The 124,250-nt window shown below is 43.6% G+C and overlaps 2 protein-coding genes and 1 long non-coding RNA gene across 4 annotated transcripts; 2 read left to right on the top strand and 1 right to left on the bottom strand.

Annotated features, from left to right (window-relative positions):
* Positions 1-9,352: 9,352 nt before the first annotated feature.
* Positions 9,353-17,214, bottom strand: SERTM2 (serine rich and transmembrane domain containing 2). 2 transcript variants are annotated; one of them, XM_065689413.1, is made up of 2 exons: positions 16,786-17,214; positions 9,353-13,484 (listed from the first exon to the last, which is right to left on the bottom strand). In XM_065689413.1, exon 2 carries the CDS (start codon positions 12,932-12,934, stop codon positions 12,653-12,655), a length of 282 nt encoding a protein of 93 aa, XP_065545485.1. In that variant the 5' UTR covers positions 12,935-13,484; positions 16,786-17,214; the 3' UTR covers positions 9,353-12,652. The 2 variants fall into 2 exon arrangements, 1 of the variants encoding a protein (XP_065545485.1); XR_010614811.1 differs by lacking the exon at positions 9,353-13,484 and adding an exon at positions 15,379-16,396.
* Positions 17,215-30,588: 13,374 nt separating this feature from the next.
* LOC136019617 (uncharacterized) lies at positions 30,589-41,273 on the top strand. Its single transcript, XR_010614975.1, has 3 exons — positions 30,589-30,612; positions 40,618-40,712; positions 41,229-41,273. It is a non-coding gene; the product is annotated as an uncharacterized LOC136019617 (long non-coding RNA).
* Positions 41,274-42,952: 1,679 nt separating this feature from the next.
* On the top strand, positions 42,953-112,060 carry DCX (doublecortin). Its single transcript, XM_065689468.1, has 7 exons — positions 42,953-43,040; positions 44,570-44,960; positions 55,694-56,034; positions 95,932-96,034; positions 100,072-100,209; positions 109,417-109,511; positions 111,695-112,060. The coding sequence occupies exons 2-7, from the start codon at positions 44,597-44,599 to the stop codon at positions 111,749-111,751; spliced, it is 1,098 nt and encodes a 365-aa protein (XP_065545540.1). The 5' UTR covers positions 42,953-43,040; positions 44,570-44,596; the 3' UTR covers positions 111,752-112,060.
* The last annotated feature ends 12,190 nt before the right edge of the window (positions 112,061-124,250 follow it).

Below are 124,250 nucleotides of genomic sequence, written 5' to 3'. Positions count from 1 at the left end.
GCAGCCTGGGCTAGTGAAAGGTGTCCTTGCCCATGGCAGAGGGTTGGAACTGGGTGAGCTTTATTAGCGTGGTCAAGATCCTGACAGTTGATGGACAGGAAGTCAGATTTGGGGATGGAAGGAAGGATGATAATTTTTTCAGGTTTATCAGAGATGTGGGTCAGCACATGTGTAAAACTTTGTCATAAAAGGTTAAGTACAGGATAATTAGATGATTGTAATTTATTCAGAGATAGAATTTAAATAAATTGGAGTGTTTTCCTGTTTATGTAATTATTTTATAGTAGGTTAATTACAGCAGTTTAGGAAATTATTGCTCATTTGTATCTAAAGCACTGTAAATCACCAAATGCATGGTCTTACTCTGCCCAAATTAAAAAAAACCCTCACCATCATGATCCATCCACACATTGATTCTGCACTTAGAACAGGAATCTATAGTTCAGATTTCTTAATCAAAAATGTCCAGGGGTGAGTGAGTGAGCACCTGTCAAAAGGGAGTCCTTACACTGACTCCTTTTTCAGTCTCCTTGTGGAAGATGTTATATACAGTGTTGTTTGAAATAAGGGTTAATATAGCTATTCTTACAATACATTGTGTACAGGATCATATACAACAATCATCGGGTTCTGCATTTGATTCTTTTGGGGTTTTTTACGTATGAATGCTGAATTTCACTTCTACAGGACCCTGTTTTGCTTGCTTGCTTTCTAGAATGATGAGAATTCAAAAATTATTTCTGTGGTATGGAGCAGGTCTGTGTGATTCCAGCTTGGTGTTTTCCATGTGTCACTGAAAGTCAGTATTCTCTGCAGCTTGTATTCCCAGCATCACACTGTGTAGGGACTAGAAGAAAATACTTAAAAGTAACATTGCAGTGACTTAAATTTGCTTTGTTTTTACTGGAGGATGCATCCCATTTGCACAAGGAGTTAGGCTTGTCAGGATGATTTTGAAGTAAAGAGAAAAGGGAAAGCCATCCATTACAGGACTCGATCTCGTGCTAATTTGTGCCTGCTATTTTCATTAGAAGTTGTGTAGGGTATAATTTTGTCCATGAGCACTTATTCTCTGGTCCATGAGAAGTACAGGTCATTTGCAGAATGAGATACTTGGAGCTGATCCCTTATGGCTTTAAGGCAGTTTGCCTTTGGGGCAAACCTTGGGTGAACATATCCCTGCTTGTGTTGGAGAGTCTCTTTGCAATGCCAGTTGTTTTAACTCCAAGATATGTGTGTGAGATACTATGAGGGGCATTCGAGAGATACGGGCTCAATCTGACATAATGTAGCCCCAGACACCAGAGAGAGGGTTAAAATGGAATATACATTCTTGTGAGAGATTGCTCCCATCTGTGCTTTATATGGCATAATTTATATTATAATGTGTTCCTCCCATGACAACATCTGGGCAAGAAACTGAAGATGGCAGGAGTGCAAACTGTTTTTTTAAGTGAGAAATTATGTGTGTCTCCTCTTTTCTCCTTGTCTTCTATTTGAAATGTTTCTGGATGGCTCAGTTTTGAGCACTGTCAGTTTGTATTCAGCTCAGCTTGCCAAAGTTTGCCCTGAAAGCTCCATAATTATATTATTCAGGAGTGAGAAAATGCACAAAAATAAACCAGTCAGTTCACATCTTGGTGTCTGAAAACTACGTTCTGCCCTCAGTTTGCTCTTGAACTCTGAAGACTAAATCACAGCTGGTGCACTAAAACTCTTTGACGACCCCTGAAATGCACAGGCTGGAGACAAGGTATTACGTAACGAACCATAATGAATCATTAAAACATACACACCAACAGAAAGGCAGGTAAAGCTCAAAGCCTACAAAGTCTGATTTTCTTTGAATCTGAATCAAAAATCCAATGACTAGTTAGTTAAACATGCAACCCTGTCTTTCTTTTACCCTGTATTTTGTGCAAAGATTGATTCTGCATTTGGCTTGTGATATAATGGTGCAGTGGCTGACATGAGGCACAAGAGAGCTATTGGACTTCTCCACACTAAATTTACATTAAGCTTCAGTACTTTTTGTATGTTTATGAATGTGAAAAATGAGTAAAGATAGTCTTGCTTCTATTTCTAGTTGGCTTTATATAAATTTGAACTGAAAAAGTGTTCACTTCCTTTACATTTGTCATTCAGATGTATTGCTGTACCTATGAGGAGTATTTCTGTTACTATAGGGAACTGTGAAAATTAGATGGAGAACATTCTGGGGAATGATTCCTTCATATTATCATGATTCAGAGATACTTGGTCTGGGAAAATAACAGAGGAACAGTTGTCAGGCAAATTTAAATGGTACACTGAAGTATTTCATCACAACATTTCTACATCTTTTGACTTGTCTCTTTGTGGGCTTGTTATTTGTCAGTGAGGATTGTCACATCGCTTGCAGAGAGGCTCAGACTGACTGGAGACAGTGAAGGGGATGTTAAATCACCTCTTCCTCAGGGCTAACTGGCAAAAGACAGGCGCTGATGCAGCACAGAAGAACTGTGACCACTGACTAAATATCTTATATTTGAAGTGGAAGGGAGGCTGTGGCTTTGCTAGAATGAGTGTCCATGATCTGACAGCCCTCATGGATTTCTCAGAGTTTTGATAGCAAGTCTTGAAGCCCCAGGTTCTGGAACTGATAATCATGATTTTTAAGGCCTTATGCTTCTGAAGAAGGGACTGAGAAAATTACTCACTGAATCTTAAGGCCCTGAAGACTAACACATAAATAACATTTATTATATGTCTGTAACTATAACTGTGTGTTTTTTTATTACTCCTGTTTTGCTGAATATTCAAACAATGTCATGATTCTTTGAGACCTAACTTCTGGAAGCTCAGAGCTTACTAATTTATGGAAGTGCTGCTGGTCTTTGTCCTGCCCATGAAGCAGGTCACCTCTAAACTGGCACATAGCATACACTGTTTTTCAATCCTTTTTACAAGGAGTGTGGCTCCACTGGCTCTTGAGCTGGATCTTTACTGATGCATGATGCTTCTAAGGGTAAAATGCTCACATTAAAGAACCAGAAAATGGGCTTCATATCACATAAAATTTCTCAAAGCTGGTAATTTCTGGTATAAGTGGTGGGGATATTTGGGAGATTATAAAGGAAGTCATGCGAAGAATGATTGCAAAACAGGCTGGTATGCAGACATAGGAGGGAGTCTGAGTCTCTCTGTGAACAGTCGATCTGGTGATGTCTCCTGGCAACTCCCTTCAGCTCCCCAGGGAACCTCTGCCTGTGACAGTCTGGCACCACTCCTTGCTGTCTGTGGAAAACACACGCCACTGTTCCTTGCCTACTGGCTACTAGCAAACACTTCCACAGCAAAGCACTGTAGGAATGTCCTGCCATTACATATTCCTGCATAATCCCTCTGACAACCAAATGTATTAAAAATTAATTTTCATCCAGGCAAGTCGGACTCCCTGAAATCAAGCTGTGTTCTCTGAAGGCAGCAAATCCTGAGGTGCCTTACATGCATTTTTACAAGAACTGGGATAAACTTCATGTTTCAGTTATTCTTTTTGATGTGCATTTTTGAAGGAAATACTATATTATACTCAAGTAAACCAACAGCTTTAGAAGCATCACCAGCAGGTCAACGGAAGGTATTCTCCCCCTCTACTCTGCCCTGGTGAGATCACCCCTGCAGTCCTGCATCCAGCTCTGGGGGCCCCCATCATAAAAAGGACTTGGAGGTGTCGAAGAGACTCCAAAGGAGGCCATGGAGATGCTGTGAGGGCTGGAACAGCTCTCCTCTGGAGACACACTGAGGGAGCTGGGCTGGTTCAGACTGGAGAACAGAAGGCCCCTTAAGGGGAGACCTTATAACATCCTTCCAGTACCTAAAGGGGACCTACAAGAAATCTGGAGAGGGGCTTTTGACAAGGGCAGTTAGTTATAGGAAAAGGGGGAATGGCTTTAACCTGACGGGAGAGATTTAGAGAAGATACTTAGGAAGAAGTTCTTTACTGTGAAGGTTGTATGAACCTGTTGAGGTTGCCCAGAGAGGCTCAGAGACACCTAAGTCAGAGCACTGATCAAGTATGTAGACTAGCTGAATATACCCTACAACTAATGAAAAGCTCCTCTGATTCTGCCTGAGAAGAAAACGGAAGAGCACGGGTGCTGGGCAAACATGATCAGTGGTCATACCACTAGAGGGCTGCCCGCATACGCTGCATCCAGGAGACTGAAAGGTATCAAGCGTGCAGGCTCCTTTCTGCTTGTCTTTTCAGCATAGTATTCACATCTTTACATTTGCAATGCCCGTTTTTTTCTTCCCCAGCTGACTCTCGAAACCAAAGTGAAATAGCGACATCATATGAGATTCGTTTCCCAGCCGATGAACACAGATGTGCACAAGGCCTGAAACATGGAATGATGTTTCATGTGCTGAGCTGCTTGTTTCTAGCAAGCCCTGTTCAGAGGAACCGCACCATCTCCATCATTCCCAAGCTTTTACAGCAGCAGTAGGGGTGCTAATAACAGTGATGAAGTTGTGATTAATTTCTCTCTCCTTTTTGTTTGTATTAATAAGGTGCAAGTTTATTATTTACAGTCTACTTTCCATTAGACATTAGGGCTTGATGTAGCCACTAGATACAGACCACTGAGATCCAGCTCGGAGATTCTTTTAACAGCTCTGTCTGGGCCACCATTATTTTTGTTTGCGTGTTTATATAGCAGTGAATCATAGTGAGAAGAATCAATACCAGAACATCTCTGCTTGCCTGCATTTCCTGCTTATGGCCTTCTCTTTACTACCAGAAATGCTGGAAATATTTTATGCAGAGGCAAACCAGAGGATTAATATTTATGTGGTATATTTCACAAGGATGTGAAGATAAAAAATTGTGGCTTTTATTTTTTAATGTCCTAAGGATGTATGCAGAGAGCTGCCTAAGAGAGATATATAGTCATGTTTTGAGTGTGTGTGCCTGTGCACTTTACAAGTATATATTCTTATTTAGGTATCAACATGTAATGGTGCATCTTCTCTCAGGATCTCTTGCATCATACTTCCAGGATAACATTCAGCTATTTAAAATAAATAAACTTGCTAGAACTCACTGAGAAATATTGGACTAGATTCATCCCAGGTGTAATTTAACTGACTTAGATTTAAAACAGAACTCAGGGTTACATTTGGGAGAGCCATTATTGCTGCATGTACTGATGTCAAAACAAGACTGCTTAACTTTGTATTGTCCTCAGAGAAAACTTTGCTGAACTCACAGTAATCCTGTTTGCTGCACCCTGTAGCATACTTATGCATGGCCGCCTGTACTTCCATTTACAGTAACATTGTAGTTGTGCTTCTACTTACAGTAACACTGCCTTTCCATTTCCCCGATGAAACTAAGAGACATTGGATACTAAATATGACTGTTCATTTAAATAAGGCTTTGTGTACCAATGTTGCCTGTTAGCAGCACACTACAAAGTACTGTTCTTGTCACTGTGGCATATTAAGTTGGTGATTCATGGTTAAATCAGTCCAAATGAAGGGCCTTGGTTTTGATTTGTCTGATTTTGTCAGTCAGATTGGGTTGACAGCTGAGGGTAGATAGAGATCTTTAATTGATACAAAAGTGAGGTGAAACTTTCAGTTCAGCTGTCGTTTGTCTTGTGTGGGAGGTGGAATTGTGGCAGAGAATATTCTTCATGCTTCACAGCATGGTCCTTTCGGTAGTGGCTCTGAGCTTTCATTGGAGCTACAGGCAGTTAGTTGGCCATCAGAAACTGGATGGAGGATACTTGCAGGCTCCTGGGCACCAGGTTGCTATCAGACAGTGTTGAACTTGACCCAATGCCTTTGCCATGAAGCATTTAATGCTCTTTTTCTGTCCCTTATCAAAGGGATGTAATTGCCTGGCAGCATCCACAGTTGATAAGATGACACCTCTGGCATAGCTGGAAAAATAAGTTAATATTTCTAAATGTAATGAGCTTTGATACTGAAGAAATGATTCATGTCTAAGATCAGAAGGAAACATCTTCTGAAGCAGACAGTGTCCCATTTTCCTCCCCAACCTTTGGTATCTGTCACGATAGGCAAAATCATTCCCTTTGGTTTCTCTGAACCTGGAATTCTATTTTTTATTTTGTGAGGCAGTGACCTGGGGAGGATTCAGGTGAAATCTTCATTGATTCTGAGCCTGGTATTGCGCAAGGTACTGCTGGGATATAGTGCAGGTCCCTTTCTGTTTTCTGTTTGTGAACAACCTACCCCAAGGTGCTCATTAGCCAGAAGAATTGCATATACACAGAGAACTGTTTTGTTCCTCCATAAAAATACAGTTGTTGTGGAGGTGACTTTTAACTGATTGGCCTAATCGTGAGCATCTTGGGCTTCTGAAATCAGCAAAGCAATAGCAAAACCTTGTGAGATTGCTCTTTTTTAATCTAAGAATTAATTACAAATATCTGGTTAATTCCTAACAACACCCATCCTCATTAAAGATTTGTTAGATGCAGTAAAACCATTTAAATATTTGTATTTATCTTCCACAAAATCTGGCCACTTATTGCTTGTATTCAACAAGATCTGTCTTTGGTAGTTGGTACCAGTTGGTCTGGTTTATGATTGTAATCAGCTGTTTTCTTGCCCTATGTATTCTGTAGGCTGGAAGAAATTCTTTTGTGCACCTAACTTTGACATACAGATGTGATTTGTGCCATGCCAAGTGTTTCTTTTCTCACTTGAGTTCAATGATGCCCGAACAAAGGCCATGAGACAAAGCATGGCTGGCCGTTATCTGTTGCTTCTGAGACCAGGCAATGCAAATGCCACTGATCTTAAATGTTCTTTGGGACATTTTATTCTTCTCAGAGGAAGAAGGTTCACATCAGATTTCTTAGATGGATAAAGTCTTGAGGATATTTATGGGTACTACATAATAACGATACATCAGTTTTAAATTGAACACTGCTTCAGAAGTGGCTGCAATAAGAGGAATCAGCATGGTCTCCATGGGTTTATGGAACAAAAATGAACACCAATTACAGTGCAGTTTTTCCACTGGGATTTAGCCCATCATTTTGTCTAATTATGGTATGAGTCCCACACTGGAGAAAACCCTGTTTCTGTAAAGAACTAATTCCCTCTAGAAATGCTAAAAATCTTACAGAACTCTAATTAGAATACATTTCTCAATAGATAGAGAGAATCAGAGAGAGAGCCTGTGCCAGCCACTTACCACAGCAAAAAACACAGGAAAAGATGGACTACCCTGGGAAACAAAGAGGGAATGGGAAGTACTTTGGATAAACTTCCCTCATTCTTCATCTAGGCTTGTACTAAATAGCATGATGGAACTATGCCTTAAAGCTTTACTGTCAATGGAGAGTTGATAGATTTCTTGACATATACTCAAGTAATAATGTTGAACGAGAGAGACTTTGAGAGAAAAGGGCTGAAAACAAGTTCTATGATACTCCTAAGTTCTGAGACACTCCAAACCATTGTGCGTACCCAGACTTCTCAGGCATGCAGTTAGCTTTGTGTATTGTAGCTCCTGTCACCAGGCATGTTATATCATAAACTGGGTTGCTTGTGATGGAAAAGGGAAAACCCTCTGATTTCCTCACTCCCAGTCCTATTCTTCAGACCAAGTTCCAACATCGATTTGATTGGATTTCTGCAAATCTGAAATAGTTCATTAAGCTGCAGAGCTCTACTGGGGGTTGTTCAAAAGACTGCAGAATGGCAAAAAAGCAGAGAGAAGAGCTGCAGGGCCTTTTCAGCACAGCAGAGGATGGTTGTAGATAAGCATGACAAAGAATAGGCTATGGTCACTCCAGGATGAGATAACCACACATACACATTGAAATGTCCTAAAACGTGCCTTCCCCAGCTTTCCCCTGGTGAAACTGAGTTTAAACTCCAATTTTCATTCAATTGAATGGTCTCACATCCTTCATAACACTGAATGAAAGATCTTTCAGACTCACAAGAAGGCAGAAACAGCTTTCCCAAGAGGAGAAGTGCAGGTCGCATTTATTTACAGATGGGTGTACTAAGAAAAATGAAAACAAATTATGATTACTGCTGCAAGATGATGCCTTGGGAGGTGGAAATAGCTGCATCTAATCACCTGAGGGACAGACAGCAGCTCTCACTGCTTCCTGGCCATGGAGATGTTTGTTTGCAGTGTTTGTCTTTCCTTGTGGGAAACAACTGAGAGAATTTATACACCCACAAAGACAAAATCTCCAGAAACGAGACAAAACCTCACAGGCTTCTTGCATCAACAACACTGAAATCAAACTATGTGATAACAGGCCAGGAAAGGTGGTTGACTTCTCTTCATTTTTACCTTTAAATTACATCAAAGGGAATGTGACTTTAAGAATGTAAAGATTTCACTTAGCTAATTTCTTCCTATCAGTTTCCTGTGTTCCTGCGTAAGTGGTTCACACAGTGATATGCAGAGGTAAGTGGAAGGAGAGGCACACGGGACATGCACAGAGGGAAACTGGGCATAGCTCAACTGCATTTGCTGTATCTGAACTCAATGAAAAGAACTGCTTGTTGAAGAGTCCCATAGTCTGTCAGAATTCCAAAGTCGCTGGCAGTGCATCCCTGTGGCTGAATGGAGAAGGTGATGAATTTACTAAATAGTCATATTTGTTTCCAGTGTCTTAAGACAGGAGTACAGCTGGGAACAAACTGTCTCATTTCAAGTAATACTTTACACAGATGCCCCCTAAAGCCAACAATTAATTTGAAATAAGTGGCACTGCTTGAGCCTATTTCTGCATATGAGCTGGTCCCTCAGATCCACACATGGGAATGGCACAGAGCAGTGACCATTGATAGTAGCATGTCTCTTTATTTTTGTAAGCACCCGCAATTTTCTGTAGCAGATGGACAAGTGAGAAGGAAACAGACTGCTGGAGAGGAAGGGTATGGAACCTGCAGTGCTTCAGGACCCAGCAAATCCATGCAGAAGTTCCAGTAGCCACTCTGTATAGCTAAAGAATGCCAAAGTCCACTAAAGTCCCACTCAGCAAACACAGATCAATGCATCCAGCAGTCTCTTTTCTCAGTGATGTCAGGTCTTGGATATTACAAATGAGAATGAAAAGGGGGAAAAGACATTCTTTTATTTCTCAATGGGTAAGCCTTTAAAATTTGCTGGCATTGTACGATCAGATGAGGCACTCTGAGTACCTCTGGGATCATCGATATATCAAGTGGGACAGATCCTTTGTGTGAAATGAAGCTTTAGAAAGGAAAACTTGTGTTGATAGGGCTGCCTTCCTTAGCAGCATTACAAAGAAATACAGTCTGCTCAAAGATACCATGTGATAAAATATAATCATATACAAAGTGGTTGCTTTTTTATTTGCAGTATATTTATTGAATAAGTTTTAAACAGCTGTGAGACTCTTCTGAATTAACATTCTTTAGTATGAAGGAAAGAAACACAGTCTTGACATCTGCCTCTGGCAGCTTTTCAGCTGAGGTCAGAGCAAGCAGAATTTGGGTCCCAACTTAAATTCTGATACTATCATTTCCCATTAGTAGAGTTGATGTTTATGTCAATATTTGAATCTGGCTTGCAGCTTCTTGGAAATAAGTTTTTTCCACTGATAATTGTGCTGGCTCATGTGGTTTAGTTGCTGATTTAATATGTTAGAACATTTATGTTCTAAATTGTAGCTTTTGAATGGCACATCAGAAAAATTAAGCAGTTGTACAGGACAAGAGAGATGTTGAGCCTGGGCTAGTCTGCTTCCTGATGGCTGAACAAGTGACAGATACCAAGCCAACTTGATCTGCATAGATTTTTGTTACATTTAAATGTCATTAACTAACTCTGCAGGTGTCTGTCTTAGTTGGATTAATATCCAAATTATCACACAGAATTTGTGCTCTTGTGCAGTACTGAGAGTAGCGCTCCCTGAGGAGCCAATCTTTAGATGGGGTGTGAAGCCGCCGTCCTGCCTAGTGATACCTGTGTGTTATCCCTGTGGCAGAAAGCTCAAGGGCAACCTGCCTCCTGCCTTCTTTTCCAGGTAAACACAGGCAAGCATGGCATGCGGATATTGCTGAGAGCGTATTTGCTGTATTCCCTTAGAATCATAGAATCACAGCATTAACTAAGTTGGAAAAGACCTTTAAGATCATCAAGTCCAACTGTTCCCGAGCACTGGGAACGCCACCACTAAACCATGTCAGTGAGGGCCTCATCTACACAGCTTGTGAACACTTCCAGGGGTGGTGACTCCACCACTGCTCCATGTTCTAATGCCTGATTGCCCTCTTGGTGAAGAACTTGTTCCTAGTATCAGTCTAAACCTCCCTTGGCTAGCTTGAGGCTGTTTCTTCTTGTCCTATCACTTGGGAGCAGAGACCAACCCCCACCTTGCTCCATCCTCCTTTCAGGTAGCTGTAGAGAGTGATAAAGTCCCCCCTGAGCCTTCTTTTGTCCATACTAAACCCTCCCAGGTCCCTCAGCTGTTTGCCATCACACTTGTGCTCCAGGCCCTTCTCCAGCTCCGTTGCCCTTCTCTGGCCCCACTCCAGCACCATAATGTCTCTCTAGTAGTGGGGGGCCCATAACTGACACAGGATTTGAGGTGCGGCCTCACCAGTGCCAAGTACAGGAGGACAATCACTGCATTGGCCCTGCTGCCACACTGGTGCTGATGCAGGCCAGGATGCTGTTGGCCTTCTTGGCTGCCTGGGCACAAGCTGCTCATGTTCAGCTCCATCAGCCAGCACCCCCAGGTCCTTTTCCATGAGCAGCTTTCCAGCCACTCTTCCCTGAGCCTGGAGCATTGCAGTCATTGTGCTATTTCACAGATTAAACCTGCTTGTGTGTGGTTAATGGAGTATAAAAGGTGCTATTCTAATAAGGAAGCAATTTTTAAAGTTTTGCACTAAATATATCACTGAGAAAATACTAGTCCTGCCTGTGGACCAACTGTATCCAGTATGGATGTTACTTATCATTCTGTTCTCCACACAAACACAATCAGCTATAAAAGCCAAACCAAACAGCTCACCCATATACAGGCTTTTAAAGGTAAATAACCTGTTGTACACAAAGCATTTGAGAAGCAGTTTCTTGTTACTAATACAAGTCCATGGAGTCAGTGTCTTCTCTAATTTTAGCATTGGTTTTGTGTGGAGATTATATGCTTTCCAAGCCCTTGGAGAAAGAAGAATTGGCAAATAAGTGTATATAAATGTGGAAAGCACATAGGGCTTTTATAGCTAAGCCAGAATGAGACTGAAATAAAGAAGAGAAGATGGGTAAAATTCATGCCTTGTAAAGACGTAGCTCAAACAATCTTGCTTATGGTTTGTCTGTAAGAGGCAGTGACTCTCCCAGCAGTAATGTGCTGTATTTGATTCCATCTTTCCCATCCACAGAAGCAAAGTCTGTCTCTGTGCATCAGTCAGAGGTGAGAGGATTGGGTCAGATTATCATTTCATAAATGTAAGGAAACATTTTTTTTCCTCACTGTTCCAAATGATCTGCCAGGATATTTGAATCCAGTGCTATCTTTTAGTGCTCAGTGAGTTAACTTTCCATCTGCATGTTCCCTATTAGTCTATGTCCAAAGCTGTTCACACTATTCATTATTGCAGTGCCAGGCCCTGGAGTTTCTTCAGCTTTCTTTGGAGGAAAACAAATGAAAAGTGAAAAAGCTTTGGCAGAACTGGTCTGTCTTTTGAGGAAGAAAACCCAACATGAGTACGAGAGGAAATGGGAGTATGAATTTGGGTCTGTTCAGGAGAATGATGTCCATTTGACTCACACTTCACACTGCATTTTAATTACTGAGTGATACTTGGGAGGCTAAACAGCATGAACATGATTGTATTCACCTCAGTTATCTAATGGAGAACAAAGGCAAAGAGAGGTAGAATGTCTTTTAACAGTTTTTTTTCTCCTGCTGCTCATTTCCTGCTGATGCTTTCTTTTGATTTTCAACCTTTGTTCAATTTTATTTTTATTTTCTTTCCTCTTTTAAAAGTTCTGTCTCTTTCTGATACCTGGAATGCAACTCTTCCCTGTGCGTTTTTTTATGTTAGGGACCAATACTTCCAGCAGGTGATGACACATTTGTACTCTTCTGAAACTCTGCTGTGTAAATCTGCCAATCAAGTGGGGAAAAAAAGCAGTTTATGGTTTTCCTTCTTGAATAGGATAAATGCCTGAGAATTTCTAAACCACTGATAATTTCTGTACATGTCCCATGGGCTTTTCCTGCTTATGCCACTTCACTTTCCTAATTCAACTCTTCACAAAGAATTTAAGGGCAGAGAGATAGGTCAGCAAATCCAGGCTCCAGAACACATTCTGGTACATGTCTCTCTGGGTTTTTGGCTGTTGTCGTGGCTTTTACCATTTTCTGGAGGGATAGGAGGCTTTCCTAACAGCAGGTTTCTGTAATATCAGTTTTACTGAGGCTGTTGCACACACATTGTGTGTATTGTCAACAGCCACTGGGCCCCAGCCAATCAGTCTGAGCTGCCTGACACTCTCCAGGTGCTCTGTGCTGCTGTTGATGGTTGTGCAATGAATTCTAGGGCTCAACAGACAGGCAGATTCTTTCCATGACCATTCTGCAGAACAAAACATGCTTCACAAGCACAGAGGCCTTTTTGCACAGGGTCTCTAAGTAGTAGGAATCCTGCTGTGCATTTCCACATCTGTGAACTGCTGGACTGTATTCTCAGTGCTTTCTGGAGACGTGGTGATTGGGGCAATAACATGCTTCAGGCGCAAGAGCATGGAGAAAAGCAATATGAGAAGGATAGCCAGAAGTGTTAGGAACAATCCCACATACACATAGAGGCTGGAATATTTATCTGCTCTTGTGTCTGCTTCTGTAGCCAGAGTTGGAAGGTGGACGCGGCCAGTCAGGTTCCCATGGAATTTGAAATAAAGCTCAGTCATTGCTCTCTGTCACCTTTGGTCCATCTTCACCATTTACTTTCAGATTTGCTGTCTTCTCTCCCCAAGGAGGTCAAGAGAGGAAACTTAGGATACACGATGTCTTCAGCAAGAAATGCTCCATCCTCTTCATCTCAAGACTGCTGGTTCACACAGTTAAGCAGATTGCATGAGATAGGCCTTTGCAACTCATTTTTGCCATTTACAACGACAACAAGCATTAGACGTGTGTTTTATATCTGGCTTTTATTTTGTCCTGAAAATGCTTTGGTCCTTCTTTTGGTAGCTGAAAAGCTTTGGTCCTTCTCTCAAACTGAACTGCAAAGGTTTGCACAGCTCTGGTCTTTGCAGGTGCTGTTTTCCAAACAGTCAGATTTCTGCCAGCTTCTCCCACAGCATGTAGTTTGTCCTTGCGTGAGCTGGGGAAGGTGGTTCTCTGCTTTGCCAGACTGCTGGGGGGTATAGTTTCTCTCCTAATCCAGAACTATTGATACATGCTTAAAGATTATGGAGTTTTGAGTTTCTCATTAGGAACACACAAAAAGTTGACTTTCTAAAAGGGAAAAAATGAGAGAGAGAGAAATGAAACCAGGTATTGAAATAGCAAAGTCTATATGTGGGATCTTCTGAACAAATAAGAAAACCCTCACCTGCTCCTGTGAGACACCTTGTGATCAGGAGGAGCACTGAGTACTTAACTTTAGAGAAAGACCATGAGAAAGACCAATCTAATTGTTAAGGTAACACTCACTACTTATGGGTAGGAGAAGGCCTCACAGTCTATGGAATTAGATGTCACAGAGGAAGGGAAGATACGAATCCAGCCAGTGTCTTCCACCATGTGTGTCTCATTCATTATTTACCAGGACCCTCTGTTTCTGAGGCAGGGTGCCCCAGGCAGGCATCCAGAGCTCTACCTGTTCCGCTGGGACAACTCTGTCACAGGATGTGATGCTTGACTTACTGCTTGGGAGCAGAACTTCCTAGAAATGGGAGAGATCTTAATGTTTTAGCATTTTCTGTGCTTCTAGCTGGAAACAGAAAGTGAAAATGCCAAAATTTCACTGCAAATGGTGCATCCAGAAGCATCATGTTCTGCTTTTTTGGTTTTAGCTGAAACAAAAATGGTAACACTGAAACAAAGTGATGCAGTCATTTGTAGTGCTCACTACATATATGCCTACATGAGATGTGAATGTAGTAATATTAATATGGTAATAGACTATGGTAGTCAGATTAAAATGATGCATTAGGTCAAACTGATAAAAGTTCTGATGCTTTTAGAGAAAAAATTAATGTAAAACACATTCTGCTGCAAAACATCATGACTTTCATGAGGCTTCAGCTTGTAAAATGTAGCTGTTTATTGACAATGTTTGGTTGTGTTCTCCCCATGCACCAATGGGAACAACACCTTGCTGTTCTTCAGAGAGAGCTGCTTGAAATCTGGAGGCCTGAGTCATCAAGGTGCTGATATCCAGGTTTTCATTACAAGCAAGACAGCCCTATTTTGGCTCATGTGATAGGAAACATCTGATGTGCTGAGTTGTTGGAGAAGGGACACTGGGGATCATCTACACTTTACCTCCCACCTCCTGCAACACCTTCTTCAGTAGCAAAGTATTTGAGATAACAGCGATGCAATTTAGGGACTATTGGGCCAGATCCTGCTTAGTAAAAGGCTGTCTAAACTGGGCCCAATTGCTGGTGGAAAAAACTTGCCTAGGGACTTGACTTCTGCAGTCCCTGTATGGGTAGTGGAGTCTGTGCTGTGCTTTGTGCAGGAAGATGTGGGCAAGCATGGCATGAAATGGCTGCTCAGTACTTTTCCAGGGGCTGACCCAACCCAATTGGTGCCGATTAGTTACTCTGGCAGCAGGTTTGGTGCTGATGCAGAAGTGTGAGACATGAAAGTGAAGGTTGTGTTGCAGCCAGGCACTTCTGCTCTCAATTTTAGGGCAGTAACTGTGATTTTCACACTTTGAACCTGTAAATGGGAATTCTTCCTCTATGAAGAATATTCTTACGTTACACATCAGGTGGGAAATAGAGGGTGAGAAAGTTATTTGCCATATTAAACCTCTGTTTCTACAATATGATTTCTCTACTGATAATGAAATGCAATCAGTCTGGAATTTGACACTTCTGTGGGTTCAAGTACAGAGCAATGTCTTTGCCCATCTCATCTGCTGTCTTCCTGAGAGCAAAAGCCAGAGCTTGTTTCTCTCCTTAAGAAGCAGAGAGCCTAATGGCTTTACATACTTTATAACATTAGACTGCAGAATACTGAAGACATTAGTCTGAGGTTCAATAATGAACTGCAAACCAAGACATTGAATTAACAAAGCTCAGCTGGGCATTTATTGATAAAAGCAGCAGAATAATAGTAACAAGTATTAGCAATGGGGAGTTGGCACAGCTTTTTGGTTTTGTAGTCTCAGCTATAGAACTGTCAGGAGCAATCAACTGTTCAGACCATTGAAAGCTGTGGAATTAATGACATCTTTCCCACAAATGAGCTGCAAATACTTCAGTAGCTCCAGGCAACCCCAAAGATTTTTGCTCTTCAATCTACCAAATTACCTCACTGAGCCACATGGGTTTGGGTATTAGTAGATTTACCTTTGCACACTCCCCTTTAAGGAACAGAAGCTTGAAGCTTTGTAGAGACCAAAGTCATGTGGAAGTAAGTTGTACACAAGGATTCTATAAAAAGCTGTGTGTAAAGGAGGTCAGCACTGTAACTTTGCATGACTTAGATCACAGGAGGCAGAACCTCAGTGGTTTCCTTGGGAAGCCCTTGAGTCCATAGACAGAGATAGTAAGTGGAAGTTTGTTATAGAGCACAGCAGCATAACTAGAGCCCACATTCCCTGTGATCTCAGCTGTTGATCAAGGCTTAGTAATTCTTCTCTGGTCGGAGAATAGTTTCTGAGATGTGCCAAGCATGCTCAGTGGGTACAGATTGATTCCAAGCAGACACTTCTTTATTTATCAGTTTGTGGTTGTTTCTAAGCAAGGATTACAAAATCCCAAACCAATGTATTTAATGTAATAACAACCAGTAATGAGAATAGAAGCCTCATACAAAACAACAGAAAGGTTTCTTCTCAGAGTGAGTCACTGAGACAGGAAATTCATGAGCCAAAACTTCATGGCGCTTAAATCACCATGCTCCCACTGCAGCAATCAAATTCGGGGAGCTTCAGGTTTAGGGAGTGTTTATGGAGGCTGCGTGGCTCTGCTCTGCGCCTTTGTAGGGCACAGAGGAGCAGAGAAAGTCAAATTTTCCCCAAAACAGTGCAGCCAGACAGTACAAATGTATTCTGCGACTGCAGAACATGTCTTGTCTTGCCTGCTCGCTTCCTTTGACTCCCATACTCGCTTGAAGTGCCACTTGCAGCAAAGCATCTCTGAAAGTGCAGACAATATTCTGAGTTCTCTTTTGCTTTTCCACCCAATGCTCTAAGTGGGACAAAACAGCACAATTACTTTTAGCTTCTCCAAGGCTGTTAGACTGCACTGAGCTGGCTGGCAAACACAGAAAGCTTTGAACACACACACACACACACACACACACACACACACACACACACACATGCACACAGTACCAGGTGTATTCTGCCTAAGTGACCTTTAGAGAGAAAAATCAGCACTGAAGTGTAAACAAAGTGTTAAAGTATCAATTCCATCCCCGGTTTGCTTTTTCTCCAGGGAGAACTTGAGGGAGAGGAAAGGGGGGTCTCTGCTTGCAGTGGCAGACAGTAGTTTTGCTGTCATGCTGAAGTCCACTATAGTGTGTCAGTGTCTCAGCTGTGGTAGTGCATAGGAAGAGAACAGAATAAAGCAGTTACCTTTCAGAGCAGGAAGGGGTGTTGGGACTAGGCACTAGAGCAGTTGGTGCAGCCCATGAGCTTGCTGATGATTTATCTGGGAACATCTCCTCCCAAGGAGTGGGATTCGTGCAGCAGGGATTTGCTGTCTTAGTGCTGGAGCCAGGATATTGTCTGTTCAGCAACAGACACGGCGAGTGCGCTCTCTTCTCCTTTGCTGTTGAAGTCGCCGGTTCGCTGGCAGGCACGGCTCTTCCTCCGGCTCTGGAGATGTCAACTGACAGTCTGACTGAACAGCATCACTGCTGGTGCTCTGCCTCCGCGGGCGATGGGAGAAGGGGGACAAGGAACCTTCTCTTCGGGAGCCTCACTGCTCGGGTGGAAGCAGCCCCCTCCCTCCCCAGCAGCAGGCAGCAGTTCAGCAAGGAGGACGGTGCCGCTCGGGCTGCGTTGCCTCCCGGCGTGGAGGGAAGGGAGGGAGTCGGTGAGCTCAGCTAGCTGCAAAGTTTTGGGCAAGGTTCGTCTTAACCCCTTCGTGGTTAGGAGTGGTAAATGAGAATGAGCTCCTAACTGTGGGGTAAGGCACGAGCCAGGAAATTACCGGCTTCTTTCTCTTAATTTTCTGGAAGGTGGAGAGGCTTTTTGTTTTGTGCCTCTTGGGAAGGGTTACCTGGTGAGCACTCCCAGGTGAGCTCCTGTCTGGAGCCATGGACAAGTGTCACCTTTCAGCTGAGACCCTCAGCGTAGTCCCCGAGCTCTTCAGCACTGGAGCTTTTGATGTATTTGTGTCCCTGTGCTTGCTGCTTGGTGGTTTGGGAAGGGCTGTGTGGCTGCTTAAGGTTACAGGTCCTCTCTCCCCTGAGTACTTTGAAACTCTGCATGAATAAGCTTAACCCCAACTTTGCAACGTTGTGGGCAAAAATTATTTTCACCAATATATGAATGTGTGAAGCACAGATCTACTTACAATGAGGCAGAACGAGCCAAGGTTGGGGTGAGAATACAAACCATCCTGATCCGTCTGATTACTACTCCTATTGACCTGCATTTCTTAGCTCCCCCCAGCTGACAAATTAAGCGTGTTTTGTGATCCTCTTCCAGTTATGACACAAATTAGGGTAAACCATATCAAGGAATTAGTATAATTCTAGTTTTAGTGTGCATGTTTCAGAAGGGGGATGGGGGACAAGATTTGCTTTGCTTTCTACAGGGTGGCTCAGTTTGGGAGGCATTGCAGTGACCCCCGGGGTTTCAATACACAGGGTAGCAGTAGCTTGCAGCTGCATTTTACATGTCCATGTCCCTGTGCCTCAGCAGGTAGGTTGGCTGAAGGCATCTCATGGGGTGATGCTGACCTGCAGGCCCACACTAGCTGCTTGGCTTCCTGTGCCTGGAGGTTGTCTTCTGTGGCCTGTGTTTGGGTCACCGGGAGCAAGGTTCCCCAGTGAAAAGTGGGTCCCACACAGGGGTTTGGGAAAGACAAGTTCATTCTCTCTCTGCCGCTTTGTGTGTGACAGAATGGAGACGTTTCATCTCAAAACCCTCTCCTCAGAATTGTTCTCCCTCTCTGGTCCCCCATGGCCACAGCTTGAGCCGAGGGGCCAAAGGGTAATGAAATCCAGAGCTACACAACTCTTTCATCCTCCTGGGGTGGAGGGTATTATAAATCCATCTCTCACAGGTCTCTTCAATCTCTGGAACTCACAAGCACGGTGTATTATTGCAATGCAGCACTATTTAGTTAAATAAAACATAGCCCCTGGAAAAAATACCATTCCTCCATGCTCTCAGGGTGGGGAGTCATACTGTCTGAACACCGAGACTTATCAGGCAGCTTTGCTGGTTTTCTTTCACATTTCCTTTGTTGTATTATCATGTGCAGTTCCCGGTAGTGCAGTCTATGCCACAATTCCCTGCTATAGGAATGACAGTTTATTGATAAAGCGGAGGGAAGACTGTGTGTATTTTCCCCTGGAATCTGTACAACTACTGCTTTACCAACAAACTACTTGAAAGCACCTCTAAACTCTGGGTGTGGGGCCTCTTATTTAAGAAGAAACAAGCGAGAGCTCTATTTGACCAGGAATTATGTTGCTGGTTGAGTTACAAGAGCCAGAAGAGACAGAATGTGCTGAAATTCTGCAGCCCTGCTTTCTGTACAATGCTAATGAGCAGTGCTGAAATGAAAGGCTCCCTCCCTGGCCATGCCATCCAGCTTTTCTGCTCAGCTCTTTTCCCCTTTGTTGATTCTGCAGTAAATGATCTCTCCCTTTTGTAGGATCAAGCTGCTGTTTGCTGGATGGGTACATTAGATTTCTTGTTCCCTTTGTAGCAGGGTATAATAAAGACAGATGAATTTTAGATAATGCCACAGTTTCTACCAGCTGAGGGTGATGAATGCTTGGCTAAGTGACTGCTGGATTCCTGAATGGTTGACAAGTATTGAAGGCTTTATCTCTATGTAAATTTTTTGGCCAATCCATGACAAATGGGGTTGTACAAATTTGGGTGTACACAAAAAGGTGTACAAATTCCCTCGGAAATACACAGCTACGAACCCACTGACAGTCATTTTTCAAGCAGCCATTAAGAATTTGGGAAAAAAAAAAAAAGAACAGGGAGTTTGTTAGGTTCTTCCCTTGGCATTATTTCATCTGCATCTCAAGCTCTGTGTCTCCTAATATATATAATATCTCATAATAGTCCCCCACTGGTCTTAAAGTGAAATGTGGCTTTAACAAAGAGCAAAAAAGATCTGTGAATGAGTTAGTGAGTTAGTTAGTATAATCTATAGGGATTCTTCTGTTATCCAAATTCACAAATCCTAGGAACACATGCTTCGGATCTTTATAAAATTGCATTTCAGTGACTGGAGAAATTGCTGTCCCTTTCATAGCAGACACATCCCAGAATGGTTATTCAAGCCCTCAGTTGTAAAGATCTTCCATTATTTGAGGATGTTCATAGTGGAAGATGGTGCAGGGCCAAGCAGGGGCCTCTTTTGCTAATGTAGATGCTGTATGCTGAACTTGGGAAAGAGACACAATTTCCTAGGTGCCTATGCACATGTCAAAGATGACAGAGAAAAGAGAAGCAGTGGTTGAGTTTTCAGTATTAAGGGCAGAAAGTGTGTTAAATTAGGTTTGAAGCATACTCTGTGTTTAGACATATTTTCCATATGTTGTTTAGAGGTTACAGTTAATGACAACTCATTATTTCTCCATTACTCTCCTCTTTCCTGCTGTTAAAACAGTTCCTCTCCTTTGCCTATGTGGTTAATCCCTGCCTGGAGCAGAGTTTGGCTGACAGAGCTGTTGCACTGAACTGAGGCAGCTTGGCTTGCCTGGAGTTTCACTGGCTTTCAAAGGTCTTAGGGAAAGTTCACCCACTTCCCCTGAGAGCACTGCTAGAAACCTGCACCAGATGGCTTAGAAATCAGCTCAGCACTATCAACTTGTAGTATTCATTACTTATGGCAAGCATAATCTTACTTAGCACTTCTGTATTTTCAAGACACTTCACAGTTACACAGTCCCTCAGTGAGATACAGTCAAACAGGATTTAAGGGAACTGCCAAGCATCCACATTTTTACCTTTTGTGGCTGTTAAGGCTTTGTAGCTCTGCAGCATAGCAACTCATGAGACATCTTGAAGAGCTACCCAGCCCCCCCTCTAGCCTTAGGGGCTACAAGATCTAACTCCTGAGGTGCTCAGCTGATATTAGACATGTCCCATGCAAAAAGACCTGTCCTTTACCTTTCCTGCCTTACTTACTCCTGCCCTGGTCATTGCAGAGGTGCTGGAAGGCCCCTTGCTGCCATGAGGAGAGTTAGACAACTGGAATTGCCTGAGATGATTGCTTGGGGAATTGTTCTTCCAAAGATCAGAATGGTTCCTGACCAGTACAAGTGCTATAAACAAGAGCGTAGGTCACTATGGAAGAGGTGCGGAAGCAAGTGACAGCACTTAGAGGTGTTTGTCATGGCAGAGTGGAATCTGTCATAAATATGTTTTTGGTTTAATATGTTTTGTCTTTATAGCCATGGCACTGAGTGGCAGATGGTCTATACCACAAGCAGGCTTGTGGAACACATAAAACATCATGTTACAGTAAGTTTTGAATCAAGGGTCTCTAATGAATGTTTGGACATTCAAGCATGTATTGCTCATTCAGATTTGTATGAAACAGATCTAGCAGCCATCAGCTTTAAGGGAGAAATCCTGTAGTTCATGGGATTGCAAATTTGCAAGCAAAGAAAGTTGCCTGTAGCTCATTTCTTGCTTAGGCCACTAAGGGCCCTGAGAAAAGGTACTGACTTCTCTCTGTCTCAATCCTTTCTGTTCCGTAAGGGGAATATTTATTTGTACCTCACCCCTAAAAGCAATCTGTCAGCACTGAGTGCTACTTGAATGCATGTGGTCATGTGCCTGCTGCTCCAGCAAAGCCCAGCTCCTTTCCCTCTCTGCATTCCCACACTGGCTTGTTTTGTCCAGTCCAGTGTATCTGAAAATACTTATGTGTTTGTGACTAAAAGGGTCTTGTTGCTTTGAAAGGCTTCGGGCTGTTTTGACAGTTTGGATTTGTCTTGAACTTCATCAGAAATATTGCAATGCTTCAGTTTATTTATAGAAACTTACTCTCTCCCATAGATAACCGAGGAAATCCAGCCTGGTCTGATGTTAATCCTAAATTTTAGGAACATTTCTAATTTGATTTACTGTTGCCAGTGAGGGGCTACATTGTCCAACACAGAATTCTGTCTGGAACAGTCCTAAACTTCATTTTCTTGAGTGAGCTTGTGAAGAAAGCATTACAGGTCCCCAAAATGGTGTTAACACCACTCAGAGGAGAATTCCAGTGCTCTAGGTATGTCAGTGAGAAGCAGCTCAGGAAGGGCCAACTGGCAGTGAGCAGGGTCGTGTAGACAACCCTGGGAGCAAAGAGCTAAAAAAGCAGGTTCCACCTGGATCCGAACTGAAAATACATGTCAGCCACCCTCCATCAAGGTCCCACACAGGTCCCTGTGGGTCTTGGCAAAAATTAATTGAACAATGACTCAGGGACAGAACTTAAAACAGATCCTGTCTTCTCCAGCCCATGCTCTGGAATATTATTTCTGAAGTAGGTCAGTTCTTGCAGCAGTGCCTATTTCTAGGGAGTTCAGCACAGTTTTTAGACTCAAAAGCTTCAGGTGAGTCTGGAGAGGCCTTCAGATGTGCTGATGGTCTGCTTTTGGCTGGCCAGTTGCTAAGATACAAACCAAGAGGTGCTCGCATGACAGTGGGCCGCTCTGGTTTAGTCACTTCAAATGTTGTCTGAAACTGTGGCTATTCTTGAGGGAGCCTGAAAATCTGCTTGTTCATTTTGTTATTTCCATCTCATTTCCACGCTGCATGGCTCCATGCTCTGTCTGTGGACAGCATTGCCTTCAGTGTTACCACTAGTCCATGGACAAGTGGTTGAGCTGCTCATGAGCTACTGGATGTGCCACAAAGCCCATCTCAGCCCACCCAGAGATGGGCTTGTCTGTGAGCAAAGAGCCCTTTGACTCCTGTGGGCTTGTCCTGGGTTCAGCAGTAGCAGTCATTTTTCTCCTTCTTAGTAGCTGGTGCAGTGCTGTGGTTTTGACTTTCAGCCTGGGAACAGCACTGATAACACCGATGGTTTCAGTTGCTGCTCAGTGATGTTTACTCTGACCAAGGACTTTGTGAGCCTCATGCTCTGCCAGGGAGGAGGGGAAGCCGGGAGGAAGCAGAGACAGGACACCTGACCCAAACTGACCAAAGAGGTATTCCATACCACAGCACCGGCATGGCCAGGATGTAAAACTGGGGGCAGTTACCCGGAAGGGCGAGTTCACTCCTCGGTCGGGCTGGGTGTCAGTCAGCGGGTGGTGAGCGGTTGTATTCTCTTCCCTTGTTATTTCCCTTATCATTATTATCACTGGTGGTAGCAGCAGTGGTTTGTGTTATACCTTAGTTACTGGACTGTTCCTATCTCAACCCATGGGAGTTACATTCTTTCTATTCTCCTCCCCATCCCTCTGGGAGCGGGGTGGGGGGGAAGGGAGGGAGTGAGAGAGAGACTGCATGGTTCTGATTTACGGCTGGGCTTAAACCACGACAGGGCTTCACACGGATTCCTGCGTGCATTAATAGTTTGTAGGGTTAAGGTTTAGATGTGATTCCCTGAAAGGTGCTTTTCACACCACAGATGATGTGAGGAAGGTCTCAGCTATAATCACACATGTTAAAATGTGTACCTCTCATGCTACAGTCAGAGGTACCACCTGAATTTGCCAGGCAGCACTGTGCCTACAATGCTGATCAGTAAAAGGCTTTTTCTTGAGAGATCAAATCCTGAGCAGAACCATCCTAAAGGTGGCATTCACTGTTATGCAGGATGGTATTCTGGTCTCAGCCCAGAGCTCATACGCTCAAGTATTCACTAACTCCCTATTTGCAGGCACCCCTGAGGCATAACTTCCAGAACCTATTCCCTGAATTCTAACCAAACCGTCCTAAGCCAGACCATAGAGCTGAATGCAGAGTGGGTAGAGTGTGGGGAATGCTGGCTGCAAAACAGTGCAACCTTTCTCTGAAATCTCTGATGCCTCCTTATTTACATGATTCACAGTTAACAGATGGGCTCATGCCTATACTGGCAGGGTGGGGGTGGAGGGGCAGTTGCTAGCATTAAATAAGAATCATGACAGTATACTGAATGGAAAACAATTTGTGATGACCCCATTCCATCACTTTTTACTTCTTTGGTTGGTTTGTTTTAATTCCAGTCTTAAAGAAAATCTCTTTTCTCAGTTCTCATTTACAAAATATGCAGCTGAGAGAACTGTGCCCACCCACATTGACATTTCAGATCTCAGCTCCATCCCGGGCTGGATGAACTCTTTCTAAACCTGTTTGGAGGAAACATGGTTGAAATACAGCCATAGATGCAGGCACTGCTATAGATGCAGACACTGCCATCTCTGCTCTGCCACCAGTTTTCACCACAGTTTTGAAGAACAGACAGCATGAAGACAAAGGAAGGAAAACTGCACAGTGTCTGTGTTTGAGTTCCCACTTTGTTTCACTGGAGGCTTCTTTATACAACAATTTTTAGTGTCTACTGCTTTCTACCAAGAGTGGAGACAGGATGTCAGCCCAGACAGACTCTCAGTCTGAGTCATGACACAGCTGCTATACATTTATGGTAAAGCCAGGAGTCTTTCCATTTGATGCCTCTTTTTGTCTAATAGCAGTCACAAGGTCCCTCTTCCCCAGCCTCTGGGTCAGTCACCAAACAAGCTCACTGGGCAGCCTCACTTCATTATTGTTCATTTTTGGTGAAGCAAAGAATAAATGTCACTGTGTGACTGTGCTTAACTAATGTGCCTGATTATTAATAGTCAGTTTTGGCCCCTTCCCAGCCTATGTGTCACAAACTACATTTCCCTTCTGTCTCTGGGATTAAGCTGTCTGGGAAGCCACTGTTCTGTGAAGTGCCTGTACAAAAACCTTGCTGAGCAAGCATCCCTTCTTATCAGAAGAGTGATCTCTTTTTCTTTTTAAGATGCTACCAACAGAAGTTGCTTTATTGCTTCTATGGATGAAGACTCATTTTCAATATGGATAAAGATCTGTACCCAGAAGAACTCACCACATGGTTCTCCTGCATGACACACATGAAGTCCTCTGCTTGGTCACCTGGTTCTTTTTCTCAGATGTTAAATGTACACAAGACCCTGCCTTGCTCTCTTTCGAAGAGCAACAGGCTGCTTGTCCTGTGAAGCAGTAGGAAGCCTCCTCGCTGGGCACATGTAGTGGCCACATGAGATGTGCATTGCTACAGGGGAGGGTACTGAAAAGGAACACTTCATAGATGCCACGCTATTGCTGAAGACTAGCATTTGCTCTGGCAGGTCCCTGCTGTCATTTAAACAGCAGTTCCATGTACCCAGATTAAAGGACATTTAAACATTCTGGACCAGGTTTACTCTGCATACACTCGCGTGACTCCCACTGGAGATGCAAAGGCATTCAGCCCTTCCCTGGCAATGGCTTTAGGAAATGTTAAACCTGTGTCAACTCAATGCTAGTGCTGCTCTCTGTAAAGCTATTAAATGCTCTATCTCCACTTCTGGAAGAGATAGTAATTTGCTGTCTTAGCCACTAGTGCCAACAAAATCTGTTTCCATTTCCTAGGATTTTAGTCCTGTGTAATAGGGAGGAGAAGGCACATTATCTGCTTCTGCATACAATTTATTATCAATGTTTCTTCCTGCTTCAGCTGTACTACCAGTGACACTGTCCAGCCAAATCTTAAGTGTCCAACACTGGGGAATCCACCATTTCCCTGGGAAGGTTATTCCAATGGCTGATTATTCTCAGTGTGAAAAATCATCCTCTTGTGTCCAATCGGATTCTCCCCAGGAGTAACTTGTGCCCATCACCCCTTGCCTTTTCCATGTTACTCCTTGTAAAAAGGGAGTCTCCATCTTCTTTGTAGCCACCCTTTAAAATACTAGCATATGCTGATAAGGTCTCCGGTAAACCTTTTCTGAACCCTAAACAAGGCCAGTTCTCTCAGCTCCCTCTCATACAACACACTTCTGAGTCCTCTGAAAAAGACCATTGTTGTGGCCCTTTTCTGGGCCCTCTCCAACCTGTCCACATCTTTTTTGTACAGCAGGGACCAAAACTGAACACAGTATTTCAACCGTGGCCTTACAAGTGCTGAGCAGAGTGGGATTTGATATACTCCTGGTCCCTTGGCTGTCTGCAAAAGCTGAATTGCTCAGTTGCTACAGGCTAACAGATGGCTTGCAGCACCTGAAGGTGCTGTATTTCCTTGGGCTCTGAATTAGCCCACTTCATGTTATAGGTGGCAGACCCTCTGGAATTCACCATATCTCTGTTGGATGCTACAACTGCCAAAGCTCTGAGACTGCAGCCAGGACTGGTGTAACCCACTGACAAGTTCCTGTTGCTCGGCACAGAGCAGAGATTGGCCTGTTATGTTTCACAGGACTTGGCTTTGTAGCTTAAAATAATCTCACACTTGTGACACTGGAAAAGCCTCTTTCAAAACCTGCTGGTAGTCAAGGTAAATGCTCTTATAAGACTGGAGAGACCTTTTACAAGGTCTAGAATTTGTTATCTCCTCAAGTCTGAGCTTCCCCTCACTGCTTTAGCAGTATTCATCTCTTCACGCACAGTCCCACACCTAACCACTCCAATTCCTCTCCTATTGCTTATGTACACTGTTCATCCTTGTCCTTCCCAAGCCATTTTCCCCCACCCCCAGCCCACCTCAGGCTCACACAACACTTGTGGGAGCAAAGCCAATTCATTGCAATATTCATATTTCAGTGAGAGGGTCATACAACACAGGGCTGCAGTGGGAAAGCAGCCTTGGGCAGCTGGTTCCCGTTTATTCCCATATAACCTCCACAGTGCTGTCAGCAGAATATTAAAGAAGGTTTTAGCATCTGCTTTTTCGGTTGGTTGGGTATCAGCCAACTGCTCCTGACTTCCAAGATGGACCACGTGCCTGCATCCCTCATCAGCAGGATGAGCTAATCTGCATCACTCACTGCCACAGCACCACCTCAGCAGCTCTCAGCTCCTTTGCAGAACATAATTGTTCTCTGCAAGTGCTTGATTCTGGTGACTTCTATTGCCAAGGCACAGCATGGGCAGTCCCGTTTCACAGGGGCTGCAGTAGACTGGAAAGAGCTGGTCGCTCTTAGGAAGATGAATTGCCTTTTCTCTGGTAGTGGTTGTGAAATATTACCTTGCCTCTGCTAGGTTTTAAATTGTAGTACAGCACTGAGGACAGTACAGAAATTTCCTGGGTGATTCACTCTTGCTGGCCCAAGGTGACATCCAAGTATTCATGTTTGTATTCCAGGCTAAACCTTAAGGACATCCTATGAGGTCACCATTTGTGGTGGGCTGCAGCTCCCTGAAGCTTCCTCACAACAGTGAGTTCATTCTTAGCTTTTTCATCCACTATATGTTCTGGTGAGCAGAGGCTACTCTGCTAGGAGTAAGGAAAAGCAGGTGGAAAAACCCAGAAGGTCTCACAATTAAACCAGCACCTTCTCTCTGCACCTGGTTGTGTGTCCACCCAGCAGTGACTTGGATGAATGTATTCCCCTCTCACCAAAAGCAGAGTTGTTAGGAAAGGAAATCTCTTTTCTCCCTGTCACAGTGAAAGCTCTTCCCTGCAGTACATTCACAAGCACTTCACTCAATCTACTTTTAAATAGTGCACTTGCCACCATTTAAAAGGAAATAGCAAAGGTGAAGTGTATTTTCTATGCTGGCACTGATTTTGCCTTGGAAGGTTCCTCTGATCAGTCTATTTCAGTAACGCAACTTAAATTCTCCTGGGGAAGAGTGAAGTCCAGCCTCTGAAGACCATCTGAACACCCTGCACTATAATCAACTCTGCTAATGTAAAGATAGGTTCTCTGAAGGGAATTTAAATTTCTAGATTTTCCTGAAGCAGCTGATCTCCTTTGAAGCAGCAGGAAGATTTGGGCCACCACTTTTTCTAGGCATAATATTTCTCTGGCTCTTTTGTATTTTGAGATATTTCCTTTTCAGTGGCTATAATTCCACAAGCTGCCTTATATTATGTAAAATGTACACACAGTTTGCAATGCATGACCTGCGCTCTAGGAGCTGTCTTCTACCAAATATTTCCTGTAGACAAGAAAACATTTTTAACAGAAATGAAGAGAATAGAGATTTCTTTCCTGCTGTTTGTCTCAGAAAAGCACAGTCTAGTGGTAAGACAGGGTCTGATATGGCTTTTATTATGCATGACGGTGGCTTTGTTCTGGGGACAGAAGTGGCCTTCAGTGCTCAAAGTATTCACTTGAATATTTTGACTTACACATCTATTTCTATATGGCAATATATATGCCACATCATGGAAAAGCTGGTGCCTGGCAGCACAAATGATTGCACCATGACACCTTCCCTTAATGACCTTGACCTGAGATATCCAGGTAAAGGATGCAACTGGCAGGCTGACACTTCCCTCAGGAAATGCTCTGCCCCTTTTCTGGCTCCCCCCTCCCTTCATTTGGAAAATCTTTGATAATTAAATCACTGCAAAGGCAAGTGATCTGTTGTTATAATGCATTTGATAATTCAGCCTAAGCCCCACGTTTCTCTTTGCACAAATGAAATTTGCTCTGTTCACAAAAGAGAAGCTCCCAGGCTACCTGCTTACTCACACAACCCCTTTCCTCATTAGATGGCTGAAAGCAGCAAAGCACCGCCTTCTTCCCAGATGTCCTTAGGGAAACAAAAGCGGTGCTTTTCATTACAGAGGTCCTGGAGACTCTGACATAAAGAAGAGAGATATATTAATTTCTGGAAGAAGACAGATACAAGAACTCCTCAGTCACTTACTGTAGACAGCATCTCCTATTCAAACTCCATTATCCAACCATGAATCTCCAAATCACTCTGGGACTCCAGCAGATAAAAGCAATCATCTCTGTAATATATATGTTTGTTGTGCAATGGACAAGTTAAAACCTACAAGGTGCAAGTAATGGCAGAACTAGATGAGAATGCCAGTGAAAGAGTGGTGGTGAACAAGAGCCAAGCAGTGAACTGGGCTGGGATAGCAACTGCTTGAAGCTGACACAGTGCAGATTCACTGAGACACTTCAGAAAGCACAATTAAAACCCAAGCCCCTGAAAGCCAGTGGCTGATAGAAAAGCTCTGCCTGCAGCATCAGCTGCCACAACTTCACAGCAACCACCAGCCTGGGGCTTGGTTATTACCTAGGTGCTACTACTCAGGTTTTACAGCAGCTTCAAAAGCAGTTGTCTTACCTCATCTGTGACAAACAAGGCCAGATGAACTCAGAGTTAATTTAGCTTCTTAGTTAGTTGCTGGCCTCCTGGTTGCCTGTGAAACAACACTTCCTCCCTAGAATCACCCCAAACCAGCATATTTTAATTTGGGAAAAAAATGCAAAACTCTTTATTATGTTTTGCCTAAACCCCACTTGCCTGTCCTTTACAGAGAAAGCTTTATTCTCCCTGCTTCCAGTGATGGAGATACCAGCTCTGCAGAACAGCAACATCCCATTAGCCCTCTGCAGGCATGACTCTCACATGCAGCTTCTTAAACAGTAGAACAGTTTTCTTTAAGGAGCCTGAGGGAATGAGGAATTAAAGATGGGGAGGCACCGACTAGAGGCTTTCATTTTGAAAAGAGGAGAGTACTACAGTCTGATTGATGGCCACACATCAACAGAAGGCAAACACAGTCACCCAGACTCTATATTCACATTTTTCCTGTAATCCCTTGCAGCACAAAGAACCTGACTTTAAGAGCCCATAAAGATAAAAGATGGAAACAGTCTTCTTGCATTTCAAGCTAGTATAAAACTGAAATACTATTGAAGTGTTACAATTTCTTTTCTATTACCTTACCAATAACTATAAATACCAGGAAAAAACAAAGGAAATCATCTTGCCCCATTTCCTTTAAGTACTCTGGCTGCACCTGGCCTTTGCTTTGAACCAATCCTTGCTAGCAAGCCTTTGTTTAAAAGGTCTGTAAGCCCTTAGCAGAGGGTAGGTTGTTTGGTCAATTTTGAGGGTTATTGTGTGTTCTGATAAAGTCACTGGATTTTGGTGCTTTGTGGTCTCCTGTATATAGCAAATAGTACTTCTTTTGAGGTTTTCTTTGGGGGGTGTTGAAAGGGGGAGGGATCTTCTTGTTTGTGGGTTTTAAGGTTTGTTTTGTACTTGTGTTTCTAGGAAGTGTCTGTGTGTGGTTGCATAGTAACTGTTTTTATGTTGATAAGTTAGTTACAGTATTGAGTTTGTAACCTGAAAAGGGTAAAGCACTTTGGGCCATGTGAAAGACCTGAATTCACCTGAGTGCTCTTGTGCTCTCATATCGAGATAAGGCAAGGAAAGCCTGATGACAGTTTGTGCCAAACACACCATGGGGAGTCTACAGGAAGTCTGAGTGCCAAGTGTTACAGGCCCTTAGCAAGCAGACAAGCCTTGATCTGCAAACATGGCAGAGGACTGTATTGTGATGTCTCTGCTGCAGCTTTGGTGTTCAGGTCAAGGTGTTCTCACTGTCCAGGGATTTTTAGTGAGTTAAGCACTTTCCTCAATGGCTTTCTACTTTTTTCTTCCCTCAGTCTTGCTCTCTGGTTAGCTCATCTTTCCCCCATCTTCATGCTCACAAGCTTGAAATGACCTTGTTTGCATCATCTGCTTGCTCTTAGGCATCAATTATGAACTTTTTAAGAGTAGTTCTCTCTTCCTTTGTTTTTTTCACATGTTCCTTCCCTTGCTCTCCCTTCTCTATGCTGTACACATGCTTGTTGCTGTAGTTCACCCCTGCTCCCCACCTCTTTCTTCCACAGCATCAGAGCTATGCTGGCAACAGGCCATCTAGCACTCCAGATGGCTGGCACTTGCTGCTTCTGCCACAGCTGAGGTAATGAGCTAGTTATTCCAGAAACAAATCCAATGCTATTTACTACAGGGAATAGTTATACTAGAATGAGTTATTGCCTGCCTCATCTCTGAAGGATGTATTCCATGCTAGAGAAGATATCTTTCTTTAGCATCACTCTGAATCTACCTCAGGACTGCCTGACTGAGGCATGGAGCAGGCTGATTTCTAATAAGGTGTAATAGCACCTTGGTGGTGTTAGTCTGGTGATGACTTGCTTTATAGGACTTGCCTTTAGTTTTATCTTCCCCATGGCTGTTTCTTATAGCTGGTGTGCGGAATATAAAGGAATCAGAAGCTCTTTAGCCAGCCTGTGATGCAGCCCCTCCCAACATGTGAGTAAAGTAATGTTATTACAATACCTATATTGTTTGTTCTGGAAATATTACTTCCTGGGGTCCAGGGCATGTCATGGTTTTGTTCATGGATCCCATTGCATACCTTCTGGATACTTTGAAAACATCAGAGGCTTTACAACAGGGCAACTAAAACAATGAATATTTTGCATCTGCTGTGGCTGAGACTGGTTTGGGAAAAAGTTTTCTTATCCTGGAACCAGTTCTTATTGATGGAGGAGTGCAAGCATGTGGGAAGGTGAGTGCATGGGACTGTGTGTGGGGAGAGTCTAGAAAATGGTGCCACTTTGGGGATGTCTCTGTTCAGCTGGATTGTGGCTATACCACAGAGCAGGGTTTTGGCACGGAGTAGCAAAGTTTAAAGTGTGACGGATAATTGCTTTGCCCAGGAGATGGAGAAAAGGACTACAGCTTGTGAGATATCATATGTGCTTTTCCTGGGACTTGTCCAGCTCCATACCAGAAACATGGATATGCTACCTTCCACATCACATAGCTAGTGAGCTAGCATCAATCCTTGTCACAGCATGGGCTCACTCCTGCTCTGAGACCCACATGACCTGACACAGTCCCTGCTCTGTAACAGATCCAATGTGCACAGTGACACATCTGACATTCACAGCCTACTAAATCCTGCAGTGGATTAGAAATATATTTATAGAAGCTGAGATGAATATTAATAAGGACTTCCTCTCAGAAATCTAAATGTCTCCTAAAATGACTAGCTTTTCAGCCAACAGAAATTAACATAAAGCTACTGCTAATGTGTCCTGGGTGAGGGGGTGGAAAGCAGCCCTCCAGCACAGTCACTGAGGTCTTTGTTAAAAGCACCAGCTTCATCAGTGAGCTCCATCAGCTGGTTCAGTGAATGGGACTTCCTGTCTCCAGCCCTGCCACTAATTAGGTAGATGTTGCTGTAGTTTCTTCCCTCACTAGACAGCTCACTCATATCCGCTTCAATGAGTCCAAAATGGACACTTCAAGTAGTCCTTCCATATGTGTTTGTCTTTGTAGTTATCACCCTGTGTTGGGATAGTTTTCAGCCTTTCATCCCTTCTCAAGATAACTCGTGTTGAAGGAGTATGTGCCTGAGTTTAGGGTTTGTTCAGTTGCTGGCAAGACTGAGACATCTCCACTGTTTCAGGTCTAAATTCTCCCCTCTGTAAATGCAGAAGCACAGGTTCAAGAATAGACTGGACTCTACTTAGAATCATAGAATCATAGAATAATTAGGGTTGGAAAGGACCAAGATCATCTAGTTTCAACCCCCCTGCCATGGACAGGGACACCTCACACTAAATCATCCCACACAAGGCTTCATCCAACCTGGCCTTGAACACAAGGGTGTGGAAGTAAAAAGGGAGATTCTGACACTAAGTCACAGCAATCAGTGACCACATGCATGTGGTGTGAACTTCCAATGTGTCAGCACTGAGAAACCAGTAAGAATTTATGGAATGAGTTAAAGGCTATCAAAATGGGAGTACTGTGGAGACGTCTCTGCTGCAGCGTGGTTGGCTAAGGCCTAAGCCACCCAGATAGATATGCTGTTTGGTCTCTCCGCTCCATCAAAGATTTAATTGTAACAACACAGAACTCCTGTGCTCCTCTTGCTGCTTTGCTGAGGCCAGGGAGCAGCTGCTTGGCTGCCCACGCTGATGCTTGCATGGCTCAAAGAGCTGCTACACAAACTCCATTGGGTTGCCATCTGCTGGCATTGCCTCTAAGTGCTTCCTACTGGGAGAGGCGAAGAGGAGGACACCTACCAAAGGGGATCAAGAAAGCCTCAAGGTAAAGCGCCAGATAACTTCAAGTGTTTCACAAGTCCTTCAACCAATTGTCTATGCTGGCTTAGCAGACCTTACATTAAAGGGGAGAAAGCTGTGTTGTCACATAGTCTGTTCCTAGTCTGTTCTAATTTGGAATGGTTTCTTACTATCATCACCCAATGGGCCACATGAAACAAAGCAATAATTAGCTTCTGCAAAGCCTTCATTTAGAATCATAGAATCATAGAATAGTTAGGGTTGGAAAGGACCTTAAGATCATCCAGTTCCAACCCCCCTGCCATGGGCAGGGACACCTCACACTAAACCATCCCACACAAGGCTTCATCCAGCCTGGCCTTGAACACTGCCAAGGATGGAGCACTCACAGCCTCCCTGGGCAACCCATTCCAGTGCCTCACCACTCTCACAGTAAAGAACTTCTTCCTTATATCCAGTCTAAACTTCCCCTGTTTAAGTTTTAACCTGTTACCCCTTGTCCTGTCACTACAGTCCCTGATGAAGAGTCCCTCCCCAGCATCCCTATAGGCCCCCTTCGGGTACTGGAAGGCTGCTCTGAGGTCCCCACGCAGCCTTCTCTTCTCCAGGCTGAACAGCCCCAACTTCCTCAGCCTGTCTTCATACAGGAGGTGCTCCAGCCCCTGATCATCCTCATGGCCCTCCTCTGGACTTGTTCCAACAGTTCCATGTCCTTTTTATGTTGAGGACACCAGAACTGCACACAATGCTCCAGGTGAGCTCTCACAAGAGCAGAGTAGTCTGACCTGAATCAAATATGTCACATTACAGCTAATGTTTCAGTGCAATATTGACTGAGCTAAAATGCCATCTCTGAAGCTTCTTTTCCCTAGAAATATTTCAAATGATAAGCTAGTATAACTAAAGCAAGGGCAATTCTGCTTTTGATCTTTTAAGGCAAAACCCAGAGTATGTTTGTCTTCCTTTTCTACTTTAGGGATGGGAAATCCCAATATGCAAACTGAAATATGTGTATAGATCTACCTGTACCATTCCCAAGAAGCAGTGGTCCAGACCTGACTGACCATTCAAAATTGAGGGAAGCTCAAAGCTCATGGGCTCAGGTGAGCTTGTGGTAATGGAGTTTGCTTTGTTGTTAGGCTCTTGGAAGAGTGTGCTTTAATCTGTTGTGGTGGGACAGGGAGAGATGACTCACAAATTACCGTCATGGGCAAACCAGACTCTGTTTAGGGAAATTAATTTACTGTCAATCAATTCAGAACAGGATAATGGAAAATAAACCAAAATCTTATAATGCCCTCCTCCCACCTCTTTTTTCTCCCTGGACTCAACTTCACTCCTGATTTCTCTCTGCACCTCCTCCCTGAGTGGTGGAGGGGGATGGGGAATGGGGGTTGCACGCAGTTCATCACATCTTGTCTCTGCTGCTCCTTTGTTTTTACACTCTTCCCCTGCTCCAGTGTGGGGTCTCTCCTATGGGAGACAGTCCTCCAGGAACTTCTCCAATGTGTATCCTTCCCACAGGCTGCAGTTCTTCATGAACTGCTCTGGTGTGGGCCCCTCCGTGGGCTCACAGGTGCTGCCAGGAGCCTGCTCCAGCACGGACTTCCCATGGGGTCACAGCCTCCTTTGGGCCATCCCTATGCTCTGGTATGGGGTGTGCATTGGGGCTGCAGGGGGATATCTGCCTCACCATGGACCAACCTGGGCTGCAGGGGCACAGTCTGCCTCACCATGGTCTTCATGCCAAGTGGTTAGAAGGGGAGGTGACTAATTTCTTGCCATAGAAATTTGTACAAAAGATGGGCTAATGTTACTGCAAGTCCTTCCTGGAGATTTCTTGACTCACAGCTGCAGCAGTGCTGCTACTAAAGCATAGTGACCGCTCGTCATTCCCATGTGTCTTTCCTCTCACTTCTAGAAACCCAAGAGCGCTGTCGTGAGCAGCAGTTACTCTAAACCGAGCCGCCCCTGACCACGCATCGTTATTTCCACTCTGCTTCTCGGTTTTACCACTGGGTGGCATCGTTGTTGTCCAACAGACACCCACGGCCCGAGGAAGTGGCGCACAGCTCGAATGAGGCCCTTGCAGTGTGATTGCTGGCCAGCACATGAGCTCGTATGGGCGCTCTGCAGGTCTGTGCCGCTTTGCAAGGCACAGCGGAGGTGCCCTTTGTGCACGGAACTGGTGCATCATCTATGCTTCCCAAATATCTCCTGTCACATCTGCCAGCCTCACAGGGAGCCAGCGTGCGCTGGTGTTACTGCGTCTCTGGGAGTGGTGTGTGGGGTGTGGATTGTGATCAGCACTGCAGGAAGTACAGCTAGACCTCTCTCTGCAGGTCTGCCTTTCACGCATCAATGGAAGAAGCAAGGAAGGAGGCCTACAATGGTGTGGGGAAAGAGTGCCATAAAGAAAAGAGTAACATCTCTGTTATAACCAGCCTGGAGATGAGTGGGCTTCTGTGGGCTAAAAGTGAGACAATCTGTGCCTTTCACAGTTCACTTTCAGGGTTATATCTACACTCAGCCCACAAACTGGAGGTTTGGGCCAGCAGTGCTGAGGGTTGGCTCGTTGCAGGGTGACCACAATGAAACAAGTCATGACCATCCCCAGGAGGTATGCAAAGGCGATTCATACTGTGTTGTGGGCATTGAATTAATCTTGAGTAAGAGGTATTTGAGTAGAATGCTCTGTGTGCTTTTTGGGTTAATAAATGTAAAGATGAAACTGCAAATATTTCTTGGGTTGCCTAGTGAGTGGAATCACCTAATCCAACAAGCAGTTTGGATTCCTAATTGGAAACAGAATAAAACTAACTTGGAGCAGCAAAGCACTTCATGGGTACAAAGAGCAAACAATGGCCTGTTAGTATTTATGGCTGTACCCTTTTTCTGTAGTGGGGCTGCAGCCAGCTGGGCTGCCTTTCTCTGGAGGTTAGAATAAAGCAGGAGATGGACAAAAGTAGTGGCAGTTACGATAATACATTCTATCTTGTGGTATAAAGGTGGGATAGTGACATTCTGCTGGGACTTAATGTGCACTCAGCACTGGGGCTGAAGCCATTGCTGCAGGAGGACCCTCTCCTTTGTAGTTATCTGATGCTGGTAGAGGAAAGGACTGTGGTTACCACAGGGCCCTTGGTAAAGCCAGGCTGCTACTGATACCCTGTTCTTGCAGCTTACTGGGGTTGAGCCTGATTTTGGTTTTGCACTAGAACAGCATTTCATCAGTTGTTTTTCTGACTTGAGCCACTTGTCCCCATGCATCCCATATACAGACCATCCTCAGTGGAAATGTGCTTTATCTGATGCCTGATCTCCTACTATTCTTGTTAATTTTTCGTGGTTACGTAGCTGCTATTGGGTAGCACTTATGAGAGCTCATTGAATCAGGAATGTAGTTGACAGCACCTTCAGATGACACCAGGAGTTTCTTCTGGTGCTTGATCCAGCTTTTGGATACTAACCCTGATGTTCCGGTATGATTCTGATTCTCCTGTTTAATTATACTGTGTTTCACAAAGTTTTCCAGGCTGGGAATTTCATCTAATGAGGAAGAAAAAATAATCTGTGAGCAATGTGTAGTAACTATGTATCTTGGGGGGGGTTTCCTAATGAACAGAACCTGCATAATCTTAAAGATTAAATAGCATCAAAAGCATCACTGTGGAGTTTCTGGTGTCAGCTTGTAGCCCAATAGCTTCCATGTCATCTGGTACTCCTCTGGGATGTCGAACAATGACCTAGGTTTCAGCAAACTGCAGATTTTCAACAGGAAAAAAGGGTATAACTTTTTTTCCTAAAGAGGTGAGTACCAAAGCACTGACAGTCACTGGATGAGATGCTTCCCTCCTCTGAGTCTGTTAAGGACATTAATGGAGCAGGAGAATGCCTCTTGATGATCACACTGTAGACAAAGAGAAGAACTCCTGCCTGAAGCCATCTCTCACTTGTCAGTACAATTCTGCATGGAGGGAACAGTGGAAGAGCTGCAGAAGTTCAGAGTTTCAGTACTTAAAATAGAGCTATTTAGAAGGTGAGTGTCTTGCAGCATTTCCATACTGTAACCTTAGAGATAAAACATGTACCTCTGTGTAGGTTCTCAGGAGGTATCCAGAATCCCTGGAGATACATCAATAGCTGCTAGGGACAGGGCTTTGCATATCAGCATGTGTTTGGAACCTGCTTACTTCCCATGTTCACTGTGCTCAAGGTTGCCCTGTACTAGAAACAAACAGGATATTGCTGGCTGCTGCATGCAAGACCCAACTTTTCAAAGCCGGTAGTACTTCTGGGAGAAGAAGAATTAGATTTGGTTTGGTTTAGCTTGCAGTGTGGGTTCTGGTTGCTGGAGAAAGGGGGCTGAAGGTGAGTGCTGACCTGGTATGTTATAATGGGTTTTATTGTTCTTCCATTCCGCCTGACTGCAATGAGTCTGCATCTTTCTGGAGTGAGTGTCTGCAGCTCTACAAACGAGGAATCTCAGTTCATTGATTTTTAAAGAATGGTCTTTCCTGTATTCCAGTTTGTACAAGACTTTGAATAGATAAGTTTGTCTTTTAATGTAGCTAAATGAGTCTTTTATTGCTGTATCTACCTTTAAATTTCAATGCAGATTGAAATGACTATCAATAGTTTATTATAGGTAAATGGTATGGAGAACAGAAGCAAATAGCCAAGCAGTATCTGCAGCCATTAAAATTCACCATTTATACTTGTTCTCTGTGAATTTTTAGGATAAACCAGATAGGGAACGTCCCCTGAAAACAAAATCCCACCAGCAAAAAAGCACTCTCCCCACTCCACTCTTGTAATTCCTGGAGAGTGTAAAAACCTTTGTGCTGCCTGTATCTCTGGGCTGTTTCTGCTGGTAGAAGGTGAGCAAGCTGGATGACAATTACGTAGCTGACAGCTCAAAGCTTCTACACAACAGCTGAGCTCAGCTGGAATGTGCACTGTAAATACTGATTACTCATCTCCTGCCAAGAGACAGGTTTCCTTAGAGCCTTACAGCCACCCTGGGTGCCTTCCAGCACCCGTGCTCTCTGCCACAGGCCAGATGTGTTGGCACTGGCACAGGCACACGCTGTGCCACCACGTGAGCCTTCCACTAGTGCGGGGTCTGTGCTCCAAAGATGATGTGAGCCTGAACCTAGACAAGCCATGAGCACTGTGTTGGGTGCAGGGACCTGACAAATGCTTGCAACACTGAAGTTTAAAATGAGGCTGAGATGGGCTGTAAGAACTCCAGGTTGGTTTAATTTGCCCCCATTGTGGTCTCTAGTCTTTGTCCTATGTTATGCTGAATATCAGAGCTTGAAATCTCTTAATGTCTCCTAAGGCCACTGGAGGCAACATTTGTCTTCTATTTAAAATGCTAGTTCTATAGGTCACACAAATTCACTATTTGATAATGAGAAGGTATTTACTTAGGATGCTTATATGGCTAATCTTGCAGGCTTTTGGGCTTGGTCTGGGATGGCATGGACTGAGTGTACTGAGTGGAAATTTCTTATGGAAAACAAGTTCTGGAATGGTCTGTTGTTGTCATTTCTAAGTTTGTGAGATGGGCTGTTTGGGTATCTTTTATACACGCTCCCCCAGTGTCACCTGACTTCACTGTCACTGCCTTCAGAGTGACAGAGAGGATCAATATTTGAAAGGAAATATCTTGCATTTCCAACTTGAATGTGACATGATCCCCACTGAGGGCTTTGATGGGATTTTCCTTTCCATCACTTAATATTCCATCAGAAAAGCCCTTCAAACCAATGATAGATTGAGCAGGCACTTTGAGAGGCTGGCAATCATGGTAAGTCAGTTAGAATTGCTGTATAAAATGAAAATATCAAGGTTTTTAAATTCTTGATCATAAGTCACAGGGATGATCAGGGGACTGGAGCACCTCCCGTATGAAGACAGGCTGAGGAAGCTGGGGCTGTTCAGCCTGGAGAAGAGAAGGCTGCATGGAGACCTCAGAGCAGCTTTCCAGTACCTGAAGGGGGCCTATAGGGATGCTGGGGAGGGACTCTTCGTCAGGGACTGCAGTGACAGGACAAGGGGTAACGGGTTAAAACTTAAACAGGGGAAGTTTAGATTGGATATAAGTAGGAAATTTTTTCCTGTTAGGGTGGTGAGGCACTGGAATGGGTTGCCCAGGGAGGTTGTGAGTGCTCCATCCCTGGTGGTGTTCAAGGCCATGCTGGATGAAACCTTGGGTGGGATGGTTTAGTGTGAGGTGTCCCTGCCCATGGCAGGGGGGTTGGAACTGGATGATTTTGAGGTCCTTTCCAACCCTAACTATTCTATTCTAAGTCTCCTGACTACTATGATGCAGCCCATGGACAACCTCAGAGAAAGGAGACATCTGGATTTCATGTGGTTCCATTTGCCGTGACCTTTGCTGGGGGTTGCAGACCATACATCATATCATTTGGTCAGCAAAAATGTACTGACAACCTCTGTGAGGTTCCACATGTCCCCCAGGGCACAGGCAATGCATGTGGCAGATGTTTCCATGGCTTTCTGCAAGCCTTGCAAATTGCTGCCACTGAACTGCCACCAGAATTTGGCTTGTGGAGCTCACTGGGTCTGGCGGGATTTACCCGAGAAATCATGGGCTGGGAATGCCTCATTTTCTGCTATCAAGCAATTTGCTTTCAGCTGGGAAAGATTTATTCATTCTGGTGATTTACTTGCAGGAGGGAGCCAGAAGAAATCCAGTGCAAGAGGGATTTTCTTTTGGGTGACTTGTGTGTTTTAATACTTTTTTTGTGTCTGGGTGTGTTGGGAATGTCTTGAGTGTGCTCCTCAAGTTTATTAGCACAGGAAGTTGCCTTTTCACTTGCAGCTTGCTTTCTGCTGGTCCCTCAGAGGATGGAAAGGTCTCTTTCTCCCAGATCTCAGCAGCTTATCTGAAGCTAAAGTTATCTGCTGAGATTTGAGTGTGTGTGCCCAGGGTGTGGGACTGCAGCACAAATGCACTGACTCATCACAGCCTCTGGGGTCTGGAGGAGTGGCAGGTCTGACCCCAGAGGTACCAGTGCTGCTGGAACACAGTGAGGGCCCCATGTGGGCCAGCTGCGGGAGGTGGCCTTGGAGCCCACATTCTGCTTCCTCCCTCTCCTCCTACCCTAGACTGACATCTTTGTCCCCACTGCTCCCTGGGGTTTCCAGTGATTCAGGTTGTAGGAGGATCTAACCCTCTGACTTCAAGGTCTGAACTGCCTCTGCAGGTGGTTACAAGGCTTAGAGTGGGGAAACTATGCTATGGAAGTATTTTTCCACCCTTCTTTCCCCGTGGCTGAGCTGACTTTGGCTCACTAGCATTGGTATTTAAAAGGCTTTCATGTGTGTGGTCCCTGTAAAAACAAATCTCCAAAGGAAACAAATGTTATGTGGTGAAAGTCAGCCAAGTCCCCGTTGCTTATTAGCTCATAGTATTATGTGGGAGAGACTTAACTCTATAGTCTGATATCTATTTCGAAGATTCAGATTCAAAGCCTGTTGTTCTATATGGTCAAGACTGAGACATTGGCATTATGGACTCTCATTTTGAGAGCCTCCACACATTTATCAGAGCCCTGCAATAGTAATTTGTTATTTCAGGTTTTGGTGTGTAAGCTCACAGCAAAGCAAAGCCTTGGAAGCAGTGACCAGCAATGACACTTCCAAAGCAATTCAGAAGAGCAGAGGTTAAAATAAGAAATGTAATTAAAAATCTGCATCTAAGTAGACTGACTTGAAAATGTTAATCCAAGACTTCCTTCAAAAGCTCTAACCGCTTGATGTGGATTTTTCCAGGATCCTCATCTGTGGTGCAGCCAGACCTCAGCTACTTCCCACCCTAACTTACATCCTGATCAGAGACCATGTGCTGTCAGATATGCAATCTTTTATACAAGTCAGGATGATGTGTAACAAGGCAACTGGGCATTCACGTAGAGTACTTCAGACTACAACTCCTAATGATGCTAGAAACTGGAGTTTCTAGGTGTACGTGAAGAAGTTAGAACAAAGCAGTCGCAAAACCCCTTTTACCTGCAGTCTGTCCCTTTCCAAAGTATCACAGTTGCTCAGCAATGACAATAAACACGTCTTTATACAGATTTAGTTACACAGGCAATAGTCTACATGTTTCCTGGAGGAAGGATGATTCACCTGATTTAAAGCAGATAATTTAATCTGAAGAGCTAAATTTGTCTTTCCTTTTTAGCTGGATGAAATCACTGATGAGAAAGAAGAATTGTCCTTCCAATTCTCAGTCACTCATGCTGCCTGAAATGGTTTTAGGTTGTGGTGTCTCAGAGGGTGAGTCTCTTCTGATGTAAGTTCTGACTAGCATTAATGCCTTAAGGCCAGTGAAGAAGCTCTTGTGTCTGACCAACAGAACTGAAGTCAGGAGCAGGCCTTTTCATCAAGAAAAAGCTGTACATTTTGATGCGGTATTGCATAGCCAATGTCTGTAGAGTGAGCTGATCCTGTTCTCATTTGAAGAATGGGGTGTGATTCCACTGAGAACATGTGAAATCAACCTGGCTCCAGGGTTCTTCACCTCTGATGATGCTCTAGCTGCTTATTTCATGGCAGGGTTAAAGGAGAACTGTACTGAAGGTGATTTGAGCACCTTTTAGGAATAACTTGTGTTTTTTTCTCCAGATGAAGGTTACCATCATTGGCTATAGAAACTTTATCTTTCAGTCAGGGATACCAGGTGTCTTGCTGGAGTAATTCTACTTTTTAAAGGAAGTGTACATGCTCCAAAAAAGCTTCTGGCAGTGTCCTGAGCAGATATGTCCATATAGCCATGCTTTATTTTCTCACCAGGATATGCAAAGAAGTCAAGAGCCATCCATCATGCTATTGGAGACCCTTTGCTGTCCTCAGAACTCTCCATACATGTCAAACTTGGGAGGTGAACATGTACAATTCCACTGACTGCATGGATTTACATCCTCCTGCCAGGTTAGCCTGGGGTAGTATCCAGATCCTTAAACGTAATCCCAAACAATCTGCCTCTTCCCTATCAAAGCTCTGTGCACCACTGAAGACTGATTTTGATTTTCTCTGTTCTTGCTGTTACTGTACATAGCACATGACTTGTATTTTGGCACATTTTAAAAGTCTAAATAAATTTGTATTTAGAGCAGTATTGTGGTATAGAGAAGAATTGTTAATCCTGGACAGATTAAGCATGTAGTGATGAATGGCTTGGAATTATCTGATTTGAAATGGGATCTGATGGGAAGGAGAAGGCTCAAATTTCCAGAGACCTACTGACATATGCCCTGAAGAGCCGAGACCCTGCTCTTCCCTGGGGTCTTCTCAAGTGCTACTTCCTGAGGAGGGAGAGCAGATTTGGAGGGTCCTCTGTAGTGATCCCACTAAGCACATAGGGGAGCAGTCAACAGCTTTACTGGGGGGTGCACAGGAGCCTTTGAATAAAAGTATGGTTTCAGAGAATAAGAAACTTAACAAATGTCATGTGTTGCTGGCAAATAAAGATGAGCTGTTAGTGGGTTTGTGTCAGTGTTGCCTGGACTATCATGTACAGGGCAGACAAAGCTGGTATAAATACTAGCTAAATGTGATACTGCTGGGATGTGCCAAAATGACAACATCTGATGTTTCCATTCAAAATGGGCAGTGTTGTCAGGAAAGATTTCTTTCTACACATGGGTAGACCCTCCCATTTCCAAATCCTGGTCTTCTCTGAAAGCACCGAGTGGGGTTAGTGGTGCTGCTCTCCAAGCTGCAGGACAGAAATCTCCATCCAGAAAGTAGGAGAAAGATTTTGTTTTCAAAGTGAAAGAGCCTGGTACAATTTTGTAACAGCTGCGTTGTCCTGCAGTGGAATTGGAAAATAAACTTCTCTTAGTTTGGCACAGGAGCCAGGCTGAATCTGTTGGGTTAAGCTTGTGTTGAATGACTCTGTCCTGAGCCCCTTGGGATTTGAATGAACTGGGATTCAGAGCTCTGGCTTTGGCTTGTGTCCAGTGTTAACGGAGAAAAGTTATTCAGGGGCACTTCATGCAGAACCATGAAGTGAATTCTCCCTTTCTGCTAGCCAGTGTAAACATGGTTGCTGTGTAAAACCAGGACAGGAGCAGGAGTATGCCCAGTTTCACTGGTCAACTTTGTTCATAGTTGCTTTCCTAATGCACAGGACTCTAGTGCCAGCATTGCAGCACACTGCAGGGTTGTAGCCATGACCTCCCAGTACTGGTAATCCTATAATGCTGGTGCATCGGTCCAATTACCCCTTTATTTTAGCGGGGCCAGATCCATTCTTAGTGAAACTAGAGCCAGGGAGAAATTTGCATCCTTCAGAACTGCACCCCAAACCCTGCCCCTTTAAACTGTTTACCCTGTTATGTTCACATCTGTTAACGCACCCAGAGCTGGCATGAACACACCCTTTTTTTCTTCAAATACAGAGAATACAACAACCAGAAAACTGGGGCTGAGAGTAAAAACCGCTGAGGCAAAGTTACCGCGGAGGGATGGAACAAGGCACTAGGACCTAGGAGGCGTCTCATCCACCCTGGCAGGAATTTCTTGCTTGGAGCTCAGACAACAAAGGCAGAGTGAGCCTGGTGTTCTTTCTCTCAGCATCTCCACCCTGCGTGCTGAAAACCGGTGAGTAGAGCTTTTTTAGGTGACTTGCATGCGGGAAAGTAACAGATGTCAGCTAGAACGGGGGAATCTGCCTCTTTGTACCTTACAGCATCTGCAGTTCATTTTAAAACCGAACCCCTGCATCCTCTGATTCATTCCCGAAGTTGCTTGGATGTTTCATTGTTCAGTGCATGACACCGGGCTGAATCTGCCCCGACTGCAGTCATGGGGGGAATGTTCCCAACTTGTGATTTCTGTGCAGATCCCCTCATTGTCATCTTGTGCTTTACTGCAGACTGGGGACAAGGATTTTTCTTGCACAGGTCACACTGACATTGTAAAAATACAGGGAAGAAGCTTCGTTCTGCCAAATGTAAGGGGTGGAGGAGAGATAGCAACAGCTTTTCCTAGATTTATACCTGGCTGCCAAGTGCTGTTTTAAATCCACTTTCTGCCCTGTGTTAACATGCAAGCAACATACGTGACCTGCTTGTTCCTGGCTGTGCTGGGGGAGTGGAAGGGTCTTTCTGTTGCAGGGTTGGGGGTTCCTCCTCCTTTTGTGTTGGGGTTTGGTGCAGGAGGAAGGTTGTTTATGAGCATAAACTGGAGACTGCACAGACATTCCTGCTTGGTGGGTGTCAGCTCAAGTCTCAGCTTTTCTCTGCTGGGGCTGGAAGCCCCCCGTGCTCAGAACAATGAAAGGTGAGGAGCAGGGGCTGTGTGTCCCTTGAGCAGTGGCACTTCCAGCAATTAAATCACTTAAGGCTGGAAGGGGGGTGGAAACAGACCCTTTCTTTTCTCCTCCTGATTAAACGGGAGCAGAAATGCAATTCAGAGGAGTCTCAGGCTGAAAGGAGCTTACCAAAGCTTCATTTCAATGACAGATTTTTCTTTCCAGTCATTTCTTAGAGATGTAGGCTGGTCCTGGGAATTGATTGATGGGCTAGGAGGGGGCTGCGGATAGGGGGAAGGGTGGGCTGGATCTCATTGCTTACCCTTATTGAACAGGCTGTCACAAAGAAACTGCTTATTCCCCTGTGACCATTCTTTCATAAATGCCAGTTTATTCTAATGTTAAACATTCAGATGCTCTGGTTCCTTCCGTGATTCGACAGATTGAAGGGCTGACTTACTGGGATCTCCTTGTTTTCTGTTGCCAGAGGAAACCTCACAGGGCTCAGAGGTTTAATTCATTGCCAACTGGTGTTTGGATGAGGGTTTCTGGGGCTGAGCTGTGATTGCCATGTATCCCTCTGGCCCCAAGTCCTCATTTACTGCACTTTGAAAACTCCCAGGTGCAGGAGCACACAGCTCTCTAGGAACGTGTTCCCTGCCCCCAGGAGCTGGATGTCTTTCAGAATGTGAGGACCCCTCCTACGCTCAGTCTCCAGAATCAATACCTCAGTTAGGGGAGGGGGAGCTTCCCTAATGCATCTGTCCTGCTCCAGACACAGCTCTTTGCTTTAGTGTTGTTTTTCTCTCCGGATTGTGGCTCTGCTTGGCTCTAACCTGTCCCTTCACACTCCTCTCCCCATCTTCTTCCTGCTCAGCTTCAGATCTTTAGGGTTCACCAAACTATGGAACTTGATTTTGGACACTTTGACGAACGAGACAAGGCGTCCAGAAACATGCGAGGCTCACGTATGAACGGGCTGCCCAGCCCCACTCACAGTGCTCACTGTAGCTTCTACAGAACCAGGACCTTACAGGCACTGAGTAACGAGAAGAAAGCCAAGAAGGTGCGTTTCTATCGCAACGGGGACCGCTACTTCAAGGGGATTGTATATGCCGTGTCCTCCGACCGCTTCCGAAGTTTCGATGCTCTCCTGGCTGACCTCACCCGGTCCCTGTCCGACAACATTAACCTGCCTCAGGGAGTCCGTTACATTTACACCATCGATGGCTCGCGGAAGATCGGGAGCATGGATGAGCTGGAGGAAGGTAATTGCACCGCGGGCTGGTGCAGTGAGGAGGCGGGGTGAGAAGGGGGCTGCACCACTTGGGGCTGCTGCTTAGGTCACGTTTCCTCAGGTGCTCGGGGATTGCTGCCCCTCTGAGCTAAGTCTACCTGTTCCCCTTCCCTCTGGAGAGGCTGACAGTGCAGGGGCTGACATCTTTGGGGTGTCTCCAGCTCGGGTGCAGACACAGGGGTGTGTCTGACTCCTGGTTAGATACGGCTGTGTCCATAGCTCGGGGCTTCCTGAGGGTGTCCCCATGCCTTTCTGGGCTGGGGTGGAATGTGTGTCCCAGATGGATCCAGGGAGTGGCTGGGGAGTGATATGGGTTTCTCACTGGGGTGGATGGGTATGAATGGAAAAGCAAAGGGTGCTGGGCACTCGTGTAGCGTGTGTGTGATGCGGGTGGGAAGGATTTATGCATTTTGTGCATGTGGGTGTTTTGAGGGGCTCGAGCACTCTGCGTGTGTGTGTTGGGGTGTGGTCAGGGCCGTGCAGGGACTTGAGTGTGTGTAGTGGGGTGTTGGGGTGCATGCAGTGTGTGTATGGTGGATGTGTGGAAGGTGGGGTGTGAATTATTTTACAGTGTTTGAGGAGTGTGGGTGGGGTGCGCTGCAATGTGTTTAGGGGGAGTTAATGAAAGGTGTGTGTATGCAGAAGGGTGTTTTGGGTGGGTTGCACTTGGTAAAATTTGGGGCTTTATACGTATGTGGAGGAAGGTGTAAGAAGGGTTAATTGCAGAGGAGGTGTTGGGATTCCTTATTCCTTGAGGGGGTTCATGAGGGTGTTGGTTTTGGTTTGTGCATGGGGAGTATGTGGAGGTGTGCTGGCTGTGTATGTAAGGGGGTGTGCTGGCTGTGTGTGTAAGGGGGTGTGCTGGCTGTGTGTGTGTAAAGGGGTGTGCTGGCTGTGTGTGTGTAAAGGGGTGTGCTGGCTGTGTGTGTAAGGGGGTGTGCTGGCTGTGTGTGTAAAGGGGTGTGCTGGCTGTGTGTGTGTAAAGGGGTGTGCTGGCTGTGTGTGTAAAGGGGTGTGCTGGCTGTGTGTGTGTAAAGGGGTGTGCTGGCTGTGTGTGTAAGGGGGTGTGCTGGCTGTGTATGTAAGGGGGTGTGCTGGCTGTGTGTGTGTAAAGGGGTGTGCTGGCTGTGTGTGTAAGGGGGTGTGCTGGCTGTGTATGTAAGGGGGTGTGCTGGCTGTGTGTGTAAAGGGGTGTGCTGGCTGTGTGTGTAAGGGGGTGTGCTGGCTGTGTGTGTAAAGGGGTGTGCTGGCTGTGTATGTAAGGGGGTGTGCTGGCTGTGTGTGTGTAAAGGGGTGTGCTGGCTATGTGTGTGTAAAGGGGTGTGCTGGCTGTGTGTGTAAAGGGGTGTGCTGGCTGTGTATGTAAGGGGGTGTGCTGGCTGTGTGTGTGTAAAGGGGTGTGCTGGCTGTGTGTGTAAGGGGGTGTGCTGGCTGTGTATGTAAGGGGGTGTGCTGGCTGTGTGTGTAAAGGGGTGTGCTGGCTGTGTATGTAAGGGGGTGTGCTGGCTGTGTGTGTAAAGGGGTGTGCTGGCTGTGTGTGTAAAGGGGTGTGCTGGCTGTGTGTGTGTAAAGGGGTGTGCTGGCTGTGTGTGTAAAGGGGTGTGCTGGCTGTGTGTGTGTAAAGGGGTGTGCTGGCTGTGTGTGTAAAGGGGTGTGCTGGCTGTGTGTGTGTAAAGGGGTGTGCTGGGCTGTGTGTGTAAGGGGATGTGCTGGCTGTGTGTGTGTAAAGGGGTGTGCTGGGCTGTGTGTGTAAGGGGGTGTGCTGGCTGTGTGTGTGTAAGAGAGTGTGCTGGGCTGTGTGTATAAGGGGATGCTGGCTGTGTGTGTGGAGAGGGCATTGGGAGTTCATGTTCTGTGTCTGAATATGATTCACGCAGTCTGTATGGAAGGGAGGTGTACTGAGATGTGCCGATGGGGGGTGTGCAAGGGGATGCATTCGGGAGTGTTTCTGCAGGGGCTGTGTGTGTGTGGCTGGGCTGCTGTGGTAGGTCTGGGGGGGAGTGTGAGAAGGCATCCCCTGCGTGGCAGGTCTGAGTGTGCAGAGGATTCTCAGGAGAGGGCTGAGTGTATCCCTGTATCTAGAGAGGGTGTCAGTGTGCCTGTTCCCCCGAGGGGCACTTGGACTGTGGGATGAGGGATGAGTCAAAAATCAGTCCTACATGGCCAAGGCATGGCTGTGGGCAACACCATGCTGGTGGCGCAGCCAAACTGGGGTGCACAGACGACACCCGCAGCCTCCCTGCTTTTCTCTTCCCTGAGCAATCCGTTCTTTGTTTGGAGCTGGAATATCCTGATTATCCGTTGCAAGAAGGGAGTTGTTCTTCCCTGTTCCTTGATGTTTTCCTCCAAGCAGATGACCTGGCTGATTTGCTAAGGACAGAAATTCCTCAAGGCTTTTGCCTGTAGTAAAAGACAATGGATGTGTGTTAGCTGCTGAACTGCAGGGGCATCCTCACCACTGAGTCATTGTGTGACCTTGACTAAAGCATCTCTCGCTACAATTCCTTATCTGTCAAATGGGATACTCATTTCCCAAAAATACTTTGTGAGGACAAGCACACAGCATAAATATTGGTTTCCATAGAGCAGTTCTACTGGGAGGAAATTGCTGCCTTTCAGAGCGCTGATGCAGCCCTGCTGGAGTTATTCTCAGCCCAGTTACAGCTGTCAAAGGGAGGTGTGGCCTCCCTTAATGTCAGAGATTCTGCCAGGTTTCATTCTGGGCTTTTCATATGGCCACAGCCTTTCTCTGGTGGCAGCTCTCGGGCCTGCTTGGCCCAGGTTTTACATGAATCCTCAGCAATATTTCCACAGCAGAAAATGCAATTCTTTATTCTCTTTTTATACTCTTCCTGCATTTATGCTCTTTCCGCTTTTTTGCCAATGAAGTTAAACCTTTAGTTGTTACACCTGCTTTACATTGGGTATTGTTGCAGGTCAGAACGTACCTAGCTCTTAAAATGTTTTTCACGGGTTAAGCACAGGCAGGAGGTGATGGATTTAGGTTCTGGCTTTGTTCTGTCAAAGTGGTATCTGGAAACAGCACTGAAGAGGTGGTACTAAAAGGAAAATGGGATTGTATGTGTGGCTGTGTCCTCAGCAGAGCATCAGTGAGGAAAATATAATCTGCAGAGTGAAAACAAAGGAATGAAGTGTTTGAAAATGCAAACGCCAATCTGCTTGTTATTGACAGCTTAGTGATAACAATATTCCCATATTTCTAGGGATGACCTGTTGCAGAAAAGCAATCTGGGAAATACATTACTTTTGATTTCTAATACCATGGTTGTAATCAACCTTGTGGTAAACTGCTGTTAGCTTGGGTGTGTGTAACTGTGCTCTAGGTACACATGGAAAAACAGGACTTCAGTGTAATTGTGTTGTGACATACAAGAAAAAGTGTATGTTTGCCATATAAATTAGCTTTCTGCTTGGAGACTGAGCATAACTAAACCAATTCTAGTTCCTATAATGTGGCTAATGTTGTAATTTCCAATAAACAAGTAGCACCTGGGAAAAGAACTCACCAGAGAGGCTCATCTCAGTATGATTGCAGAAATGGTAATATTTCACATGGATCCCTCCTAACTGCCTGTTGGGATGTGCCTCTTGGTCCTTTCCTGCACTGAACCGTAATGCCTCACATTTTGGAAGCCCACCAGGACTCTGTCACACAGGTTCTTTTAGCTGCCTGCTGAGTTCTTCCTCACCTGGCACTGGCTGCTTTCCGCACACTGCCTCCTGTATCAGAGAGCTGCCCATGTCCATGTCTCCCAATGACCTTCTCTCAAAATCAACTTGTCTTACCATTTTTTTCTCCCCCCTTTCACTCCTAATGGCCATCTTCCATCACTGTAGTCAATGTCTTAATCTTAGCTCCCTATTTCCAGCATTCATTTTTAATGTATTTGTAAATAATGCACATGCTGCCATTGATAAGCACTGTATTTTTCCTGAATCTATATGTTGTTTAATGCAGTACAGCATATTGCTGCACTATTACAGCTGGTCCTGACTACAGGTAAATTGCTGACAGCATCTCCCACTTGTGTACTCCCTTGGCTGAGTCAGGAGTGGATGTTGGGCCCAAGTGCTACTGTCTGTCATGGTTGGTTTAGTCAGTAAGTAAATCTTTTGGAAAATAGCACCAGGTGATCTTTATTCCTTTCATATTATAATTGGTTCTAGTGACCAAGGCTTTAGGAAGTCGATATATGAAGCTGCCTTTATAGATTATTGGTGAGCCGCTGTTGTACCAGTTAATTCTGTGCCTTGTACTGTGAGAAAACTTGAATATGAATGATACTAAAAAACCTCATGTGCGATCTTTTCCAGCCTTGCTCAAGCTGACAGTCGAGCAGCTCACACTATCGCCCAAGTTTATACTAAAACCTAGTTGCCTTTGACATCAGGACAGGGTGGCTTATTCCTTGGTTCATTTGAGCCTCTCTTGTAGACCCATTGTGATGGGATGGCAAAATCTCCCTGTCTCAGCTCTGATTACTCTTTTTCTTTGAAGGGAGGGCTGGATAAAGGTGGAAGTGGATGTTATGCATTCATTTCCACAGCAAAGATGGCTTAAGAAATGCTGTTCTTGGCCACATCATTCCAAAGTCGGGTTGCAATCTGCTGTCTCTGTTGTCCCGCTAAATGAGCTCTTTTTAATCCCCTCCATCATTTTGCTGCTTTCCCATGTGGCCCCAGTAGCAGTTGCTTGACATAAGGAAAGGGGCAGTGAGGTGCAAACTGAGAGTGAGGGAAAGGCACAAGGCAGAGTCCTGGCTGCTGAAGCCATTGCAGCTCTGGGTTAACCTCAGTGCTGGTGGAGACTTGATTGGTTCCTCTGGAGGGAGGGACTGACACTTTCACAGAAGCCCAATTTTCCCCACTTTTAAAGATCAGACATTTGTCACAATGTATGTAGAAGTGCTGACCAGATGGGGCATCCTACTGTGCAAGGCGCCTTTTAAATGTAGGAAGAGAGAACTCCTGCCCAGGGAGATTATGGTCTGAACATGTCAAAGTGGAAGGTGTTGAGGAACTAAGATACATCTTTCAGGTTTTTTATTATAGGTAGACTTAGGACCTGCTTCTAGCCAATGACTGATTTCATGTGGAAATAAACCCACCAAATACAAATACAGCATTGATTGGACATGGGCAGCAAAGGCAGAAATGCCGACATAGACTAAAACTAGAACTTGAGACGCTCAACATTTAGTTGAAGCTGTAGAGCTCCTCCCTTGTGAGCTCCTGGTTTACTCAGGCTGTTAGGCAGGAGGACACAGCCCCCCTCGTGCTGTGGTCAGAGGGCCCATCCAAGGCTGGGTTTATGCCCTTGTCCTGTGCTGGGCTACTTGTCTGAAATTTCCTCTTGCCTCAGATTAAACACTAGAAAAAGCTGAACAGGATTTTGTTTTGGTCAATGGGGTTTCATTACAAGTGTTCTTGGGCTGTGTGAGATGTTCCAGAAAGTGTTTCCAAGCTTTTTGTATCCTGTCATGCCCTGGGGAATCTTTTCCAAAAGCTGGTCCAGGAGTGTTTCAAGTGATCGTAGGAGGGACTCCACCCTGGAGCTGCACAGAGCCTGGTGTGTGCTGGGACTGAGGGGTTCATGGGAAGTGCATTGAAATCCCCACCCAGTGCGTGCGTGTTTCAGTTTGCCTGGAAAACTGAATTTCACATAGTCCAATATTGAAGTCTTGGGAACCTATGCCATTGTTTCCTGTGGCTGTTGTCCTGGCAGCTTGGCTAATACATCCTATATAAAACTTATCCTTGCAGTTCTGTTTCATTTGCTTGCTCCTCCTGGCTGTTGCACCAGGACTGGTGTGGTCCCAGAAATTCTTTCTGGGCATCACGTGGTTTTGAAGGCATTTTCTAACCATGCGTTTCTTTCACTTAACAGAACAAGAGGTGTTTCTCTCATGGAAGAGCTCCCTGTTGAAGAGCCAGAAGAAAGCTCTTCCAGAGTTCATTTTGCCACGGTGGAGTAGGTCTTGAGGCAGAGAAAGATCCTTTTTAATGCATAAAGAAGCAGGAAGTTCATGCATTTGAAACTAAAAGCCTTCTTTAACATCATATGCAATGAACTCTGCAAGGTGTTAAGTCCATTTAATTCCTATTGAAGTCATGGTAAATCCCATGAAACACAAAAGCTGGGCACAGCAGCACAATCTCAACTTTGCAGGAGCAGAGCTTACAACCAGAATAATTGCCTGCAGCCCACAGAGGCTGGTTTTTGGAATAACTGTTAGCAGTGACACTTTCAAAATGGCCCCAATCCAGCTTTCCCGATTTTTCTCGCAAGACTTCTCCCTGCAGTTCGTTATACTTGGAACCTTGCTGGGGCATGCTGAGGAAGGATAACTTCTCCTGAAAGCACAGCCTCTCATTTTTAGTATTGTCACAAGGAGCTGCTGTAAGAGGGTTGAGCGATTAGTACTCATCTCGAGCTTAGAGTTCCTTTAAGAAACCTTGTCTAAGGCAAACCTTATCTCTGCTGAGATCATCCCTTCTTTAGGGGCTGAGTAATCACCTTGTGCTTCTATCAAATGGGTAGCCAGAGTAATTCAGTGTGTTAGAAGCCATGGCTTCAAATGGCAAATATGCTGATCAGGACTTAAGGTCTACAGTCAGTTCATCTATTGCTAAGGGCAGGATAGAAAGAATAAATAAGTGCCTTGGCTGGTTTGGTGGCACGATAGCAGTTGTGACACCTCTGGAGCATGCTGGCATGATGACAAGTGCACATCGCGCTGCAGGGCTTTGGTTTCACTGTGCAGGAAGGGCATCTTGCACTAACCTGGCACTGTGCTGTCCTTAGCACATTGGTGTCATGCCCACAGCGTGTTCAGCAGCAGCCTGGGTCTCGTCAGGAGGATGCTTCCACTCCTGCAGAATCTTCCCACCCCCAGTGAGTGAATGTGTTTCTCTGGGCTCCCATTTGGGGTTTTGTTTGCCAGCAGTAACAGGGCTGTTCCTCATAACCTTCTCAGGGCTTGTATTTGGATTTCTGCACATGTACACAGCTGCTTGCGCTCTAAAGATGTGTTCCTGGAAATATTTGAGCACAGATTTTATGCTTAGGGCTGGGGAGCAATGTGCTGCTTGGACTGGTTTCTTTTGCTTTTGACAAAATCTCGTATCCTCCCCTTCCTTCTGTTATTCTGTGCACATCTTCTGCAACCATGCTGTCTATCACTTATATTTCTTTGACTGGCACAGTTGTACACCTTGACTTCCTATTATAGGCTTAGCATAGATGGAAGTAGCAGAGAAACCAAGAAACTACTCCTCTTTCAGTGGTAGCACTACTCCCCATTAGTTTTCTCTCTCCTGTGATCTTCTGGCCACAATACCACAGTGGTACCACAGTACAACAGTGTTTGAAGCTGGCAAGTTCACAAGTCATCTGCCCATATTTGCCCAATCCTGATACCCCCTCATGGTAAGGTTTGGGTAGCACTCAGCTGTGAGAAGTGAAATAGCAGATATTCCTGGCTAACAAATGGCAAAAGGGATATGCCTCACTGAGGAACTTGAATAATAATTTTGCTGCTATTTGAGGGCCATAAACTGATTTGGGAAGACATCAGCTGAAGTGATTTTTAAATTCAGTTAAAACTTTGGGTTACACCTTTAGGTCTGGGAAGAAGGAAGGAAAAGCTCCTCTTCCCTGCAGCTCTGCTGCTGTGACTGCAGAAATGATGCTGGAAGAGTTGCTCTTGTGAACTGCTCTTCTGAAGTGTCACTCCCAGCAAACTGCTGTCTGGATTTAAAATTCAGTGAGATCTTTGCAGGGGTTTGGTTTAACTGAAACCAAGTGAGAAAGGGCAGATTACATTTTCCACCTGCGACTGTCAGTGTAATTTGAAAGGTCAGTATGTGCGTGTGTATATATATGTATATATATGCACAACTACCTAATGCCACATTTGTGGAAACAAAGCCTGGAGAAGAGTATTGCCTAAATGCCACTGTTGCCTTCAGTGTATGCTCTTGTAAACACACTAGACAGATATGGTGTGCAGGGAAGAATTTCAAATGATTCAGCTGGAACTAGGAGGAATAGTGCTCTATTGAACAGACCAATAATCTCTACAGTTTACTTTAAAGCATGGAACTTATTAATGGAAAATATGCTCTAACGCCTCCCATGTTTACAGAACACAGCACAAATATATACTTGCTTTCATTGTGGTGTCTTCAAACTCAAAGTGTTGCATAAACAGAGATGAAAGTCAAACCTTGCAACACTTCAGTGGGAGATACTGCTACTTCTGCTTCCAGGTAGGGAAGCAGAAGTGCAGGACTAGTCAGTAGCTTCCACAGGGAGGCCTGGGCAGGGGCGAGGAGTATTCCAATCACTTATTCCTAGTCCTGCATTTAAACATAGAAATCCCTTTTCTCAAAGGCTAATGCTACAGTTCTGTTGAGCACACTTCTAAAGGCTCTGCCACCCAGGGATTATGGGCTTGGGAGGGCTCAGGTTCTTAGGAGGGCTAATTCCCGGTGTGCATTTCAAACTCCCCTTGCTGTACTTCACACAGTTGTGAAACTGGAGAGGAGCGTGGGCCCCCTCTGCACTGGGTGTTGCTTGGCTGAAACAGATGAATAAACCACAACTTATCACTTATTAATCAGAAAGACTTAAAGTATTCAGTGCTTCTGGAAACCAATATCTCCAATGGGAATTCATTATAATGTATGGTACTCCATAGGGTATCTTTATGCTTCTATTGAGTCAGAGTCAAGAAATGTAAGAAATTAAGGACCTTCAGCGATGGGCACTACAGGATCAGTTTATGGAGGGGTTTTGCTGACAGCATACATGCCTCAAATATAGATCTTTATTGCTTGTTCAAGGTAACAGAGCCTCCTGGTGGAATTAGTGCATTTGGGGGATGCTATTTGATAAAATGCTCAACTGGCAGTGTTTGTCAGGAGCCTTGCTGGCTGTTTTCTCCCTTCTGTATTTCTGTTCAATCTTCAGAAGGGAAAACAGAATATCTGCTTCCTGTTGATAAATGATTTTGGTCACTGGAGATGGAGAAAAGCTGCAGTTGATGTAAGCACCATGACTACACATCCCTTTCTGGTGAACTGGGTACAAAGTTGGGGTTAAAATGTTAGCATCCTGAATCTTTCTGTGGCTGCTCACTTAGCAGTAATAAGGACATAAATACTACAGAGACTGCTCTTTTAAACCTATTAAAGTCTTCTGTTTATATGTACCTGTTAGTGGTCTGTCAAGGGATTGTCTCAGTGCCTCCATCAAAAACGCAACTTAATCAGCAGAAGGATGCGTACATAAACACTGAGCTGGCTGCGTTATGTGCCTGGACCATGAAATGCTGTGGAAATCAGTGGGCTGTTTGAAACCCAGTATTTACATTTTTGCCAATTAAATGTGAAATCCTGCCCTGGAGATCCTGTGATGGAAAGCTAGACTCAGGTGTTGGGTAGGCTCTTCAGAGATGGCCAGTTTGCAGCAGGGAACAGATAAGGAAATACAGCCAGTCTACTTATATGAAGAAGCATTTTTACTTATCCAAAACAGTGCAACCTGCATTTTGATTTCAAACCTATCGTAATATTTAAAGAACTTCATTCTGCAAAATCAGCTCAGTACAACACCCAAAGAAATGCCATAAAATCCTACAGGTACCTATGTTATGCCTTCAGTTCCTATTAAAATTTTATCTCAGCAATGACTGAGGTTTTTTCCAGTTGCATCCTCAAGTGCTCAACAGCCTGAGTCATTTCAGACTAGACAGCTACATTCCCTTAGGGATACTGTTTTACAGTCTCATTCTGGTCATAACTCTTCTAGCATCCATTAGATTTGCAGACCCAGAAGAAGATCCTATAAATCCTTTAAGGTGCTCTTAAAACCTTAGATAGGACTCTGTAAATCACAGCTTGAAACTAATTTTGGATGGGGTAGGGAAGGTTGGGGTTTTTTTGATGAATTGCTAACAAGACTGTGTAACCCTTCTTTACCGTGTCTAAATTGGGATTTAATGTATTTTTGGTTGGTACCAGCCATGTAAAAGCAATGGATGGTATTTGGTGTAGTGTTTTAGATCAGTTGCCACTAAGTCTGTCCTCTAATAGACTGCTGACCCTATAACGAAGTGTTTTTGTTATGCCTGCAAGATTTATCAGAGCTGCTCTTGGTAGAGACTATTCAATACCAGGGTTTCATTATTTTTCAGGCATGAGACAAAAGGTACTTTGTGGGTGAATGTTGATATCCTCTTGGCAGGGGATGACAGGCTGAGGATGTAGTTGGGCCTGTAAAGATGGAGAGGAAGCTGGTAAACTTACAAAATAACTTAGATGATTAAATGAATTTGGTGTTTAGGAGCTTTTAGCAGCTTAGTTGCATGTTCAGGTGTCTGAATACCTTTAGAACTCTCAACGTTTTTTAATCCCTGGTTCATGTGGCTGAGTGGTTTGTATTTGATGTAAGCTATGGCTGACTTGCTTACTGTGGGGAAATCCTAGTCATATTTTATATAAGCATAAATATAAAATTAAAACAAACCAAAAAGTTTTCATAACAAGCTGTCATGGAAGTGTTAATGGAAAAATTATTCATGATTTGTACAATTAATGGAGGAAATGGGTAAGGTCTGGTTTTCAGCTGTCTTATGGTAAGAAGTGTAGAATTAGACTGGTGTTCATTTCTTTCCAAAGGGGAGAGTTACGTTTGCTCATCTGACAACTTCTTCAAGAAGGTGGAATACACCAAGAACGTCAATCCCAACTGGTCTGTCAACGTGAAGACATCTGCCAACCAGAAAGCACCTCAGTCTCTGGCCAGCAGCAACAGCGCCCAGGCCAAGGAGAACAAAGATTTTGTGCGTCCCAAGCTGGTAACCATCATCCGCAGCGGGGTGAAGCCCCGGAAGGCAGTGCGTGTGCTCTTGAACAAGAAGACTGCCCATTCCTTTGAGCAAGTTCTCACTGATATCACTGAAGCTATAAAACTGGAGACAGGAGTGGTCAAAAAGCTGTACACCTTGGATGGGAAACAGGTACGAGTTTTTACAGATGTTATATGTCTTTCTCTTTCTTTTATCTTGAGGCTTTGCTGACTCAGAATGATTTTTGAAGCCTAAAATTAACCTGAGATGATCACTGCCATCTGTTCTCTTAGAAGTCAGACTTCTCATGCCAGTGGTTAAGTTACTAAATTTTCACTGATATTAATATCAAGTAAAGAATGTAGCCAACAGCGTGAGGGAAACAGATGCTCCGTCCTGCACGCCAGCGCGCAGTGCGTGTTGTCTGTACTAGCTAAATACTAACATGGGGAGTTCAGCTCATAGCCACCAGCTGATTTGTCTCTGGAGTCATTGCAAGAACTCTCAAGCTTTGGATTCACTCAGTGAAAAAGTGTTGCTTGATTTTCCTTGCCTTCAGATGAAGGCTTGCTAAGATAAAGTAATTGACCCAACCATGCGCTTCTGGCAGGCTCAGTAATTAGCAGGAAACCCATGGAACTCTGTTGTGTTTTCTCGACTAACTATGTGAAGAAATAACATGCAGAAAGGGATTTGGGTCAGAAATGTTTAGTGGGTCATCACAATGTGCTTCATGTCTACATTTTCTTGGAACTGAAGGAAACATCTGTCTTTTGTTAGCAGCTACATAGCAATAAGCCATTTTATATTGCTGTAACTATGAAAACCCTTAAAAGAATGTGGAGGATAACTCTGGGGACTGGGAAGAAACAGATTCTTCAAGGACAGTTCTAAGCTTTATTTAAAAGTTCTGTGTCTTCTGTAACTGAGGGATGATCCTATTTTCGTCACTATTTCTCTTGGTCCAGATTCTAGATTGAGGCAGCACAGCTCTTGTAGGTAGGGTTTGGACACTGGCTATTCTAGGGATTGATGCTATTGCTTTAAATTAATTATTTTTCCTATCTCTGGAGAAAATGATTCAAATTCTCTCTTGAAATACCATGCCAACCCCAGGGAATGCATCCAGCTAGCGTGCAGACTTTACATATGAAAATGTTCATCCTTCCAACCCCAAATGTAGGCCCGCAAAGTGTCCTGTGCAGTCCATGTGCAGTGTGTGGGAGCTGAGTAGCATGGCACTCTAACCTGTCTGATAGTCTTGGTTTTTCTCAGTCTCTGGATCCTGCATGTTGGTTAAAGGCTGCTTCTAACTTCAGATACACAAAAATCACATCTGCCTGTCAAAGCTTTTCTTTCCACTTGTCTCAACCCAGCACTTTTTTTCTTTATATGATGTATAATTTATACATAAGTGGGTGACTTTCCAGCTAGACTGTCTGTAGATGCAGTAACATGCTGTAAATAAGCAGTGATACAGAGAGTGATGTACTGGAAACCTGGAAAGCGGCTGGAGGAAGAGAAAGGAAAAGGTCACGATCTGTCCTCACTGAGGAAATTATAGATAGGCACACAAGTCCATGTGTTCTGGTCACAGCAGCTTTACATAGTGTTTTTTAGATGAATCTGGCCTGAAAGCAGCATGAGCCTACTCATGCTGACACAGGGTCCTGTTCCTCTCACAGTTGTGAATGAAGACCTTAATCTGAACTTGCAGATTGCCTCAGTTCTTTGAGAACAGCCAGCATTTTGGAGGTGAGATGTTGCTTTGAGTGGTGTGCAGTAATAGGGATGTCTCATGTACTGCCATCAAACTGTTCTCTTCAGAAAGGGGCACAAAGATCTATGTAATTTAGCAGTTCCTACTGCAAGCTGTTGTCCATTGCAGACACCACACCATACATGACTCCTCTTGAATCAAAGCATAAAAGGCAGTGTTGTTTGCCTCATGTCAGGTATCAGCCTCTGATCACTGTACAGTGACTGGTGCTTAATTCAGCACTGTTTTGGCTGAGGCAACCTGTCAACTTCACCATCAGTTTTTGTTGCAGAAATGTAATGTCAGTAAAGACCGAGCAAAGATACCCCATTCAACTTGTTTTGCTGCCTGTATAATTCACTGTTTTATGAAATGTGATATTTCATTGTGTGTTGAGCCACCATGGGGAGTTTCCTTGTGTGCAAATGTCCACACAGCATTGCAGCTATTGAAAAGAGTGAGATTTTGTGATCTGACAATTTGATAATATCCATTGGGCAACGGATATTTGTTTGCAGCTTACCTGGCTTGCTTAGGCTTTGCTTTTATTAGACTGCAGGAAACCTTCCTTGGTTTTTTAATCCAAGTGTGTTCTTGGTGTTGAAGCTAGAGCTTGAAGCTTCTCCTGTGGGTGCAGTGTTTGCTGTTGGGGTTTCCATGACATTCTGCTCCATAAAATTTGACCTTCTGACATGACATTGGAGGTTTTTACATGCCTGATTCTGACATTAGAAAGAGATTCTTGAATGCCTAATTCTGACAAACAGTGCTTTATTTTCAGGAGAAAATATTCATGCAAAAGCACAAGCTGCTCAAAGCTGAAAGCCTGACAAGAATCCTGACAGTCTGTCTCTTTGAGTGTCATCAGAGGCACGTTCCTCCCTCTGTTGTGAAGTGGTAACATTTACAAAAGGAACGTACAAAGGAAAATCATCCTTTCTCAGTCCATGAGCTGGGACTTAATGAGGGGAGATGATTATTTTATTTCGAGGCAGTTCCATGGTGCTCATCAGTAATCAAGATGCTTTAGAAGTACAGACAATAGTGGCAATGATGGAGTGGTGTGTAAATAATTACATTCCTGTGCATGGCAGACCTGCTGCACTGGGAGTGAGAAAGCAGTTAACTGAGAGCTGGGTGGGGTGCGTTTGAATAATTGTAACAACCAAAACAACAGTGAGGTTGGGCTTTTGAAAGGAAATTCTGTTTCCTCCGCTGTCTTAGGTTGTCTACAGGAATATGGCCCTTTTGAAACTGCTATATTAGTATCTTATGTTTAAATAGTTTATTTAACTTGGTTTTGCACATCTTTCTAATGCCTGGTGCCTTATCTGTCTGTACTCAAACTCCTTCCCTCCTTGTCCTTGATGGACATCCATGAACTCAAAAGGGGTTTCAAACTGTTGATCAAATATGAGTCATGACACAGAAACACAATGAAGATTTAACTTTTGAACTTTTATGGCCGTATAGGAAACAGGACAGGTCAAAGAATCCAGTGCGTTAAACAAATATTACAGCGGATCAAATTCAGCACTTGATTTCATGACTACAACTGCTGTTGTGTTGAAATACATAATATATATTAATATACACATATGCAGGATTGAATGTGGTCTGATCTGTGGATCAGACCTTGGAAACCAGTTGTCTTGAGAGATTCCTTCTCTTTCTTTAAGCACTTGGTTATCTCTAGTGTCCCAAATAAGTCTGGATTCCTGGGAGCACTGGCTGCTCTATAAACACATGATGACTGTTTCTGCTTCATGTGTTTAATACACCAAATTAGACAACAGAATGTGAGACTGAGGATGAAGTTGCATTCAGATATTTTGAATGCAATAGTCTGAGCTAGACTTTGTATAGATTTACTGTCCTCTTTGAGCTTGGGCTTCTTTCTCACTATAGTGTACAATAAATAGGTGTTTCGCTGGAAAAGAGGAAGCTATTTTAATCACTGACATCCCAGTGCCCATCTTCTGCTTCCTGCACCTTGCTTTGCAAATGGTCTCTGTCTGCATTTCTTCCTGCTTTTAAGAAGTGACTAGTAAAAGCTAATGCCTTCTGTACATACTGAACTTCTCTTTTCCTGCGCTGGCTTGTATTCTGGGAGCTGTTTGGTAGGTATATGAAGAGAAGTAGTGACAAAAATCAGTTCCTTTTTTTGTGACTGGCCAAGCGGGTGATACTCTAGGGTGACCAGGATCTTATCAGGCAACTTTAGTCGTGCTTTAGCATTAAGATACTTTCTGTGGTATGGAATTCCTTCTGCTTTTTCTTTAGCTGATGTATTGCCATCTCTTAACTAATCCCCCTCTTCTGTGACACAGCAATTAACATCACCAAATAAGCAGAATAAGGTGCTGTTCATAGAGGGAGAGCTTGTACGCTTCAGTTCCACATATAAATAGATACTCTGGTCAACAAGCAGGGAACTGAATATGGTTTTAGCCATAATAACATGCTGTGATCTCCTCTCCCTGTGCTTGAAGACTTCAAAGCCTGGAAGACAGACAGTCATTGGCTTTTACCTAGCCCAGACAAAGTGCTTCCGTATCTGAGCGTTAGCTGTCTCATCACATGAAATGACATACATTTTCATATGTCAGGATCTTTGTGACAGTGCTCCCAAAAGAATTTCTGCTCTTAATAGAATGGTCCCCTGTAGCAGTCCTTGCTTTGAGGAGGATTTCATGTGGCAGGTGATGAGTGAAGTTCATCTTTCTGTTTGCAAGGCTGACGCAAATGCCTGGAAGGCCAGCCCTCCCCTCCTGGCCAGAGAAGTTGCCAGTTCATTTTAGATGACTTGCATCTAGGAAAGGCAGCAGCCGCAGAGGGAGAAGCAGGTGACGAAGCTCAGAACAGGTTAAAGGTCTATTGATTAGATTAATGAAATTGTATCAATGTGACATAGAACAAGGCTTGTATCAAAATATACAATTGCCTCCAATGGCTGTAGCCTGTAATTGATATTCAGGAAGAAGGTGAATACCTCTGTGATGTACCTAGTAACATCTGCATTCCTGAAAGATGAGAGGGAAAATATTCCCTCTAGAGCCCTGGAGATGCTTAACTTACACCCTGAGGCATGAGGTTCAAGGTTACAAAGCAAGCAAATTGCTTTGTTCTTACACATGTCGAGGGGTAAGATGTCAGAAACTCTTCATGCTTCTGAGCCTAGATAATTCTGAGATACAGAAAAACTGCATTCAGGTAACCCCAAAACAAAGCAGTTTCATGAACTTGTGTAAAGCTGAGATCTAGCCCAAGAACAAAAGGGAGGGAAGAGCAGGAGATGTGTGCAAGTGTGTTTTGTACCCTGCCTCCTGCAAAAGGCCCTGCATCAGCCAGTACTCACAGAAGAGAGGGGAGTCCCATCTTCCCTCCCTGCTGCATGAAGCTGTAACAATGAACCTGTATCTGCTGTGCATCTTTTTCTCAGTGCTTCGTGCTAAATGCTGAGATTTGGCAGGCCTTGCAGAAATCTCCCCCTCTGGTACCAAGAGGCCAGGTCTGGACGGAAGAATTGTGCAGGCAGGGTCTTTGCCCATAGCTGCCTCCCGACAGCTCCCTCAGGGTGAGGATTGCTCCCAGCTTCACTCCTTCTCATTGCTTTGCAGACTTCTCTCACTTAGAGTGTTTGCATGAGATTATTCCTCCCTAGCAGCCATGTGTCATGCAAGGAAGGTTAGTAATAATGCATGGGCTAAAGAACTTCTGAACCCAAGTCATTTACACCACCAGACAACACAGCCTAGTTCTCTCTCTTTAGGGAGCTCTTAGCCTAAGCTGGGAGCTCGGCATTGCCTGATTCATGCTGTGAGTAGATACTAACACAGACAAACCCTATTAGTCTGCAGGTATCCCTTAGGGGTTTTATCACTTGCTAGAATGAATAAGCCAAGCATCCATGAATGTGTATCTAAGTACCTATGATAAAATATTCAGAAGGCTTTCTGAGATGTTATTCAGAAACCTTATGCTTATTAATTTCTGTTTACTTAGGTCTGTGGGCCACAGAAACTGCGTGAAAAGGGGCCACTGGAACACTGTGAATCCTAATTCCTGTACTTACCAAAGCAGACACAGTCTGGTCTCAGCAGCTAAAGTCTCGATCAAATCTGTTCTCTTGTGAGCATTGAGGCTGACTTGTTTGCCATCAGTGTGATCTTAAATCAGCTCCCCAAGGCTTGTATGGAGCAAGGGGAGACAGCAGCTTGTAAACTTTGGATGCTTTGCCACTGCTTTTCTCAGCCTCCAATTCTGCAGGAGGTGTCCTGCTCCTGCCTGCCACGCAGCAGGGTTTGGAGCCTTCACTGGCGTGTTCTTGTTGTGCAGATACTGGCTAGGGCTGTGGTGAATCCATTGCCTTCCTCAGGCAGTTAGGCTCCAAGTCCAGAAGCAGCTCTGGACTTGCACTGCTGCTTGCTGTACGCTGTGGGGTTTCTAGAAGCAGAAGCCTTGCTATTTGACATGTACTGACCACGATGCACATGAACACCTGCTACTGGTGTCACAGATGGCAGGCTGTCAAAATTACTGAAAGATGCAGTCACATCTGACCTGGTGACCTAGAAGTACGTGGCCCCTATTACTGAATCCTGCTGCTATTCACACCCTGAAAGAGATGTATGCTAAAAATTCAGTCCTCACCAGCATCTTTATTTTGGCAGTTCTTTCTGTCATACAGAGTGACGTGTTCCCCTTTTACTCGGAATCCCAGGAGAGAAGAGGATTATTCACTGTAGTGCCAGAGGGTTTAAGTGGGAATAAATGGGCTGAAAATGAGCAAGGAAATTAGGCTGAATACTTGGGGCTGAGACAGACCAAGAAAGCCTTGGAGTTTTTTCCACTGCTAGTTTGTATTCTCACATGAAACTAAGTTTCTGGTTCTTTTTTGGTGCTCAGTTAGAAATCTCCCCAGTTTGAATGGGAGCCCTTAAGAGGGAGTAGGTTACATTGAATGTATTCTGAGCAAGCATCTACCTCAATGCATGAACTCAAATTAATGTCTTATTTCTTTTGATCGGGTAGAATAGAAATAAGTATATTTTCCCTGTTTGTAATGGGGAAATGTCTTGCTTATTCTGGTGTGCCAAGGTCCTTGAGAATCTGGTGGTAGTAGGTGTCATATTTCATATCTTGTTGCAAGTTCCTCGTCTTCTTCTTGTGTGCTTGAAACCAGTTCTTCTCAGCTCTTACTGGCCTGTGATGCAAAGGCTGTTTTCACTTTGTATCAGGTAAGTTATGGCACAGCATATACTTACATTTCTTTAGGAAGAGCCTGCACTAGATGTGAGTAAAGGCACACAGCCTAACAACAGATAATGGAGCTATCATCCAGCACAGCAGCATCTTGTCCTCTCTTGTCCCTGAAACAGCACACAGAACTGAAGCAGTGATTATCCTTTTTTATACGTAGTATGTGCATTTTGAGGAAGCTCAAGTGTTACAGAAATGAATACACATTGCAAAGGGCCCAGGCTCAGTGTGAGAGGTTGTCAAAAGCCTTCTCATCTTGTCTTCTGAACGTGATGCCAATGTCATTCAGAGGTCTCTATGGGACAGTAAGGCAGCAAGTGACGGCTTTGCTCAAGAGCACAGATAACAGCTTCCATCCACCCTCAGGTCTGCCAGGGATGACAAAGACATTGGCACAGAAATGTGTGTAATAAAAGTATGTCTAAAGGAGTTGAGGAGAAAAAAAAATTGGCTCCAATCCATCCAGATTTTCCAAGTTGGCTGAGGTAGGCCTGCATGTGTGGGGAAGCACAAAGACAAGCAACAAGAGGTAAGGGCTAGTCCAGCTTGTGTTCAGTGCTGCAGCAAACTGATCAGCACACAGAGCTGGAAAAGCAACCTGCTCCTGGAGATCTGCTTAGCTCTGGTTTCAAACTAAGTAGGGAAAAAATAAGTAAGGCCAATACCCAGAGCATTCCCTGCTCCAAGCCATAAGTCACACCCTCTCCCCTGTGAGCATACAACCCGTCCTTTCTGAACTATAGCCATAATTCTGGTTTCCTGGTGAGCAGCAAGCAGGGTGTGTATGAGTACACACATGTGTCTGTCTACATTTTAATAAGTGCTGCAGAACACAACTCTGCAGCTCAACTTGCTGTCTAAGCAATCTAAACTCTCCATTTAGTTAAAGGATCCCAGTGACTATCATGCTTTAACGGTGATATCTTTGAGCCATGTTACTGTTTTTTCTTCCCTTATTCTAATAAACCAAATGTGTTTTGCTGGAGTCTTTAACTGCACTTTGAGAATGCTTGCTTGCTTTTCAATTATTCTTTGAGCTAAATGGAAATCTCAGTGTCATTAACAGTTCTCCAGTCATCCACATAATGTAAAATAAATGGGAAATCTGTAGATATTGGCACATGATCCTTTTCTCTCATTTTTATCTTGAGAAATACTTCATATCCAGGATTTTTCAACTCGAGTGGGTGTAAAATATAGGCTGCTTTTTACTAATTCTTTTTTTCCCCAAATGGGGGACTTAGTTATGAGCAAAATGGACAAAAGCCAGACATGGGGAAGATGAGATAATATGCACCATTCATCAAAGGATTTTTTTCCAGGGGATTTTGCTGCAGTCAGAATTGGCGTGAGAGGTCAGTCCTTCCAGTGCTCCAGGTCTGAGCTCTGTTATCTGGGGGACAATGAACACAACCAGCTTTATCAGCTCCATAGGAGTAATTATGCAGCCAGTGAGCCTGCAGGGCAGCAGGGGAGAGCAGGACTCCAGGCTCCTTCCTCCTGCTCCCCTGCCCTCACCATCTGCTCTGTGCTGCTTATCTGGTACTCAGTCCCCAGCGGCTGCCAGGCCTCACAGCTCTGGTTCTGCTGCTGCCTTTCTGTGGACATGGCTCCCTGGTTGTGATGGGCCAGTTCAGAGAGGCTGGGAATGGTGAGCAGTGGTGTAGCTGTTCTCTGGATGTCTGATGGTGAAAACACAGTTTCTGTACTAGAGAAATCAACTGAAATGAAAGTTAAAATTGTGAAATCCACAATGTGGCATAACATAACTGTGACTTCTGCAAGACAAGCTTTCACCTTGATGCTCTATTAGCATAGAATAATAGAACAAAATCATGCATAGGGGAGAGCCAGTGGACATTTGGACTTCAAAAAAATCATGAGGAAAAAGACTTCTTCAAGAATCTATTAAGGACCCTGTGGTAGTGATAGGAAGGGAAAATATTATCACAGATGGGAAGCAGGTTCAGAAGAAGAAAACAAGGTAGAAGTAACTTTTCATCGGTAAAAATTAAGCATCATGAAACAAGTGGTGTTTACGGTTTTCTTGAGTGATCTGGAAGTGGAATTACTTAGTGAAGACAATGAAAGATTATTGTGGTAATGGAAGTTGGGATACAAGCAAGAGACTTACCAAGATATATTGGATGTAATGGAAACTTACCAGTGTAATGGATGATTGTAAGTGCAAAGCAGCAAACGCTGGTAGAAATTACTTAGCTTTTCAATTAAAAATAACTATTCTGCAGAGAGGACTGGTCTTGATGAGGCAGGCAAGTAAAGAATATCTTAGCACAGAATCCAAACAACATGCTAAAGCATATGGTATGCATTCAAAATTCAGACGGAAAGTAGCTTTATAAAATATTGCTGTGTTCCATTTACCCTTCCATTTCACCTCTGCACATTCACAAATGTGTTTCAGAATATGGAAGTAAATAAGAAGCTCCTCCACTGACTGTATTGCAGCCCTCTGCAACTTCCTCATCTTCTCTTGAAGCAGCTAGAAGGGGTGCGTAACTCATGCAGGTGCTTGGTAACTTAAACAGGGGAAGTTTAGATTGGATATAAGGAGGAAGTTCTTTACTGTGAGGGTGGTGAGGCACTGGAATGGGTTGCCCAGGGAAGTTGTGAATGCTCCATCCCTGGCAGTGCTCAAGGCCAGGCTGGACAGAGCCTTGGGTGCCATGGTTTAGTGTGAGGTGTCCCTGCCCACGGCAGGGGGTTGGAACCAGATGATCTTAACGTCCTTTCCAACCCAAACCATTCTATGATTCTATGTTATAACTGGAACTTCAGCAAAACAAGAAGGTTACAAATGTGCCTGCACGTATGAAACTGGGAGTTTGCCTGTGGCTGGGGTATTGAGATGAGCTGGTACCCAGTAAGTGAATGTCCTTTGGAGGTGCAAGGTGTCTAGTTATGCAAAGATGTAACTCTACAGATGGGATATACTTTAACTTTCTATTGAGAGGTGACACGTGTCATCCCCCTGCATGGTGGAACCTTTGAAACGGGTTTGTCAAAACTGCATGGAGTGATCCTACTCTTTATATTCATGGCACACAATAAAGTGCTTGTGGAAGTGATGCTCTTAATGTGTGTGGACATCTCCACTCTTCAGTCAGGTGTGTTGTGCAGCCATTAACTCAGGATCCATAACCTCTGTTAACCACTTTGCTGGTGTCTAACTTTTACACTGTCTTCTTATCCACAAAATAGTTTCATTGGAGTAGGGATCAAAATTATACCCTCCACTTTTCTCCAATATCACTTAGAATTTATGGGAGCCTAGGATTTGAATAATGGAAACACACAAAACTGCAGTGCAGCCATTTCAACTTTGTCAGGAATTTTAAACCGAGCAGATAAATTATTTGGGGACAAATGCTGAGAAGCAAAAATCCATCTGAACCCTTAAACCTGTGCAGCTTCCATCATGGAGCTCAGCTCTCTGGAAAGTAAGAGGGCTAAACTTCCTTGCCTCAAATGTGCACATATCAAGAACCTTATCAACTGCTGGCAGGCTGCAGGATTACATGTAAATTAAGTGTATCAAAGAGTCGAGTTAGATTGCCAACATTAGGAGCTAAGAATGTTATTCTTGCTTACTTGAAAGCCCTTCATAATGGATTAGAAACAAGAACTTACATCTCTTAATACCAGCTGAAAATTAAGGCATCTTTCTGCTTCTAGTGAATTTTAATACTTTGAGAGTAAATGGTGCTGGGGATTTCCTTCATTTTAGACAACCCCAGCCACCGAGGGTTGCAAAACCATGTGTGCATTTCACAATCGAAATGAAAGCCGTAAGGCTGGCTGAGTTGTGTGTCAGAGTCTCCATTGAGTTGTTGGTGCATTATTTTTAGCACTGTAAAGCAACGGAGTTCTTTACAATCTTGGCATTTCTTGCAGTTTTAAAATGGAGAACAGCTTTTGAAATGTCTGCTTTCCCTTGAATTTTTATCCATATCATGAGCTTCTTCATACAGTTTTTGCACTGCTCTTGGCAGTGATTTAGTGCCCAACAGTGCAGAACTGCTCCATTTTATACTGCTTCTGCAGAATGCTTTTTCTTCCAGAAAATAGATGGTGGAAAAAATGTTTTCTGATCCTGACCTTCATTGATCGGGTTGTTTCCAGTCCGCATGTGTGAAGTGTTGAATTTAATGCAAAATGGACAGTAAACAAGGAAAAGAAGTCGGGCTAGATGTGGATGGACTGAGGGCTGATTTACAGATCTTGTAATATTTAAAACTGGTGAAAACCAACTTGATTTTTAATTCTGGCACAGCTCACCAAAGACTTTCTTCCTCTCAAAAGCAGAAGGGAGTTGCTACAGGGATTACTTTATGTCACAGATAAGAGGCAGTGTGCTCAGGGATTCAAGCAGCAAGAGTGGGGCTCAGGGCTCCTGGCATGTATCCTCGATTCAGCTGCAGTGTGTGACCCAGGTTAAGCCAATTAATCTGGTGTTTCCAGACAGATGTGCCTTGACACATTTAAACTCCTAAGGAGGCTGACATGAGGCTGTTAATTTGCCTTAAATGTTCAAGTTTGAAAAGTTTTCACGCATCTTTGTCTTAGCTGGTTTTTGGTAAAATGAAGTAAGACTTATTAGAACTGCTGGGAGCTGGAGGGATGATGTAGGTAAGGGGTTATACTGATCAGCGTTTCTCAACTCTTTTTTTTTTTTCCCAAAGGACTGCTTAAATTCTGTAGGAAGAATGTCTGTTACCCATTTCTAACAGGTTTCTAACAGCTAACATTGTTATACCAATCAGTAAAACATACAGCACAGTTGGAATGTTCATTTATCTCTCTATTTTTCCCCTCCCATTCTATTCATTCTCTGCTTGTGTGCATGGGGATTTGCCTGTTTGCTTTCCTTTCCTTGCCATATTGTTTCAATTATCAGACAATCTTTTTTTCACCTCCACTTGACTTATATGTGGGTTTGACTTACAACCGGGACAATACAGTCATTCTCGCAGCTGTATTGTGAGCCACCTTCTGCTGCTTTTTGGACCACCAGCTAAGATTGATGTAGAATATTAGGTCTCAATTGCATCATAACACACTCCATTCCTTTTCTTTTCACTGCAACCAGATATCACATACAGGACACCTGGGTTTAGTGCTCCAAGGGTCTGGCTTCTAAAACAGACTATGTGTCCGGGTTCTGCCCCCTCAGCGGGTAAGATCCATTGAGGGTGATCTCTTCTTGTATCTGGTGCCATACTTAGGCAGGAGACAAAGCGGAGATTGATTCAGTCCCAACCTTCCCATGTGCTTCCTTTCCATAAGTCACGGTTTTGCTGCTGCTTTGTAGCCTGGCAGCTGCAAGGGCTGGTTGCTTGGTGACGCTCTCAGCAGCACAAAGAGCTCTCAGCTGGGAGGCCAGGTCTGTCTGCCACAAACAGCTGGAGTAATTTTATTTGTCTTTCTCTCGTTGCTGATAATTGCAGGGAGCTGAATCAAAGTCAACATAATAGAAAGGGGAGCACCAGCAGATACTATTTATGGCTTCTTTAACATCTACCTTTTTCTCCCTGAGTCAGGGGAGTGACAGCGTGTGCCAGCAGTGGGCTGTGATTTCAGAAACGCAGGAATAAAATTAAAAGGCATGATTTCCACTTCTGGTTCAGGCAGGTTCTTACCAGGGCCTATACAAAAGCAGCACGTGAGGCTGGGGTTTTGGATTTATGAATCGTTGTTCCTTAATCCAGTGTGTGACTGCCTGCCTGTTCATTCTTTGTAATAATCATATGCTGCATGGTCATGTCTGTGAGATAGCTGTTAATGACTTTACTGCAGAAGGATCCACCACTCCTCAGATTTTGTACAAGGTGAAAATGTTGTGATTTAATGATCTGGGCACAGGCCTTCATTTTATGAACTCCTGGAGTCTCATTTCTGCTCCTGTGTAGGCTCTGTCATCCTAAGTTACTTGGTGTTTCAGCTGATTTCTACTTGGAGTCAGGCTGGCTGGACCGAGGCACAAGAAGGTACAGAGGAAAAGGTGATGGGACATTAGTACTGCTTGGCTTGTGCTTCTGGAGTAGCAGGACTTCTCAAGCCAGTGCCAGCATCAGTCACATGTTGGGTCTTGGTACTACCAAGTGCTGAGTATGCCAGCTCAGATGGGTAGTTTAATTATGCAAAGTGTTATATGGTAACCAAACAATTAAACCTGAACACTGAATATTAACATTTCACTGGTGACATGCACACCAACATTGATAAAATGATGCATGAGCATGCTAAAGGGTCTGCTGTTAAACTCCAGGCCAGAAAGTGGTTTGTGCATTTTCTTCACTGATCAAAAGCCCTGAGGTACCAAGAAATAAAGCTTCCTTTTGAGAGTTTGGGCCACTGTTCCTAGGGCTAAAGTCAAGGAAGACTGAGGAATGTGAACGAAATGGAAATGGACCTGCCTAACATGGTGCTAAATCTGGCATGCAGAGCTGCTGAGGGAACGGACTAAGTTGGTGAGATCTTCTGATCTGGGTGTGAAAATGAGGACTTACACTGACAATCTGGAATAGCAGATGTCACAGGAGACACTGGGCTTTATACCTGGTTTGTATGCCCATGTGCCTGCACAGGGCCTTATTACATGAACCTTTTTAGTGAAGAGACAGCAACCCAGGTGGTGTTTCTTTGTTAAAACCCACATGATTGAGCTATAGTCTCTTTCTTCTGTTCTGAAAACATTTTGTCACTCTAATCCAGGTACTCATGGCACAGTTTTCATCCCTGAGCTGCTGCGTCCCAGATATTTTTGTGTGCATGGTGTTTACATAGATTTTGTTGGTTCCAAATCTAAGTTTTTCTCATTAATTACTTTCCAGTTTACTACTTCAGATGTAGATGTATCGAGACAATAACCAGGGCAATCCTGTAGCTCGTGCTTTAGGGTTTAGAGTGATCACTGAAAGGATCAAAAAGGAATTGGTGTCTCCAAGCAGCATGATGCAAAAAGATGGATGTGGATTTGTGAAGGAGGAGCTTCCCTCCCTTGTGAAACATCAGTTATTAGCCCCTCACAGAGGCCTGCCTACACCCACCGATGAGCTGATCCTCTGTGTCAAATCCTTATGTAAATGTAATAGCCTAATCCCCTTGTCCTAATAGGAATTTCACACCTTAATCCTCTCTATGTTCAGGGGCAAAGACATTCCTACTAGGCAGTTTGACGAAGGCATCCTATTCCGAGATAAATCACTGTGTGTAAGTTTGTGGTAATAGGGAAACTGTAGTCTCTGATTGAAGACTGAAGTATGTCACTAAAAAAGTGAGGGGATTATGTTCCTAAATTGTCAGTGGATTTCAGAGGATTTGCCACACCAAACAAGACCATTAGCTTACCAAGTCCTTCATTTTGCCCCTGGCTGGCTCTTTTTGCTTTAGCTGGAAATGTTCCCTGGGTGATACAGTTGAGTCTATAGGAGTGGGAGGAACAGGATTCCCTCCTGCTCCCTGCAGCAACCCAGGTTATGCCTTGCAGCTTGTCATCACTCCTTGTGTGCTGGGCTTCCACTCCTTGAGCTGGAAGAAGTGTCACCCAGTGTGTGTGGTGGTGTTCTGAATAAATCTGTTATTTACACTATCATGTAACATCAAAGGACTAAAAAATCTGAAGTACATAGCACGTGGGGAGGCCTGGGCAGTGCCTTGAACTCATCCTTTTCTATATAGGTATGTATTAATCTCTTAGTCGTGGATTCTTATTTCTTACCCAGCTGCAGAGCCTCATCCAGAGCTCACTGAAGTCTATAGAAGACTTCCACAGGCCATGACCTCAATCTGATGATCTAATGTATTCGGCGCCTTCAATGACAAAGGAGAATTGCCACCTCTGAAAAGAAGGATGGACCAGTGTGTTTCACATCGCAGCTGAGAAGTAATTGCATTACACACAGAGGCTCCTTTTCTCAGACTCAGGAGGACCACATTTGTATCTCTTGTGCTGCTGGTTATGCAGATAATTGTGAGTCAAATCATGCAACTGGATGTGCTGTTATTAAGCACCATTCCCTCAGTCTGTTCGTGCACACACACAGACAGAGTGGATCTTGATCAGCTGCGGATTAACCACTAACACAAAACACAATGTGTGCACAGCTTTACAAGCAGCAGCGGTTAGCTAGCCATTTGGAAGAAATCTGTGTACATGTGTCCTGTTACTTCCACTGCCAAAGCTTTTCCAATCCAGCCTTTTGTTTTAGTTTATTTCTCACTACAGAAGCTTGTTGCTCTGTGCCCTGCTCTCTTGTTGCAGCTCCAGTCCCTCTTGGCTGCTCTTTGTTTGCCCTGTTGTTACTGGATGCTTCAGTTTGAACTCGCTTCTTGCCGGTGCACAAATGAGGCTCTTCAACAGTCAGGCCTTTATATCTATTCTCTGCAGCGCCTATTCTACTGGTGCAACCCTTTGAGCATTTGCATCCAAAATGCCAGTGCAGTGAGTCAAATCTGCTGCTACACAAGAGAGTCTACACAAACTAAGCCTTGATTTTTTTCCCCAGGCCAGCTGGCTGTGGAAAGTTTTGTTCTTTGTAACTCTAAATACTTGCGTTGTTTGCCATCAAATTTGCCTGTAGCTCACGTAAGCGTTTGTGGCTTTCCCTCAGGAATGATATCACTGTCCCAGCTCCTGTGGAGCAAGGGCTGGAAAATCTACTTTATGACAAACTATAATTTAAGAGTCGGCAATGTCTGATCTAGCAAGAAACGCAGTTTTGGATGGGAAACTCTTACCCAGTTATTTAAATGCTTCTGTCACATAGAATAAACCCATCTGTAACAGCAAAGGTCACTACATGCCCAAGAGCTACTCTGAAACCATTTTTTCACTCATCTCCAGCATGGATTTAGTGACCTGTGTGCTTGCAGCCCCACAGAAGGGCTCTCCCCTCATGCAGATGTCCCTGCCCTGGCTGGCCTCAGGTTTTGACACTGAGGAACCCCTGAGAAATGTAGAGGCAGCTGGGAAGTAGTCAAGTCTGTGTGTGCATCCCCTGCAGATGCAGCCTTTCCTGGGGTTTTCTAATGGTTTCGATAATTGCAGGTTATTTTTGCAGCCTGACTAAAGCAATTCTGGTATTTCCTGGGTTTGATGCCCTGTGTCAGCATTTTCATGTACTGAAGGTGCTTCAGCAGATTGTGTCTATCTCCATACTCACCATTTTGTATCTTTACCACAGACCTAAGCCAAGAGTTTGCAACAATTTATGACAAAGATTGTAAGGAAGGAAAAAGTATCTCATTGCAGTTCAGGCAGAAATGACACAACCCAGAGGCTTCTTCCAGCCTCGCTGGATCATGTCTTGAGCAGAGCTTTGTGTCCAACCCACCTTGTCAGCCAACACAAGGAAGGAGCAGAGCAACACTCCCTCCCTCCCTGCCTTTCCAGCTCTGATGCCCCACTTAACACTTACTGATGTTGTTCCATGGGTCTCTGTGCTGTCAAATGGAAGTTATACCAGTAGTAAGTGCTGATTAATATAAAGGCGATTGCAGGTAATACATGACTGCTCGAGTTTGTGGGTGTACTAGCACAGACCAGTTGCAGCAGCTGTTCAGAATTGCCTTGCATTGCTTCCCTGGACAGAAATGTGGAAAATGAACACAATAAACATAAAAGCCTCAAGGTTTTTATTGTTTCCATCAGGCTGTGCTGCACTAGTGACAGTAAAGGCTGGGGTGGTGAGCCAGATTCTCAACATAGGCCTATTGGCCTTGCTGTCAGTACGAAGCAGTTCAAGGCACCATCCTCACTGGCGGATGGATAGTGGTGTGTGCCCTGACAGCAGGTCCCAGGGGTGCTGAGCCCAAGGCAGGTGCCATGCCTCTAGGATCACTGGGGCAGCAGATACTCAAACAGCCACTGCTGCAGCATTTTGTGGGGCCCAGAGCACATCTCTTCTGTGCTGTCAGATGGTGTGGAATGAGTCTTTACCTTGCCCTCACCATACCCTCATCTGCTTCAGCTGCCTCCTGCTGACACTGTCACCCATTCCTGGTCTTTGCACATCAGTAATGCTGATGTCAGGTCACTTTTGGCTCTGACTGGTGTCAGTTGGGCACCATGCCCCAATATTTGAACTCCTTCCTGAGAAAGCTATTTCTGTGCTGCCGACAGGGCTAGACTTAATGTGAGACATGGGAGGCTGTCTTCAGCTACCATCAATTACCAGTTAAGTGGATTTACAACAACTAGGCATGATCCTCCAGGTTTTTATCCCCTTTCCTCCTTTTAGCTGAATAGCTGGGAGGAAGATGCTGAACTCTCAGGGGAGAGCTGTAAAAGAATTACTTGTGGGTAGCACCCATGTAATTCTCTCTGAGCTGGCACAGTGGCAGAGATGCTATTTCTGACAGCACTCAAAACAAACATGTTCCCAAAGCACAGTGTATGCAGGTCTTGAACTTGCAGCAATCCATTAACAGGGCTAGTATGGGAGTTGCCTGTCTGTCACATTTTGGGCTATGTTGGCAAGAAACCTGCTAGGAAAATTGTTCCTTCTTGACAATAGAATATTCCCAAAGCAGGATTTTGAGATGCTGTAAATGGGAAAGTCTGGGCTGCTATTTGCAGAACAAGAACTGATAGAAGTCTGGAAAGCTGTATTAAACCCAGTGCAGATTTATTGATTTACACTAGCTGATAATCTGTCCCTAAAGCTGCTTTTAAAACCAAAGTAATGTAGTTCTTATTGCTTGTCCCTGTCCTTCCTAACAGTGTTAATTCTGTTCCTTGCTTAAGTGCTGAAAGCTTAAAAATGTATTTGGAAAGGGTGTTAGGAGGATTTTGAACATGATACTGTTAATAGGAACATTATTCTACCAGTCTCAGCAATTACCCAATTTCCTCTCAGGGCGAATCTGCCATTTTAGCCACTTAAGCACCAGATGCCCACCTTGTGAGACAATCTTTACTATTTTCTCCCTGCTAAATTACACCCAGCATCCGAGGCAGCTCCAGGCAGAGATTTGGTGTTTGTCCTCTTCATTGCTGCAGAGGAGGGAGGGGGAAAATGCAGAAGAAGAACCTCTCCGAATTTATCCAGCCAATTTATCCAGAATAATTCCTAAGCAACTGCATCACTGTAGCACAGAGCCCCCAGCAGAAGGGGCCAGCCCAGTACTGACCTGCAGCATCTCTGCTGGTGCGTGAAGTGCATGCACATCCTCCCCAGCAGCAATGAGGTAACCGAGCTCCCAGCAAATCCTTTGTTTAAGGAGTTGCTTGAGCTCGGTGGGAAAGCTGAGCCGCCTGGGCTGTGGCAGATGAGCTGCCTTTAGCAGGAGAGAAAGGAGCTCCAAGAAATTACTTCTCCTCTTTGCCTTAGAAGGGAAATTTTCCTCAGAGGTGCTTTCCTATTTACTTTGTGTGTATTCTGCTGGTGCTGTTTGCACATGTCAGAGATGGACTGTTAGCCAGCCAAGCTCCTACTGTTCAGCATTTTCCCTAGCCCAGGATACAGCCCCTTTTCCTCTACTCCATCAGCAGGGCGTAAGAGAAGTAGGTTTAAAGATTCTACTTTGGCTCAGTAATTTACAGGGTGTTTACAGAGATGTAGTAAACAGGCAGAGTGGACCACAGGCAATACAGTGGTGTCCAAATCTCTGGTGAGCAGAACTGGACTGTATCAGTCTGGCCATTTGTCTATTTAGGCTGGAGAAGACAAAGAGACTTCAGATTCCGGGTTTCCTCTGTTCCTGTGGAGGTAATTTACAGACTTTTACTTACGGAGACAGCATCTGCCTCAGGTTGCACTTGGCTTGTCTGCTGTGCAGAGGCCATTAGCAAGCACTTGTCATCAACGCTGGAGCAAGTGACAAGCAACTGAACCTGGTCAGAGGAGGGTGAGATTGAAATCCACTTAATGTGCTGAAAGGAAAATAGGAAAATGGTTGGTAGGAGAGGATGAGGGAGCTATCTTGAACTTCCCAATGTGAATATGCTTGCACCGAAAGGCTCAGCACGCTTACCTCAGAGCTGGCTGTCACCTGTAGCATCAAGTGCTGCAAATTGAGGGCTTGGCCCCAAACTGATTATTTGTAAACTGGACATACTTGTAATCTAGCAAGAGATTTAATCCTGTTAGTGAAGGTGCTTGTTTATTGCTCAGCTGGCCAGAAAGCCCCTGATTTTCTCTTTCTTTGCACTCTGTGCTCAATTTAAATTGGTGCAAATGAGTGAACAAAGCCTGAGGCTGCAGGAAATGTGATCTAAGAGCAGCTCTGGTGTTGTGGGCTCCCCAGAGCCACAGCAAATCAGCAGTGAAGTCAATATAGGGCTCTCTTGCTTTGCCACGGCAGCACTGCTTTGGAGACAGCTTTGGTTTGTACAGGGCATTGCCAAGATGCTTCACCAGTTCATATTAGTGTGGTTGGCGGATAGGTGATGAACAGCTTCCACATGTGACTGTGGAGGGAGACTGGTAAAGGAGACATTTTTGTATACCCCAGTGGGCAGAGAAGTCAGTCTGCTAAAAGTAAAACATACATCAGTACAGGTAAATGAAAGGCTGCCCGGGGGCATTTTGATTCCTTCTGGCATGTTTGAGACATCTTGTTTAGTAAGTAGCTGTGCTTAGAGTAAACTCTAACAGGGTTTAGTCCTTGAACACCAGTAATTCAGTTATAGAAGACAGCCAGCGTTTGCCTCGTGAGGAGATGTTATAACAACTCCTCTTGCTCTCTATCCCTCTTTCTCCCCTGTGGTAAGAAAGGAGATGGATATTTAAATATGTGAGTTACCAGTGTATGAGGTTTGGACACTGCTTTTTTGGCATCTGCCCAGAAGAAAGTAAGGGGGGGATATACTAATTCAGTGCAAATTAGTCTTATTTATTTGCCTGATGTAATGGGATAAAAAGAAGGCAGTGGAATAGGAGCCAAGTCATTTTCCTGTAGTCTGCAGGAGGGAAGTTTAGTGCATCTGGGAGGCAGCAGTGCAGAGAAAGGGTATTTGTAATCAAACTGGCATATGCAAAAGAAGTGTTATGGCAAATCTGCGTCAAAATAAGGGTGGTGTCAAATTGGGCTCAAATTCAGTAATCACAGGTGCCAAACGGATGAATTTCAGTTCAAAGTTTAGAATCGTTGTGATTCCTGTGGTTATTTTGGGTTCCTTTTTCAGGCTGTCCCAGCAGGCGGCATGAAAGATTAAAAACATTAATGTAAAGACACTGACAGAGGAAGACAGAGTCTCTGCTGCAGGAATGTAGAGTGGGAAGAGCAGGAGATGCTGATGAAAGGAAGAAGTACTTGTGCTTCAGTCCAATATAGGACACTCTTTAAGTTTTCCAGCCCTCAAAAGCTGGGTGGTAATTTGTATAAATGGATTTACATCTCTACAGAATAGGATTACTTTGGCTAAGCATACCTTTGAATTTGGGGGGGAAAAAGAGCACCTTCCAAGACAAGCAGTCAGTCAAGCATAAGAATACTTTAGGCACCTCACGCATGGTTAAGTTATTCAAGGGTGACTGAGAATCCAGGGAATCAAATACATTTGGAGAATAGCATCGAAGAGATCCTGGTGTTGGATGCAGGTTGATGCATCCTCAGGAGGCACGTTCCCAGTGCAGCTCAGATATGTTACAAACAAAGCATGTGTTACTGTCCTCATTTTAGGGATAGGAAATGGTCACAGTGATCCTCAAAGTGGCCAGAGTGCCTCTGCTCATTGATCTGTCTTTGCCTTCCAGCCTCAGCCTGCTTGGCTTGTTGAGGTCACCCAGCAGGTATGACAGCTACAAGATGACTTCAGCATTCCCCTTTTTCCCCCTCCCTGGCTGAGTGATCCTTTCCCACACCTTCCTCACTTCCCCCACTGATGCAGCCTTGCTCCCCACAGTACTTCAAAGGTTTATTTCTGGTTTTCCGTGTCAATTAAACTAAACGCCCAACAGCATTGTGCTGAACTGCTACACTGTGTGCGCTCCATACCTCTGCAAAATTGCCCTTCCTGGACAAAGCATGTGGGCAAACTCCATTTATCAAAAGAAGGACTTTGGGGAGAGTGTAATTAATCTTCACTTATCCCTGGAGAGCTGCAAGGTGGAAACGGGTCTGTAGGTGTGAACAGCTGAAATGACTTGATTTTTTTCACAGCCCCAAAATGAACAAAGAATTCCTTGTGGGAGCCATGTGCATGGAAAGTAATACAAGATGAAAGAGGAGGAAGCAAACAGGCTGGTGACCTAAGGCTTGGGGTCATTACTTGCCCCAGGCGTACCTAGGTAGGAGAGCCTCTTTCCTACATCATTAAACCATCACAGGGAACACAAGAACTTGAAAGAGCAGGAGAAAGGGAATTAGCTCAAATGGAATGAGTAGTGCTTTTCCAGCATCCTTTACAAACATTGAAGCTTATTATTTATTATAGGGAATGCATTTCTAGCTTTTTTGCTGATTAGATAAATAATTTTTCCTGTTACTGGGAGCACCTGGATGCACAGGGAATATCCTGACCCTCCTGGTCAAGTCTGCTGGCAGCAGGAATGGTTGGATGTCTGCACTCCACCTGCCCCAGGCTGGTGCTCTCTGAGGCACTGCCTGCTCACCTGCCAAAGAGCAAGCTGGCTGAAGCCCATCCAGACAGGATTCTGGTCTGCAGTAGGGTCATGGAAGGGATCTCAACCTGTTCTTGGCATGCACTTTGTTCCTTGCTTCGCCCAGGAGGTTCAGTGCCTGTGATCTGCAGTCCCAAGGGACTTTTGTGGCCATCTGCTTCTGGTGAGCTGGGTCTCAGTACACTAATCCATCCCTTTGGAACCTGTGAATTTGGTCTTTGTTATCTTGTGTTCTGCTTAGGGAGCACAAAGAGGGAAAAAGTGCAAGGCCATTGATTGTTAGTACACCTTACACCTTTTCTGTTTCTTTATTCTCCCTCCTCCTGTTTTTGGTTGGGTTTTTTTCCCATTCGCTGCTACATTTGGAGTGTAAATTTGGGGTATTGACTTGGGTTTGCAAAACTGCAGATACTTCGGGGCATGAGTTCCCAAGAGGGTTCCTTTTACCTGGAGTGCTGAGGCACCAGCTAGGATCCGCCAGGTGCTCTGACTGCTTCCCAAATTTAATACCTCAGTGATGACTTGATATTGGGGCACTCACATTTGGAAGCTGCCTTCCCCAGTGGCCCAGTCCTGCCTACATCACTCAGCACTGAATTAATGTTAGTAGTGATGTTCTCTGTTGGGTTTCCTGGGCATGGCTGAGTGACCACAAAGATGGTAGCTTTTCCCCTTACACAGAAGCATATAGATATAGATATAGATATATAGATTAGATATAGATGATATAGATAGATATAGATATAGATATAGATATAGATATAGATATAGATATAGATATAGATAGATATAGATATAGATATAGATATAGATATAGATATAGATATAGATATAGATATAGATATAGATATAGATATAGATATAGATATAGATATAGATATAGATAGATATAGGGGGGTGTGTGTGCAGATGTGTGTGGGTTTTTAATGAGTTTGTGTAAATCTGCCCTGAAGTGTGTTGGGAAGAGGATGCATTTTGTATTGCTAAAAATAAATACATATGAAATTTGTGTATAAGATTTCTCTTGGGAAAACAGGCTAAAATTTGTGCGTTAGATTTGAGTGCAAAAAGATGAATGGAATTTTAATTAAAACCCCCATAACTCTGCAAGTATGCTGGTTTTAATTATTCTGATACATTCATGGAGCTATTTTTCAAATGCTTTAAATCCTAATATGAGTCATTAAAGCCACTAGTGACTTCTGTAGACAGTCAAGCACTTTCTTATAGGAACTAATTTGAGAGTGTAGCAACTTAAAGAGCTGCTTTAACGTCTTGTCTTTGAAGATCTGATGGTAAAACCATTTCATCATTTCCTCTGATACTGTAAAATATGATACTGTATGTTCTTTCAAGATGTGAAATTACCTTTGTGCACAGGTATGTAAGTGTACAAGCATACATGCACGTGTACAGCTCTGCAGACCTACACTGTTACATATTTTCAGATAGCTCTTTATAGGATTAGCTTGGCCTGTGCAACGAGACAGCTGAATCATCAGACTATGCTATATATTCTTCTTGCAGAGCTCTTAAGAGCTAGGAAACTTCTTTGGCAGGTCAGATAACATGTTAGAAGTAATGTACTTGACAAATGTTCCTGGTTTCCATTGCTTCATTTTTCAGAGCACAGTGCACTGCGAGCAATGGGTAGTCCATGAGCCAGTCTCTTATGTTAGAAACAGCAGGTCAGAAAAAGGTTGATGCTTTGGTTTGCCTTTAGTGCAAATACCCATTTTTCTTAATATTTTACCAAATAATCTGCCTTTCTATCAATAAAACTTATTCCAACCAGGAGGACTGTGGGTGAAAGTAAAAGGTACAAGATCTGGTTTATATGGGTAGAGTGGTCATAGATATTCTAGCTAGGAAAGCTGAATGGTGTTAAGTTTGTAGGAATGGCTTGAGTGGAGCAGGGAAGATGTGGTATGGAGTCACTTTTGTTATAAGACATGGGCTGAGAAACCCAAGAAGAGAGAACTAAATTGGAAGTTTAGAGCAAGAATAGGAGTCTGGAAAGATCAGTTCCTCCTAGGGACTGGAGGGAATCACGCAAGTCAGAAACATGCATGCAGGGCTATATGCAGTCATGGGTTATTAGGTACCATTGCAAAAGCAAAATGCTAGAGGAATTGGTACAAAAAGTGCAATAAAATATGCATTAACATGATGAAATATGTATTGGAATGAATACTAAGTGGGATAAGCATGACTCTTAACTGAGTGGTGGTCTTGGCAGCGCTGGGTTAATGGTTGCACTAGATGATCTTAAAGGTCTTTTCCAACCTAAGCAGTTCTATGACAATTCTATGAAACAAATCTGGCAGGATATAACTTTGGCTTATGGAGAGGCCCCACATTTTAGCCCAGTGGAGATGTTGGAGAGTTTCCATGCTATGTCTTACTGCAGAAAACACTCCTCTAAGTTGAGACTATGCTTTAAAGAGGAATTTAGCACCTTCTGATCTCCCCTTGAAAGGAGGGCAGGCAGGGAGCTGTCACAACCTTTTGGGGAAGGACAAAGAGCTGATGCAAGCTTCAAGCCACAGCCATGTCCAGCCTGGAAGGGAAGCATGTTGCATGCATGCACACAGGAATACTCTATGTATCTGTGACAGTCTCTTGCAGAAGGAAGGGAGGAGATACGAAATATCTCCTGTAACTCATTCCTGTTCTGACACATTTAAAGACCCCAAAAGGAGAAGCCCTAGGCCCAGTTCTACTCTGACTTATTCATCTTCAGTTTTACTAAAGGCATTAGAGTTGCACAGGGCATAATGCAGGCTCCTGCAAAACACTGCAGTTCTGGAAGTGCAAAGCAACTCCAGTGCTAAGTCTCTTATTACCAGCTCTTCAGTGTGATGTTAAGGCTTGCAGAGGTCTCCAGCACAGTGGCCATAGTGATTCAGAGGGGACAGCTCTGAATACATCTCCAACAAATAAGATCTTTTTGGGAATGAAACTCAGTGGCTTTTGTTTCTCGAAGGTCATGTTTCTTAGTATTTATGTTTTGGCCATAAGCCTACTGTAACTATTAATCATATTGCTATCATATTCCTGCAAAGCATCAGGGAAGGTTTTCCAGACAGATTAATTACTAATGAATTTGTAATCTGGTTTTGATCACTCATTCTTTTTGAATGCTGGTAGGTGGAGTTTACATCCCAACATTTTTCTGAATAATAAGGCTGCTGCCTCTAAGGATCCTTTGGAATTAATGTTTCAGACTTGGATTGAACATGTAAGCTGGGTTCCCATGCTTGGTGTTCTCCTGATTTAACACTGAGAAGGAGCTTTGGCAAATTGTGCAGATATGCAGACCTCCACATGAAATAAAAAGCAACATTCTCTCTGCTTTTGGAGAAAGCTGGGGCAGACAGGTAGAAGTACTTGCAGTCGTGAAGGCAGATGGAGTGTTATCAGAGGAGTTTGAGCAAATGGCTTCTGAAAATGGAAATCTCTAATCCTTCCACACTGTGGTTTACAGCACTGAAACCTTTCGCAATGTCAGCAGCATCTGATATTAAATATCCAGCAAATAATTACAGTCAGCTTTGACACAGTGAGGTATAAACCTCATTTCTGGTGAGACATGAATGTCAGAATACTGCCTGCACAATAGCCAAGGGCTGTGTAAATTGTAATTAAAAGCATTTAATTTAAGTTAATCTTCATTAGGAACATAATTATGTCCGCACACAAATTGCATCAATGTAATTGTCACAGTTGTAAATACCTAGTTTTATTAACCAGCTTTTCTTCAGGATAAACTGGCTAAGAGATTATCAGCTGTTCTAGGGAAAAGCAAGAGGGTGTCTACAAGTGTAACATGTGCATGTGTGGAATTGGACCAAACTCACCACCCTTTGCTGCTGCAGGTGCTGTAGTGGTACTGGCTCACACATCCCCCATGCGCAGAGATGAGAGGATGCTGTCTTGGAAGTTCATTAATTATAAGAACTTGGTTGTAGAGAAAATGGTCCTCCCTCCCCCAAAATGGGTCAGACTTCATTTTCTAAGGGGTATTTTAGCATACAGTGGCACTGGCTTCAGCCTTGTCCCTTTCTTGTAGGCATCAGAGTCTATGGGAAAAGTCTATCTTCCACAAAGTTATCATCTTTAATCAGATTATCAATGAATCTTCTATATGGGCATTGCTGTCCTGAAGCCCACAGGAGAACTGCGTGTTGCAGAAGCTTGGAGCAATATGTATCAGCAACGTTCCTCTGGTGGAAACTGGCAGAAGTCTTCCACTGGTCAGAAGCATCTCCCAATCGATTACTTGTAATTCTTCCTTTCAGGTCTCTTGATTGCTGTCGGAATTTAGGGGCTGATCCAATGCATGCTGCAGCCAATAGGGAATTTTCCCTACTGCTTTGTGTGATCAGAATCACATCTTCTACAGATGAGTGAAGAATCTAACACATGTTGGATTCTGCTGAGAGCAACCTGACCTGAATCCAAAAAGGTTGAGAGTAGCTACTGCAAGACTTAACTTAGAAAAGGAGTGATTTAGTCGTCTTCGTTGCCTCAGGAAACAATGCCATGAATGCACATGAGAAATTAAATAGCAGTTGGGAGATGAGTAAAAATAGTCAGATAAGTGGACGTGAATGCTTGAAATTGATGTCCTACAACATGGTTTAAAAGTAGAAGGAACTTTTAACTGGTGTCAGCGCTTTTCCCAAATAATCTGCACTGTTACTGCTAATTGGCATAAATCTTGCTCCTAATACCCATAGCGAAGATTTGCACAGAATCCATTGCTAATCCTATAAACTGGTGAGGTTGATAAAGTGGGTTGCTCTGGGCATTGCTAATTTTATTTTCATGCTTCTACTTGCTACCATTCATTAACCCCCAAATGGCAGGCTGATCTGTATACACAAACAAGAGAGCAACAGTCATCTTATTAGTGGCTATAACCATGGGTGGGAAATGACAATAAAACAAATACATGTGTGATTTAAATAGGATGCCTTTTCTTGTGCTATGTTTCTTGTGTATGATGCTACCTGCTAAAAAAAGGGTCAGGTTATCATCAGCACATGCCGTATTGAATGGCATTAGCGTTCACATGGCTTACTACTATTCCCCAGGCACCACAGTATGTAGTACTACTGCTCTTTGTTTCTCATTGTCTTAGTCATTTAGAAGTATGTAAATCACATTGTTTAATGTGTGTGGTGCAGAATTTAGAGCAGCTAGCAAGCACTGGTAGCAAGTCTAGGGCTGAAACCTGCCAATGTGTCTCATTGGGTATAGTATGAACCAGGGTAAGTTCAAAGAACAAATTCTGATGTTACAGTGAATGAGGTGTCCCTCGCCAGTCTTAGAGGAGATGCAAAGGGCTGAATAAGCACCCCAAGGGTCTCCTTAGACATGTCTGTTTAAGGTGCAATTAGAGTGTACCACCAGAGCACAGTGGAAAGGCTTACAATATTGATGCTTTAATTTTCAATTCAATATAGGTGAGCTGGGCACCTCAAAGAGGATTATGCAAAGGCTCAGGCTGTAAGACAGGACTTCCCAGATTTCCACTTACATCCTGAGGAGAAGGAAAAACCAACAAACAATAGCCTAAATCTCACAGCTAGGAGCCAGAACAACATAAAAATCCACATTATCTTATGAGTCAATGTCACAGTCAGAATTCAGCTGAATAAAAACTGTGACTTAATACAACACACCAGAGGGAGAGTGGCTGGATCTACAGATCCAGACCAGGTAACTAGGGAAAATAGAGAGCATGCTTCTCAATGAAACTTCTTACATACAACTCAGCTTGTGTAACAGCATTTAATACTTTCCTAGGTATTACAAAGAAGTGAAAAGCAGTCACAGAGCAAAATACCCTACTCATTATCTAAAACTGATTTTCCTCTAGGCAGCCATAGTTTTTCCTTTTATCCAAGAAAACTGCCTTGGAATCAAAGCAATGCAATGGTGTGGATTATGTGTTCTCTTGAGGAAAGAAACGAAATATTTAGCCTGAACTGTAAAGGAAAGAGTATCCAGTTTTCAACATTACTTTGGTGTGTTTGAGTTCAAGACAGCACAGCAAAAGCAAAACGCTTGTTTAATCATTCTGGTGTGCATGTAGCATGGTTAATCTGATGTTCTGAGAATTCCCTGCACCAGCATGCTAATTGTCAGGGTATGATTTCTTAATTTCTTTTAAAGGCTGTTCAGGTGTTGCCTTATTTGGTCACAGATGCTTTACTGCCTCTTGGTCCAGAGGTAAAAATAAGGGAAACAAAAAGGGCACTTGGTTTAGTACCGTGACATTGTAGTGAACTCCAGCACCACATTCCCTATGGAAATATATATTCTGGACTGAACAGTATTTCTTCAGAGACACTAATGAAAATACAGCACTGGTCTTGTTACAACTACCTCTTCCCACATATTCCTGCTATCCCATGCTTCAGCAATGCTGTGCTTCTGTAGTTCTTATGGAACCCTGCTGGAATTGCAGACATTCAGTGTTTCCTAAAATCCTCAGACCGCGCTGTCTGCACTAGATGCTTATTAGAGTGCTGGAGCAAATCGAAAGCATATCGCTGTGCTATAGAGATCTCCACAGGAGAGGCTGATAGTGCTGGATTACCTGTCAAAACTGATCTGAGATGAAAGGGGAAGGGAGCAAAGGGAAGCTATAAAACATCGGAGGGGAAAAAAAAAACAACACAGAGTTTTAGAAGTGTGTCAGTCTAATCAGGGAGTGAAGGCAGACTGATGCTTTGTGTCATCTTTTGACTTCAGCAGGTTTGTACCAAGAGGCATGTATGCCAAGACAGGTTTGGCCCTTCTGTTTACTTTTCTTTTCATAACTGTATGTTGAGTCTTTCTGTAGTGTCTACACAGGAGTTTGTGTTTGAGCAGCATTCCCACCAGGAACAGCCACCTTGGTTCTTTCTTGGCATCCAGAACAAAGTTTAAAAATCCAAACCAACCCACAAGAAATCAAACAAAAGAGCCACATCTTTTAACTGATATTAAGGTATCAGCTTTGCTGAACCTAACAAAGGGTTCTTTAACATCCTTTTGTTTTAACTGTAGCTGCAAAGTTTACTGACCTCCACAGTCACAGTGAGTATTCAGAATTGGTGCTTTGACCCGGGGTTGTTGCGTGTGTAAGTGAGAGCAAAAGCTGACTCAGAGTCTACAAGGAACAAGAAATTATTTCTTTTCTGCAGAGGTGAGGATCACAGAAATGGTTGAGGGAGGAAAGAATCTATAATATCTATCAACCCCTGCAAAGGTGATGACCACTGCAAGGTGCTGCGTGTGCTCATTATTGCCTCACACCAGCGTGCCTTTGGGAATGAATAGCTCAGTCCTGTTCTATCACTGGCACAGAGACAAGCCCTGCACGGGCAGATGCCAGGCTCATGCTCTTCACACCAGCAGAAAGAATCCATGTATCATGGAAATGGCATAGTCTACAGGGGTGAGGGCTGGGGAAGAGATGGAGAGTGAAGGATGGGTGAAGAGCTCGCAAATTCATTCAGCAATGGAGAAAGGAGGGAAAAATCCAGTGCTATTTCTGTGATTCAAATATGAAAAGCAATATCCAGTTATCCCAGCGACAGTGCAAAAAGGGAATGTAAATGTGTACAACCCTCTGCAGCTGGCTGATCTGTGTGCTTGGATACTCACCTCTGCAGCCATACAAGTGGAATTTGCCATTTTGTAGACATTGGGAAGAAGCAGATACAGTTCTGCTTGTAAGTCACTGGCTGTCTCCTGTTTCTCTTATCATATATCTCTTGGGGGAATCTCATAGCAATTAGTTTCTAATTGCTTCAGTATTCTACAGCTCATTTTATGAGAAAAGCCATCCAAGTATAATGGTTCTTGCACGTTTCACAGAAGCAGAAAGTAATTGCATCATAGTTTTTAAAACTCCTTTTCATTCGCCCTTCTTCCATCACACAATTCTTTGTGTTTCAAAAAGAAAGGTGAAATATGAAAAAGGATTTTGGTTTGTAAATTGGGTCCTCTTTTGACACTGCTCAATAGCAAAGCTTCATGCTGCTGTGCTAGACATTTATTACAATGATGTAATCTGAATGATACCTCCAAAACTAGTGTGGACCCTTTAATACCTCTCCCAGGGGCTATTTAGTTGGGGCAAGAAGGCTTTAACCTTCTGCCTTTCGGAATCCCCCCAGTAAATCAACTGCATCTTGGGATCATCTCCAAACGAAATTTGCTTGCTACTCAGCAGCAAGGAGACGTGATGGGATTATAAAACAGGACCGTTTTTCACTGCAGAAATGCTTGAACTCACTCCAGACAATTATGCAGCCTGCCATTTTACACATACTCTATTTCAGTACTCCTGCATCAATTATTCCATTAACATTACTGCATACTGAGCTCGAACATGTCATTGATCCTGTGGACAAGGAAGGGATGGGATGTATTTCAAATGAAAAGAGAAAGAAAAAAAGGGGGTGGGAAAAAGGCATTTTCATGTGAGAGGCGTTGGAACATTCATTTCAGCAGCCTCGCTGCATGCTCTGGACAAAGTATTTTTATCTCCCAGCCTGCTTAACATTGGTAATTTCTAGCGTAGTATGGTTTAGCTCAGGACATAATGCTGAATTTTCCATTACCTCGTTAGCTGTCAGCGGCATTCAAAAGACCTGGTAATGAGAAAAAAGTTAATAGCTTTATTCAAAGATTAACAGAAATTAGGGTGAAAACAAAATGGTTCCGATAAGGAGGGCATTTACATTGGCTGTAAATTCAGGATATCTCCCCAAACAAAGGCTTATAATTAAGGCAGAAATGGTAACTCCCCGAAAGAACAGCTTGATGGCGATTGGAACGTTCCTTCCGATTGGATGTAGCATCTGTTACAGTTTAATTTTTAAAGGACACCATTTTTAATTCCCATTAATCTCCACAATTAACAGTGTAATAAAGAGCCTTGCAAAATTTAACTAGACAAAATGCCTTTAGAGAATAGTTTAGCAATTGAGCAACAGCTTTGGTGCTATGAGTGGGGTGACATGCAAGGCCAGTGTTAATTAGGAACAGAACCAGTTGCATCTTCTCATCTTCTTCAAGAATTAGGCTGACTTGGATCCATAGGCTGCAAATGAAGTTACATTGGAGGACAGGACGGTTTGTTCATCATCAGGTTTGGAGGTGTGTATTAGGAAGGATGGCTTTGAAGGCTGAATACTTCATACTGGTGTCTGTTTTCCATTACAGTTGATAGCATGAAGTGTAAATGTTATCTTTTTGACATCCCCTTTGATGAGAAAGTGCTATGGATTTTGCAGATGTTGAACAAAACTGAGGGGACCTGTATAAAATATGAGCGTAGTGACACATCCAAGGATTAATTATTAGAAATATCTTTAGATATGACATAAATAGCAGAGATGTTTGAAAAGCTGTGTAGTTGGAGACCTAGACCCTGCATAAAACAAGTGCAGGCTAAGACACAAATATGTGCATAAGCTGCATTGATAGAATAGTCTTGTCTGCTCAGAAAAAGGTTTTAATTACAACTGATTGCATCCTCCCCAGGAAAAACTGTGATAATACATTGCTATAATTCTCATTAACATATGCTGCCTTCTACAGACATCAAGGAAGACAAGGCTATCTGTAGTGAAGTGTGTTAATGTGCTGCTGTGCAGGGGAGACACAGCCAGCCCGAAACATGCTGCCTTCAGAGTCAGTGGTGATGCCTGAAGTGAAGTGCCCTTGAGCTCTCCTAATGCACTAATAATAATGGCAAGTCTGATTCTGACTTCTTTGTAAGACTTATTATTTTGGAAGGGAGTTACTGATGTCAGCAGCACCCAGGACAATGCTGAATAACTACATCTTTGAAAGGGAGGCTGCCTCAGTGAGTAAAACACATCCACTTGTTAAATGGAAACCAGATCTGTTCATATTTAATGTAATTTCCTTGGTCACTCTGAGTGATTGTCAAAGACAGAATTTCCTCTCTTATGTCTCTGTACACCACACCACAAAGAGGCTGTAGGAACAAATCCTGCTATTTCATACAACTGTCGTTTTGCCGGAACTTAATTCTTCCCAAAAGCATGTTGCTGCCCTCTGCTTCCATGGCCGCATGCTGAGCAGTAGTCAGGCAGAAGGGGTGGGTTGGAAGACAGTGGACTTATCCCTGGCAAATGGAAATGCATGAATAAATCAGTTTTGTCCCCCAGTGAGGGTTCATCTTTGACCAGTGCTGCCCTGGGCTGAAATCTGTAACTGTACCCAGGCGGGTCAAAGTACCAAGGGATTTCTCTTTGGTAGGTGGCCAGTGTACTGTCCTTTGAAATGATTGGGCTGAGAATTAAGTTCTTGATTCATCTAACCATGAAATAATTCACTGGAGAGAGTATTTTTACATAATGCTGACTGATAAGAGAGAAGAAGGAGCAGGAGCCAGGAACACTTATAAGACGTTGAGGAGGGAAAGACTCTCCCAGGACACTCTCCTAGCAGGTAAGGAAAGCAGAGATGTTGTCTTAGTCTTTTAAGCAGACATCACACACTGCCTATGGGGATGGGAGCAGTTCTCACAGCTATTTACCTCCTCCCTTCCCCACCATCTTCCCCAAACAAAAGTCAGCAGGCAGAGGGGTGGCTGTGGGGGTGATGGTTCTGACCTTCTCACACACCAGGTAGATGCTGTGGGGTACAGAGGGGAGAACTCCTCGAGGGAATGTTGGTATTGAAATGAAGTCAGGATATGGCTGTTGGTCTCCTTCAGCCCTCAGAGCTTGCTTACAAGCAGTAAATGTTTGGTGTAACTTTTCACCCTTCTGCTGGTCAGCAATGGTAACACTCTTTCTGGGCACCCTGAAGATGGAGGAGGTTGTTTGCAAGCACACACCAAACCATCCAGTGCTGGTGTGGGGTGTTCTGTTTGTTTGTGTTTTAACCAGCGTGAAGCTCTATTTACCAGTGCCTCTCCATCACCACCAGTACCATTGTACAGTTGAATAAAAACACACAAAGCTGAACAAGAGCCTTTCTCTTTCACAAAGATATGCACAACAGGATCAGCAACAGCTATAGGTTTTAGGAGCTTGTTGCTGGAAATCCCATTAACTGGAAATTCCAGCCCACTGGCTCTTCAGCCTGACCTTGAGTAGGCTGATAGGCTCCCTGTGCTCCTACTTTCAAGCCTCCTGTTTCCAGCAGTATTGGCTGACCTTGGCTGTGTGGTGACACTACTTCCAAAGTTCCTGATGCTCTTTTGTAGTTCAGAACTACTGTTTCCTCTCAAGAGTGATGAGGGGGGATGATTAGGAAGAATGGTTTGACAGTTCTGTAATTCTTCAGTGCTACCTGTTTTAGGGCAATTTGCACTGGAACACTTTCATAGTCTTGATCTGTCACCTAGAATTTCTGGTTTTACAGTTTTCTGGTACTGATGGCTGTGCTTCTTATGTTTCCAAACTGCACAGCATGTTTTTCCTCAGCCTAATACCCTCATGAGTGCAAGAACAGCCTTTCTTCTAAGAAAAAAGAATCAACAGCCTGAGTATCTGTTTCATAGTCCCCTCCATATGTACAGGGAATGGGGATAACACACTAACCTTTCTTCCAGAGGCTAATTGGATTTCACACAGTTTGGAAGCACTACTAATTCACCAGATATATTAAACTCAGCTTTAACATTCCTACTGGGTTTCTTGGCTATTGACCTTCCTCCCCTCCCTTGCTTTTTATTCTATTCAATTTCAAACATAGCCATTTCCAATAGTTAAATAAACAGGCTCCTTGTGCTGCAGCCCTTTTGACAGCAGAGTTTCTTCATGCATGAAGTCTTACGAGCTGCTGTGCACATACATGCATGAATATTTCTTACTCCACTTAAATAAGCAACAGAAATGCTTATTATAGAAATAATGCATATTGGTCAGAAGCTGGTGTCCCTACTCTGGTTTAGTCACATTATAACAAAACAGTCCAAGTGGACATAAAGCACTTGGAATCAACCTTCTGTCGTTCTGTGGCCTAATTGAGAGGATCTGCAATCTTCAGCAATAAAAAGGTGTGAAAATTCCCTCTTGCATCAAAGAAAACACTTGATCCTCATGACTTGTCCCGAATTTTCTCTTCTGAAGGTCAGAAATCTATACAGAAGAGTGGAATTGTTTCAATCAACCTATGTAGCATAAATGTAAGCTGCGGCTCTCATGAATACAAGAAAAGGTTGAGATCCCTGAATAATGTTTTAAAGAATGGAAATCTCAAGTTTCTATTGAGAGATCAAATTATGGGCCCTGAAACCTAGATAATAGACATGATTTTTCCTACTCTTCACGATGGCTCACTGCAAACACAGTAATGAGAGGACAGCACAACCATGGTCTTCCCAGGTTTCCATGTGCATGTTTGGTGGTGGAGGGGAGCAGAGATGGAAGAGCAGATGACTTAGGCCCCTCCCTCACTGCTGGGCAACTCAGAAAAGGGGTCCCCAAACTGTAATTGCATGTACTTCTATGGCATGGGCTGGGCATGCAGGAGTGCTCCTGATCCATTTCTGAATGTCAACATCTGTGCTTTTTCTGGTCATCTTTCTATTGCTGATCCATTTAAAGCAGTATCTTTTCCCAAAAGTGGATAAATAATTCTCTTTCTGGGAATGCAAATGTGGAATATATTGAGTGGGTGTGTGCATACTTTAAAGAAATAATTGAATCCAAACATCTCTTCTTTTTAAATGCAGGAAACCAGAATCTAATAAAATGTAAATCAATTCAGTGTCTGCTTTGGGCTTGCAGTATCAGACTGTTAAGAAAAAATGTATAAAGTGCTGTGCATTCCAATATCAACATCTTTATTTTCCATCCTATCCCTTTAACCCCTTAAGTCTTCTGAAATCTTTTTCTTTCTGGACATGTGGTGAAGAGCTTGTCAGAAAGCAGTTCATTTAAAGTCTGCTCTGTATGCTCATTTATTCCTGATACTCACTCTGGTGCATGACCTTGCTGAATCTTCCTGTGGACAAGGCTGTGTTTGGTTTCTATACCATGCTTTATTGATTACAAACACCCAACTGATGGATTGTAAAGCCTTTGTGATTCAGGACTTCGGCTTCTCAGAATAGCTGAAATAAACATACCGCTGGCAGTTGGACTTGGGGTACAAGTGCTGGAATATAAATAAGTCCATCGGATTTCTGGTTTGAGTTAAAGCAGAATTTAAACAGATTTTAGTTCCATTCTCAGCTCACTTAACTCTCAGTGCCTGTCTAGCTGCTAGTCTGACTTCCTTAGCTCTATCTGGCATCTAGTGCTGGAAGAGAAAGGGCACGAGCAAGCATCTAAAATACGTTAATTGTCTTTAGCTAACAGATGGTTGGATGTCTTCAATTCTACAGCATTTATCAAAGCAACTTAGAAAATGAGAGTGTGTCTTAATTCAGTTGTGCTCTGGATGGGCTTTATGTGTGTTTGGCATGCAAATTGTCTCTGGAGTCTTTTCGGCTTAAAGAAGTTGTCTCTGAAGGCAATTTCCCTCCTGTTCTAAACTCTGGAAGCCTACAAGCTGAAGAAGTATGATTATGTAAAGAAAGCAAAATGGACATCTCTTTTCTTTGAGCATAACCATTAGATCTGCAGAAACTTCGGGAGCAGTTGGAAGCTACCTATGTACTACTATCACTTTCTGTTCTGCTGTCTAAATTCTTAAAGAGGAGGGATATTACAGCGAGAACACTTAGAAAAATCATTATGTCTATGGGAGAGAGGAGCAGAGGGAGAAGCCCTGCACTGGCCCTCACTGATCCAAAGACTTGAACAGAGTCAGGCAGTTGGTTAAAGATGGCATCCCCAAGATGGAAGGTGTTCAGCCCCCAGGGTTGAACCCATGGTGGTATTATTCCAAATCTCCTTTGCCAGACCTCTGCTGGCTGTTTAGCCAGAGGTCTTTCCTCATTCCATGACATAATGGAAAGTCTGGAAGCAGGACTGTGTACATAAATCACTGTTCTGAATAATCACTAGCTATAGCATCTGATCATTTATCATTCAGCCTCACCTGGCTCCATCAGCTAAAAATAGGAACTTCTGATAAAGACACCTCTCTGAAAGATGAAGACAGTTCAGTTAACCCTCCTGGTGATGTATTCCTCTTCAGGGACATGCTCTGTCATCTTCTTGGCAAACAGTGATGGCCAATCCAGGCTTCTGGAGCCTCCTGCTAAAGTGGCAGCCACAGGAGCTACAGAGCTCGATCCAGCAGTGAAACAACCAAAATGTGGCTGGAGCCTGTGTTACTGCTGTGACAATGTTCACACTTGCAGAGAGTGACAGTGAGGGCAAGCTGTCAGGCATGCAGACACAGCAAGCTCCATCATTCTACAGATGGAAAGGGGACAAAAGGAGCTGGTTAATCATAACACCCATTTAATGTGCAGGAGGCTCTGCACGGATAGATGATTCTAACTAAGATTTAAGTCTTCAGGCTTTTGATTCCTGATTCCTTCTAGTTCTTTTACTTATTAATGAATTACACTTTTTAAATGCTGCTGCTGCCTCCTGGAGGATGGTAGAAATAGCCAGTTACTCACAGCTGGGCAGGTATATATCCTGCATGTTTGCTGCTCCTTTTCCAGCTGAACTCCCAATACCTGTAGCAGAACAGGTATTTCAGCAGACTGTGAGCTCACATCCGGAGAGATGCTTGAGGCAAGCTCCATTTTGTCAAAACCTTGAAAAACGCTTAGTTCTACAACTGCTGTATTAAAGTGAACAGGAAGCATCTCTCAGAAGGCCCCATCTTTCCTTTCTGCAATTAAAATTGCTGCGGCAGACGCTAATGGACTGTCACTGCAGAAATCCCCTCTTGGAAATCCCAGCTGTATTGTCCTCTCTGGGAAGGTTTTTCTAATATGAGCAGAGAAGGATTTCATTTAACAAGAGAAGAAACCACGCTTAATGAAAACCTAAGGAATTGCAAACAGTTTTGCACTCCATAAAATCTCTGTTAATCTCCACCAACTTCTAGTTCCTTCATAATATATCATAAAGTTTGGAAAAAAATCAAACCTTGACATAAAGGAAAATGTTACCATCAAATCTATTAGAAAGAATTGCTTAGTGAGAAATACATTTGTGCCTCATCGACCAGAGTGTGAAGAATTAACTTCCTTCATTGGAATTGCTTAAGCTACAGGAAAGGGAAACATTTAATGCAGTATGATCCTTTTAAAATCCATGTTGTCTTTTTAATCCCAAATTTCAAATCAAATATTATCCTCCTTTAAACAATGACATGCACATACATCTTGGAAATCAATGCTATTTATCCTTGTCTGCTGTAATTATATACATGAGTTTCATTTCTGTTAGAAATGAAAAAGCTTGTAGGCTTAACAACGGAAAAAGACAAAATCTGACTAATTTGATGGTTTCCAGTGTCATTGCTAAGGGGGCATGATAACAGTCATCAAGAAAATCACCATTTTCAGGTAGGTCCTTGCACTAGCTGGCTACTATCAGCTTTTGTTTTGTGCTTTCATAAATGTATAGCTGAAAGCAAAATGCAGCATTTAAAAGCACTGCTCTTCAGGCTATCAGCTGGGGTGAATTTTTGTTGATGTAAACTTTCTTTCAGGGTATTCATGGTGTTCCAGACTGGATAGAATTAGGACAGTAGATGAAGCGAAAGCAGAACATAGACTTTCAGAACAGTCCCGACTGCTTGGGGGGAGACTTGTGCCAGTTTTAATTAGTTTTTTTTAACTGAGAAAACATGAGAAAAAAAGACTTTTGAAGAATGAACCTAAGACTTACAGGGTTACTCAGGAGTCACTAAAACCCCCTCAACAATTAATGCAGCGTAGAGGTTTGGCTTTCCTTGTCAAGAACATCCCTGAAATGTTCCATACAGGCTGATAAAGTCTCAAACCAGGTATCACAGAATCATAGAACAGTTTGGGTTGGAAAGGACCTTAAGATCATCCAGTTCCAACCCCCCTGCCAGGGGCAGGGACACCTCCCACTAAACCATGTCATGCAAGACTCCCTGTCCCAGCAGAGCAGCCCATAATCCTGCTTCCCAGCTAGCACCCTCTTTAGCTTCACATCCTTCAGGAATGAGCATTTCCAGGGCTTTCTCCTGGGGCTTTTCTTTGCCTGTACACTGCTTAGGCAAGCTGGCTCTGGTGCTGTAAGATCCAGCACTTAAGTCCCATGTTTTCACAAAGGAAGTTTACTGCAGCAAGTTCATGTAGACAGCAATACATATGGGGCCTGTTTCAGGGACATGCAGTAATGATCCAGGACTGAAGTTCAATAAACCAAAGGTAAATAGAAGATACCACACACGTGGTGGACATGAGCAGCACAGCTAAAACTGCATAACATGTGCCCTTTGTTATTGTCTGGAGTTTGCAATGTTTTCCACTATTTAATGACAGTGGGGTTGCGTCTTGGCTGTCTTTTCTGCTGTGTTGTGGTGAGGTCTTAACAGTGGAAGTTACAGCAGGAAACAAAAGGGAACAAATAAAGCAAATGCAGCACTTACTGTTTCCTGAATATCAGGAGCTCAACAAGGAGATAATCTCATTTCTTTACCAGCCCCAGCGCCCATCCAGACAGCTCTTCATAACTATAAAATACACATAATAACCTACTCTCTGAAGGGACAAGAATGCAGCAAAGTGAATTCCAAGTATTTATGCCTGACATGTAATCAGGTTTCTAGCCTTGTGCATGCTGGTAGTTTTCCATTGATCTGAAGGCTTTCATGGTGGCCTGGACTTTATTTCACTTGTGGTGCTTGTGGAGAGTTTAAGGACAAAATATACACTTTGACTTACGACCTGCAGACAATAAAGGCACCTGTAGGTTCTGTCTGATTTCATCTAAAAGGCTGGGAAATGTTTGAACCCTTATATGGTCACCTAGCTTTGCACGTTTAACTGTTCAGTGGTTTCTGTAGTGAAGGGTGAGCTAAGCAACGCTTCAGTTTGTGCCATGGCATAAGTATAATACTTAGCATTCAGATGGGAATCAGTGTATCTTGCCAAGCCCAATCATTTGCAAATGAATTGGTGCCAGCATCCTCAGGGGGAGGACTGTAATACCAAGTGCTGGTTTGAAATGTCATATATACCATGGGAGAATTCTCTACAGGTAACATATTAAAGATTTTCAACCTAATTTTAGGCAAACAGAAACTGGAATTCACTGAAGTTTGCAAAGATAATTCTACCTTTGATCAAAGCTATAGCAGATTTCAGCTTGCCCCGTTTTGAAAGTCATGCTGATGTGAAAAGCAAGCTTTTTGCTAATGTTTGGCATCCTATCCAGAGCTGGCACTCTCAGGCAGTGCTTTAATTATACATTATATTAACCAGTGTGAAATACTGAGCTTTATTAAGATATCCAAAAGCCTGCTTTATAGTTGATTCATTAGAGCTTGAAATGAATTTTTCACAGTCCAGCTCAAAGAGATCACTAGATATGGAAATTCAGCTCTAAGTTTCCCCCCAGTTACCTCCACCCCCTTGCAATGCAGCTATCCTCTGTTAAGACCACAGTATCCAGACATGCCAAAACACTGGGCATCAGCTGTCAGCCTCACACCTCCATTATAAATGTCAGTGCCAATCTTGTGCACATCTCCCCTCCCTGGCCTTCTGTGGGATGGGCAGCCCTGCAGCGAGGAGTGGTGCTTCACCATCCCATGTCTGGGTGGCAAAGCAGGGAGAAGGAGACACAACCTCTGGAGTAAATCTGTGGATTTACATGCTGCTTGGGTGGGAAGGGCATCCAGTGATACTTTGGGCCTCTCCCTCAATGGTCAGATAAACCTTTGGCCTTTTAAACCTATCATCATGAGGCCTGCTCAGAAAGAGTCACATTCCTGCCCCTGTGCTGGGACCTGCAGCTCTTTGCCTTTTTTGTGGTTCTTTGAGTTTTTAGGCTTTGTTGGTACTAAGATACTCATCAACGTGGCACAGGGTATCGGGAGAAGCTGTGGCTGCCCCATCCCTGGTAGTGTTCAAGGCCAGGTTGGGCAGGGTTTGAAGCAACCTAATCTAGTGGAAGGTGTCCCTGCCTGTGGCAGGGGTTGGAGCTGGATGAGCTTTAAGGTCCCTTCCAACACAAACCAGTCTGGGATTCTATGATTCTATGGGCAGTGGTGTCCCAAGTAGCTCAGGAATGCCTATGTCATTCATTAGGGTGACTGATGTTTTCTGTCAGCTCCTGAATGGATTGGAAATGCCATCCTTCGGTTCCTCATAGAATTTGTAAGGTAGCTGGGAATTTCTTATTTTTAATTACGCTTTTATGCTTGGCTTGCCCAGAGAAGCTTTGTGTGCACCAGGCTTACAGGAAGTATGTCTGAATCAGCATGGGACAGGGGAACAGCAGAGAAGCAGCTCCCTTTAACTAAGCCATATCAGAAAGTTGCCAATTAAAACTAACATGAATGACTTTGCTCTCTCTGTAGGTGACCTGTCTGCACGATTTCTTTGGGGATGATGATGTGTTCATCGCCTGTGGTCCAGAAAAATTCCGCTATGCACAGGATGACTTTTCTTTGGATGAAAGCGGTAACATCAGACACACACTGCTCTCCAATCTGTGGCTTTACTTCCATTCAGTTGTTTGTATCACATAATAACACTGCATGCTTCCATTCTGTTTTTTAAGACCTAGTATATAGAATCATAGAATAGTTTGGGTTGGAAAGGACCTTAAGATCATCCAGGTCCAACCCCCTGCCGTGGGCAGGGACACCTCACACTAAACAATGACACCCAAGGCTCTGTCCAACCTGGCCTTGAACACCTTAAACTATATGGAATTTAACATCCTTTTGTGAAACTGTTCAGTCAGCACATATTATAATAGGGCAAACACTGAGGTAGCCCAAGTCAGAACAGATGGACTCCTGCACCATTTGACATTTACTGCCAAATCTGATAGTGTCTATCCAGTTGCAGTCAGACAGATACATTTTTCTTCAGAACTAAAGGACTCTTGTCCTTACATACACATGTGAATATTAAAATATGGGAACAAGCACAGTTAAAAGAAAAATCACTCCACTGCTTTCTTCTGCTGATCCACAAAGCAGGACAATAATTCCCTTTTCTGGGGGAAAGACCAGGACAGCACCATTATTTGTCCCTGTTACAACTGCAAGCACAGCTCTGTAATAACGTGAATCTCTATGATTAAATAAGCCATGAAATCTTTGATTTCACAGAATATACAGAGCTTGCTTGAAGGCATTACCCCTGCCCCACCTGATAACCATACATGCCAACAGCTCAGGCTGTCTGCTAATGCAGCAAGAGTAAATTAGTGTAACTTTGACCATTTAAACTAGAAGAAAATGTGATCTCCAAACATTCAGGCTCATTTCCCAAAGCTCTAGGTATCCTGTATTCTTATGCCCCATGCATTCTTATATGCTACAAACTGGCTCAGCATTGAAGACCAAAGAGGGCTTTTGCTGTGTACCAGGAAGTCAAGCAGCCCCTGATCTTCAACCACTGTATTTTTATGACTCCTGATTTTATTTGATGATGGTACTTCTGGCCTGTGTACTCCAGATGAACCCGTGTGATGGTTTTGGGTGATTCAAAGAAAGTTTCCAAGGTCCAGCTGAAACTTTGCAGGCAGAGAACAAAGCCATCGCAGGCTGGGGAAGTGATCTGTAACCTGAGCTTCATCATTTTAACACTCAGCAGTTGAGTCAGCACCATGGGGAATTCCACACTGTAAAACAGTTTGGATGCAATCCTAGCTCTCTGCCTACACTCCTGCTTACTACTGATTATTCCAGCTTATTTCTTGGTTTATTTCTTTAGCAAAAATAAGCAAAGCTTGCTGTTGGGAGGGCACCACATAACTGCATCTTGTGGTGATATTTTGAGGGGAGTACGGGTGCCCCGCACCTCTCAAGAAGCAGATGAGGTTCTTAGCCAGCAGCATTTCCCTGCTATACACCCATCATCCTTCCTTGTTACAAGTCAGATGCTGCAAGAGTCCTGAGGTCTTGCAGATGAATGTCACTTACTAAAATCTCCTCTGTCATGGAGTGCTTTTTCTTGCCTGTTAGGATGACATGCACTTGGATTGCTACTTATTATGTTCACTCTGGCAGGAGATCAGGAAGCAAAATGAGAAATAGCATAAGAGAGGATTATGTCATCTCTTTCCTCCTGGCTGCCCACCACAGCTTCCGCCCTCTAATCCCCATTGCTGAGATGATATTGCTCTGTCTCATTCGTACCTGGTGGTTTCAGCATCAGCCCATGTAAATGTCATGCCCCCTGTGATGTTTAGAGGCCTGTTTACACTAACTTCAGCACAGTCAGGTTTCCACCTTTAGAACCTTGTCTCAAGACGTGCAAATGCTCAGTGATTGCCTTTGGTGTACGGACACTTGCCAGCGGCTGAGCTGGAGGAATTCCTCAGTGTCAGCCTTTCTGTGCTGGAAGATGCAAAGCAGAGTTTCTTTTCAAGGAATTAATCCCCTGGGAAGAAAATAAATCTGAAAGCTCTTGAAAAGATGTAGCACAAAGTATTTCTGCTTTTCAGGTTTATTTTTTTAGGGAGTAATTCTGGGGACTGAACATGGATGTCTGACACCCTTTGAGGCCCCCTTCGTTTCTGAGATACCCACATGATACGTGATTGACAGATATCACACCAGGAGACCCACTCTGCTCCAGGGAGGCTGTACTCTAGTTTATCTCACATAGCATCTGGTGCCTATGGCTGGGCAGATGAATCATGTTCTACCATCAAAATGTCGTGCTGGTTTTGTTAAACAGCTATATATAAACAGCTGTATACATATAATATATATATGTATCTTTAAAATATCCCTTCTGCAGTGGCTGAAGTTGATTTTTGCCCATATTGTGGCTTGGCTGGTCCACAGCAGGAGCAATTATTTGCACACTCTCCCTAGTGGCTATTTCACAGTGTCTCTTCAACACTATATTCGTTAGTATCATTCATTAGTCTACCTTCCACACTCCCCACCCAAGTTATTACTATTCTTCATGTATAAAATATTGGGGCTGTATCAACACTGGAGCCCTCTAAGCCTTCCTGTAGCATCATCTGTGAGAAGCCAAGTACCTCTGATAAAAACCCCACACCTTCATCTATCCCTGATTTACAGTTTCCAAAATCCATTTAGCAGGAGAGAGAATAAACTCACTGGAGGTTTGTCTATCCCCATGCAGTATGCCTGGAGCACAGGGCATCCTCTCTTCATATTCTTGTACTGCATGACCCAACAGCAAAGTCTCTCACAAACCATCTGCAAGAAGAAGAGACTGATTCTTGACTGCCTGAGAATGGGGAAAAATTTAAGCCAATTACATTTGCATAGATATAGTGATATATAAGTGAATAACCCATACATTTAGGTCAGACAACTTGGTTTTGGTTGACCAAGTATTTATGCACTATGTGTGGATTCCTGTTAGGGACCCCAGTCAAGGGATCCTCAGTCCAGCCCATGCATGCTGAGCTGAACCTTTCCATACAAACCAGTCTGTATATGGAGCATCTAATTCATGTCTGTAAAAAAGACCTGGTTTTCACACCTTGGTGAGGACGATTTGCTGTAGGAGATGAGGTGAGACCAGCTGGTGTTTGACAGAAAGGAAATCCCCTTTTTATTGCCTCCTTCTTAACTGGGTTAAGTTAATAACTCCAAGGGTGAAAAGTGCTTTTGCTGTTAGCTCTCAATGTAAATAAGCCCTGGGTTTGAAGGTTTGGCATGCCTGAAGTCCTGGGGCACACAGAGGTTTGTTAGCATTTCGGTTCCCTTCTGCAGGACACTATAGATCATGTTTACATTTTCCACTCTTCCCGGAGTATTTATTTTTTAAGAAAACACAAGTTGGGGTTCTCATCTGCTCATGTCTTCAAGTACATAAATCTCCTATAGACTTGTTTATGCAAACCCCTCTGAAAGGGATGAGTGGCCAGGACAGAGGATGTGTTCTATGAAGCCATTTTGTCATCTTTGCTTTCTGCATCTAAAAAGCTGCAGCTTGTTGAAACCAGAGAAGAGATTGATTGAGGCCGGGTGAAAGCCTCCTGGGGCAGATGTCCCTCCCATCTGCCACTCAGAGACCTTTGTGCCATGCCATGAGCAGTTTGCTGGCTTTCTGCACCTGCATAAAGTGCACACAGCATTCCTACTACTTGGTCTTCGTGGAAGGATTAGAGCAAATTAACTGTTTTTTTGGCCTGATTCTTCCCTCAGTCAGTGTTGACCATTTTCATTGTGCTTTCATTGTGAGAACCAAGGCAAGGGGAAGGGCAGAAAATCTTTGGTGGGACACAGATATGGAGACGGGCCCTGCTAGGGAGCTAGCCTGACCTTGACATCCACTGTCTCAGCTTCTCTTCTTAGAAGAGCAAAGCTGATATTCTTCTTGCCCTCCTCCTAAAAAATCTCCTTTCTCTTCTGGAGAAAATATGGAGAGAGCAGAGTTTCCCTTGTCATTAATGCTTTCTACAGCTCTTTGGGGACAAAGCACCAAGCTGCCCATGGATCTTTCATGGCGTCCATAGGCAGAGACATAACCACAGCTGCTGTCTGTTCCCTTAGAGTGCCGGGTGATGAAGGGGAGCCCTGCGAATGCTACGGGCAGTAAGTCATCTCCCACCCCTCAGAAGAGCTCAGCAAAGAGTCCAGCCCCCATGCGCCGGAGCAAGTCTCCAGCCGATTCAGGTAACCACCAAGATGGTGAGTGATTGTTTTCTGGTGTCTGAATATTAACTGTGCTCAAGAGAAGAACACACACTGTGTGTTGTTGGATACACTGACCTTGGGTGTTTGCATATGAAGCTTTGGCACTTTTTAATGACAAGAAACTTGTGCTAGTGAACAGAGGCACTTAGTATCTATTGCAGAAGCATCCTCTGGTTGGTTAAGTGCAGTTGTCGCTTTAGGTCATCCCACCCCCAGCGTCACAGCCTTCTGCCCTAACTGCATTTTAAAAGAAGTATCTATGTCACAGGCAGGAAATCAAGGCCCAGAGTGCTCCGATATGTTCCTTACAGATGCAGACTGATTTAGGAGAATCTCCTGTGCAATGTAAATGTTCATTACTGTGCGGGTCAGAAATGTCTCCTCATCATTATTTAAAGAAGACCAGTGACCTTGCAATGGGAGAGCTGGTCATGGGTTTATTGATGTGATACTGAGACGTTCGTTCAGAGGGGAAGGAAAATGGGAATCCTAACCCGCTGCAGCAGCTTGCATCATTTGAAATGCCTGCCTCGCTCTTCAGTAGCAACTGGATTAACAATGTGCATACCTGGAGAGCTGCAGAGCCTATGAGTTAAAGGCTGGGCTAAATATCACACTTTTGGTAATTGACAGTTTTGGGAGTCATGGAGAGTTTTGGAGTCATGTGGGAGAGGGTGGGTGACATAAATTGCATTTCAGCTTCATGGAGCACATTCCATGCTGCGTGTGAACACCACACAACAGTTGACCATCAGTAGATACTGCATTACTGGATATAAAATTCTCTTGACAGTATTCAGAGATATTTTCCCCAGGAAGCAATTAATTTGTTTAGGGTCTCTTGATGTTCTTCAGCTACTTAAAAAGACTGTGAAATTGGTTGGCACATGCTCTGTGATTTTAAAAAAGGTATTTCTCTGTAAGGTGATTCTGCATTTAGAGAGTTTTCCTTCAGGATTCCACTGTTGGCTGTTCTTAAACTTGGGTTTGTAATATCCTATAAAGCTTCTACAATCCCAAATGCGTGGTGAAGTTGTGTAGGTACATTGAAGGCATGATGCAAAATATGTTGTTGATTTCAAAAATCCCCAAACCATTCCCATTCAGTGATGTGGGAGTCAGCTCACGGATGAGGTGTGAAACAGCATTTGAACCTCCTTCGTAAGCATCAGGTGCTAATTACCACCAGAACTAGACTTTACTGCACGAACCTATAGTCTAATGTGAAATGACAACTATTGTGTTCCTGATTTTAACTGATTGAATGACTTGCAGGAACTAAACAGTGAGTCATCGGATGCAGTTTAATGAACATGGTTAGTGGAGCCTTTCAGAAGGAGATTAAGACAACCAGCAACGCTGAACAATAGCTAGCTTCTGGAGTTAAGGCCAGTAATGAAGGACAAATCAGGTTCCTTTAATCCATTTAGACAAGGGTCTTTCTCCTTCCTTGTGGTGTCAGTACAGGAAAAAATGGCAGCCTGTCCTGCTTAATGAGAACTACAAACCAGACTGAACTCTTAGCACTGGAAAGGTAATCACAGACTTGTTTTCTCCGAGCAGAGAAAAAGGAATATCATCCTCTGTTCTTGTCCCTTGAATCTGTAATAAAGTGAGTGGGTTTACATATTGCTTAAGAATCACTATTTGCATTTAGCTGGATTTTGAAGTTATCACATGAAAAAGGTAAGGAATGTTGAATGAAGCCTGATTAATAAAACATGATCTGACCCTTTTTCTTTTTCCTTTTTCCCAGAACTCTCACCTATTTAATTTGTGAAATGATTCAAATGCAGTTTTATTTCAAGTATATTAAATATTTTTTCTATGTGTTTGATCTGTACCCATTTGTACCTTTTGTCTTTGCTGTCTTTCACTCTGCTACGGTTGTCATATCAGAACTTGGTGGTTTTTCAATTCTGACTTGTTAGTTTCTGTTCTTTTCCATGTGGGTTTATGTATGGTTTTTTTCTACCATAGTCTCTAAGGCCTTTGTGACACATGTGGGCATTGATGTAAATGCAGATTCTGAAGTAAATCTCCATGCTGCTTGAGTTGAAGAAGTCTGAACCCTCCTCATTACAAGCACACCACAGTTACAGAAAGGGATGTTATTTTCTTCCATTTCTCATCCTGATTATGCCATTTCCTTGTTAAAGCATATGGGAAAATGGAACATAACGTATCAGCAGCAAAAATGAGCATGCAATGGATTTACATGTGGACAGTGGTTGACAGGCATTGCCCACAGAGGCAGCTAAGGCTTAAAGCAGATTGTGCATGCACAGCTCTTTCTCACTCCTTGGCAAGAGCTTAAGTGTTGCCAGCAGATAGTGGACAAAAGTAATAAGCTACTGTTACAGCACAGAGAGAACAGGAAAAAACTGCTTCAGCAGAGCTTGCTAGTGCTAATTCTGAGGATGTAACATTGACAGCATGCAAACATCGCATCCGCTTTCCCTTCCACTCGCTGCAGGAACACTTCTGATCTTCATGTGTCAACATAAATAAAACACATCTTACTCAAAGCTGTGAAAATGCTTTGTGCCCAGCAGCAGCCATCCTCCACACAGGCTGGGGTTGCTGGGGACTTGTGTTTTACTCCAGTCTTCTCCACTGACTCACTCTGTGGCTTTGAGTACATTACTTAAGCTGTTCATGTCTTCTTTCCCAATGGGGTCATCCAAGGCAGTGATAACCAGTCTGTATACAGAGCTCTGTAATCTAACCATGGAATCATGCACAGGGAAGAGCTTCAAGGCTCTTTATTTGGGGCTTTTTGTGTATTCTGAAAACATCTGGAGAATAATACTGCTAAAACCAAAGCTATTATCTCACAGATTGCCAGACACAAAAGACATCTCCAGCAGCACAGTGACTGCGGCTTGTGCTCCAGAACTTCAACAGAAGCAAGCCACACTCCAGCAAGGCCACTATCCACACTCCAGTGCATCACAGACTGCTCCAGCAGCCTGCAGACTCTAATGCTCTCAATCCTGCTGCAGTAAATTGTTGGTTATGCAGATGAATGAGTACAACTGTGTGGCCTGATGCTGTGTTAGCCATTGCCACAGACTGTGTAACTTCCCGTTTGAGCTGATTTGTCAGCCTGGAAGCTTTCTATGTAAGGATCTGCCTTCTGTGCCAGGTGGTCTCCATTCATCTTTGATATCCTTTGCTCCTTCTGGTTTTGGCTATGGATTTAGTGATCTATGTCTTAAGAAGCATATATCCAGGTATAACTAGCTTTCTGGGAGAGACGTAGAGAGCGTACTGCTGTTTGGAGCCCAGTTTCCTGTGATGGCACCCAAAGCTTTGCTTCTGACTGCGGTCTCTGGGGCCACCTCTGCGTCAGAACAACAGCAGAGTACAAAAGGAAATATATGTAGCAAGAATGTAGGTCTAGCACTGAAAAGGAAGCAGCTTCTAAGCTGCTAACACCAGCTAGATGTGAACTGTAATGTATTCTTTGATTGTCTTGTTACAGCAGTCCTGGTAGTGAGCCACCTAAGGAGTGGTCAGCTCCCATCCCAAAATAACGAGGATTAACATGGAGCAACAAAGAACACAGAAACAAAATACTGTATTAGAAAACATCAGGACAAAAGGCTGTGCACAGAAGTGCAGCCACACAGAGGGTGTCAGCTCCCGTTGCACTGATTCAAGTTTGCTGGTTGAACTGCTACCTTCTGCCAGAGGTAATCTGCCTCCTACCTAGATGTGTCATGGCCTCACAGCCATGGCAGCCAGGGCCCTTCAGCTCCAAGGATAGTAAAAAAATGAAATAGCTCATCCACAGAAACATCTTAAACACTGTTTTCTTGGCACGGTGCTTCTACCTCTGTATCTGCCGTACAACCATAAAATGAATGAAGCATTAAATGAATTAATGAGCATTAAATGAACGGATGAAGAATGAAGAAGTGTCTTGCTCTAAGCAGCTGGTCACAGACCAGAGTCCTTATATTCGCAAGGGGAATCCTTTTTTCCTTCTCTCATTAACCCCAACCTATATATATACACTTTCTCAGCAACACCAGTGTATATCCAGTGTTTTGATCCAGCTATTCCTATGTGTTGATCATGGGGCTGTTTTCACCTCTTGGTTCATTTTGTCTGGAAGGCCCTGGCTTTGTCAGCAGTTCACACTGAGCTTCCAATATATCCTTTAGTTTCCCACCTCTCTGGTGCTGGAGCTGGGATGCAGTCTTTCATCTCTATTCTCCACCTTACTCCCCCAGTATGTTGCTTCCAGCAAGGTGTCACTAGCAAAACACAGCAGGGTTTTACTTCTCCCTTTACAGGAATATATCCAAGTGCCTTTCTCTTGTCTGTCTCCCAGATGTTGGCTAGTAGAGCTGAACCAGTTTCTCACGTATGAGGTGTGAAGTGAGACTGGAAGGGATCAGTGTCTCTGTCTGGTCTTAATTGAGCTTGCTTGGGTTGCTGTGTTTTTGTATGGACTGAACATGCTAAGAAAGACATGGGCAAAAGAGAACATACAAAAGAAATTTCCTACGGTTCAGAAACTACTTTGGGAGGAAAGGTTGAAGAAAATGGACTGATTCAGCTTAGGAAAAAAGGAAGCTTGAGAAGGGACAATTTAACACTCTTGAAATGCATTTGAAGTATTAAGAAGAGGATAAGGACTGATTTTCCTGTGCTCCTGTCAGTGATAGAGACAGGACATTGGTTTAATCTTTAATAAAAGATATACAGATCAAATATTAGGAACACCTTTCAATTATAAGCGTCTTAATCACTACAGCAGATCTCCCAGGGAGCCTGTGAATCCCTGACAAACCTGGGGCTTTTAAAATACAAGATCTCTACTGGGGATGACCCAAATATATTTGATGCCAATTTAGAGCAGAGAGTTGGAGTTTCAAAGCTTCTATGGTTATCTCTACCTCTATTTTAATTTCTGTGAAAGTCAGCTTTGCTAAATGACATAGAGCAATAAAATCCAGACTAAACTACACCTGCAGTATACCATCCTATTCCTTCTCCTAACAGCCCTGATTTGGCTCAGCCCATGAGCAGGGCTCTGAGACACTGCTGCAGGACTTTAATTTCTCCATCCTCTAATGGATGGGTTTGGATAGAGGGACAAAAGCATATTCACAAGGCAGCAGCAATTAGCAAAACAGATACAGAACGTCAGTCTGTCCCGACTGCAGATCTGGCTCCCCAGGGTCATTATATATGAATGTGTTAAAAAGGCAGCAGATGTCTTTTGGATTGCACACAAGATAGAGCAGCTTGTTATCCCACTTGTGCTTACTTACGTTCTGCTAGCTGACAACCCACAGTGTGCATCCAGTGGAGAGATCATCCTCACAAAACGTGATGAGATAAGGGTGCCAGCACTGCAGAGTGAGTGCTTGGAAGTTAGGGGGTGCCTGAGCAAAGGATGCCTGTGCAATCTGAATTCTTCCGCTCCTGAATGAACACTACAATGGAGTCTTTATTTTTCCCTCAGGCTTCTCTGTCCTGGGGGCCAGTATGGCTTGTGCTCACTAAATGAGCTGCTATTTCTACATCTGCTTTATGCTGTCCTTGTTCTGGTTGTTGCCTGTCTTTATTTTCTTAGTGACACTTCAAACCCTGCCCTGGAGACAAAACCATCCACGTATTTCATGGTTCTTTCTCTCATTCTTGTGACACACGACCATGTACTCCTCAAAGTAGGAACTCACCTACAGAACGCTGGGAACCCCAACGGAGCAGGGAATATTAACCTTATGTTACAAATTGATAGAAAAAGAGGTATCTCCACACATTTTGAGCACTCACTGGGATACTTGGCCCTGCATTTACCAGTTCTGTTCATTGACAGAAATGTGAGTTCAATCTCACGTATAGGTCTTGGTGCTTGTCATTGTTGGCTATTCAGGCCCAGAGTCCCAGTCATCCAAGCAAACCTGAGCATCACTCCAGGAATAATGAGAAGTTTGGCTAAAATATCTGTGGGAGAAGCAGGCAGAGAATTCCGTTTCCCTGGATATCTCAGCATCTCAGACATGACATAATGCTATATTCTCTGTCCTCTCTCTCATGTGCTGGGCAAACCTGATTTATCTCCTAACTACAGATTGTCTTGTGCACTGAAGGAAGTAAGGAAAAAAGGAAGTGCACATGTTCATGCAATTAAGGAATATGTCATAAGCACAAAGGGGCTTTAAAGTAAATTGAGGTTGCAAAACAAATACAATGACATAAATAAGACACAATACACAAAGAATAATATGGTGAAAAAAACCCAAATGAATTCAAGTGAAAGCTGGTTATACAGAATGGTTTCCAATAGCCAAGCTCATGTGAGATCCTGAGGTACCCGAAGTCATCAGTTACACACCACCCGGGATCTGCCCTTTGCCTCTGGCTATTTTCTTGCATTTGAGTTCAGAAGAAATGTGTGCAAAGTTTGATTATGAACAGTATTCTTCATTAGCAGACAGACAGAAAATGAAACTGGGCTTCTTAATCATTGCTCCTGCTGCAAGACTCTTAGTGAGTATTTGTAATGATATACATCCGTCTTACTGGGTTTCTGGTTTGAATGCCACATCTGCTTCTTCATTGGTGCTCATAAAATATTAATATCCCTGCTGTAGCACTTAAGAGTCTCACTGTATTAGGGACTTTCTGTCCTCCCCTGCAGCAATTACATCTGTTTACTGCACACTGACTGTTAGCTGTTCTTCCAGTCTTCCTGGTTGTGGAAGGGAAACTTGGGTTCTTTGTAGAGTTGCTAAGTGGCACGCTTCGTCTTAAGAAGGATTGCTTCCTGCTTCAGGATCAGTGGCAATTGGAAATAAATAAAGGAAGAGGCATTTTAGCAACCAGAGGTGGATTCTGGCAAACACAGATTCCACTAGTGCTGCTGTACCCCACATTTTCTTGAATAGAAACCCCAGAGTCATTGGTGAAAAAAAAAAACCATGAAAGAGATCCAAGTTCTTTTTTTCTGAATTGCCTTCATCGTATGGCATGTAATGAGTGAACTCTGCTCTTTCTTCTGCCAACCTGGAGGGCAGCTCACTTTGTAGGACTGGAGCAAAGTGAAGAGTGGCATGTCACCATGCAGGGACCAGTGTGTAACAGTTTCTGGGTCTCTCTAACTAGTTTTCTCTCCACCAATAGAGAATGATCTGAGTGGAATGGGGAGCTGAAGGGTCACTCTGTTCCCCAATTATCTATAAATCATGATTTCTACCACCTTTTAAGAAATGCCTATTTCCTCAGTGAGGAGCATTTGTCATGGGAAAAGAGCTACGTGTGATGAATAGCCTCCTCTTCCCAATAGTGCCTTCTGCACAGAAATGATAGATATGAAGGCAGAGGGCCCACACCACCATGAATCTGTTGAGTCTGAGCTTCTATAATATGCCTGCAGCTCCTCTTTTGTCCTGTGGCTTAGAGCACATTTCTTTACACTTTGAATTCACATGTATGAGCACTACATTTAGGCCAGTGATACCGTGAACTTCAACTATGCCCCTCTTTCTCAGAAGAAGGTACCAGAGAAGAGGAATGAGGCTGTCTTAGGCATTAAAGCAAGAGTTATGCTGGTTTTGCTCTTAAAAATACAACACTCACAGACCTTCTTCTTACTGTATGGTCCTCTTCTTAGGTCTCCTCCAGACATGCAACTACATCTGATTTGCTTATTCAGCTATTATAACTGAAAGCATAAGTCCCATATGCTGAAATCATCCATCCTCTTGAGTGCGTGCCTTTACAGTTAGAGCAATGGAATAGAGAGACATTGGGCACTCAGAGAGCAGGACAAGCTTGGATCATCATAAGCTTGTCTTTTTCGCTCTGTGTGAACCATCAACACAATTCAAAATGCTTTCTTTAAAAGGGGTAGGGATTTGTGGAGTTATCTGGAGTGCTGGCAACTCTACTGCCATTTAAGGAAACAACAGCAAAAATATTTGGGGTTTAGTTTTGTGGCTTGTGCTGTAGATGTTAACATCTGGAGTAGGTTTGGGAAATGTCACTTTCTGTAGACTTGACTGGAATACATAGTTTAATGCTCATAAGCCCTTCAGCTTGCTGCTGCTTGGATTGCAAAACCAAAAGGCTAAAAAAGACAATATACTTGGACAGAGCCAGCATGGGTTTGAACTGCCTTCCTTTAAGTAATGCTGCTTGTGCTGGTGGAGCTGTGTGTTTACAGCCCCTGATAACAAAGGGGTCTGTATCCCACAACCTATTAATGACCAAGTTCACTATGTGTAAGTACATCCTTATGAAATCCGTATCGTGACATCTGGCAGATAGCAAAGACATCAGCTCACTCCAAAGAACATCAGCGGTAGGGAAAACTTTATTTATACTTATTCCATTTTGTTTCCCCTCCTTTTTCTGCATAATATACTATTTACTTTTTAGTCCAAACAACTCTTCCAAAAGCCATTTGGTTTAAATAAATCATATACTTTTTTTAATGGAGAGTAACTGTGCTTTCTTCAAAGCAACACGAACAAACAAAGCAACCCAAAAGGGCAAATTTTGATCTCTGCAAGAGGTTGCTTGATGCGATTCTCCTGTTCCTCCCCCTGATGGACCACATTCACTTGTGGGGTGCAGGTAGTGGAGGAACACTAGAGCCAGCTCTGGTCTCTCCCCAGAGAGGTGAACAGGGACATGTCACTCTTTGCTTACACCAGGGCTTCAGAAGGGCTCTTTTGGACATTTAATCCCAGCCACAGCTAACTGCATCCAGGGCATTCCAGGCAGCTGTTTGTCTAATTTGTAATGTGTATATTTGGCATCTAACATTTGTTGCGTAGGATCCAGGATATCTGCAGCCTCTGGTTTCCACTCATGCCTTCAAATGCCATGTGGTTTCAATTGCATTACACAGTTTGAGAACACAGAACTTGTCTTTCTGTTTTTCTGGTAATGTGTGTCTCGGATCAATTTGGTGAATAGTTGCAGTGTAAAATATCACTCCATCAATATATTTTGTATTTCACTGTATTTTAGTCTATTATCCTGAACAACTGAATGCCTTAAAATGGGTGAATAGCCATGGTGTTTGCTTGGGGTTTTTTTTCCTCCTGCCTAATGTGAATAAACTATAGCATTTCTGTGTTAAATGTTTGGATACCCTCCATCTCCCCAAAGGAGAAAGAAGATCTTCCTCTTGCTTGTCTGATTGCCAGCTTCTGTCTTGTTTTCTGACAGCAAATGGGACCTCAAGCAGTCAGCTGTCTACACCCAAATCAAAGCAGTCCCCAATCTCCACACCAACCAGCCCAGGGAGCCTCCGTAAGCACAAGGTATTACGTTTCTTATACCTTACTACATCTGTTTCTTCTTTAGTCTACTCAGATTTGTATGACATTTAAGTCATGGCCGTATTCTCTGGAAGCACAACTCCTTATACTGGAACAGTGGAGAATTTGACCTATTATCTAAAAGGATTGCCACTGTGGGCTCTAGCAAGATGGGGAACACCAAATCATTGGCCTGTTTCTTCCACTGGAGTTACTAATGTGTGTTTGAGATTTCCATATGGATTGGAAGAGATTACTTAACCCTGAGCTTGTATCACTGTTTGAGAAAGTTCACAAGTTATTAATGGATATGATCTTCATACAAACCCTCCTCTCTTGAAATGCCTTAAGGGTTGGCAAATCTGGTCCATTAAGCAGCAGAAGAAATACAAATGTTACTGCAACTCTGAGACAACACTTTAATGATGCTTCTCAAGGATTTTTGCTTTAATTATTTAAGCCCATGCTCTGCTTTACAGGAAACAAGTGATTTTTACAGCTGGGGTAGTAATTGTGTTCTGGTGCAGTAGCTGTTTTGCCTGGTTACAAACAGGATGCCTACCAGGTAGCACGGCAGCCTAGCAGAGATCAGTAAACCTGTGCTGCCTCGTAGGTAATTCAGAGCAGAGAGAAGTCAGTGGGAGGAATACCTGAATGTCCAGTGGATTACACCTCCACCATGTAAGACTTTGGATTGCAGACCTTTGGACATGGGGTTGAATGGTACTGGGGGAGCCTGAGGTGGACTTTTGGCTTCTGAAAAATCAGATCTTTAAATTATTCCCAACATGTTGAAAAGCTGTAGCAGTTACTCAGCTGTAGTTACTCAGCTTTATTTGACTATCTTTAACAAAATATCTGAATCCAAACAAACTGTGTTTTCCTCAGGACTTCACTCTGATCTCAGCTGCTCAGTCCAAGTCTGAGGAAATGCACCAATTTTAACACAATGGGTCCAAGTTGATCATTAATGTATAATTGAGAACAGAATCTGACCCATAGTCTGAATTTCAACAGTAGTTCAGCAAAAGTAATGCTGTAAAGCATCCTTTGCTTCTGCCTATTTCAAGAACCTAAAGTACTTTCCAAACACTATCACATTTAGGACTTTGGAGATGAGGATCTGCTTCCTGGAAAAGACAAGTAAAACTCACCTTCTTTAATGCTTTATGTTATGTTTTCAGCTGGCTGATTTATGACCTTTCCAGTGAAGCCCCCAGAACATTTGTAATAGATGGTGACTGCTGAGGGCAAAGCTAATCCACCTTTGAGTTTCTCCACTAACTTAAGCCAAGCAGCAAACATGAATGTAGCATTTTAGGTTACCACAGTATTCATGAATCATTGTCTTTCTCCCAGAAGCAATTTCCTGCTTTATGATGAAATCATTTTTCCTTTTTCCCCTAAAGCTCACATGATAAATTCTTAGGTTGAGTTCACCACAGAGTCCTATTTTACCTCTTCTTATATCAAGACTGTTGGAAATTTCCTTTCTGTGTGTTTGGGCTTTCCTTCATTTTGCTCACATTTTACCTGTGTGTGGGTCAGAGCTCAAAAACGTCCAAGGAGAGCTTTAGCCCTTGAGCTGGTTGTTTACCTAGCTCCATTCAGAACTCAGAGGAAGTGGAATAAGATGGTTACCTCAGACAGGAACCTGGAAAAGCTTTACATGCAGCATTCGATCCAAATCATAAGTTTGGGATTATTTTATTAACCCATCTAAATGATCATAAATTATCATAAGTGACTTAAAATAAAGACTAAATCGTGGAATGTGTGATTTTCCTAGACATTTGTCCTAAGGGCAGCTGTCAAATCAAGGTAAGACACTTTATTCTGGACTTAGGTTCAGAGAGAGCTGTTAATGAAGGGTCCTGCTCTTTCATGCACGTACTATCATGGACACATTGATCCAGAAGTGACAAAAAAACACTCCCAAACTTGTCACTGAACAGTCTTCTTTCTTCTGGTACCAAGATCCTCTTGCTCTACTGTGCAAGTCACTTGCCTTGGTTTTGACCTTGAGCTACCTGGAAAACTGGTCAGCCCATCCAGTAACCAGTGCACAAGTCTTCCACCCTGTCCCTGTGAACTGCACAGAACTGGACCGTTTGACTGCTTCCTTATGCATGGCCAAAGGTGGAACCTGATGGTGTGAGTTAACATTTTCTTCTTTCTTCCTACAGGACTTGTATCTGCCTCTGTCTTTGGATGACTCCGATTCCCTTGGAGATTCCATGTAAAGCGACACGAAGCTAAATGTCCATATTGCAAGCTATGTTTAAGATACAGTAGAGTACTTCTGCCAAAATAAGCAGATAGGTGACTGGTGCTTTCAAATCAAAGGACACACAGTTATATGTCATTTTTTTTCTGTGATTTATCCTCTGTGCCACAAATCAACACCTGCCAGTCTATAGAGATAGAGGGATACCATTCTTCTAAGATACAGGGGTGCAAAATGGACACTGCAAGAAATTTGGGGCCAACATGCCAATGATCCTGTGCATTTCCCATTTGCTTCTATTATTCCTTCTTCTGCTGCAACTGTGTGATTTTCCTAGTGGTAGTAAAGTAGCTCCCCCTGGAAGTGTGCAAATGGATCGCTTGCTGATGAATTTGCAAGCTCAAGTAGAGCACATAATGTCCTCCACCTCTCCAAACTGCCAACATTTGCCAGCAAACCTGCTCCTCATTTGCAGCCCTTATTTTAGCACCCGCGTACTAACTAGTCTTGGTTTTGTTGCTGGAGAGCTGGAAGGGAAAGGACTTACCAGTCTGATGCTTGAGATGCCAGCAGAAGCTTGGATGAGATTAGGAATGATTGTGCAAGATGCTAAGGAAGGTCAGTACAATAGTGATTGAAATATTGGGATTATATTTATGATTAAGGAAAACGAAAGGAAGTCATCTGAGTCACATGAAGTGGAACACCCTTCATGGGACCCAAAGGTACTGCTAGCTGGTAACAATTGGTTATACCTACCCTATGGTATCTCTCTATCTCTGTATCAGTAATGCCTTGTGAACAGCCAACACTGAAAACACTGTGAACATTTGTTTTCAGGTTTGACACCCTACAGGTCACTTTTTATAGGAAAAAAAAAAAATCAGTACACTTTTTATACAGGAAAACCTTGTAGCTGTGTTTTGGGAGTAAGGATTCGAGCTCCTTCTTTTGTATAGAAACTGGTGATTTTCTTTTGGTTAAAAAACACGTGCAGAAAACGTACAAAAAAACCAACCAACAACTGCAGCACAGTAATGCCAACAACTCAGTGTAGAAATCTTGCAATCACTGCCAGAACAGACACATGGGGGGGAGGGCAGGGGACGGTCAATTCAAAATATTGAATGTTTTGATAGTTTTTGTAATGTTTAGGGCTATGTATTTGGGTTTTTACACTTCAGTATTCCTGACTATGGCCAGATTCGCTACTTCTATAACAAATGGGATTTTGTGGGGTTCAAAACCCGTATTTTAAGAAACTCTTCTATCTGACAAAAAACAAACTTACAGTATTTAGAGAAACCTTTTGCTTTTATTAATCAGCAATGACTCCTACAGAATGCAAAGTTCATGTATTCATGCAGGGCTGGTGGTTTTTACTATGCCGAAGCTTTGTCCTAGGCTAGCTGGCATTGCCTCCTTTCCTCATGGGATAAGCTTTTGATGAAACTTTACCTAAATGAAATCTGTGCAATCAAATCTTTCTTTGTTGCTCTATTTGCCTGGGTTTTTTTATATTGCAACATATACACCTATTCCCTATTGTCTTGCAACCCCTTGTGATTAGAATGGATTAAAATGTTGTGATGTTTGATGCTACATGAATGCTGGGTTGTTCCCAAAGCCACTCCACGTTTTGTTTGCTTGCATTGCTGGTATGGAACAATCTGTGCAGGCTGCATCTTTAAAGGTTCGTGTGATGACACATTTTAAGCAATTTAAAAAAAACAGATTTATCTGAGAGAGGCCAGGACTGGGAATAATCAAGGGGTCAGAGTTATCATGCACCAAATTTGCACCCAGTAGTCCTAGTGCATGATCATTTACACCCAGAGTTTTGCACAAGAAATCATTTGTTCCCACAAATAACTTCATTGAATTGAATAACTGACTATGCGACTGCTAAAGGATCGTTTCACCTATTGTGCATAGAATCCTGGTTTTGGTTCAAAAGCTAAGGGCTTGTGTTGAAGGTCTGTGGGAAAGAGGGTGGTAGTGTGGACAAAGCTTAGGTGCAGTAGTCAGGACACCTTCATTCAGCCCTTGGCGTTGCTAAATGTAGTGTCTGAACGGGAGCAGGTCTCTTAGTAACCCTGTGCCTCAATCTGTCTGTCTGTCCCTACAGGGACAACACTGTTCTACCTCACTGGGGGTTGTGAGGCCAAATGTTGGTCAACATTTGTAAAGTGCTTTCAGATCCTCTACCAGAAGGTGCTGAAGTATTCTGGGTGCAGATTTGATTATGGGTGCTATTTTTTGGCCGTTTAATCCTGTGGATGCTACTGTAGGCACTGGTTATGAGAAAGTATGACCTTTTAAGCATAAGGATGTCAAAGGCCGTAGTAATGCTAACAGTATTATTCATCAGAGCTTTTGTCTTAGTAAAGGCTTTAGCAGGATGGATAACATGACACGCTTTTACCCTCTCTGTTGGTGGAAATCTTAAGAGTCCCTCCCCAAGTCCCTGCCTTTCAAGGGACCCTGACTAGTAGTCATGACCCTGCCTGTCAGAGATGATGGACTTGGACTCCAGTCAAAGGCGGTGTCACTTGAATGACACAGGCCATTCCTGTCATTGTCAGGGTTAGCATGTCCTGCCACCTTTCCTCTGAGTCTCTGCTAAACCAAGAGACCAGCCATGAAATCACATCTAGGTTCTCTTGCTAATTCAGTATGGGACACTGACCACAGATCCACCAGGAAAACCTAAATCCTTGATATCCATAAGCAGACTGAACTGCTAGAACTGATGGTGGCAGAAAAGGAGTGTGAGATGTGGTTTCATCCAGTACCCACGAGTTCAGTTTGTATAAGATGCCGCAGGATCCCAAGGGTTGCATGAACCTTTGGGTGGATGGATGGTTGTTGAGGTGGCTGTTGAGAAGTGGTTCCTTTCCTTCCTGTCACAGCAGTGTTTGGTTATTTGAGGATGCTCTTCCTGGTGCAGCGTGGTGAGGAATCACAGAGGCCTTCTTCCTGAGCTGCACCTAGTGACACACCTAAAACCTGATCCTCCCAGAGCTTGGAGTGGAGTTCTGTTTGCATGGGGATCATCCTGAGGTGGGGCTGAGCCCAACAGCTCCTTCAGGGAATTAGGCTAGAAAGGTCTAAAGGAAAAGATCTAAAGGAAAAGGCCTAGAAGAAGAAGAAAATAATTGTTCAGTGGGAAAAATAGCCATTCAAATCAGTAGAAGCCGCAAAGAAAACAGGGTATGAGGTCAAACTCCCAAGTTTCAAAAAGCAATTTTCTAGGTAGAAATGCCAGGGCAGTAGGAGAAGTCAGTGAGCACTTCAGCTGTAACGTATAGTTAAGTCTGTATTAATGCCAATATTGCATGAGTTCTTGTACAGAAATGCATGTGGAATGTTACCTACATTCAAAACTAGTTACCTTTGGCTTTGTAGGATCCCTAACATAGATTTGAATACAAAGAGAAACAATGCACAGGCATTGTACCTTAGTCATTTAAATGTAAGGACAGCCCTGATTCAGGAAAGAGCTTAAAGACATGCTTAAATTTTAGCACATGCTTTACTCCTTTCACAAGATACAAGCTTGGGTTTGGTCAGAAAGCTTTCCTGAACTGGAATGAATTAGTAATTACTTTCAATATACTGTAATAATTCCAGACCCTATGAGATCCTGGGGCAGATGACAGTAATTCCACTATATACTCCAGAGTTCACCTTTTATGTTTTTTTCCTACAAGCACATAAAACTCCACAGGATATGAGGATTTGCAATATTAATTCTGCTATAAAAACCCCGTCTAATTTGCCTCATGAGGCTGTCTTTAGTGTTTTCAGAGACTAATTGAATCACTGAGAGTATCTTGTTTTAAAACAATGCAGTATTTAAAAACAAATTGGAAAGGCTCTTAAAGTAGTGGGGTTTTGTTTCTTTGAAATCTGCCTTTATTCATTATCCAGTATATTATAACAAATGTACATATACAGTAAAAATACCCGGCACATGATCATTAGAGCAATGCAGGAATTAGAGCAATCCTACAAGCATAGACCAATGTATTTAGTATTCGTACATTCCAGTGATGGTCTTGACTGTAGAAGATCAGGGTGATACAGGAATATCTTCAGCCTTAGGATTCTTGTCACTTGTAAAGCATTTCTAATCCTGAAGTTTCTGGGTTAAAGCCTCATCTGTTATAAGATTTGGAGCTATTTCAGTTCCACCAGCTGAAGAGCCAGCCAAGACTCTACACGTTGAAGTCATCTTGAGAGAGTTTAGTAATGGGATTTGACGTCGGTCCACTCTGCAGTGGGATGTGGGAATAGCTTTTGTCCACCATTGTCTCTGTTTCCTGTATCTGTGCATTGTTCACAATCTTCTCAGGAGCTAGAAACACTAATTTGGTTATTTTCATAGGCAACAGAAAAAAAATGTTCTGCTTAGACAACAGCTTCCACATTTCTCTTGCATTTAGCTAAACCCACACGTCTGCATGCTCAAAAAAGCACACACAGTTCAGCCGTTATTTCTCTCTCATTGCTTGGACAGTCCTTTTGAAGGGGTAAAAAGGGAGGTAGGACCAAGAACTGTGGCAAACAGCATAGCTGTATAATAAACAGGCATTTTTAACAGGAAATAATGGCATGGAAGTGTTAGTTTCTCTTTATGGATACTGATGGTATTGTCTAGGACGCCTTATGTTTGCTTTTTCACGCCTTTGAGGTCAGTGCTGGGTTTCCTGCTACTTCACAGAGCCCCTTGTGAAATTGCTCTGTTAGGCCATGCTGGATCCCGCACAGACGCTATTCCCTGTGTGACAGCCATCCCTTGATAGCTGCATCCTCTCTGCAGGGTCGTGGTATGGACTTTACAGTATGAGACTATTGCAGTGAAAGCACAGGTGTATTTTGTCACTGACTTCAGTGGTACCCCACATCCGTTCAAGGCAACTGGGGAGTTGTCTTTTACTATGGTAGAGGTAGAAGCATTTTTAGAGAAAGGAAGACAAAATGGCCACGTAAAGCAAGCATAAAATTAGTCCAGGAAGTGTCTCTCCAAGCTAAGACAATCCACAGCCAGAGAAAAGCTATATAGAGGTGTGTTCACCACACACGAGGTGCTGATTGTGACCAAGACAGAACAAAACAGCCTTTTTTTCTGGTGGTGACTTAGGCTCAAAGTTACTTTTCTGGCTGCTGATGGAAGCAGGCTGGAGCAGTATTTGGGACTGCTGAGCTTCTTTGCGGAAGCAAATGGATGGCACAAGATGAAGGTCTTTTTCTAGCTATCTAAATAAAGAGTCCATGCCGCAGCACTAGTGCTTCATACAAAATACCTAGAAGAGACCCAGCTTGGTGTGATGAGACCAAGAAGTTTAAGACTTTAAGTGCCTTCCAACATGCTTTGGGCTTCAGAAATGAAACTATGCATTTGCCCAACAAGGTCTAGATAAAAATTACCCTTGACAAAAGGGGACAGGACAGACTTTGATTCTTGACATATTTAGCTCATCTCAGTTATTCAACCAGCTCTTGAAAATTACTGTCTCCAGAATCACAGGTTTCTGGCTGATGCCTCTGTCCCAGCTGCATGAACCTGAGCAGCCTCTCCGTGGCATCTCAGGAAATGTGAAAGCTGAGTATTGTGTCTCACAGTGCAGCTACTGCTCCCTGACTGTGGAGTGAACTGGGCTGGGTTTCTGTGCACTGGTTATTGATTCTGTTACTCAGATACTCTTCACACTCCTCTCTTACTCCTATCTTTAGACCTGGTGTCTCTCATTCTGGGTGCCTGCAGGTGAAAGGCTGTGGCCAGCAATGTGTATAGAACCTGCATTTTGTTTAGTTTTGTTTCCTGTGGAACAGATCTGGTCATCTCACGTCTGTCTGAAGGTCGGGGCCAAGCTGACAAAAGCCCCACGTTTTAACAGAGAGAGGGGAGATGCTCAGAGATGGTACATGGGTGGATGGAAAGGCTTTTTTCAGTGATGCCATTGCGTAGCTGCTCTGACCAAATCCCAGTCGCAGGGTAGGGTATGAGTAGCCTGCAGATGAAAATGCAGAGCTTTACGGTCACAGACCACTCTCCACCCCTGAGGACACTCTGTTTAGAGAAGGTTAAAAACACTGATGCCAATTTTAGGCCAATAGATGAGCTGCTTAACAAAACAGAATCAAACCTAGTGGATTCAGCAGTGGAATTTCAGAGCTATTGGTCTTTGGTGTGACTTCTTCCAGATCAGTTCTCCTTGTGCCATGGTGTCCCAACGCATAAAGAGCTGATCACAGTACTAGCCTCCATCTGTAAAGTGCTTTGAGATAGGCCGATAAAAAGAGCTATGGAAGAGCTTGCATTTAAGATTTATTCATTACTTAGCAAAGTCTGTAAACCTTAATAGAAGCAAACTATGGTCCATTGTCTTTGGCAAGTCTTCTCAGGAGCTCTGGCTCTCAAAACTGTGCTGTAAAAATGCTTTGTTACTTTACCAATGGTGAAAGACACACACATCATTTTTAGTTCCCCAAAACCCATGGAGGAGCCAGCAACACCCTTCAGAGCAAGGCTATATCCATTTCCAGCAGCCCAGCAATCTTGTCTGGAGATGCCACCTCTGGCCTGAATCCAGACCTCTGCTGCCCCTCTTTTTATTACACGTACGTGTACATAAGAGGGCCATTTCGTGTTACCCTTCAAACTGTGGGCCTTGTGTTTGTAAATGATGAGTAAGTCTAATTATTTCAGTGGCCTTCTACCAGGCAAACAGTGGGCCTGTTGTTGAAAGCTTTCTTGTTTAGGAAGTGTTCATGGCCAGATGGCTACATGGGAAAGAGTTGCCTTTCAGTTTCATTGCTTCATGCACTTAGTTGAACTAACCTATTCTGGCTCTTGCTCTGTATCTCAATGAACTGTAACTCAGGACTCTGGAGCCAGTAGAGTTTCCCTATGTCTGACAGTTTATCACTCAAACAACTGAAGGAGGAGGATGCCCGAAGAGAATTAACAAATCTCTGCAGTAATTAGAGTCTGTCAGCTGAAAGAAAGACAGTTGGCATCACTAGAGAAAGATGCCGTGATGGCCAGTGTCATGGGAAACACGGAAACAGGCTTGTTTCTAAGAGGAATGGTAGGGGGCATTTGTTAGGAGACGTTTACTGACCAATGAAATGAGCCTGAACTTCACAGAAGATCAAATGGAAAGAAGAGCATGAGGCAGAGCACTGGAAATGTCAGTGCCATTGATGTGTGGGAATAATAGAAGACAAAAGCCACGAAATTCCAGGCACAAACAAAAGGGGAGGCTGGGGCTAGCTGAGGATCTGCAGCTGGGTTCTGGACAGAAAAGCAGCAGGGGACCCTGGCTGTGTGTGGAGAGTAGCTATTGGCCCTGCAGGTATCCAAGTGGATGTAGGCTATCTGCCACAGCAGTGTGTCCTGCTCCCCATGGGAGAAATAAGGTCACTCTTGGCTTCAGGCAGGAGAACTTGGCTTGAAGATCCTCCCCTGCTCCTGTCTGACTCTCCTGCCAGCATGTGGCATCCCTCAAAAGGGGAAGGGAAGATGCAGCCCTTTGCTGAGTGACAGCACCAACCTATGGTTTGCTTTATTTTTATTCCTCTCGATCAGAGCAGAAATAGGAACTCATCAGCAGCCCTGGCTTGGAGGAGACAGGCCTGGCACACAGGGAACTGCCAGACGTGTGCAAGAGATAATGAGGGCACCTCTGAGCCTCCCATCCCTTCACACGGCGCTCAGCAAACCCTGGAAATGCAGCAACCCACTTGCAGCAGGGTGAAAGGCCAAGACAGGCTCCTGGAAGAGGATGCTTTGATTTGCTGTGCAGGGGTTGCTGCTGATCTTGTCCATGAGCTGCCTGGCCACGTATGAGAGCTGCTGCATTCAGTAAATCAATGGGAAGTCCGTGCTCAACAAGGGGATCTGTGTTTAACACTGGTTCCCTCATGAGTCTTTTTTCTAAATTGAGTTACAGCACTTGTGAATTTAATTCTAGAAGGCAAAACAGCTGCTTCACCCGAACACATTTTATTTCTCCATAAAGATTGCACCTCTTTGTTTCCATAGGTGCTCAGACACTCAATATAGCACAAGTGAAATGCAGTACACCTTATTCTCTGCTACTTTAAACAGACAGAAGCTCCTCTGAAATGAGGGAGCTGAATCCATTTGGTCCAAGGTTGGTCTCCTATTTCAAAGATTGATTACTGTCAGTAATTCTCATGTGATGGATTACTTAAGTGCAGATTCAGTTTCCTGGCTGACAGCTGCAGACTTTGCAGAGAATAAAGCCTCTTTGACCCCAGCTATAAGGTGATCTCTTGTACGAACCTCTAACAGCAAGTTATATATAGGAGAGACTTCATACAGTTTTTTTATCATCAGTGATAAAGCAGAAGTAGTTTTCTCTGTTGAAATATCTTAAAAAAAATAGAATTGAAAATTAAACAAGTAACCTTAATAAATCAGGGTCACCTCTGTATTTTCTGGTTCTAAAGAGTGATGGCTCTATCTCACTTTACTCTCACTTCAGTCTACGGGTAAGATATGCCCTGAGCCCAGCAGGTTTATGGAACCAGAAACAGCATTTCTATTTCTTCGTGTATTTTTCTACTGAAGACCCAGCTAGGACCAAGCAGAGATTTACGGCTGGCTTTGTTTTTAGAGAAAAATATTACCAAATGTCTCTGAACATAAAAAGGAAGATTCAGTTCATTTTAGGTGACTCTTCTAAACTCACGACTGCTTTTGATCTTCATCCAAGCTGGTTTTTCCATCTCTATTCGCAACAATTGTGTATAGGAAATTGAGATGAGTCACATTTACAGTGGGGTTGTTGCAGAGCAAAGTGATTTTCCTGGCACGTGCAGTCAGAATAAAACACATTGGTGGCACTTGGTCAGGGTGCACCTGAACCGAACCCTGGTTCTGAACCCCAAGTTCTGTGAAACCCACGTGCAGAGTCAGACTTGGGGAATGTCTGTAACGGACCAAATGGCCCCTGAACTGGGGTCCAGGCCCAGTTCTTGAGATGAATTTTACCTTCAGAGAATCCCTGTGAAACATTCAGTGGGGTTTTTGTTGCTTGTTTCTTGGGTTTGTTTTGGGCTTTCTTTGTGTGTTCTTCTTAAAATTGCAGCATGGCTGCTTTCTGCTTTCCTCCATCTCCTTCCAGCCATTGCAGAGCAGATACAGATGGGTTTTAATTCACTTCCCTTTGCAGGTGGCCATTGAATTGTACTGATATTCTGTCTCCCTCTCACGCTGACCCTACAGTCACTGAGGGGCTACAGAACACACAGCTGGTTTTCCCTTTTTCTTTTCTCCTCTCTTTACAACAGAAGAGCTTTTTCCAGATTTAGTGTGATGTCTAATGATGTGTCTCCTTAAAAAGAAGAATGTCTAGGGAATTAATTGCACTGCTAATTGGTGTTTATAGATAAGGTGAAGCAGAAGTATTGAATGTAAGAACAAGAAAGCCTGTGAGTTATAATGACATGCTGAATTCTGACATGTAAATTTGTTGTTCGTTTGCTTCTTATTTAAATGATGCGTGACCCAAGCAGCTTTATCACTGTGGCAGTACTAGCACAGCTGCAATTCTCAAGTTAGAAGACACCAGGGTCTTTTAGAAAGAGGAAACCTGTCGAGCCAAGTCTCCTTCTAGTCTCTGAAATGAGGACACATTCCCCTCCCTGATACTCTGTGTTTATGACACCATCTATTCCAGAAACAGAGGAAGAGAGTATCAGTGTGCTGACTTTGCTGTTACTAGCCTTTGCCTATTAATGACAATACAGCCACAAGCTGGGTTAGTGGCTCTCTTCACATGAGCCTGAGTTCTTCACACCACTCTTCTGGGAAGAGCACAACCTGCCTGCAGCAATGCGGCTCGCTCTGAGCTGCTGCTGTGTTCACAGGTTGTGTTGAGGGAGGGAGATACGCAGCTGAACTGGAACCTGATCATGGATTACTGTCTTAGGTCATTCATTGAGTTTGTATGATTTCATCATCACTTACAAAGCTGCAATATAATATAACCGAGAGGCCACGATGTATTTTCTATTGTCACTCAGTGGGGGGGGGGGCTGGAGGGGTGGCCGGGTTTAAAGTTTAGCTGGTATACTTTAAACTCTGTGTACATAACCTTGGAGGACACGTGGGTGGTGAGGGTTCGGTGGTTACTTTGTTGGGATTGATAAATTTCAGATCGTTTTTGCTTAAATGATAAGGTATTTAATGACATTGTACAAAGAGCTATTAATTTAAATGGTGCTTTTGTTCTCCTAGAACAGATCTCTTTAACCTTTCTTTTTGGCAAGCCTGCAGCAACGCTCATCGTGTTGACTTTTGTACCATGGGGGAGTGCGTGGAAGGGGAAGGGAAATGTTTTTCTCTTCAGACAAGTAATGTTGCCCATAGTTAACTTTCTGTTTGGATATACACCTTCAATTCCCTTTGCACTGAACTTCTGTGTGAAGTTCACTTGAAGGGACAGAACAAGCAGAGGTTATTCCAAAAGATCTCAACTGTATCATCTTGTAATATATTGCAGCTTTATGCCAATGATTCCTTGCTTACCTGTACACAGTCCATGCATGTTTTGAACTAATTTTGCATTCTCCATTTGTGGTGAGTTATTTAGCATTTTAACCACCTTTTGTGCCATTCAACTTGTACAGAAAACATTTTTATTGACGTTTTAAAGGGAGGGGGAAGAAAAGAAGAAACCCCCTCCTGCTCCCTAGTTGTAGGTAGAACTCAGTTACTTAGCAAACAGATGTAGATGAGTGGTTGTAGTGTTAGAAATGGTAGCTTGCTCGTGAACAAGCTTTTGAGAGTAAATGCATGGTCCTGTACCTCTCTTCTCTTAAATTAGCTCTTCCTTTCCTCCTGGAAAGATTCTCTCTCTCTCCCTCTCTCTTATTCTGTCTTTGTCTCTCTCGTGGTTGTAAAGTACGGATTTGGGCATAAATAAAATGATCTATGACGAGGTTTGAAAAGCAGTTCTCAACAGGTTCTCTCGGGGAACTTACTTCTCACAGTGCCTTGCCTTGGCACTTGATTACACTCTAACTTTCAAGGTGGAACAGATGGAGCTCAGTCATCTGTTGCCTCTGCTTGGACTGGGAAACCAGTTACATCTTTGGAATGTCACTGGTACACAATGAGATCTTGGTGATCCGTGTCAGCTGAGGCATGTGGCACGTGGCGTATCAGCCGTGGCTTCCCCACCTGGTTGTTCTACATGGGACCAGTCCCATGGCCCCTGATTGCGGAGTTTGCACACTTTGATCTTCCTGGATACAGAGCAGAAGGGGGTGGGGATGGTGCACGGGATTTCTGTTGTTAGGGGTTCTGTAGGCAGCTCCTTCTCCACACCCCCAAGCTCTGAGCTGAGTACGCAGGGCTTATTGTTCATTGGCTGTGGATCTGTTGGCGATGGAGGACAGAAAACAGTCTGAGTCTTGGAAAAGAGGGGGTCACTCTCAAAGACAGATTTTGTAATAGACTTAACCCCCCCCCACAAAGCCCTGCCACAAGACCACAAAATGTCCCTAGATCCACACATCCATCCCCTGCACCTCTGCTCCCTTAACAGAAATTCCTTTTGTTAGAAGATTTGACTTTCTAGGGAAAAAAAAATCCATTTTTGTGAGGTGTTGTGAACTGTTTTTACTACTTGTAATAACCATCCCAGGTCTGAGTATTCTTGTAAAGCGATGCCATGCAGCAGAGAACCTGTCCACTTTATAGCTTTGCTCTCAATATTTGTTACTCATTGTTTTCTCATCTAAATGTACATTTGCAAGATGTGTGTAATGTCATTTTCAAAAAAATAAAATTTGGTTTCAATATTTAGGCCGATAAAACCTTTCTGATGCTTTCATTTGGCAGGTGCGTGTTGACTGTGGTGTGTGAATTACAGTGGTACTTGCTCATTTTGACTCATCAGCTTTCCCAAACTGGTCCCACTTGTACAAATGCAGAAAAAAGACTGGGGAGAAATTTCAGATCCACATCTGCCTGGCTGAAACAGCCCAGCCTGTGTAAGACCAATGCTTTTGACTGAAGGGATGAGCTCAGTGTGCGTCACACATAGGAGATACAGGTACTGGCAGCTCTCTCCTCCCTACAGTACTTCAGTCAAAACCATGGATCCAAAACAGCAAGATGTGGCCCCCATCTGAACTCTGTCTTGGCATCCAGGGCCTGGGCAAGGCCCACATGGTCTCACATCAGCTTTGGGAAGTTTGGTGACATTTGAGATGCACTGTGTTTGTTCTGCCTTCCCACACAGGCCTGAGAAAGGTCCAAGTTCTTTTGCCGCTACCCTGTCAGAACCACAGTGAAGACAATAGCATTCTTCCTTGTAAGCCCTGAAAAATGTTAATAAGGCTTAGACCTCTTCATTTAATGATATGGTACAAGCCGCTTTCCTGTTTGCTTCTGCTTCACAGCTGCAGAATTAAAAGTGAGTGTGGTGAGTTGGCTCTGGCCATCCCTGCTGTAGAGTGGGCCGCTGAGC

This window comes from Lathamus discolor, chromosome 9 (genome assembly GCF_037157495.1).
Source record: "Lathamus discolor isolate bLatDis1 chromosome 9, bLatDis1.hap1, whole genome shotgun sequence".
Taxonomy (NCBI): domain Eukaryota; kingdom Metazoa; phylum Chordata; class Aves; order Psittaciformes; family Psittacidae; genus Lathamus; species Lathamus discolor.
Note: the sequence above shows the minus strand (reverse complement) of the source record. Positions and strands in the feature narration are given on the sequence as shown.

Excerpts from the sequence above, each read along its gene's own strand:
- DCX (XM_065689468.1), top strand. The coding sequence starts at position 44,597 with ATGGAACTTGATTTTGGACACTTTGACGAACGAGACAAGGCGTCCAGA. Across the intron at positions 56,035-95,931 it reads ACACCTTGGATGGGAAACAG|GTGACCTGTCTGCACGATTT; the intron begins GTACGAGTTTTT and ends CTCTCTCTGTAG. Across the intron at positions 109,512-111,694 it reads GGAGCCTCCGTAAGCACAAG|GACTTGTATCTGCCTCTGTC; the intron begins GTATTACGTTTC and ends TTCTTCCTACAG.
- SERTM2 (XM_065689413.1), bottom strand. The coding sequence starts at position 12,934 with ATGACTGAGCTTTATTTCAAATTCCATGGGAACCTGACTGGCCGCGTC.